Below are 119924 nucleotides of genomic sequence, written 5' to 3' on the forward strand. Positions count from 1 at the left end.
ACCAGTCTTCATGTTGTATCTTAGATAAATTTACTGTTTACCTACAGCTTTTTAAAAGAATAAACACAACCCAAATCTTTAAGGATTTTTTTTTTTGTAGAGTTATCAAGACTGTAATGTTGTCTCAGAAAGATACAGAACCAGTTTTGAGATCATTGGATGTATTTCACCAGAAACAAAATTGGAAGTTGTGTGACTAAACAGGTCCATTGAAATGGGCAGCCAGCTGCTAACAGCCCCAGAGTGTATAATTCCTCAAGGGCACGGAGAAGTACCCATGGGGTCTAGCATTCCCAGCTACTGACGGCTGCCCTTGGTAGGCCCTACCATTTTCTAGCGGTTAACTGCAGTGTGCGTTTCACCAGACTCTTGTCCCTTGAGCTTCTCATTGGCTTTCACATCCAGTCCTAAGATGATGCAATACACTGTTGCCAAGTGACCGTGACATCATAGAATGGCCAACAGTGTGGTCTCAAGATGTTTCACTCACACCTAGACAATTTGAATGAGAAACAAGTGGAGGAACAGTTCTGCAATACTGAAATCCAAGGAGCCTTTATTCTCTCCTCCTGCGTGACTTTCTTCGGGGGACTCATCATCTTAGTCATTTTCAGAGTAATCTTGAAAATCACAAAAAAATGGCAAAGCATCAAGCATTCAGGAGCCATCTTGGTCAGTTCCCTTGCTTAGGACATCTGTGTGTGAAGACTGGAGCTAAGTTTGGCACATGTCTGTGTTTAGCAAGCAGTTTAGGCCTTCCTTGATTTTTCAGGCTAATGAGCCTGATGCGTCATAAAGGGCAGAAAGCAGGGCCCAAGGCCACCAGTGCAAAACTTGGATGACAATGGACGCACCAGAGTCTCTGTTCTGAGAAAACTTCCGTAAACATTGCCAGTTAAGGCCAAATGTGGTACTTTGTGGGTTAGTCACTTGAGGCAGGAAGATTGCTCTGTGTGTGTGTGTGTGTGTGTGTGTGTGTGTGTGTGTGTGAGAGAGAGAGAGAGAGAGAGAGAGAGAGAGAGAGAGAGAGAGAGAGAGAATATATAATTTTAAAGAAGAACATAAGGGTCTACATAGCAAGTTCCAGGCCAGCCAGAGCTACGAAGACTGTATGTCCAATGTAGGCTTGAGATCAGCCTAGGCTTCATAAGACCTTGTTTCAGAGAGTTTTGTTAACTACTGAAGGGAGTCATAGAGGCACAGACAGCAACTCAGTCTTTCTTTTTCATAGTCTTTGTGCATGATTCATGTGTGTGTATGTATATGTGCTTTATGTGTTTTTATGTGTTACTTACACCAGCCACAAATGCCTGGGCGTTTCCGGGAGCCTAACTCACTTTGCAAAGGTTGATGTGATTAACTGCTGGCAAATGATGACAACGGGAACAAATGATGACAATGGGAACAAATGATGACAACGGGAACAAATGATGACAACAGGAACAAATGATGACAATGGGAACAAATGATGACAACGGGAACAAATGATGACAACGGGAACAAATGATGACAACAGGAACAAATGATGACAACGGGAACAAATGACGACAACGGGAACAAATGATGGGAACAAATGATGACAACGGGAACAAATGATGACAACGGGAACAAATGACGACAACGGGAACAAATGATGACAACGGGAACAAATGATGACAACGGGAACAAATGACGACAACGGGAACAAATGATGGGAACAAATGATGACAACGGGAACAAATGATGACAACGGGAACAAATGATGACAACAGGAACAAATGACGACAACGGGAACAAATGACGACAACGGGAACAAATGATGACAACGGGAACAAATGATTGGAACAAATCATGACAATAGGAACAAATGATTGGAACAAATGATGACAACAGGAACAAATGATGACAACAGGAACAAATGATGACAACGGGAACAAATGATTGGAACAAATCATGACAATAGGAACAAATGATTGGAACAAATGATGACAACGGGAACAAATGATGCTTTATGAAGATGACAATGTTTGAAATTCCTCTCTTCCTTTTTTTTTTTTTGGTTGACCTGGAACTCGCTCTGTAGCCCAGGCTGGCCTCGAACTCACAGAGATCCGCCTGCCTCTGCCTCCCGAGTGCTGGGATTAAAGGCGTGCGCCACCACCGCCCTGCAAAATTTCTTTCTTCAATGCCACATGACTATTGTGTTGTTGTTGTTTGTTTTGAGACAGAGTCTCACTATGTAGCCCTGGATGGCCCGGAACTTGCTATGTAGACCAGGCTGGCTTCTAACTCATCCGCCTTTGCCTCCCGTGTGCTGGGATTAAAGGCGTGCACCACCACCATCAGCTCAGTGGAAGAATTGCATCAAGCCCTCTGTAGTTTGTTATCATTTTCACTTCTTAAACTTTTGTTTCTTCCTGGAAGAGATTGTAGTAGTTTTTTTGTGATAGAATACACTTTTATGTGTGTATCATAATTAATATTGCAAATTTTGCTTAAATATATCTCTTAATGTTAAGGTGGTATAAAGTAACATAGTTTGAAATAAGAATAAAAAGTTAAGGTTATTAGTAATATGGATTTTATATTTTTATATTTGAGAATATCTAGTATTGAAGGTCCTAGATTTTATTGATAAGCCAGTTTACTCTACAGTTTTTTCTACTTTAAAGACTTTAAACAGGCCTAGAGGGATGGCTCAGGGGTTAAGAGCACTGGGGGCTCTTCCAGAGGATCTGAGTTCAATTCCCAGCACCCACACAGAGACTCACAACTGTCTATACTTCTAGTTCCAAAGGATCTGATGCCCTCTTCTGCCTACCCTGGGCACCAGGCATATGCTTGGTGGACAGACATTACATTCAGGCAAAACACCCATATATATATAAATAAAAATAAAGAAAACCTTTGAAGACAAGACTTTAAACAATGTTATAAAATTATTGGGGAAAGAATTCTGATACTCTGCAGATTAATGTGTATGGTGAACATGTGCTCTGTGTGTGTGTGTGTGTGTGTGTGTGTTTGGTGTGTTTGTGTAGTTTGTAGCATTTAGAAATCTCTTTAGTTGACTGCTGTAGGAAATGTTTAGTGGTCATAGTGTTCGTTTCCTGGGTTGGGGAAGGTAGAATTATTTCTGACTAATACCGTGACAAGACCCTCCCCAGCCTAGAGAGGGATCCTTTCTCTTGAGCTGCAGCTCACCGGCCGTTCCTTTTTCTTGCTCACAGAAACTGTTCTCATCAGGGAGAAGTGGCCTTAATCCTTTAAGAAGATTTTACTTTTATAGAGTATTTCATGACCGCATAGAATTGTTGCTTTCTGCACAGACCTTCGTGGGGCGAGTGTTGGTGAGTTTCACTTACACTGTTCTCATGCCAATGAACTGTAGCCGTGGACATGATCATAGTCCCCTCTGTACTTTGGTCACACAGGTAGGCGTTCTTCTGTGGTGGTTTTAGTTGTGTTTAAGCGCTGTGTGTAGGGTGCGCTAGTCATCAATCTGCTTTATTTTTCTCTAAGTTAGCAAAATTACTTAGATTTTATACTTATTGTTTGCCCCTCTGCTAGAAGGAAAGTTTTATTAGTAAAGTCGTGTGCACTTTGTGCTTTTCATAGAGATGTGTCTAGAACATAAATACTAGAAAAACATCTGTTTGGAAAGTGTTGTATGCTTTGACTTTCCTGTAGAGGCGAAGGGGCTTAGATTAGGTGGCTAATTTTTCTAGTTTCTAAGAAGGAAAGTGTAGCATGAATTCTGATTGGTCTTAATAATAAAAACCTGGAGTCAGATACCAAGGATGAAAGCTGAAAGATCAGAGAAGCAGAGCAGGAGCCACCAGAGACTTCTTACCTCAGCCGAATCCTCAGACCAAAAGGGGGCCAAGATCCTGTCTCCACCCTGCCTTATCACTTCCTTTCTCTCTGCCCAGCCATATCACGTCCTGTTTCTTCCTCTCAAGTGCTAGGATTAAAGGCATGTGCCTCCCAAGTACTGGGATCAAAGGCATGAGATCCCAAGTGCTGGGATTAAAAGTGTGTGCCACCACTGCCTGGCCTCTAGTGGCCAGCTCTGCACTCTTTTTTTTTTTTTTTTTAAATATTTATTTACTTATTATGTATACAGTATGTATGACTGCAAGCCAGAAGAGGGCATCGGACGGATTTCGTTACAGATGGATGTGAGCCACCATGTGTGTGCTGGGAATTGAACTCAGGACCTCTGGAAGAGCAGTCAGTGCTCTTAACCTCTGAGCCATCTCTCCAGCCCCTGGCTCAGCACTCTTATCTCCAGGAAAGCTTTATTTGTTTGCACACAAACAAAATATCACCACAAGAAAGTTATGATCCAAGGATGACTGTTTTTTTTTTTTTTGTTTGTTTTTTGTTTTTTGTTTTTTGTTTTTCGAGACAGGGTTTCTCTGTGTAGCTTTGCGCCTCTCCTGGAACTCACTTGGTAGCCCAGGCTGGCCTCGAACTCACAGAGATCCGCCTGGCTCTGCCTCTCGAGTGCTGGGATTAAAGGCGATGACTGTTTTTAACCACTGCCATTTTGTAGAATATATGAGAAATGCTTCATTGCCTAGTATACAATCAACTTCTACTACCATTTAATGGATTGTGAAAGAATAGGTGTTGTCTGATACCCATGCAGTACTTTTCAGTGTCCCTAATTATTTGCTGAATGATTGAAAGGGGCATGTCAAAGCCTTCATTTTTTTTTTTAATTGGATGGCTTCCATTTCCAACAGAATTTGAATGGTATAGTCTTACTTGCAAAGAGTCACTTATTAAACTGTCTTGTTAGTGTTCTTAGCCAATAGGGAATATCCGTTTTCTTCTGGCATATCTTATAATACAGTATCAGCATAATGTAAATTCTACTTTTGTTCCCTTTCAACCCTTTCGTCCTATTTCCTCTGACCTGTGTCTCTTGCAGGTGTCATAGAGCTGGATTTTTGTTCTTGCCTTTATTAGACAACGTACTTTGTTTTTAGTTTACCAGGGGGATTTTTCAGTGGATGCTGACAGGCCCAGTGGACACCCATGAGGGCCACAGGCCAATCTTGGTCAATCCATGGCAGCTAACTGTAGCCATTTCTTGTTCCTTGTTGTGTACACTCTTCTCGGCTGTCCTCAGTGCCTCTGCTTGTAGGAGCTGGTCTTCTCCAGTCTCTTTTGGGCTAAACCTGGCCTGCCAGATTAGTGTCCTCAGGCTTTGGAAGGGGATACAGGGCTGGGGAGCCAGCTTGAGCCAGAAAATGTCAGCTGAGCACAGGTCCCAGATAGGCGGGGGTTTTCCTGCTCTGACCTTGAGGAGGGCAGTCTGGCCTTGGGGGTCACTCTTCACATTCAGCCTACTGCTTGCTGACTTTTTATAAGCTGATTTTTTTTTTCTTTTTAAAGATTTTTTTTTTTTTTACTTGTTATGTATACAGCATTCTGCCTGCATGTATGCCTACAGGCCAGAAGAGGGCACCAGATCTCATTACAGATGGTTGTGAGCCACCATGTGGTTGCTGGGAATTGAACTCAGGACCTCTGGAAAAGCAGCCAGTGCTTTTAACCGCTGAGCTATCTCTCCAGCCCTTATAAACTGATTTTTATAAATTGGATTTCACCTATATACAATGACTTTAAAGGAGATTTATAAGGCCTTCTTGGAGTATCATAGAGAATTAGATAATAATATGCATAAACCACTTAGGGCATATTAAATATTAGCTGATATTTGCATTTTAATTACTTATTATCTTTTTGGTATCTTCTATTATGGATAATTCTATTCCAACATAAATATATATAGCTGGATTTTTTTGTTTGTTTTGTTTTTGTTTTTGTTTTTTGTTTTTCGAGACAAGGTTTCTCTGTAGCTCTGGAGCCTGTCCTGGACTAGCTCTGTAGACCAGGCTGGCCTCGAACTCACAGAGATCCACCTGCCTCTGCCTCCCGAGTGCTGGGATTACAGGCGTGCACCACCACCGCCCGGCTTATAGCTGGATTTTTATTCTTGTATTTATTTGAGAATATACTTAGTCTGTGGGCATTTTCTTTTTCTTGTTTATTTTTAAGACTTCATTTTAATTACAAAATTTCTCCCTTCCCTTTCTAACCTCTGAACCCTCCCATGTACCCCTCCCTGCTTTCCTTCAAATTCGTGGCATCTCTTTTCATCAGTTGTTAGCATTTTCCTGATTAATGATTGATGTGAGAGTGCCCAGCCCACTATGGGTGATACCACTCTGGACAGATAGTCCTGGATGTATAAGAAAGATTTGGGGGGACAATTTATTGCATGTATACAATGTATTATAAACACACTCACCCCTATTACCCTCTTTGATGTACCCGCCTCCTGCTGGGGGCTTGGCATAGGCAGCTTCCTGGCTTTGTTCCACCGGATGTGTGTGCCTCATACACCAGACTAACTGGGATGGTGAAAGCACTCACTTTCTTCTCACATAACTTCTTCCCGGGTAGGGGAGTGTCCACAAGGACACATCACGGGCAGTTCAAGACTGTTGTTTATTAGCCCTCATTTCTGTCATGAAATGAAGCACGTGACACATGCTAAGCACTCAGGAAGCATTCACTGAACTCAAGTGTGTGAGAGTTAAAGTTAAGTAAAATGGGTACATGTTGAGTTAGTATAAAGCTTCATCCACTTTTCTTCAATGAATGGATGAATGAATGAATGAGTGAACAGATGAATGAATGAATACTGGCATAAATGAATGTTGAACCTAGTGCTACACACACATAGGTGAGGTAAGGGAAAACCAGTTTCCTCCTTCCCTGCACATAGTAATAAAAATACACTATAATATTTACTTCATTTAAAATAGAAAACACAATTTCATGGGCTTACTTAGTCCATGTCAATAAAAGAGCATCTTGTCCCTGTCCTTTTCTATTTTTAGGTGATCCTTGTCTTTGTACTAAGCATCGGCTCTCTTATAATCTATTTCATCAATTCAACAGAGTGAGTAAAAACCCCAGTTATTTTTGTCTGCTTTATCAGTAATTTAATTTAGAAAGCTTTAGAATTTCTCTTCAGGGATGTCAAATAGAGTTTTGCTTGCATGGGTGCACACCCCCCAGCCTCCCACCCCTCACAGAAGTGAAATCAAAATGGTAAGCGTGTAGCTGCCCCTCGTGAGCACTGACTCCAGTTCTGTGGTAAGCACCTGCATCTGCCCTGCATTTTGTGCCCCCCCCCCCCCCATTGCTAGTGTTGGGGTGGGGTGTACAGCTATACTTCAGAGCTTCTGGGACTTGAAACTTCTAGCTGTCAGCTCTCTCACATGGGGTCGCTTTGAATTCCTCACAAGTTGAAAAAGAAGTCCTGGGGTATCTCAGAGCCTCTGTTAGGCTTCAGAGACCTTTGTGTGGTTTGGAAACTTCAACCTTGGATCAATTCTTTGAAGTCCTGCCCTTCTTATTTATCTTAAGGCTAGGGCAATATTTTTAAAACGCTAAACTCAGTCCAATTTAAACTTCATGCCAAACCTCTGAAAATTATATTAAATACCCAGCTGGGGTAAAAATAAGAATTGCAGGCCACAAAAGCCGCACCAATTGAGAAAACCCAGGGAAATGGTAGTCTTTGCTTTGTAAATTCCTGACACATCTCTTAGGAGCTGCCTTTGAATTTGTTTCAGATCCAGTCATTTGGTCTAAAGTAGCCTTATCTCAAAGGGGTAGAGAAGCTGAAAAATCCTGACTAGATAGATGGTTTTTCAACCGCAAAGGACCATAAAACTCTGGATCCGGGCTTACGAGGTTGAAGTGGAACCGATAAGCTCTGTAATGGAGCCGTGGGCCATCCCCCCACTGTTCTCAGCTCCAGGGATGGTCTAGTGCCGTCACTTATTCATAGTTCCACTCCCCAAAGGAGGATAATTCCATTCAGATGTGAGCACGAGTCTTTCTTGAGTGGAGCACTCACGGTGAATATACGCATTGCCTGTCCCGCCCTTATAGCTTCTCTGTAGACAGAGGTTTTTAAATCTTCATCTTTACAAAAAACGGTCCCATTTCTTTCCAGCCCCACTGGAATGTGTTCTACATCCGAAGACAAAACCCTCTCTGTTGATTTGAGTTTCAATGCTTTCTTCAGTTTCTATTTTGGGTTGAGGGTAAGTACCTAAGTAAAATGATAACAACTACACCGCCCCCCCTTCCCCCCCTCCCCACAGAAGCAATGTAAAGAGACCAGTTAGTTCCCCAGTTATCCAATTTCCCTTGGTTCTCGGGCTCTAAAGGTAGATCTATACCCTAAGCTGTTAAATATTTAGTGAGACCTAAACCCCTCGTCTGCTGTGCTTGAAAGTGTAAGCCAGGTCCAGAATTCTAACACAACTGAAAACAATCCGCTATTGAACACTGTGTCCGCAGTCCTTACTGGCTTCTGGCCTTCCACTGGGGAAGTTTGACTGACAATCAGAAGCCTGTAAAACTTGAATGTCATTGCTATACTAATGGCGTGTGTGTGCCATCTTATATTTGTATCTTTGATTTGTTTTTCAAGTGTTTTTAAGTTCTTCTTATTTTGTTACAGGTGTATGGGTGTTATGTCTTCATATATGTCTGGGCACCACTTGCCTACGGTGCCCACAGAGGCCAGAAGAGGGCATGGTATTCCATGGAACTGGTCACAGATGGTTCTGAGTCACCATGTGGGTGCTGGGACCTGAATCTGGGTCCTCTGCAAGAGCAGCAAGTGCTTTTAAACACTGAGCCATCTCTGCAGATCAAAACTTAGTGTTCTAAATCTAAATTCAGAAGCTCAGAAAACACAAGGGCCAGGCAAGCTTGCTGCAAGCTGTAGCTTCTTCATTGGACACTGCCCTAAATCATATGTCATCACTGATCCCAAATAATAAGCTCTATGTATATGACATACACACAGATCTATAAAATGAAATATATACATATAGAATTATATCCTATACTAATGTACATAGTGTCTATATAGATATATCAGAAAGCTCTAGGGACAGTAGAAAGCTCAAAGTGTTTAAATGTGAGAGTTAGGGCCCGCTAAGTAAAATGACTATATGCTCATTAATAGAACACTCATTAAAAGTATGCTTTCTCTCTCCCTCTCACTTTTCTTTTGTTCTGGTTGGTTGTTTTTGAGACAGGTCACACTATATAGCCCTGGCTGTCCTGGAACTCTCTTTGTAGACCAGGGTGGCATCAGACTCACAGAAACCCACCTGCCTCTGCCTCCCAAGTGCTGGGATTAAAGTTGTGTATCACCACACTCAGCCTAAGGTACAATCTCTGTATGTAATATGTATACATTTGCATGTTTGCATAAATGTATTTGTATCTGTGTTAAATAGCATGAGATTAAAACTTCAGTTAATGAATAAAATATAGCTGAATAATAACTATCCTTCACAGTCCCTTTAAAATTCTCGATGGTAGGGAGGTAATGGAGAAATAGCTTATCAGTTAAGAGCACCTGATGCTTAGTATAGGACCTGCATTCAGTTCCCTGTTTCTACATGGCAGTTTACAACTGTCTGTCATTTCAGTTCCAAAGGTTCTGACGCCCTCTTCTGGCCTCTGTGGGCACCAGACTTGCACATGGGGCACATACAAACACGCAGGCTTATATACATACAAACACACTTATGTACATAAAGTAATTTTAAAATCTTTTTAAAAAAATCCTGAAGGTAATCTAATTTGGGTGTGTTGTTTCCATTTCAGTTTTGGGCAGCTGATGACAAGATCAAGTTCTGGTTGGAGATGAATTCAATTGTAGACATTTTTACCATACCACCAACCTTCATTTCTTATTATTTGAAGAGCAATTGGCTAGGTAAGTGTGCTGTGGCAATCACTAATTAGTATCAATGTTGTTTTAACCCCAAACCACTCAACATGCATTTAGAATATTTATCTTTCTTTTTAAATACCTCACTGCCTTTTCAAAGAACCTTCTCTTGACTGTAGAGTTTTGTACTATATTCGCAGAAACAGTTTTTGTTTTGTTGTTTTATTTTGAGATAGGATCTCACTCTGTAGCTCTGGCTGGCCTTGGACTCACAGAGATCCCCCTGCCTCTACCTCACGGATGCTGGGATGTGTCATCATCAGAATGATCAGAAATCATTTCTTGATCTCAGCATGTAGCTATACAGCTGGTACACAGCAAGTGCCCAATAGTTTTTGATGGGATAACCATATCTACAACCAGAGGGGGCAGGGCTCCAGCACCCATGGACCCTTATGCTGGGATCTCATTTGGACTCCAAGAATGATCTCCCCTGCCTTCTGAAGGTCAATTATCATATATAGATATGCTGTAACATGTCTTTAAATTGTTTATTAGTTGTTTTGTCTTTAAGGTGGATATATTTTAACAATCGGTTTTTATAAAATTTTATGTTTTATTTATTGTTTATAAAATACACACCAATTTGGCCAGGCGGTGGCGGTGCACACCTTTAATCCCAGCACTTGGGAGGCAGAGGCAGGTGGATCTCTGTGAGTTCGAGGCCAGCCTGGTCTACAAAGTGAGTTCCAGGGCAGGCTCCAAAAACGACACAGAGAATCCCTGTCTTGAAAAACCAAAAAAAAAAAAAAAAAAAAAGCACACCAATTCTATTTCTTGCTATTGTTCACAAACTATATTAAGTAAAACTAAGAGTATTGAAAAGTTGACTAATCAGGAGCTTAATGGACCCATGTCAAGTTTCCTATAAATTCTAATGTAGAGTAAAATGAACCGTACTGTTACATGCAAGGCTGGTGTCTACGTGCTTGGGATCAGGTCTACAATGCTGTAAGGTGGGTCCTATAATAATTCTCACTTTATGGATGAGGAACTATAGAAGTGGGTACCCTAGCCCTGCGGTGGTGGTGCACACCTTTAATCCTAGCACTTGGGATGCAGAGGCAGGCGGATCTCTGTGAGTTCGAGGCCAGCCTGGTGTACAGAGTGAGTTCCAGGAAAGGCGCAAAGCTACACAGAGAACCCTGTCTTGGGAAAAAAAAAAGGAAGTGGGTATTCTAGGTAATAGTAGTTAGTTAGCTTTCAGGACCAAGATTCAAACTTTGTGTCCTTAAACCTGTAACGTGACAGCACATTATCTTTAAGGGTTTCAGGAAAGGAGAGTGTGTGCATCCCAATCACGTTATATTTCAGGCTGCTCTCTCCTGGTTGCTTTGTAGGTTTCAGATTTCTAAGAGCTCTGAGGCTGCTCGAACTCCCGAAAATCTTACAGATCCTCCATGTCATCAAGTCCAGGTAACTGCAGCCCAGCCTGGCGTGCTAGCTCAGCAGTTTGGGTTGGGAAATGAAAACATGAACTGGTCCGTAAGCTCCCCGTGTCCCAGCAGAATTCCAGTGTGAAAACTGGGACATCCCTCAGCATCTGTGTGCTCACTCCCCATTCACTTCCTCCACGTAGCATGTAGCACCCTGGCTAGAAACTTGGCAGTCCTTGTAAAGAGATGGCCCGTTCCTTGTTTTGCAAAATTACAGTATGTAGATCTGCTTTGATTTTCATTCCAGGTCTCTCTACCCAAAACAAAAATAGTCAGCCAATACAGAGGTTTGGGTCTCATATATTTGTTATTAAGAATCACCTCTCTCTGTGTGGCTGGAGAAAGCTGTTCTAGAAGCTGGGGATTGTTAAACAGACAGTGCCAGAGGGGGGTTCCTCCCATAGAGTTCCTGGTCAGGACCACAGGCCCCCAAACAGTGCAGCCTCTTGTCATTTCTCTTGATTTCCCACAAGGAGTAGATGATAAGATCCAGTTGCTGAAGACACCACCACACATCTGAGTTGTATAATATAGAGAAATCAACCTGGAACTAAGCTGAAAGTGTCCTCCCTGCTGGCTAGCCTTTATAGTTAGTCCTTCCATGAAGATGCTGTGCAAGCTGCTGGGGTAGAAAAGGTATCAATGGTCTGACACAGTTGTGAGCCCTACAGCTATAAGACCAACTTGCTAGACATGAGGTGCCCACCCGTGCAGCAGCGGCACTGCTATCGTGGGATCCAAGCTCTCTGCTTGGGTTTGAGACCTGCTCTGTGGGAGGAAATCCATGTCTGGTACTGTGAACCCAGTTAAAACCCATGCTAGGGGATGTCATAGGGGCAAAGGGCACATGGATGGAATACTATTATTAGCTATATTTCATACTGTAAAACTGCCTTCTAAATAATTACATTTATACCCATAGACAAATGCTACTTTCAGCTTTAATCAGAGACACCATTTTTTTCTAGTGATCAGTGTTGAGTGCAGAGACTCATGGCTGTACGAAGTGCGATAAGTGATACATGAGTACTCAGCCCTACTCGAGTACAAGACACGTGTTCCATCCCCTCTAAGGTTAAGGGAATGTTGCAGAAGATGAGGCAGAAAGCATGAGTGTAAGAGCCAGAAGATCGGGAGAAAGGCTGCAAAATGCCATCTCTGAGCAAGACACAGCTGTCGTGGAATATTATTTTAAGATGTGTTACATTTGTTTATGCTGTGCAACATTTTTTTTTAATGACGCGAAGATATGTTGCATTCTTTTATGTTGTATTTGTTTAATTCCGTGAGGCTGTGTTATGTTGCCTGTCTAAAACACCTGATGGTCTAATAAAGAGCTGAACAGCCAATAGTGAGGCAGGAGAGAGGATAGGTGGGGCTGGCAAGCAGGAAGAATTAATAGAAGGAGAAATCTTTGAGGAAGAGAAGAAAGAGCAAGAGAACAAGGAGAGGAGGACGTTAGGGGCCAGAGCCAGCCAGTCGTGGAGTAAGAGTGAAAGTAAGATATACACAGGTAAGAAAAGGGAAAAAGCCCAGAGGCAAAAGGCGGATGGGATAATTTAAAGTTAAGAAAAGCTGGCAAGAAACAAGCCACAGTAAGGCCGGGCATTTATAATTAAGAATACACCTCCATGTGTGATTTATTTGGGAACTGGGTGGCAGGCCCCCTAAAAGAGCCAAAGAACAAAAGAATAAAAAACAGCCAACAACATCTTGGCACCCAACGTGGGGCTAGAGTAAAAGAAAGAAAATACAACACACAGCCATTGTATTTGTGATCTCACAGTAGCCATGGATGTCTGCCCTGGGTCTGCACAAGAATGTGCCCATTGCCAATCAGGCATGGATGGAGTGAGGGGCTCAGAGGGTACTACCCCTCACTGATGAACCCTTGTATACGGATAAATTCAGAGAGCTGGAGAATCAGTTGTGTACCCAGTGGTGACCCCACTAGGTTCCAATGGACGGTTCCAATCCACTGTTCAGAAGATAGGCCTGCTTAAATTAAGTGAGTTACAAGGCAAAATCAAGAGTCAGCAAATCTGGGTAAAGGACTGGTAGGGTGGGGATTGACAGGATGATAAGTGAGGGCCGCAGGAGACAGCAATCAGAATGCATTTTATGCATGTGTACAATTATGAAAGAACAGACGTAATCAATTAAAAAAAAAGAAATCACCTCTTGTTGGCTACTAAAATAAGAAACATTTCTTCAGGTTTAGAGGTGTAACAGCTCCCCTGAGCATGGGCGATATCCATCAGCAGCAGTGAACTATTGCTTAGAGAAGCAGAGCCATGAGCTTAGGGTGTGGCTTAATGGAAGAGTATTTACCTAGCATCTACAAGGTCCTGGGTTCAAACCCCAGCATTACAGGTTAATATAGTGCAACCTAAATATCTCTAAAAGACAATAATAAAGGTACAAACTATCTCTTTCAACACACTGCTACATTCTTATGAGAAATGTCAATATTGTAGTCTAAGTGCATCTCAGGGGTGAGTATGCATCGTGAGGAAGTCAAGGCTGGAAAGACTGTTTTTACATGACAAGTGGCCAGGCCAGGAACTGCAGCTATTTCAGCTAAACTCTAGGCTCTCCTTGACAGATTTAAGCCTACTTTTCCCCTCAAGGATCCTGGTATGAGTCCGGCGTGTGTCACTACATTCCTGTAATCTACATTACAAATCCATGCCTGGACTCCTGCCGTTTTGTTCTTATAACCCTGTACATTTGTTGAGTACTGATCACATGTATGCCTTTAAAACACCAGACTGACAGACGGTAACAGTAAAATCTATAACGTTTGAAGAAATGCATAACACTGGATGTGTTTCCAGCAGGGTTTCTTAGACTCTTAATGCATACATGAATGATCCAGAGGCCCTGTAACCGTGCAGACTGACAGGTGAGGGCAGAGCCCCAGGTGATGCTGTACCTTCCAGTCTGTGGGCCATGCTGTGAGCAGAAAGCTGGGCTTTTGAAGAACAATGTGTTGGTGCTGATTGAGAATCTGCCTGCAGAGACCTAACTGTTCTTTGTCTTTGTCCTTTTAGTAATTCAGTGAAGCTTTCCAAACTCATGTCAATAGTTCTCAGTACCTGGTTCACAGCTGCAGGATTCCTTCACCTGGTAAGCAGATCATCATAGTCCCCAATGGCCTCTGCCAGTGTGAGCATCCTTGTAGTCCCCAATGGCCTCTGCCAGTGTGAGCATCCTTGTAGTCCCAATGACATCCACCAGTGTGAGCATCCTTGCAGTCCCAATGGCATCTGCCAGTGTGAGCATCCTTGTAGTCCCAATGGCATCCGCCAGTGTGAGCATCCTTGTAGTCCCAATGGCATCCGCCAGTGTGAGCATCCTTGTAGTCCCAATGGCATCTGCCAGTGTGAGCATCCTTGCAGTCCCCAATGGCATCCGACAGTGTGAGCATCCTTGCAGTCCCAATGGCATCTACTGTGTAGATGTAACAGTCTTATTATTAAATAAGAAACACAGAGCCAAATGCAGAGTTAAAAGCCCAAGAGGTCAGAGCAGTAGTAAGAGCTGATACTAAAAACCCTTCTTCTTACCCTTCCTGCCGCTGCTGTCCTTCCCCTCAGCAAGCGACCTACTTCCTGTGTATCTGTCTTTTTATTGACTTTCTGTTCTGCCTTCTCATTGGTTGTAAACCCAGCCACATGACCTCCTTGTCACTGCCTGTCTATACAGACCTCCAGGTCTTCTATGGTTGGTATTGAGATTAAAGGCATGTGTCTCCATGCTGGCTGTATCCTTGAACACACAGAGATCTGCCTGTCATGTGATCTGGATTAAAGGTGTGCACCACCACTACCTGGCTTCTGTTATGGCTTGCTATTAGCTCTGACCCCCAGGCAACTTTATTTATTAACATACAAATAAAATCACATTTCAGTACAAATAAAATATCACCATCCACCAGTCTGAGCATCTTTGTAGTCCCAGTGGCATCCGCCAGTGTGAGCATTTTTTCTTTGAAACTGGAGAGGGACTAGACCAGAGGTTTATCTTTTCACCTTTTTGGTTTTACTTTTTATTTCCCATCATCATATTTATCATGAGTTTTGCATCTCCCACCATCAAGATAGCTTTGTTTCCTCTTCTGATATTTCAAAATCTGGTCTTAGTGAAAAATCTCATTAGGGCTAAAGTTATAACGCATAGGTAAGTGTTAATCCTGAGATTCATGAAAGAAAAACTAGTTCCACAATTTTGAGCCAAATCTGAAGTAAGCTTTAATTAAGTACTGACCAGAAAAATGGACTCTGATCAGGTCCACTCCTGGGTTCCCAGTGAGTGTCAGCAAGACACGTGTTGTAGGGGCTTTCTAAGGACAAAGTCACACAGTCACCATTATTTCTCATGTGGCTTTGTGATTTTCTAAGAACTACAACTTCCAGCATTTCAGGAAGTTACCTGGTCTTTGGGCTTACATAAGATTTATTGATAAATCTTCATGAAGTTTGGGGTTCTTAAATTTTATTTTATTTTTTATTTTTTTGGTTTTTTGAGACAGGGTTTCTCTGTGTAGCTTTGCGCCTTTCCTGGAACTCGCTTTGGAGACCAGGCTGGCCTTGAACTCACAGAGATGCACCTGCCTCTGCCTCCCGAGTGCTGGAATTAAAGGCGTGCGCCACCACCGCCCGGCAAATTTTAAATAAATACATAAAAGTGAAAGAATGAAGCTAGGGCTAGGGTATAGTTCAGTAGTAGAGTACTTGCTGTACAAGGCCCTAGGTTTTATTGGGAAAAAAGACAAAGAAAGAATTCCAGTATTATTAAAACTGGATAGTTGCTGTGAGGGGTTGAGTTCCTATTGCAAAGAGAGCTTTGTGGCTACCCTTTAGGGATATTTCCATTCTTCTGGAACTACCCACAGGGAAAGGCTTGTTTCTACCCTGCAGAATGAGAAAAGGTTCCAGGCTTCAGTGCTCCAGGGCAGTTGAGTTATGAGAGGATGGGAAAATGGAAATGCAGTGCCAAAAGTCTTCAGAATGTTTTCTGAAAAACAAAAATAAAATGGCGGAAGTCTTTTTGACTTGAGGTTCTCTCTTGAAATTAATCTAAACAATGACTATAAAAAGATCTACAGCATAGCTTCTTAAGAAAAGAGTCCAGGGTTGGGGATTTAGCTCAGTGGTAGAGCGCTTGCCTAACAAGCACAAGGCCCTGGGTTCGGTCCTCAGCTCTGAAAAATGAAAAGAAAAGCATCAGACATAAAGCGCGGTCTCTGACAGAACCTTGGAATCTGAAACTAGGCACACCGCTCCTCAGTGTCCAGCCAGGAGGGAGGTTTTTTTGAAGTGTCAGAGCAGAAAGGGTAGATTTTCTTCACAGTGATAGTATTGGACCAAGAGTTACATTCTTTCCAGGGCAGAAGCAACAATTGCTGTCCCAGAATTCCACAGGAGATACCACTAAGACATCCTGTACCTTTGCTTCCAGTGAGAAGGTCTCAGGCTCAGTGTGGCCTAAAGGCATGTTTTATTTGACCAATTCTTTCATTAATTTTTGTCTTTGTTTTTCTTTTTTTCTCCCTTTTCTCTTCCTTCCTTCCTTCCTTCCTTCCTTCCTTCCTTCCTTCCTTCCTTCCTTCCTTCCTTTCTTTCTTTTTGGTTAGTTGCTAACTCTTATGGAGCATTCATGTAAATGTGGATTTCTGGATTCTTTGGGCGCATACAGGAGTCTGGACACCCTGTTCTTTCAAGGTTACCAGAGGTCATAGCAGAATAGCTGCTGCCTGGGTGTAGGTGCTACTGGACCGGACATGTCTATGAGTCGTTGAAGTCTCTGCTTCAGCCCTCTAAGCATGGGAGCATGCTGGACATGCAGGTCCTCGAGATGAGGACATCTCCAGCAGGGATTCATTCAGAAAAAAAGGAGAAGCCATCAGAGGATTGGGAAACAAGAGGGTTCCTTTTTTTTTTTTTTTTTTTTTAAACAGGATCGAACCCAGGGCCTTGCGCTTGCTAAGCAAGCGCGCTACCACTGAGCTAAATTCCCCAACCTCGAGGGTTCTGTTTTGAACCACACTGATTTTGAGAATGTAAACAACAACAAAAGAAAAATTAAAAAAAAAAAAACACCTAAACTAAAAGAGCTTTATCCAAGAGCACAGAAAATAGCTTTTGTTGAGAGGATGTTAGAAATGAGAGCCCCAAATCAAAGTTATGATTGGCCCACTGCCTCGCCATCCTGTACTGACACTATCCTTCAGCTAAACAGTGATACCACTCCATTTTTTTTAGGGTTCAAGACGGTAGACCAGACTGGCCTTGAACCCAGAGATCCACCTACCTCTGCCTCCCAAGAACTGGGATTAAAAGCATGCACCACCACCACCCCGCTGATACCATTCAAATTTGAGTATTAACTAGATAGAAATTTGTATGGTGCCTAAGCTTAAATTTCACAAAAATAATAAAAGGTAGTTACAGAATACAATGGTTATAAGCTACTTAATGTGATTTGCCAAGTGGAACAATAGAAGAGTTAAGAAAAATACCTCCTTGTTTGAACAAGTGCAAATGAGCTATACAAATCTAACAGGACCCTTTATACTATCAGTGCAATAGTCAGGGTAACTTGCCCATGGCAGTATATACCTCCTCACTCACCTTCATGAAAGCAATCCTAATTGAACTCAGAGAGTCATACCCAAAACCTCCCAGACAACACTAACAACAACATAAAGTCACAAAAGTAGGAGCAGATCTTGTTGGACAAAGAAAGGATTCAGTGGGAGAAAGACTAATGGGGGCAGGTGAAAATGACCAATATACATGTATATATATATGAAATTGTCAAAAAATAAAATACTTCCTAAAAACCTTGACTGAAAAACATGTGACTAACGGATTACTAAACAATAGAAAGAATTGAAGAGTAGACTCAAAGACGTCAGAAGAATAAACTGTCCAGTGGAACAGAAGCCATGTGCAAAAAAGAGGGAACCAGATGCAAAAGACAAAAAGTGACAGAACAGATTGAGAAGCCAGGAGGACAGCACTGTGGAGAACGCACTGGCATGAGAACAGACAGATCCACCTGAGGAGAAAAACTTAAATCAGTGAAGCAGAGCCGTCAAAGAGACTTAACGCACTAGACACATACCGAGTGTTCCCAAAGGAATGCTTGAAATGAAGTCTGGCATCTGTAGATGAAAAGCCATACTGTGCACTAGGGGAAATGACTCTCAGTTAATAAAGTTATTAGATCAAGTAAAGCATGCCTGTGTGTTGCATTGAGCCTGAGAACTTCTCACTGGCATTACAGGAAAGATTCCTGATGATGTGTCTTGTAGCATTCAGGGACAGTAATGGTTGCTTCTTCCCTGGTAGGCACATGATTCTCGGTCCAGTTCTGTCAATGCAGGGATGGATCTACCCTCTCTGCGTTGTGTGGAGCAGTTCCTGATCTCTAAGGATAAGAAGAGGGACAAGCTGAAGAAGGAAAGACTGCTAGAAGGAAGCAAAAGAAAGCAGCATCAGATTGCTTGGTAGCACTGATCAATGTCAGATGATGATATGAGGCCTGTCTGAAAGTAAACATACCTTGGCATCGTAAGTCTGCAGGGGAAAAGCAGCACCCCTTTCAGAAATGTGTGCTGATTAGAAAATCAAACCACAGAGGGAGTGAATTAAACTAAGAAGTTGGGAATGGAGAGTCATGGTGAAAATGTGGTCATTAATGAATTTAAAGACCAATGTCATAGCCAGGGAAATGATGGTGGCATGCTGGTACGTGCACCCTACTATCTTAGGAAGGGTTTGTTTGGCTTACACTTCCATATCATGTTCATCATCGAAGGACATCAGGACAGGAACTCTCAAGCAGGGCAGGAACCCGGAGCAGGAGCTGATGCAGAGACCATGGAGGAGTGCTGCTTACTGACTCACTCTTACAGTTGTTCAGCCTGTTTTCTTGTAGAACCCAGGACCACCAGCCCAGGGGTAGCACCACCCACAATGGGCGGAGCCCTTCCCCATTGTTAAGAAAATGTCCCACAGGCCTGTCTACAACCCAGTCTTACAGAGGCATTTTCTCAATGGAGGTTCCCTTCTCTCAGATAACTCTAGCTTGTGTCAGGTTGACATAAAAGTAGCCAATACAACTGATCCCTTGTCACCTTGACACACAAACACACCACTCTTCAATTAGAAGTTTATCCCCAAGATGGCATGTTAATGTTGATATCATAATACAAAACATAAATAACTTTAAAAGTACTACAGTCCTCACAAATTCAAACACATTAAAACTTAAGTCTCCTTAAAATATCCAGTCTCTAAAAATCCAAAATCTCTTTTTAAAGTTCAAAGTCTTTCAGCTGTGGGCTCCTATAAAAATAAAAATTAAATACCTCCTCACTTCAAGAGGGAAGAACCAGGGCCCAGTCACAATCTGAACAAAGCAAGACTAAACTCCAACAGTATAAACAGCTAGCATCCAATTATCTGGGATTCACTCACCATCTTCTGGACTCTTCCAAAGGGCTTGGGTCGCTTCTCCAACTTGCCCTCTGCAGCGCACACAGCTGTCTTCTAAGCTAGGGCAGGCTCCACTCCACGGCTGCTGCTGTTCTTGGTGGTCATCCCATGGTCCTGGCATCTCCAAAACGCTGGGTCTTCTGCAACTGGACTGCACTTTCACCAATAGCCTCTCCTAGGCTCTCTTCATCGTGCCAAACCTAAGCTGTTCTCCACGACCCCTTCATGCTTTCAAAACCAGTACCACCTGGGTGACTCTTACACTACCAAGTTCGGCTGCCAGTCCGAGGTCCAACCTTGGCCACCTCTGGAACACAGTTTCTGTGTGCTCACTCTCAAAAAACACTTCCCAGAAGATTTCACCTCAATGATGTTGGTCTCTTAATCATTGCTAACTTCTCAGCATCCACTGTCCCAGTATAGCAAAGGTTTTGCTTTAGTGGTTCTGGTCTCTTGTTCATCACTGCCGATTCTTCAGCCCCAGCTGACCAGAACCACAGATTTGGCACACAAAGGGCCTGGTAGAATCTGCTTCCCTCTGAAAAGTCACAAGCCAGGTCTCCCATTTTCTGCACTGCTCTCAACATTCTTATCTCCTAAGCTCTGACAGAACGGCTCAGCGCGCTCTCAACACTCAATGGGTTTTCTAGCCCAAAGGTCCAAAGTCCTTCCACAATCCTCCCCCAAGCAACATGGTCACATCTGTCACAGCAACACCTCAACTATCCTGGTACCAACTTGTCTTAGGGTTTCTATTGCTGTGAGGAAACACCATGACTAAAAGCCAATTGGTGCCACCTCATTCGAATCAACCTGGAAAAGTTTGCTTTTCTTTAGATGTTAAGGCCACGTGTGTAAGCTCACTGAAACCCAGGCTCAGCTTCCTTATCGATTTTCCCTATATTCTTCAAAAATGAAAATGAATGGTGATTGCCGGAGACCCCTGCCTCCAGGATGCTCTGGGCCTCAAGGGAAGCAGGCAGCAAGCCCCGTAGGGTGTTCCAGATCTGAGTGCATGCCCCATGCCCCCAGTGATGTCAGTGATAATCCTCACTGTGGAAACACGGCCTCCTGATCAGCACTCACGCTTGGGAGGGCTCTCAGCAGCTGCAGTCCGTCATTTGCTCTTGTCTCTGGCCTGAATCGAGGGAAATTGATGGACTGTTTGCCTTCTCCCCCCCCCCCCCCCTTCTCTTCTATTCACAGACCTTTCCTTTGCCATCTCTCTTTGGACAGGTGGAAAATTCTGGCGACCCCCTGGCTCAGCGGCAGAAACTCGCAGTCTATGTCCTATTTTGAGTCCATTTATTTGGTAACGGCGACAATGTCAACCGTTGGTTTTGGGGATGTGGTGGCCAAGACCTCTCTAGGACGGACTTTCATCGTTTTCTTCACCCTTGGAAGTTTGGTGAGGAGTATTTTTATTATCTCTTGAGTATACAAATAAAGCATTCAGTTAATGGTGAGGAAACAATATAGATTTGAAAGTGAATGTTACTTTATTCAGTGTATGTGAAAAGGAAAAGATGCTCAGATTCCACCTTTTCCAAACCATGTACCCTGGAACCTGGAGTGCAGCTCCTTGGTTTCCAGGGGGTGAAAGGAGGTAGATTCTACATTGAATCAAGCAAGTCCATTTTCCTCCATTTTTTTTTTTTTCCCATCAGACTAAAATCTTCTCCTGAAGAAGATCATTTGAGATTTGGTTCTGTGCCATCTCTCTCAAATGACAATCACTTACTACACCAGTAATTAGTTCCAGGGAAAGTTCAGATAAACTAGTATTTATGCTTGACTCAGGGGAGTGGTGAGGGCCTTAGAAGCTTCATTTCTTATTTCCGATCTCTTAAAAAAACATAACTGTGTGCTCCACTCCACCATTTTTATATTGCCATGACCAGGGTCACCTTCTGACGTTTCAGTCATCGTCTCTGGTCCCTCCAGTGTCATATGTGAAGTTTTGGGGTTTTTTTAGATTTGTTTACTTATGTACACCATGTTCTGTCTGCATGTATGCCCTCAAGCCAGAAGAGGGCGCCAGATTTCATTACAGATGTTTGTGGGCTCTGGGAATTGAACTCAGGACCTTTGGAAGATCAGCCCCTGCTCTTAACTGCTGAGCCATCTCTCCAGCCCTTGTTTTTTGTTTTTCTTTGTTTTTTTTTTTTTTTTTTTTTAACCAGTCCAAACACCGTGAAATCAGAATAAGAAAGAAGTTAGAAACCATCAAGGGACAAATTTGTAGAGAAGTTGTCTAACATTTGTGTTTATCATTTTGAAACTGAACATCAATTTGTTAATTTTAATCAAAATCCTAACTCTTAAAAAACTGGGGAAAATATAATCTCTCTTTTAAATGCAGCTCACTGTTACAGCCTTCTGCTAAATCAATGGTTCTCAACCTGTGGGTTATGACCCCTTTGACAAATCTCTAGCTCCAAAAATATTTGTGTACATTACAATTCATCACAGTGACAAAAATTACGGTTATGAAGTCGCAGGGAAAAATAATCTTATGGTGGGGTCACTACAATGTGAACTCTATTAAAGGGTCGCAGCGTTAGGAAGGTTGAGATCCACTGTGCTAGATGAAAGACATTCATGTGTTCTTGTCTTTTTCTTGATAGCCTTGTAACTTAGGAATATCTGTCAAAGTAATGAGCCCTGAGGAACTTTTCTTTTTACTTTTTTATTTTAGATACTATTTGCAAACTGCATCCCGGAAATGGTGGAGCTCTTTACCAGCAGGAGGAAATATACCAAGTCCTATGAAGCAGTCAAAGGAAAGAAGTAATTAGCTCTTCCATACAATTCCTGCAGTTTACGGTGTTCTGTTGGCCACGTGTATTGTTCTGGACGCATACTGCCTGTCACAGCTATAGACCCGAGGGCATGCCCTGCCAAAGGTTTTCATCCACTGAAGAGATCGTGTTAGAATGAGTGCCGTATAAACAGGATGTCCACTACTTGTTACAAATCGCTGATAGATCTATTCATAAGAGTGTTTAATCAACTTCTGTCAACCTAAATAAGAGAGAGAGAGGAGAGAGACAGAGAGACGAGAGTCCCCCAAAATAATGACACTTGTGAATAGCAGAGTTTTCCAAGTATAGGAGATAGTAAGTCTGTTATGTGATAAATAATTGTGACAATTATAACCATAATGGTAGCTTTCCCCGAAATCTTTGTATAATGCAGCTGTTTGGAGACATGCATGGTGTTTTTTTTGTTTGTTTGTTTGTTTGTTTGTTTGTTTGTTTTGGTTTGGTTTGGTTTTTGGTTTTTTTTGAGGCAGGGTTTCTCTGTGTTGTTTTGGTGCCTGTCCTGGATCTCGCTCTGTAGACCAGGCTGGCCTTGAACTCACAGAGATCTGCCTGGCTCGGCCTCCCGAGTGCTGGGATTAAAGGTGTGCATCACCACCGCCCGGCGTACATGCATGTTTTGAGATGAGGAAAAGCCCATAGAACTGGAGGCTTCCAATGCTTTGAACTCCTTTGTGTTTAGGTTACTAAATTCTAAAGGATTCATAGACAAAACTTACTGAAAACAACTTAAGCTAATTGCCCTTCTATCATCTTGACAGGAAGATGCAGTCAGATCTAGCAGATTCTCGGGGTCCAACCAGCCTCGGACAGACAATATCTAAAAACAGTTTGCATCAGCACTGAACTTGCATCGATTGCTCTCCTTTTCGTTATTCCATGAACACCACACCGGGACAACTATTCATATAACATTTACATTGCCTTAGACTTTACAAGTCACCTGGAGATGACTTCACGTAGGCCAGGGGACATGTGTAGGTCACACGCACATTTACGCCATTTTAAATGAGGACACGGAGCAGCTATAGATTTCGACCATTTGTGTGTGGGTGGGGGACGCGGTCCTTGGAGTCCATTCCCTCCGATACCGTGGAGAGCGGTCCTTCCGTTCTTGAGATGCTCCTCTTCCCCTTTCTGGTTGCCTAGGTTCATCGTGGTCTGCGGAAACATCACGATTGACAGTGTGACTGCCTTTCTGAGGAATTTCCTCCGCCATAGGTCGGGAGAAATCAACACTGAGATTGTGTTCCTCGGAGAGTAAGTGCATCAGTGTGGCTCAGTCTGTTCTAAATGAACAGTTGGAATGTGTCTACATTGGTTGTTGTTGCTGCTATTGGTTTTTTGCTTTTCAAGACAGGGTTCACTGTGCAGCTTTGGAGCCTTTCCTGGAACTCGCTCTGTAGACCAGGCTGGCCTCGAACTCACAGAGATCCACCTGCCTCTGCCTCCCGAGTGCTGGGATTAAAGGTGTGTGCCACGACTGCCCAGCTATGTGTGTATTTTTTTTTCCAGAGCTGAGGACCGAACCCAGGGCCTTGCGCTTGCTAGGCAAGTGCTCTACCACTGAGCTAAATCCCCAACCCCGTGTGTGTTTTTCAATGGAAGGAAATTGCACTTGTAACATTTATAGAAATTTTAGGAAACAATAATAGAAAAAATAATTACTTCTCAGCCTTTCTGGTAAGATGAAGTGTAGAAAAAGAAAAGTAACTTCCTGTCCAGACCTAACCAGTGCAAAAATTTTAGAGTCTATCTCTCCAGATATTTTTCTGCATCTCTACTTACATTATTTAAGTGCCTCGGTTTTTGGACACTTTGGTACTATGAAAGCTAGCAGTAGGGATGAAGCTTCCAGGTCGGGAGCAGCTTGAGTTTTCCATGTCTCAGGATTCAGGTATGTGATGTCTTCAGCAATAGGGTCTTACCTTCAAGTTCTGGTGGGTAACCAAGAACAATGGCATTGGCCTTTATTTTTCGAAGGCTATCGGACCCTTTTGAGCAACGACTCAAAGAGAGGTAGTCCACACCTGTGTGCCGGTGTTTTTATTACTATATCTCTAGAGTATAACTGTGTGCCGGTGTTTTTATTACTATATCTCTAGAGTATAACTGTGTGCCGGTGTTTTTATTACTATATCTCTAGAGTATAACTTGAAATCACACATAGTGAAACTTCATTATCATTTTTGCTCTGGATTGTTTTGCAATCCAGAGTCTTTTGTGTTTTCATCAGAAATCTAAGATTCCTTCTACCCCCCTGTGGAGAATGGTGCTGAAATTTTATGGAGATTATATTGAATCTGTAAATTGCGTTTGGTGGGATAGCCATTCTCACTCATTCATTCATTCATTCATTCATTCATTCATTCATTCATTTATTGTTGAGACAGATCTCTATATGGAGCCCTGGCTGTCCTGGAACTCACTGTGTAGTCCAGGCTGGCCTTTATCTCAGAGATCTGCCTACCTCTGTCTCCAGAATGCTAGAATTAAAGATGTGTACTACCATGCCTGGCCTAAAATAGTCATTTTTGAAATCTTAATTCTTCAAATCCATGAGCATGGGAGACCTTTCTATCTTTTAGTTTCTTCTTCAGTGTTTTAAAAAACTGTCCTGTGGAAATCTTTCCTGTGTTTGGTCATGTTTATTCCAACCTCTTTCTTTGTTTTGGAGGATATTTTAAAATGGGGTTTGTTTCTTTGATTTCTTGTTTAATGTATTTGTTATTGACATAGAAAGGCCACTGGATTCTATTGTTGTTGTTGTGTGTGTGTGTGTGTGTGTGTGTGTGTGTGTGTGTGTGTGTGTGTGTGTGAATTTTATGCTTGCCATGTTGCTGAAAGAGTTGATCAGTTTTGGGGGGTTTTCTGGTGGGGTCTTTAGGATCTTTTACATATACTGTAATATCATCTACAAACTGGGCTTCTTTGACTTCTGTTTCTGATTGTACCCTTTTAGTTCCTCTTCTGTCATCTTGGTCTAGCTAAGACTTTAGATAGAAGTGGAAAGAGTGGGCATCGGTGTCTGATTTTAGTGATAATACTCTGGACATTTCTGTAATTAACATGATGTTGGCTGTAGGCTTGTTGTGTTAACATGATGTTGGCTATAGGCTTGTTGTGTCTAGCTTTTGTTAGGTTGAGATACGTTGGCCTTATCCCTAATCTCCCCAGGACGTCTATCATGAAAGGATGTTGGGTTTTGTCAAAGTCTATGATTTCTGCAGTTGAGTTCACTGATGCACTGAGGTTAGCATATTGATTTGCATATGTTGAATGATTTCTGCATCCCTGCAATGAAGTCAGGTTATCATGGTGAGTGATCTTTTTTGATGTGTCTGCAAGAATTTGTTGAGGATTTCTGTTTCTCTTTACCCCAGGGAGATGGTTTTGTTGTTGTGTCTTTATGTGATTTTGCTGTCAGTCTAACACTGGCTTCATAAAATACATTTGGAAGCCAATTTTCTATTTTCTGAATAATTCGTGAAGGATTAGAGGTAGTTCTTCTTCCAGAGTGTAGTTGAGTTTTGCGGTCAAATCAGATTCATCCTGACCCTTTTTTTCCACTAAGAGACTTAAAATTAATGCCTTGAGCCAGGCATGGTGGCGGTCCAAAAAGGCTGAGACCCTCTTTCAGCCTTGTCTTACCACTTTCTGTCTCCTCGCTCTACAGTCCTCCACACCTCTATGGTCAGCTAGTGGCCAGCTCTGTCCTTTCTCTCCAAGCAAGCTTGATGTGTCAGAACACAATGAAAATGCCACACAACACTGGGCGGTGGTGGCGCACGCCTTTAATCCCAGCACTTGGGAGGCAGAAGCAGGTGCATCTCTGTGAGTTCGAGGCCAGCCTGGGCTACAGAGCAAGTTCCAGGAAAGGTGTAAAGCTACACAGAGAAACCCTGTCTCGAAAAAGAAAAAAAAAAACCGCACAACACTAAACCCGTGTTTAAAATACTTGCTGATTATCATTTACAGGTGTGTTGAAATTGCTCACGCCAGTAACAGGATCAATTCTCACGTTCTGTCTGTGTTCACTTCGTATATTAGAAGCCATTTTGTTAAACCATGCCTGCAAATGCTATATCTTTTCCTATTTAAGATTTTATTTTAAGTTATGTATATATGTTGGTGGATATGTACGTTTGAGTGCAGGTACCTGTGGAAGCCAGAGGAGGGCATTGGCCCACCTGGAGCTGGAATTCGCAGGTGGTTGTGAACCACCTTATGTAGGTCACAGGAACTGAAATCTGGTCTGCCCTAAGAGCAGTCAGTGCCTTTAACCACTGTGCCATCTTTCCAGCCCTGAAATGCTGTATCCCTCTGAGTAATTGAATTGTTTGCATTATTTGATTCATGGTTTCTCTATTTCAGTTTTGTGCACTAGGGTTGCTCAGGCCTCATCTACAGACCCATTTGTAGATTGGGTTAGTTGTGCCAACGTCCTCTAGCTATATGGATGTATAATGGAATATAGGTGGCTTCTGATGGAATTAGGGATTTAGTAAATGTACTAAGTCAGATAACCACGAAGCAGAGCCAAGCTCTGGGTTTATCTTTGCCACTCAACTCTTTCATCTAGGGCACCTCCGTCCTTGGAACTGGAGACCTTACTCAAGTGCAATTTGTCCTTCACGACATTCGTATGTGGCTCGGCACTGAAGTTCGAGGATCTGAAGCGAGTTTCAGTAAGATCTAACTCTCTCTGTTTGTCCCTTCCGTAAGCTGGGAATGAGAACGATGGGCTGGGTTGCTGCCTCAGAAGCTAGCAGTCCAAGTCTTTTGACTGGAGGAAAACACAGCTTCCATGATTTTAAACATTGATCAGAAAAAGAACATAACTGACTTCCAAATCCTTCTCGACTCACAGCAAGTGGACCTCAGTGTTGATCTATACTACTTTTAAATTCTTCTTAAATTCCATCATACTCTCTATGAGATTTTATTCTATTACTTAAGGGGTCTGGAAAAAGTTGTAGATAATAAAAGTGTGTGTTCTTCTATGTCTTTTATTTTTAAAAATACTTAAATCAGGGCTGGAGAGATGGCTCAGAGGTTAAGAGCACTGGCTGCTCTTCCAGAGGTCCTGAGTTCAGTTCCCAGCAACCACATGGTGCCTCACAACCATCTGTAATGAGATCTGGTGCCCTCTTCTGACCTGCAGGCATACATGCAGACAGAACACTCTATTACATAATAAATAAATAAATAAATAAATAAATAAATAAATAAATAAATAAATAAATAAATAAATAAATAAATCTTTAAAAAATATTTAAATCAGAAACATTTATTTGCATAGTATATGATGTTCTCTTCCCACGCCCTTTATTTTTATTTATTCCTGGAGAATTTTGTATATACATACTTGTTTTACCTATATTTGCTCCTCTCCCCATCTAGCTCCTTCTGGATTCCCACCCAACTTGACATTGCTCTCTCTCTCTGTCTCTCTCTCTCTGTCTCTGTCTCTGTCTCTCTCTCTGTCTCTCTCTCTCTCTCTCTCTCTCTCTCTTGCTCTTGTTTTATTGTTTATAACTCACTGAGTCTAGTTAGTGCTGCCCATATACACATGGGTGTGAGACTCTTTACTGGAGTGTGGTCAGCCTCCCAGGAACCACACTCCTAAGAAAAACCGATTTCCTCCTCCACTAGTAGCCATGAACTGTCAACAGCTCCTCAGCTGGTGGCTATACCGTCCCCAGTCCGTGCGGGGATGTTGACTGGCTTGATCTTGTTCAGGTCTTACGCGGGCAAGCACAGCTACTGGGGGTTCATGGGTGCAGCAGGCCTGGCACGGCCAGAATACACTGCTTTCTCCCCGGACTTCTCAACCTTTGGCTCTACGGATCTTTCCACCACACAGTTTGACTATGTTCTCCGAACCTTGGAGGGGAGGGGCATGACACAGATGTCCACTTTGTGGCTGATCACTTAACAGACACTTAACCTCTGCACTTTGACCAGTTGCTCAGCTCTGTTTTGACTGCTGTCCACTACGTAAAGAAGCTTCTCTAACGAGAAGCTATGCTTACCTATGGGTTTAGAGATAATGTATTTAGAAGGTGGTTTGATAGTATGTCCATTTATCAAAGTAATATTAGTAGGTTCTCCCCTAGTGTCTATGAACTTCCCAGCCATGGGTTTGGCTTTACAGTACCAGGCCCGAGTTTCTTTCTACTTCCAGGCCCTAAATCTAATCAGAGTTGGTTACTCCTGTAGCAGTCATACCACTATTACATGTGCGGCCGTAGTTTGCTAGACCAGTTATTATTGTAGCTTGCAAGGTTCGCAGCTGGGTAAGATTTCTGCTGATGACTTTTTTCCCTCAGCAGGCTGCATAGCCAAATATGGCCTTCGTTGGTTCTCATCAACTTCTCTTCTTAGATATTGGTATATTGACCTTTGATAAGATAAACATGAAGAAAAATAGTGGAAATTCCAGCAAGGCCAAGGCTAAAAATAATGAACAATGGCCAAGTGAATAGTAAAGTTTGGTGTTGGATCAAAACTGGCTTCCTGGTATCTAAGTAACAAACCTGAATAATTCACTTCAAAGCAAAAGTCTACAGCGGTAGTTCTCAGCCTGTGGGTCATGACCCCTTTGGGGGTCAAATGACCCTTTTTTTTTTAATTAAGAGATTTTCTATTCATTTTACATACCAACCACAGATTCCCCTCTCCTCCCTCCTCCCACCCCCCAGTCTTCCCCCTCAACCTACCCCCCATTCCCACCTCCTCCAAGGCAAGGTTTCCCATGGGGAGTCAGCAGAGCCTGACACATTCAGTTGAAGCAGGTCCAAGCCCCTCCTCCCTGCACCAAGGCTACGCAAAGTGTCCCACCATAGGCACTAGGCTCCAAAAAGCCGGCTCATGCACCAGGGACTGGTCTGATCCCACTGCCTGGGGGCCCCCTAAACAGTTCAAGCTAAACAACTGTCTCGCCTATCCAGAGGGCCTAGTCCAGTCCCATGGGGGCTCCTCAGCTATTGGTCCACAGTTCATGCATTTCCACTAGTTTGGCTGGTCGTCTCTGTACATTTTCCCATCATGGTCTCGATATCCCTTGCTCATAGAATTCCTCCTCTCTCTCATCGATTGGACTCCTGGAGCTTGGCCTGGCGTCCGGTTGTGGATCTCTGCATCTGCTTCCATCAGTCACTGGATGAGGGCTCTGTGAGTTAGGGTATTCAGCCATCTGATCACCAGAGTAGGCCAGTTCAGGCACCCTCTCGACTATTGCCAGTAGTCTAAGGTGGGGTCATCCTTGTGCATTCCTGGGAACTTCCCCAGCTCTCTGTTTCTCCCTATTCCCATGATGTCTTCATTTATCATGGTATCTCTTTCCTTGCTCTCCCACTCTGTCCCTCTTCCAGCTAGAACCTCCCGTTCCCCTATGTTCTCATCCCCCATCCCTTGCCCTCCATTCCCTCCCTTCACCCCCAGTTTGCTTATGTAGATCTCATCTATTTCTCCTTCACTGGGCGATCCGTGCACAAATGACCCTTTCACAAGGACTGCCTAAGACCATTGGAAAACACAGATATTTACATTGTGATTCATAACAGTAGCAAAAGTACAGTTATGAAATAGCAATGAAAATAATTTTATAGTTGGAGGTCACCACACCATGAGGAACTGTATTAAAGGGTCACAGCATTAGGAAAGTTGAGAACCACTGGTCTATAGAGCTAATGCAAAGACTCCCAAGCAGAAAATGACAGACTCAGCATAATCTTTTTGTCTTATAATTTGTTACTGTAGGAGTAATTTTAATAATTTTCTGGCACTTTAAAATTTAGATCCCAAATGTTGAGTGACTCTTCATTGTGAACAATTCAGCCATTGTTTGGTGTCCTTAAGGTGGATAAATGTGCTGGCAGTTGCTGGAAAAGGTCTTTTTTTTTTTTTTTTTTTTAAGATTTATTTATTTATTATGTATACAGTGTTCTGCCTGCACATATCCCTGCAGGCCAGAAGAGGGCACCAGATCTCATTACAGATGGCGGTGAGCCACCATGTTGTTGCTGGGAATTGAACTCAGGACCTTTGAAAGAACAAGCAGTGCTCTTAACCTCTGAGCCATCTCTCCAACCCTGGAAAAGGTCTTATTGCTCATCAGCAGACATGAATAATGGTGATATATAGTATAGGAAAGTACAACTTGAAACTGTACCCATTGTAAAGCAATTTTCAATTTTTGTAAGAGACCCTATGCCCTGGTCCATCAGCTGTAGCCCTCAGAGCCTCAGCAACATTTGCAGGACGGTGGTCTTGATATGAAGACATGTGGTTCATGACTCCTTCCTACATGTGCTCTTCTTGTTGGCGGTAGTTTGAGGAAACCGTAAAACAGTTTCAAAGAGGGAATGCTAGAGTATTGCCCTTGTCGTTAAGCTGACGGCCGCTGTTTGATCTGAAGAACAGGTGGAGTCTGCAGAAGCCTGCCTGATTCTAGCCAACTCTCTGTGCAGCGACTTGCATGCAGAAGACATTTCAAACATCATGAGGTGAGAAGCTGGCGTGCCTCTGTTTTGTTCTTGTATGCTCCAAGGATGGTGTTCTTCTTTATACACTAAAACCAAGCCTATCACACAGGACTAAATGAGGGGAGATGCATCTCTAATTCACTGGGTTCATCATATGCCACATTTCTGCCTGCTTTTTGTCCCCCATGCACCCCAAAACAGTGAATGCAAAGGGAAGTGAAAGTAGAACATCCTAATGGGTATGACCTTCTCCATCATGTCCCCTGATGTTTCCTATAGATAAGGAAACATTTTAAAAGCAAGCATACAAACACCCTCTCCCCCTTTTTTATGGTGGTAAGAATCAACCCAGGACATCATGTGTTAACTCTACCAACTGAGCTGCATTCCCAGCTGTAACTCCAGATTAGTATTTAGATAGTGCCATTCTGAGTAAGATCCTCCTCAGTTCAAAATCAAAGATGCCATTTGTGAATCCTTGTAGTCACACAGAAACTTATTAATTATAAATGCTCTGCCAATAACTCAGGCTTGTTGCTAGCTAACTCTTACATTTTAAATTAACCCATATGTCTTATCTACGCTCTACCTGATGGCTTGGTACCTTTTCTCAGTACGGCAAGTTTATCTCCTTCTCTCCACATCTCTTCACAATTCTCTGACTCCTCCCCTTCTTCTTCTCGCTCTCTTTTTGTCTGTAAGTCCTGCCTAACCTCTACCTGTCCAGCTATTGGCCAGTCAGCTTCTTTATTAACCCAATCACAGTGACACATATTCCCACAGTATAAAGGAGTATTCCACAAATCCTAGTTGTATTCCTTATTTATTGGAATTTCTCTTTGGTAGTTCTAGGGAAAGAGGACACATGGTTGAGTGTCATGTGTTTGTGCACACTGGCAGGGGTTCTCAGGGTGAAGGGAGTTAGTGTTCCCAACTTCAACTGTCGAGTATCTGTGAGCAGGAACTTGCCTTGTGACAGAAACTGAAAATAGGGTTTTGGTGGCTCTGTTCCTAGAGCAAAATAAATAGGTGTGGTTGAAGATGACTCTACACAAAGCAAGGAATAGTTGAGAAATGACATCATGTATGGTACATTGAACAGAAGATACATTTTAGGCTCTTAACCTATAAAATGAAACATTCTATTAGCCCCGTCAAGCCATCAGGTGCAGGGCTAAGGTATGTGAAGCTGTTTATTCCTTCCTGTCAATGGATTCCAGTTTTCGGATACTAAATCCTGACCTTCCCGTGGGTTTGGTTACTTGGTCTCCTGAGCAGTGTTGCCTTTCTGGTCACGTCATTGTCAGTATGTTTCAGAAAACAGTGTAGTGGCTCACTGCTCTTTCACGGGACTCAAGTTCAGTTCCTGCAACTCCGGTCCCAGGGGCTCAGACACCTTCTTCTGGCCCGGTGGTCCACGTACATATGTTTGAGTGGAACACTCATATACATAAAATGAAAATATGTATATGAAAAATAACTATTGACACAGAATGTACTGAGTCCCTCCCACACTTATTCACAGGAAATTTAACTCTGAATTGGATTATATCACAAAGCCAATATGACCCATGACTGTTGAGCATATTGTTGTTTTTTCAGGGTGCTCTCTATCAAGAACTACAATTCACAGACCAGAATCATCATTCAGATCCTGCAGTCCCACAACAAGGTATCGTGGCCATTGAGTGAGCACACTCGGTTTTTTCATCTTTAGGTATCCTCATGGATCTACAGATTTAAAAAAAAATGTCAGCAATAGATGAGATTTGGATTCTCTTTAAAATGGCAGCTCACTTAGGGACACCAGCAAGGACCAGAATTAGAATTCGGCCCTTTGACCCGACCTTTACAACTTCAGCTTGTTTGTTTGTTTGTTTGTTTGTTTGTAAAGTAGCAGCACTGGAGGTGGACGGACACTGTCAAATGCAGACTGTGGTCTGTTGAGTCCATCGACCTTGGTACTACCTTTATTCTCAAGAGTGAAGAGAAAACTACTTAAAGAAAGTGTGCACCCAGGCGAGGTTTCTTGTGGTGTCTGCGTTCTTAACGCCCGACTTCCTTTCTCCCGTGAAACAGGCTTTCCTGTCAAAAATCCCCACCTGGAACTGGAGCGCCGGAGACAATATTATCTGCTTCGCAGAACTCAAGCTTGGATTTATCGCCCAAGGCTGCTTGGTGCCAGGCCTGTGCACCTTTCTTACGACTCTGTTTATCGAACAGAACCAAAAGGTAACTTTACAAAGTGATATTCAGTCTTGGCTCTTTCTCCACATCCCACACAGTAGAATCTGAAGTCGAAAGAAAAATTAAAAAAATTGAAGAATGCAAGAAGTTTCCAAGAAATAGAATTTGCCTCTTGGTAAGGGAAGGATCGAAAGATCTGGATTCAAGTTCCAGGTGTTTCCCTGGCCTTGAAGAAGTCATTGTTAAAACATTTATAGCATCGAGCTGCAAAACAGAGACTATTAGTCTGCTTCCTACCTACATCCCAGGATGCTGTAAATGTAAATATTTCATAAATTAAGAAGTACTTTGAGCTGGCCGGGCGGTGGTGGCGCACGCCTTTAATCCCAGCACTCGGGAGGCAGAGCCAGGCGGATCTCTGTGAGTTCGAGGCCAGCCTGGACTACCAAGTGAGTTCCAGGAAAGGCGCAAAGCTACACAGAGAAACCCTGTCTCGAAAAACCAAAAAAAAAAAAAAAAAAAGAAGTACTTTGAGTTATTGAGAGTCAAAATGTAAACAGCTTTAGTCTTAACAGAGAAATATTTAAATGTAAATAAAATATAAAATGATTAGTATAATAATTATTATATTAACCATATAGAAATGATATGAGTAATAACTAAAATCTAATTAATTTCTAGATTACTTTAGGGCAGATCCACCCAGTAACAGGAATAGTGATCATAAATCAAATAGTGGTCACACGCTGCCTCTCAGTGGTGTTTTCAGGAAGTAACGAGCAGGGTGTGGAAAAGCCAAGGAGCCAGGTTGTGTGTAGAGTCAGCTGGTGAACAGCACACCAGGAACCAGAGCCGTCTGGTTCAGTCTTCCCGGCTCTGACGTTGGGTATCCACCCACCACTTCCCACCTTAGACCGTAGATCCCTTGTGTGGGACAAAATAAGGGACAAAAGGGGATCGCTGTTTTGTACCCACTGGTGACCGTCCAGCGGCTTCCCTGAGATGTCCCTGGGGTCCGGGGGCAGGCTCTGTTGTCCTTTCCCAAAGCTCCTGCAAAGAACGGCCTCACTGCGCATCTCATTCTCACTCCGTGTTTACTGCTTCGTGCGTGCGCTGATGCTCCTCTTGGCCTCTCTGGACTCCATTTGCTTCTTCTACATCTTTCCTTCCTCAGTGTTATTAAGGAAAAGCAAGAGTGTAGAGAGATGCTCAGATTTCCAGAACGCCAACTCCAGCAAAAATACAGTTCTGCAGTAACTCTTTCTGAGAATAAGAAGATGTAATACATAGAACAAAAGATGTGAGCCGCGGGCAGTCAGGAGTGAGTGAGCCTGGATATGACCAGGATCGTATTACCGTCACTTGGCGGTGACTGTGTATGGCTTTGATGACTTGTGTAGTGTGTAGAAAAAGTGACAGGCTTTCAGTGTCTTCTTTGATTGTTGTGACTTCAACATCCATGACTGGAGAACATAAATGAAATGAAAATCCTATATACAGAGTTTGTTTCCTTTATTAATTGTATTGTGAGATGTTGTAGCTGGAAGAACATTTCCTGTCACCTCTAGGCCTAGAGGGTTGGTTACCTTATGCTTCAATCGTGATTAAATTTACCCAGCTGGACTGTGTGAGTCCCCAGATTGTTCTGGCCTCAATGCATTTTGTCCTCTTACTGTCTTTTCTGAGCTTTAAGGAGCTCATCTCCATCAACAGGTGTATCCTTTTAAAACCTAAATAATTCAGGCTGGAAACACTTGGTCAGTTTCTTTAGTAGTTGAGGCATCGATGGCCGCATGCTCTCCTTGTGACAGTCTGAGACTGAGAATGAACAAGAGATTCATTTGATCTCAGTATGGAGGAAAGGACTAGGAAAGGGTGCCAAATTATCAGGAATAGGTGGCCAGTTTTAGTGGGGCACTTTTCAAACCACAAAATGGTTTGAGGAGAATATCTGAGGTCACCGTTTATCTCCGTAGCAAGAGTTGCTCTAGAGACTAGAAATTTCCATCTTCATCCATGGTTCTGGCATATGTTCTCCTTTGTGGAGGTGGTACTGTAAGGTTCATTGTAGGGCAGGTGAGGAGATGAGGAGCTGCCTTATGCAAAATCCCAAGAGAAGTTTCCAGTGACCTCCCCTAGGTGGCATTCAGCCTTGTTAAGAATATTTATTCTACGCCGGGCGGTGGTGGCGCACGCCTTTAATCCCAGCACTCGGGAGGCAGAGCCAGGTGGATCTCTGTGAGTTCGAGGCCAGCCTGGGCTACCAAGTGAGTTCCAGGAAAGGCGCAAAGCTACACAGAGAAACCCTGTCTCGAAAAACCAAAAAAAAAAAAAAAAAAAAAAAAAGAATATTCATTCTAGAGCTGGGATCTATCTTAGGGGCAGGATGTTGTGTGTGCAGGGTCCTGGGTTCCATTGTAACTCCAGAGAAAAGCCACCTTTCATCTGTCTCATTTCGCTAGAGACCTTCTGCTGGCCTTAGGCTTTGCATTATTATCAATCCTGATCAACATCATCTTGGATTTCTTTGAACCTGTGAAGGGTTCTCATTTTCAGTAGAAGTCACAGGTATTCTTTTCTTTGTGGTATGCGATTTTTCAGTCAAAAGTAAGATTAATCAAAGTCGGTCCTAAGCCATCATGGACAGAGAATGACATCTTAGATTCCACATGGTCCCTCCCGTGTTACGGTTAGTGTCTCAAAAAACAGTAAGGCTGCTGTGCTAAAGTTAGCAGTGAGCCCGAGAAAATGATTTCAATCCTGACAAGGAAACTTGATTCTGTTTTAACTTAAAAATGTAGCTCTTACCTCAAAGGGAACAAGCTAGCTTCTTCTGGAGCCAAATTTGAGTAACTAGGGATTAGGAACACAGATTTATTTTACCTCAAATCTCATGTTCCCATATGGCAGTGGTTTTATGGAGTTTTCATAGTAATAGAATAAAGAAAGTCATAAATCAAGACATTTTAAAAACACATCAGTAGATACACCTGAAGGCGGTTACAGCCAGGCAGAGAAATCTCAGCTATAGGACTCTGCTTCTGATTGCATTCTGCGTCCTTTGATTGGTGGAGAATTTATTAAGGAGGGCTTTGTTAAGTTAATATATTCGACAGGTTCTTATTTGTTTACCAGGAAGTTAGGTCAGACAGAGGTAGGTAAGGCATAGCTCTTTAGGAGGCTTGTGAAAAACTGTAATTCGGCTCTGGACCTGCAACCTTCCAAACTCTCCACGGGCACTGGAGTTTCAATTAGTCAACCAGCCTTTGCAGACACAGCTTCCTTCCCGGAATTCTCTTTCACGGTGCCTTCTGGGGAGAAACTGATGTTGAGGGCCCACATCATCTTGGACTCCACTGAAAACAGATGAGTCTCAGTTCCTGCCTCAACATTGTTCCACCTGAACGCCAGGCTGTAGCTCCTCTCTGTGACGTACACGCAGTGGAGACTGATTTGGTACTTAGCGGTCTATGCAGCCTGTTAGAGCGTCTGTTTCCCTTACTAATATGCTGTACATGTTAATGTTTGTATATGTATGTGTCTATATGTAACACTCTATATGGTATGATTGTATTTTCTAGGTTTTTCCTAAACATTCCTGGCAAAAATACTTCTTGAATAGCTTGAAGAACAAAATTCTGACCCAGCGCCTCTCTGATGCCTTCACCGGGATGACATTTCCCGAGGTCTGCCGGTATGTTACATGAAGCCCTTCCCCGAGTCTCCCTGCAACGCCCTCATCCCACACTGTTGATGGAGGAAGGCTCCGGTACAAACTCAGGAGATGTAAGAGCAGTTACTTCAGAGCCTCTAGATCAGCGGGTCTCAACCTTCCTAACGCTGCGTGCGACTCTTTACTACAGTGCATCATGTTGTGCTCGCCCGCAGCCATAACATTGTTTTCGTTGCTACTTCATAACTGTAATTTTGCTACTGCTATGACTCGGGAATATAGATATCTGATATACAGGATATCTGGTATTTGACCCGTAGAGGGGTCGTGACCCACAGAGTGAGAACTGCGGCTTTAGATCCTAGCACTTTACAGGGCACGTGGGACAGGCTCACCTCCATCCCCGTTGGCATTCTGCTAAAGTTTATGTTGGGTGGATTCAGTTTTAAGTGGTGACCTATATTTAGGCGTTTCTTTCTCTGTTGAGTGGAGTTCATCTTCTCAGCACAGAGCATAAAGGATCGGTTCTGTTCATGTAGACCAGCCTCCTGCTTGTCTCTCTCCTCCTAACTCCTTCGCTTTCTTCCCCAGGCTTTGCTTTGTGAAGCTGCATCTCATGCTGATAGCCATCCAGCACAAGTCCGTCTTCCACAATTGTCGGTACTGATAAAGTTTTTCACGGATTCCAAGGTTTTGGTGTGTGTTGTTGAGGAGTTAGACTGTTGTTGATAGAGTAGATGAAGGAGAGAGGGGATCTGACCAGACAACTGGCATTTCTCAAGAGCTTGTAAGTTATGAGTTTATAACTGGATATGGTAGCATTGACTTGTAACCTCAACACCCGAGAGGTTGAGGCAGGAGGATCACTGATAGTTTGAGGCCAGGCTGGGCTACATAGCAAGATTCCACCCCAAATTAAAAAAAGAAAAAAGAAAAAAATAACAAGACAAAATAAGTTGATAAGTTCTTACAAGTACAATCAGGTGTATTCTTGTTATTATTGTGCCTCTTCTCAATTTTTCAGACCAAGTACGTATATATTTTGTGACAGTATCTTTATAACTAGATATTTACACTTGACCTTTGCCAAAAGATCAAGAAGAGATAAGTAGATGTTTAACATGAACTCAGAGATCCTCTCTTCCTCACCAAAGGAGCTGTTCAACAGTCCCTAGATGCGTTAGACATGCGCTAGCTAATGATGATATTTAGGGACCACAAATCCATATTATTCGAGAGTCAAAACTAATCACACCCCTCATTACTATTCTCAGTTAAATATTCACCAAATGCCCTACATTGTCTACCAAAACAGTGTGCTTTTGTTTAGAAGCCCATGTCTATTCATAAGGATTCTCTCACACTCCCAATGTACTCTAAACTATCTTGACAACAGAGTAAGCCAGAATCAGGACTTAACTTCATCCTAAAGTGAACAGGAGAAAAGTAAATTTGTTTATGTATTTATTTCTTTTCATTGTCTGAAGTAGACTCTTACTTGCCTGGTCTGGAATTTGCTTTGCAGACCTAGCGGGCCTTGAGCTCAGAGAGATCCACCTGCCTCTGCCTCCCAAGTGCTGGGATTAAAGGCATGTGCCACCAAGCCTGGCCAAAAGTAACTTTTAGAGAAGGAAAGGAGGACAGTATCAGAAATGAAAGAACTGAGGGGCATTAGGAGATCAAGGGCTTCATCATCCTGGATGTACGCATCAAAGAAACTAAAGACAGGACATTCTGATAACAGGAGCAGTGAGGGAAACTGAGGACCATGGTAACCTGAGGCACAGTGCTGCATCACGGAAGACCTGGGTAAATTTCATGACAGTTTTTGAGCACATAAGCCACTGGAAAAGAAAAGGGATGTTGGAATCCACCTTGATAATTTGTTACACTGCTGTGACAGTTTCATTTTTTTTGTTTGATTGTGGCCCCAGAGACCCAGCTGCTCAGGCAGACAGGCACTGAGCTACGTTGCCACCAGAGAATGTTCATCTGGAATATTTTTATTTTCTGAAGACCCAACCCTGGGCCTGGTGTGTGCGGGGCCAATGCTACTCCACTGAGCTACATCCCGGACCTCATTAGATGTAGTTTCATTTTATTAGGGGGTCCAGGGATGAGCACTACTAGCATTTCCATAAGGCTGTCCACTGTATGGCCATGCCTCCTTTGTCAGGCTTGCCTCAGGCAGCAAGGCAGCAAGCACGTGGTGGATTAGTCAGTCCATCTCAGGGTCCTGACTGTTCGGAGGGAGGAGCGTCCCCTCTGCTCCGCAGTCAAGCTCTTCTCCGCCCCCCCCTTAGCATTCTTTAGTAGCAATCACACAACAGATTAAATGTAGGCAAATTCACTTTCCCTACCGTGTTTAGCAGTAAATAAATAGACTTAATTCTTTAATACATCAACTTAGAGAAGCCCTTGTTAAGGACAGCATGAAATATCAAATATTGTTACAGATAATAGCGGAAAACTCACTACCTTATTCTTCCATTTCCAGGAGTCTTATACTAAACCCCCCGGCTCAGGTGAGGCTGGATAAGGACACCCTCGGGTTCTTCATTGCCGAATCCTCACAAGCTGTCAAAAGGTACTTCACTTTGCAATTCACTACGAAGAGGACACAGGAAAGCAAATAGAACCTAATGGGAGACAGACTTAGTTGTCACTTAAATCATTCTCCATTTATTCTCATTGTCCAGGGCCTTCTTTTACTGTTCCCACTGTCACAAAGATGTACACAATCCTGAGCTAATTGAAAAATGTGGCTGCAAAACCAGGAGCCAGGAAGAGCTCACAGGTAATCACAGATTATCTCTGTCTTCAGCCCGTTTGCTGGGGGTCTGGTCAAGGAGAGGAAAGAGGCTTCCATCACTGAGAAGATGAGGACCATTTGAACTTGGCCAAGATAAGGCGTGTGCTTCCCGCTGGGCATCCAAGGCCCGATAAGTGGTCTTTTAAAGCTGAAAAACAACACTACCTTTGTGGTTGCCCAGCTCAACTCCCTTTACAGGCCAGGAGAATGAACTCCGAAGAGATTTGGTAATCGGTCACATGGCCACTAAATAGCACCCTCAAACTCCACCTTGGCCACGCTGACTCGCAGGCACTGCTGTTTCCCTACAGCACACCGATTTTCCCAACGTCGGCCTGAAAATCCAGCCGTGTTTGACGGCTAGACTGTCCACGAAGTTAGTGCCTTCTGACCGGTCTTGGAGCGTTTCCCCCTTGTCAGCAGTGGGGAGTTTATTCTGACACGGTGATGTGAGAAGGTCACTCTGGCTTTTGTCTAGTCGAACCCAGTGACTCACTAGCCACTCCTGCCACTTCAGTGCAGGAAAAGAAAACTTAACCCTAAATATCCGTGATAAGTTTGTCCCTTCTGCTTTAAAACATTAGTGCTTTCATCCCAATATCTTAAAACAAACTTGATCAAGTCCAAATATGACTTTCCTGGCAAAAATACATTTTATAGATTAAACTTTGTTATCTCCTTTATTTATTTATTTATTCCCTTTATTTTATTTACCTACACTTTTTTTTGTTTGTTTTTTGTTTGTTTGTTTGTTTGTTTTCGAGACAGGGTTTCTCTGTGTAGCTTTGCGCCTTTCCTGGAACTCGCTTTGGAGACCAGGCTGGCCTCGAACTCACAGAGATCCGCCTGGCTCTGCCTCCCGAGTGCTGGGATTAAAGGCGTGTGCCACCACTGCCCGGCTTACCTACACAATTCTTGAGACACTTTTTTCTCCACAAAACAATTATAGATGAAGGGAAACACCGTGTGCTGGCTAGTTTTATGTCAACTTGACCTGAGCTAGAATCATCTGAGAGGAGTGAATCGCTGCTGAGAAATGCCTCCATAAGATTGGCCTGTCAGCAGGTCTGTGGGGCACTGTCTCAATTATTGGTTGATGTGGGAGGGCCCAGCCCACAGAAGGCGGTGCCCGGTCATGAGTTAAACATGCTAAACCTGAAAGCACAAAGATGAGGTATTGTCTCCCAAATGCTATGCAAGAGAAATTGTATTTATAACGTAATAAAACAGACTAGGCTCGCCTGTAAGTCTTAAGATGTCTTGGTATATCTTTAAACAAGTTAATACTTCCAGATGTATTTTAACTTTTATTTATGTGCATGGGTCTGTGTCTGTATGAGTGTATGCCATGTGTGTGCAGGGGCCTGTGAAGGCCAGAAGAGAGTGTCACATCCCCTAGGAGCTGGAATTACAGGTAGTTGTGAGCTGCCTAATGTGAGTCCTGGAAACCAAACTCAGATCCCCTGAAGAGCAGTATGAGCTCTCTCTCCAACCTCCCGATCTCTTTTTTCTCCAATGATCATCCCCTCCCCCAATTTTTGTATAGTATCTTATTTCAGCTTGACACAGATAAAGACCTTGAGAAAAAAAATCCTCGCCCAGGCAGTAGTGGCGCACGCCTTTATTCCCAGCACTCGGGAGGTAGAGCCAGGCAGATCTCTGAGTTCGAGGCCAGCCTGGGCTACAGAGTGAGTTCCAGGACAGGCACCAAAGCTACACAGAGAAACCCTGTCTCAAAAAACCAAAAAACAAACCCTCATATTTAGCAATCAAAACTTGTTTTTAGTGGTCAGAATTTACCTTAAAATGTTTATATATACATATGTTTATATATACATACAGGTCTACCCATACACATACATATATCTTAAAATTAGGCATATGTTAACAGCAATGATTGATAACTTTTAGAAGATTATAAATCAAAGGGCTGTGAGTTTTGTTATTTAGATCTGTCTTAGGACATAAAACAACACATAAAGCAATTATGTTTAAAAATTATCATGAATATATTTACCAACTGGTCAGTAGATGAGAGGACAGATAAATACTTACACAAAATAATTTATGAGCACTTAACAACAACAAAAAACCTCAAAGAACATGTAACAAGAGTCAAAGAAGTCTCCACGTGAGAGTCCCAAGCAGTCCTGACAGGAGCGGGTATTTTGGGCAGCCCCAAACACACAGCAGCTTGCAGGGCATGCTTGCAGGGACTCTGCCTGCTACACACTGCCTGGCCTCAGCGGCTCTCTGCAGCCACAGTGCACGACTCCATGACCACCTCAATCTTGCACCTTTCCTGCCTACAAAACCAGTACCATACACAGGACCAGAGTGTTTACAGCTTCTGTATGCTGACCCTGGGGAAACCCTTTCCTAGTTGTTTTCTAGGATCAGGGCATCCCCTGGGTGGCCTTCTCAGTTTAGACCCTCCGGCTTTTCAAATGAGTTAGCATTCTTCTACATTGGAGCCTTTGTTGAGGGGTCTTATCTTTGAGGCTTTCCTACTGTCTGAGTGCAGAGCAGAAGGTTTCTGTAACAGTTAGAGCCTTTCTGGCACATGCCGTGGCTGCAACTTTAAACTTTCTGGAGCTCTTTTCCTTGGCAAAATGCTCATCTTTAACATCATTCTATTCTACTCTTGTTGATTGTAGACCTACGTGAGAGCCGTGAGCAGTAACTATTTCACAGCCTGAATACTCAATGCTCTTGACATTTCTTCTATCAAACAAATTAGTCCATTACTTTAAATTCAACTTCTCCCAAGTTTTCAGGACACAGGCAGGGAATGCAGCTGGGTTATTTGCCAGAATATCGCATGAGTGACCTTTGTTCCAATCCCTTATAGAGCCCTGTTCCTTCTGAAGCATGAGCCAGGCTGAGCCAGGCTTCACTGTCGATATTTCTCTGCGTTCCTGTCTTCCGGTCTCCCGCCAGAAGTTCCCATTTAGCTATAATTGCAGTATGCAAGGGCTTTTCTAGCCCGAAGTTAAAAAACTTCCACATTCTTTCCAAAAACCCATTCCAAAGGCCTAAAACACACATAATCAGATTTATCCCACCATCGACAAAACTTTTTGGTACCAGTTTTCCCTGTTAGTAACTTATTGCTGTAACAAAAGCAATTGAAACACAGACGGAAGGGAGAGGGGAAAGAAGGAAGGAAGGGTGGGTGGGTGGGTTTATTTGGGGTCACCATTCGAGGATGCAGTTCATCATGATGGGGAAGTCTTGGCTGAGGGACTGACTAGTGAGGCAGCTAGTGACATGTTTGTAGTGAGGAAACGGAGGTGATGGATGCTCACATTCAGCTTGCTTTCTCCTTTTCAGTCAGTCCACAACCCCAGCCCATAGATTGTGGCCACCCATAGTTACGGTGGGTCTTCCCTTCTCAATTAGCCTAATCTACATAATTCCTCACAGGTATGTCTACAGCCATGTCTCTTAGGTGATTCTAGATTCTTTTGACAATATCAGCCATTATGCATATATTTTAGGAAACCCAATTTTTCTCTTTTGAAACTCTTTAAAAAGCCATTTCTCATTGAAGAAAAAGAAAGATCCTAAAATGTTGGCCACGAGTGGTAGGACTTTCATTTCTTTCAGTCTTTACAGGTCTCGGATCTATTTCTCTTTTTTGGAAGTTTAGTTGTCTTAGTTAGAGTTTCACTGCTGTGAAGAGACACCATGACCACAGCAACTCTTATAAAAGAAAACATTGAACTAGGGCTGGCTTACAGTTCAGAGGGTTAGTCCATCATCATCATGGCGGGAAGCATGGTGGCACACAGGCAGACATGGTGCTGGAGAGGCAACTGAGAGTTCTACAACTGGATTCACAGGCAGCAGGAAGAGAGAATGACACTGGGCCTGGCCTGAGCTTCTGAAACTTCAAAGCCCACCTCCAGTGACACACTTCCTCCAACAAAGTCACACCTAATCCAACAAGGCCACATCTCCTAATAGTGCCACTCCCTAGTGACCAAGCATTCAAATCTATGAATTCTGGGGGCCATTCCTATTCAAACCACCACAATTGTTTATATAGAAATCTTCCTTAAGGTATTCACTGGAAAACCCTAGTAAACTGAGTCATGATATTAACAATTTACTTTGAAAACATGAAGTCATTCTACCATTTCTGTCCTAAAACATGAGAAAATTATTACTTGTACACTGTCATCATAGAAAGGCAGATGGACAGAAAGATAAGTAACATAAACTGATAAACTTGAACTGAGTTTCAGGAAGAGATTGGCATCACTGAGTAGCAGAATGTGTGTACAGGAAGAAATGATGTCTCATGTGTCACTTTTCCCCATCCTACAGCATCTCAATATTGCTCATTTAATCTACCGATTTCAAATACTCTTGCATATATCCTCATGAACATCCTTAAAAGTCAGGGTGTGTTCCTTCTCATTTTTGCCGAAGAGAAAATTATTAGTTTTTATGTTATTTCAATATGTGGAAATTCCCAAGCAGTTTGAGACATACTCTTGGAAGATGAAGATTTTTTTTTTAAAGTCTAAATTAGCCGGTTGGCAGTGGTGCACACCTTTAATCCCAGCACTGGGGGGGGGGGGGGGGAGGGGAGGGGCGGGGCAGAGCCAGGTGGATCTCTGTGAGTTCGAGGTCAGCCTGGTCTACAGAGCGAGATCCAGGACAGGCACCAAAACTACACAGAAAAATCCTGTCTCGAAAAACCAAAAAAAAAAAAAAACGTCTAAATTAGTAATAAAAGTGCCCTCAAAGGGAAGATCAAATGTCAACTAGTGACGACACCTGACAACAGTGAATTGGCACCTGCCCAGCATGTGCAGGAAGGCCAGGGTTTGTGTAGCTGGGCTTTCCAGGTCCTAAGGGAACTCCAGCCTCTGCCCCTCGGAAGACATAAGAAGGTGCAGAAGTAACTCGGAGATATTGCCAGGGGGAGTTGCACCCTGTGCAGTCTGAGTCTATAGGGCAGCGGTCCTCAGTCTGTGGGTTGCGACCCCTTGGGTTGCATGTCAGATATCCTGCATATCAGGTATTTATGATTCATGACAGCAGCAAAATCACAGTTATGAAGTAGCAGCAAAAATAATTTTATGGTTGGGGGTCACCGCAACGTGAGGCACTGTATTAAAGGGTTGCAGGTGGAGAACCACTGGTATAGACGGAAACCAAAGACTTTTGTATAACCATCTTTTCAGACTAGCAATAGCTAAGGGTCTCCAGACTCTTCCTAGGCAGGTGCCTGGAAATGACTCAGTCAGTGGAAATGGTTAAAAAGACCCTGGTAAGGAGGTGAGAGATGACATGCCACTCACTGAGGTTTCTGTGTACGTGCAGGGCCAGCCGTGGTGGTGGTGAAAAGCAGCACCTCCTGCATTTCAGAATGTCAGGATTCTGCAAGAGAACAGGAGAGCTCGCTCTCCATCGCAAGCCTTAAGAACCGGTAAGAACCACAGAATGGTGACATCTTATGTCACTCGGCATTAAAAATTTTACTTAAGCCGGGTGGTGGTGGCCCACGCCTTTAATCTCAGCACTCGGGGCAGAGCCAGGCGGATCTCTGTGAGTTCCAGGCCAGCCTGGTCTACAGAGCGAGTTCTAGGACAGGCTCCCAAAACTACACAGAGAAACCCTGTCTCAAAAAACAACAACAAAAAAATAATTGACTTAGATTAAAACACTTGCTTTATTGGCACCTCTGTAGACCAATGGAATCGCTGTTTACAAAATATATTCATCCCTACTTTGGCCCCATATCACATACTTTTTCCTACCACTGCTCAGATCTCTGTGCCACTAATAATTTTGTGCACCCGATTTTCTTTCAGGTCATCTTTCAGGTACTCTGTAAGTGAAAGAGCTAATTTTTAGCTAGTCCCAAGTAGCTTTTTTGTTATTAATCCACCCTCATACTTGTAACAAATCGATAATGAGATTGCCTAAGGTTTTTTGTTTTGTTTGTTGTTGTTTGTTTTGTTCTTTTGAGATGAGGTCTCACTATGTAGCTCTGGTTGTCCTGGAACTCACTCTGTAGACCAGGCTGGCCTTGGACTCTAGAGATCCACCTGCCTCTGCCTCTCCAGTGCTGTGGTTAAGGTGTGTGCCACTATGCTCAGCTGAAAGTGCTTAAGTTTTTAAATCTGCAAAATGGGACCAAAGAATTCTCCCTCCACAGCTCTTTTCTCCCCAGTTCTTCAGTGTATTAAAATTACTACCTGAGGATGAAGACATGGTCGAGTTGGTAGATTGCTCTAGCATACACAAAACCCTGGGCTTAGTTTCTGACACCACATAAAACTGGACATGTCGGCAGATATTTGTCCAGTGACTGGGGAAGATTGGGAGTTCAAGGTCATCCTTGCCTATACAGTGAGTGTGAGGCCAACCTGACTACGTGAGGAGACCCTGTCTTAAGAACAAAGAAAAAAATGTACCAACCAGAAAGCAAGGTGGAGAAAGATTTGTTTAGTTGATTCTAAAATAACAAGTCAATTTAAAATATTTGTCATTCCTAATTTTAATGAAAACAGCTTTGTAATATGTAGGCAACATTTCGATTTAGTAAGAATAATAACCTAGGAGGATCCTTAAGGATTGAAAATTGTGATCACCTAAAGATAAATATATTATCAATGGAACATAAGCTATTATGATGACATTATATAATATGACCAACATGGCAGATTTTTAAATGATTGAATGACATTAACTGTACAGGTACTTTGCTAGTATAACCTTTATATAAAATAGTATGAAAGTTTCTCAAAAAAAATTAAAATATGCATGTGTCTTAGTTAGGGTTTTTGGGTTTTTTTGTTTTTCTTTATTGCTGTGAAGAGACACCATGACCATGGTAACTCTTACAAAGAAAACATTTAATTGAGGCAGTGGCTTTACAGTTTCAGAAGTTCAGTCCATTATCATCATGATGGGGAGCATGGCAGCGTGCAGCAGACGTGGTGCTGGCTACATCTTGACCAGAAGGCAGCAGGAAGTCAACTGACTGTCACACTGAGTGAAGCTTGAGAAAGGAGACCTCAAAGCCCGCCCCCACCGTGACACACTTCCTCCAACAAGGCCACACCTCCTAATAGGGCCACTCCCTTTGGGAGCCATTTTCTTTCAAATCACCACAACATGTGATCCAATAATCCAGTTTCTAAATATTTAGCTGAAGGGAATGAAATTAGTATCTCAAAAAGATTCCAGCCAGGCGGTGGTGGCGCACACCTTTAATCCCAGCACTCTGGAGGCAGAGGCAGGCGGATCTCTGTGAGTTGAGGCCAGCCTGGGCTACAGAGTGAGTTCCAGGAAAGGCGCAAAGCTACACAGAGAAACCCTGCCTCAAAAAAAAAAAAAAACAAAAACCAAAAAAAAACCCCAAAAACAAACAAACAAAAAAACCAAAAAAACTGGCCCTTTGGTTGCATCGTCCTTCACAGTAGGCAAGCCGAGGGGCCCATGATCAAAGATGGAAGGGTCAAGAAAATGCAGCATATGTCTGTGTATATCCACACTGGAACAGAGTCACACTTTCTTGTGGTTTTTTTGTTTGGTTGGTTTTGGTTTTTCTGATCAGAGTCTCACTGAGTAGCTTTGACTCTCCTGGAAATCAGTTTGTAGATCAGAGTGGCCCTAAACCCATAGAGCTCTGCCTGCCTCTGCCTCCCAAGTGCTGCAGTTGAAGGTGTGCGCCACCACACCCAGGGAGATTCACATTTTATAAAGAGGGCAAACTTGCCCTCTGGGAGAAAATGGATTTACTTCTAGGATATGTGGTGTGAAGGAAGTCAAGGACAGGGCAATGCGTGGTCACACACACACACATCAAATCTAAAGCAGATATCACAGAAAACCGGAAGGTGTTTGCCAGCCATGGGGCTGTGGCAGGGTAAGGGAGTGCTAGCCAGGTGTATAATAATAACAAGAAAACAACACACAAGTATACTTCTCACTAAATATTCCTTAGTGTTGTGTACTTGATAGTTTTGTGTGTCAACTTGACACAAGCTAGAGTCATCAGAGGAAGGAGCCTCAGCTGAGGAAATGCCTCCTTGGGATCCAGCTGTAAGGCATTTTTTTCTCATTCAGTGATCAAAAAGCAGAGGGCCCAGCCAAACGTGAGTGGTTCTATCCCTGGGCCAGTGGTCCTGGGTTCTGTAAGAAAGCAGGCTGAACAAGCCATAGGAAGCAAGCCAGTAAGCAGCAGCCCCCCAGAGCTTCTGCATCAGCTCCTGCCTGCAGGTTCCTGTCCTGCCTGAGTTCCTGTCCTGACTTCCTACAGTGATGAACAGCAATGCTGAAGTGTAAACTAAACCCTTTCCTCCCCAACTTGCCTTGTGGTCATGGTGTTTCATTGCAGCAATAGAAACCCTAACTAAGACATGTTGTAATATATTTTCTCCTTCATGGTACCGGGATAGAACCCAGGGTCTTGCAGATGATAGACAAACGCTCTACCACTTAGCTCTATTCCTGGCCCCCTTTAAAGGAACGTTTTCTTTGAGACAGTGTCTTACTAAATTCCCCGGCTGGCCTTAGAATGGCAGTCCTACGCTTTAGCCTCCCAAGGAGCGGGATTACTGGCTGGTATCATCAGGCCTGGGGTAGTACTCATTATACACTTGGGAAAATAAATGAAATGAGTCTAAATGGATAAGGTGGGGCAGGTTTCATATGTCTCAGATGCCAAAAGATGCCATCTCTAAGAGACATGCAAGGCCGTGGGAACTTCCTTGCCTTCTACTCTAGGATTTTTCTGAAACTAGATGAGATAATCAGTGAGGAAGGTCCAAGGCTTAGATGAAGGAAAGGTACTGGGACATCACAGACATTTGGGTCAAAAGCTACAGAATACCATTGGGCTGTGGGTATTTCACTCTTTAAAAACAGCTGGTAGATAGGGGTTTGCAGAGAGCCGTCTGGGCTTCATAGGCATTGTGCCTGATGCTTCTCTGGCTATAGACGGCACACTGTCAGCAACCCCACTGGATAAACAGGATGTAGGAGTACATCCAACGCCAAGTGAGGGAGCATCTCCTCGGGTGCTACAGTGAAGGGTCCAGCAGAAAGTCATAGGAAGAGGTGATGCCTCAGGGACTTTTCCAGAAAGCCTCACGTGAGAGGAGGGGTTTGAAGAGGTGGGGAGAAGGCGATATGGACAAGCCAAGGGGGAATGTGGTGCCTCTGTGCATCAGAGAGCCATCCCAACCAGAGTGCTGTGAGAAATGACATCCCTGATCTCTCAAGAACACATGCGTGGCTTTGGGTATTATGCACGCAAGGGCATGAGTGCATACACCATGGTTACACACCCGCTAGAAAGTTGCTAGAAAGCGTGATTTACACTGGAGAGCTGTGTTTACAGAGACAACATATGTGATCGTGCATAATTAGGAGCAGCCATGACTGGGCCTTCATGGACTCTTTCCCAGGCCCTCTCTATGATAGAGGGTTGTCTTGCTATGGGCAAAGCCAGAGCCACAAAAAATCCGTAAGTGTAGTTTTAGACATTTTATTTCACTGGCTTTCCCCATTCTTTAATATGGCTGTGAAAACAAGTAACTCAGTGGTGGTTCTTCTATTGTCCTTAAGTTTTCTATTCTGTGTGAGGAAATGGTCCAAGGCAGACGTGTAAGAGGAGGGTCTAGGTGTTCTTATCCATCCATCCTGTATCACACTGGGGTTTCCTGAATTTATCTCACTTGCCGCTCCAGAGAGGTTTTTTTTTTGAAACAGGGTTCTTCTGTGTAACAGTCTGAGCTGTCCTGGAATTTGCTTTGTAGACCAGGCTGGCTTTGAACTCACAGAGATCTGCCTGCTTCTGCCTCCCGAGTGCTGGGATTAAAGGCGTGAGCCACTATACCTGGCAGAGGACAGACGCCCTTAAAGTTGATATTTAGTTCATCTTTGTTTATAAATTTTAAAGCAAGATATGTTCATATGAAGCCCAGAGCGTAAGAATACTAACCGGGTGTAGCTCTTAGTGGTGTAGAAATGCCACTTCTGCTATCCCGCAGGCTGCTGCGCGTTCCACGCGCCCCATGCTCTTCCCTCGCTCCTGACTCCGTGTTCACCCCGCAAGTGGTGGGGTCGGGGAGGTGGTGAGAGATTCTGACCTCACGGCGTCAAGCTCCTGTACCCCTTTTCTGGTGCTGCTCCCCCTCGCCTCACCTGGCGCACTGAGTTAAGCCTCTACCACATTCAGCCTCCTCCATGTCCTTCCTGTCCTTCCGCTTGGCTGGCGGTGGTGGAGCTGGGAAGGTGAGGAGCACGGCCGGTCTCTCCAGGTCAAGGTCCTGTACCCTTTTCTGTTCTAATGTCCGCAGCTTGCCGAGCACATTCTTCTCCCTGCTTCCTGAGTTGTCTCTGGGACTGTATCCAGCCACTGTCGTGCTCTTCCCATGACCCTGGCCACTAGAGTAGTGGTGGGATCGGGAGTGACAGCTTTACTGACCTGTCGGTCTCAGACGCCCCGTCCAGCCTCCCCCGTTCCCGGGGCTGTATTCATGGCCTGCCCTGCTCTGCTCTCCTCTCTGGGCACTGAATTCAGCCTTGCGTGTGGTTCCAGCAGTGCAGATTCCCACAGGGGCCTCTCTCTAGCTCAGACTTCGTTCCTCACAGATCTTTGGACCTAACTTGCTGTGTCCACCAGTCCATATATGGGAGGAAAGGAGAGCTGGGTATTCTGAGTCTGAGTGCCCTCAAGTAAGCCTTAAGTACAGGCTTTATAATTTGTTAGCTATCACCTTTCGTCCGTAAAACACAAGACAAAGTTCTTCAGGGTCCCTGGCAGAGATGGAAATGTTGGCTTTTGTACTTGAAGGGTTCTGTTGTTTGGTGGTGAACTTGTGTCTCATTGGAGATACATCAGTACTCCCCAGCTCCCTTAAGTGTTAGCAGGAGCCACGTGACTGACCCTGGCCAATGAGCTCCGGCTCTGCCCTTAGTGTTGTTAGACTAGTTCTCTGAACTTTCTCAGGCCAACTCTCCATTCTCTCTGCTCAGGGGCATCAAGGTAAGTGACACACCGGAGGACTCTGACCAGCTGGACAGCAGTGGCATGTTTCACTGGTGCCGATCAACGCCCTTGGACAAGGTGGTTCTGGTAGGTGACCACACCTCAAAGCTCAGGTAACAGAAATGGTCTGAAGCGGGAAGACTGACCTGTGAGTCACAGGAAGTTCTTCTGGAAACCATGAGTTTGGAACGAAAGATACATTAGACACACACGCACACACACACACACACACACACACACACACACACACACACACACGCACGCACTCACACATGTTGCAGGCCATGAGCCATGTGGCTCATAACAAAGACTGTGGGCAACGTGCTGGGATTTAAAACGCAGGTGACTTCCCCCATGAGGTCCTTCTTTGAACAGTTTATCTGAAATTATTATTTTCAACAATGCTTTCCTGGAACCTAACAAATCAAAAGGTGTCAGATAAACATATTTACAAGAACTCTGCATTCTTTTGTTTTAAAATTTTAAAAAATGTCCCCAATTTATTGGTTAAAATTTGACTTTCCTATACTTATACTTAACACATTAACTAAAAACAGTATCTGTTAACCAAGCCTTGTAGACACTATAGTTCTGTTCCCACCTCTGCTCTCCAGTAATTTCCCCTCCTATGACAATTTAATAACTATAAATATTTTCTTGCTTTTCAAAAGCATTTTAGTGCATATACCATTCCTCCTGCACCCCACCTTTGGCTTCAATGCCTGACAGAATAGGTTCCAAACATTTATAAAGCACGACCACTCATGTGATCAGAATCATCCATTTCTCAGCGCTGTCATAGCAGCTGGAAGATAAATCAGCCGTCAAACAACTGTTCCCGCAATTCTACCCGTGACAAGTAAATGTCACCCGCTGAGCAGGAGGCCAGATGTGTGTTCAGCTTTTCCAGTGGGAAGCAGGTCTTAAGAAAAGCTGGACCCAGATCCACACACCCAAGAGATGCAGGGAGGGCTGTGGAGAGAGGAGTTCTGTTAGATATCTGTTAAGCACGCAAACAAGTCTTTGTACTTCCCTTAAAATACTAGCTGTAGAGTGTATGTAGCTCAGAGCAAATGCGGAGTCATTTGTTGAGTTTAGTAGGTGCTCTGGTTTTTATAATGTTTAGGGGTTTGAATTTTTTGTCCCCAGGAATGAAAATTCCAGATTTCAGAAACTCAGAGCCTTTGAACTCGGTTCCGCTTGCAGAAGGGTCAAGTTGACACGCTCATTTGGTGGTACTTTGAACAGATGGCACTCTGTCAAACCACATCTCTCTCAACTATGAGACAGGTTTTGCCATAGTTGGTTGGAGACAATGGATTCCCTAGCTGTGTTCATGGATGCAGTCTGCCATGGACATTGTTTCTAATTGTTCAGTTCACCTCAGCTGAGCAGCTACTAGACTTTAGCATGGTACATGAGATTGACTTAGGGGCTTCATTATTCCAGTTAAAACTGATCAGATTAAACAGACAACCACTTAATAATTTAACTAGCATCCATATCAGTCTCTAGGTAGCTCTGCAGAAGAGTAGTTTTCTATCCCGCAGAAGGCAAAACCTACAGAAAGAGAGTCTTCCCCAGTACGTAGTGATTTCATCAAATAAGTGGATGTGTCAGGGGTTACTTCTTACTATTATGTATGTCTATTTGAAATACTCTAATTTTCATGTGCGTAGGCTATAGAGATCACACATGTGAAATTTAAATGCATATAACAGTCGCTACCAACATTCAGGTATCCTCCTTTTCAATTCTCAAAGCTTTGGGTGGGGTGTAGTGGTACACATCTTTAACCCCAGCACTTAGGAGACAAAGGCAGGTGGGTCTCTGTGAATTGGAGGCCAGCTTGGTCTATATAATGAGTTCTAGGACAGCCAAGGCTACACTATGAGATCCTATCTCAACACACACACACACACACACACACACACACACACACACACACACACACACACACACACAGAGGCTAGAAAAACAGTTCAGCAGTTAAGAACACTGGCTGCTCCTCCAGAGGACCCAAATTTGACTCCCAGCACCCATATAATGTCTCATAACTGTCCATAACTCTAGTTCCAGGGGACCCAGTACCCTTTTCCTGGCCTCTGTGGGTATAAGGCACACATATAGTGCACAGTCATACATGGAGGCAATAGACCCACACACACAAAATAATAAAATAAATTTATAATTTTTTAAAATAAGCAAAAAACAAAACAAGAAACCACTCCCAAACAAACAAACAGAAACACAATCTCGGAGCTCAATACAAATGGAAGTTGATTGGCACGTGTGGACCGGCACTCTGCTTCAAGGTTAGTCAATTTCCACATGAAAGATTGACTGTTTTGTACATTTAAACATAAAACAATTGAAGACCATAGAAGGTAAAAACAGTTTGCTGATTTATCCAGCTAAGACAGAGTCAGAGCACAAAATTGAGTCTCCTGGTGCCTCCTCACCAAGCGCTCTGTCACTCCCACTGCAGTTCTCTGAAGGAAATCACTGTATGTTTTCAATATCTTTGTTGCTTTTGTGTCTCTATGAATGTGGCAGAATCCTAATCTAATGTGTCTCTTACGTGCTGTTTAGTTTCCAATGTAGAGATACAGTGAGCTTTCCTGATGATAATAGCATGAACTGTATTAAATGTTTGGTATCAAATGGAGCTTTAAAATAAGATTGTGTGTGTGTGTTTGTGTGTGTGTGTGTGTGTGTGTGTGTGTGTGTGTGTGTGTGTACACCCATGGAGGCCAGAAGAGGGCATCAGATGCCCTGGATCTGGAGTTACAGGCAGTTGTGAGCCACCCAAAGTGGCTGGGAACCGAACTCTGATCCTCAGAGGAGCCAGGAGTGGTTTTAACTTCACTATGAATTTCGTCAACTTGATAAAGAATTTATCAAATCAGTTCAGTTTATTAGATGTAATCATATGAACCTGCCAATAATCAGCCATTCTTGATACATAAAAAGGCAATTTCAATGATTCCAGCAACTGTAAGAGAACCCACTGAATACTAGAATATGATGTGCAACCTAATGTAATATTCAGGGCTCTCTTGAAGAGATAAATTTCAGTTTTTTATTTAATCATACTGTATAGTATTGGCAAAGCTAAAAACATAATTTAAAAATTTCTGTTTGACACATTTTCATATTCTGAATAATGATACTGACCTGAAGTTTAGTTGATTGAGCACAGACTGAAAGAAAGTTAACAAAAAGAAGAGTAAGAAGTACACACATATACACCCTCCACATGTGTGTATATGTATATATAGAATATATGCCATAACTGTACCAGTTATATATAAGTTCCATTTTGTATAAGCAGTTGAAAGATTTTATTGGCCTATGAAAATACTACTCTGGAGATATCTGGAGAGTCAGGAGGGGAAGAGGTGGGGCTCATCACAGAACTCCTGCCTGATCGTAAAATTGACCTAAGTCTGGCACGTGTATCCGTAGAAACGAACTGACAAGTCGAAACATGAGTTTCGGGACCACATTGTAGCGTGCGTGTTTGGGGACGCCCACTCAGCCCTGGTGGGGCTTCGGAACTTCGTGATGCCCCTGAGAGCCAGCAACTACACCCGGCAGGAGCTGAAGGACATTGTATTTATCGGGCCTCTGGAATACTTCCACAGAGAATGGCGATTCCTCCGGAACTTTCCCCAGATATACATTATGCCTGTAAGCATTACACAAGGATAATGATGATAATAGTACTAGTATTTGTAATAATAGTAGTGCTATTTATAGTTATATGGTTATATGGCAGTTATATGGCAGCCACTGTGTGACAGAGACCCAGCTAAACAGCTTGCCTGTGTTACTTCATTTAATCCTCTAAATAATCATCTGGGGTAGGATATAAAAATGCTGAACCCTTGGTGTGGGAACAGTAGGTTTCCAAGTAGGTAGCTTGTCCAAGATCACAGAACAGGTGAGTGGAAAGAATAGGATTGAAATCCAGACATTCTGCCTCCTGAGTTTGTGTTCAGACCTGCATGTTTTATGGGCTGTGTACAAATGAGAATTTTTTTCCATGTTTGCCAATCTGCTTCTCCCTTTCTGGTTAAACCTAAGCTGGTGCTGGCTGGGCCTCTGAGCTCTGACTTTCTCGTCTTTTCTGGTCACATCTTACATGGAACACACAGCCACACGTGGGCCCTCACAGGGAGGATATGGAGAGGAGGCTCCGTCTGCTCTGTTGAAAGGGACCTGTGGTTGGAATGCCACTGATCCATTGTGACTGTGCTGAGAGCTGGGACCTAAAGGAAGTGATCAGGCATGAGGACTCTGCTCCCCTGAATGTGTTAATGCTGTCACCGTGAGAATGGGGCTAGCTGCTCTGGGGTGGGTTCCTGTGAAAGGGGAAGTTGGCCTCATGCTCTGTCCTGTGTGTGCACTCTTGCCGGGTGGTCCCCAGTGCCCCCACTCATAAGATGTGGGCCTTCACTCTTGGATTTCCTGGACTACAGAATTATGGGACATGAATTTCTTTTCTTCATAAATCACCCAGTCTGTGGCATTCTGTTACAGAAGCAGAAGAATGGGCTAAGACAGAAAACAGTGTGAGTGTGCAGCGTTCTAGCTGACATTCTATTTACATTTAACTTTCATAGGTTTCTACTCCAAGCTATGCCACCATTTTCCTGCATGAAAAGCCCATTAAATGCACTCTGAAATGCACCAGAGCATTTAAATTTTTATGAAATAATCCTGGCAGTGTATAAGGAATAGATTTTCTTTTTTTGTTTTTATTTTTAGTTTTTGGGTTTTTGTTTTGTTTTGTTTTTCGAGACAGGAGCCTTTCCTGGAACTCACTCTGTAGACCAGGCTGGCCTCGAACTCACAGATATCCGCCTGCCTCTGCCTCCTGAGTGCTGGGATTAAAGGCGTGCGCCACCACCGCCTGGCCGAGTATTGATTTTGTAAAAAGCAAATTGGATTTGCTGTCTTTTAAAAAGCCACCATAAAGTCCCCTGTCCCTCCACCGCTGCTCCACTCTACACAACAGGAGAGAAAATGCCTAGAACTCTCCAGCCTTGGCTAGTGTCAGGAGTGGTTCATGTTAGGCCCTCTCCTGGGGTACTGCTGCGACAGAGCTGACCGTGTTTTGGATAGGATTGTGGAAGGACCTTGGAACTCGGGGCTGGAGCAGCCACTGAGTGTTGAGTTACTGAACTTTTGTTTGACCTTTGAAGATAACCCTGAGAGCGGCACAGACAGTGGAGGCTCATGGGATCTCAGAAGGAAGCTGGAGGGTCCATCGAAGACTGTCCGTGCTGTTCCGTATCTTGAGCTTTAAGAATCTGTGGTTCTTTCTGCTCAGCCGGGCTGAAGAGTTGGCTGTGGTTAAGAAGGGACCAGAACCACTAAGGTGAAACATTTGCTTTATTACGACAATGGATGATAATTTGCTGGAGGTGACTAAGAAAAGACCACCGGCATCACTGAGCATCATAAATCTGGGAGGATTTCCTCAGGCTCAGTACAGGGAAGCTGTGGGTCCTGAGGAGGCCAAGGCTGTACCTTATGCTGGCAGCTGAACTTGCTAATGTGTAAGAGTGTCCCCTTCATCGCACTAATTTGGAGGCATCAAGGAGTCATGGAGAGCAGCTGAGACCTGACATTGTGAGAGGCCCGTAGAGGCTGTTGGTAAAGGTGAAGCCTCAGTTGAAAGCAGAAGTCTCGGGATTAAAGGAGTCAGAGGGAAAGTTGAGGCTTCGCACCATGTAGCAGGGGTGGAGTCCCTGAAGAGAGCCTTTGAGAGGTTGTTGGTGAAAGTCGAGCCCATTTGCAGCAGGAGATCCCGGAGTGGGAATTCCATTACCTGGGACGACCACCAAGTACAGCGTCAGCTATGGGGTAGAGCTGGCCTGAGACATGAGATGAGCTGTGTGTACTGTTGCAAGCCCTTTGGAGCCTGGAAGATTGTGATTGAATCCTAAAGTCCATATCCTGTTGGACTTGGTTTTTCTTTGATCTGATTCTATGTCCCAATTCTTCTTGGAGTAAGAGACTATTTAACTTATTTTTTATATTATAGGATCCCATGGTTAAGAGACCTGGGATAGTTTAGAAAGGCTTTATATATTTTGAAGAGGCTTTGAACATTGATAGAAACGATGGATGTTTTTAAAGAGATTGAATTTTTAAAGACTGTGGGACTTTAAAAATTATTTATGTTTTATGTTCTGATATTAATACTAATAGGAGACTGTGGGGATGAACAAGAAAGGAAAGGCAATGGTTTACATAAGCCAGAGTCGTTTGGGAAGAGGGAACCTCAACTGAGAAAATGCCCCCACCAATTTGGCCTGTGGTATATTTTCTTGATTGATAATTGATAAGGGAAGGCCCAAGTCACTGTAGGTGGTACCACTACTGGGCTGGTGGCCCTGGGGCCTGTAAAAAGCAGGCCACACAGCCTTGAGTAGTAAGCTAGTAGGAAGCACTCCTCCATGGCCTCTGCTTCAGTTCCTGCCTCTGGGTTCCTGCCCTACTTGAGTTCCTACGCTGACTTCCTTCTGTGGTAAAATGTGATGTGGAAGTGTCAGTCAAATAAACCCTTTCCTCCCCAAGTTGCTTTTGGTCATGGTGTTTTATCACAGCAACAGAAATGCTGACTAAGACGGACCCCAAGCTTCCTAAATGTGGGGCTCCATTCCTGGCTATTTGGAGAATGCAAGTGGGATGGCCAACTAGCAAGGGTGAGAGGTGTGAAATTGACCTTCAGCTCCATCATGCCTCCTCTTTGACTTCTTCATCACTGTGGTCCCTTCTGCTTCCTTTTCTCTTACTTGGATTGTCAAAATGGATTTTTGCTCCCCATCATTCCCCTTTGTCTCATCCAAACTTGTCCTCTGAGAGGGGTCTGTGACGTCAGTTCATAGGAGATATTAACTGTTGATCAGGACAGTGTTTCAGACATCTGGAAACTAAGTTTTAAAGACAGGCTAGTGGGGAGGCTTTAGCTGAAACACTGCATCACCCACAAAGACCCGCCATCGTGAACCGTGACCTCTGAGATGCCCTTCTGACAACGCCTTCACAACATGGAATTCTCTCCTTAGGGATCCGCACTCTACACTGGAGATCTGCATGCAGTCAACATAGAGCAGTGCTCCATGTGTGCTGTCCTAGCCGCCCCATCCAAGCCCCTGAGCAGCCAGATTCTGGTGGACACCGAGACCATCATGGCCACCCTCAACATCCAATCCCTGCGAGTCAGCGGCTCTACCCAGAGGCCTTCAGAGCCAGGTCAGAACGACTCCCGAGGGGAAGAGCCTAGGGAGGTGGGGTAAGGAAAGATAATAATTAAATCCTCCCTGAGAAATTTTCTATGAAGATGGAGGAGGAGGAGGAGGAGAAAGAGGAGGAGGAGGAGGAGGAGGAGGAGAAAGAGGAGGAGGAGGAGGAGGAGGAGGAGGAGGAGGAGGAGGAGGAAGAGGAGGAGGAGGAGGAGAATTGGGACAGAAGTCACAGATTTTCTGACTCTGACAATATGGTAGGAGTAACCCAGTTATCTCCTCTGGAATTCTAAGTCATATGAAAACCCATATCCATCTTCAAGGTAGAATTCATATGTGCTGGTTTCCTGTTTTAAGAAAAAAAAGCACTGAAATGTAAGAGGCATGATTTTGCTGTTAATCTAATATTGGAAAACATTAGCAACTAAGGATGTTATTCAGTTATTGTTTTAAAACCTTAACTTTCTTTATAGGATAGCAAGATTTAAAATTTTTTATTCTGTTTTTTTTTTTTTTTTTGGTTTTTTTTTTTTTTTTTTGAGGCAGGGTCTCACTGTGTCCTGGAACGTACTCTATAGACCACGCTGGCCTTGAACTCACAGAGATCTACCTACCTCTGCTTCCTGAGTGCTGGGGTTAAAGGTGTACCCACCACACTCAGCCAAATTTTTTTTTTTTAATAGCTAGTGATTTCCCACCTTTTATTAATTCAGCAAAAAAGATGCCTGTTTTCTGTGATGTATTAGTTTCTATATCAGGGCTGGAGGTTGGCCCATAATGCACCAGTTGATGGTGGACAGCCTCCTTTGGGTTTCCTCAGGTCAGTGGTGACAGTTTTGGTTGTCATAACTGGAGAGCTGCTGCCGTCTCTTGGTTAGGTCACCCATGCTGTTTGTTTAACTCTTTGAGTGCACAAGGCAGCCGCACACTAAAGGTCCACAGGACTGAGACTGAGGAAGCTTGCCCCTCACGTCTGGTGAGCCTTTTACAGGGTCGGGAAATCTTTGGCATCTTGACGTCCTGATAAACTCACATAGGAAGCCAGCCTAACCTTTCCGTAGAGATTCATCCTGGGAGGTTGGGGTTGTGGGGATGGACGGAAGTGAGGACTCTCCAAAGGATCCATAAGAGCACCAGACTTCCTGGACATGTCTGTGGGAAGCTTGAAGGGTTGCCGGTCGTGCTCTGATTACTACCCTGCCATATTGCGTGGGGAACAGGGTGACAAATCTAGACAGTGCAGGACTCTGATGGTTACCTCCTCCACATCAAAGACTAGTCTTTACAGAATCCCAAGGCATTCCAGGTAAAGGCAGGGTTCTCAGGAGACGGGTGCCGCTCGGTTCTGAGGAGCGGAAAGGAGACACAGCAGTATCCTCCAGAGGATCTTGAAGCGGCAGATAGTATAAGGGGCCAGAAGCGCATTGTGAGGTCTCTAGAAGCACGCCTGAAGTGACAGCGTCAACTCAGTAATAGCTTCCTAGAAGTAATATAAGTATATTAATGTGGCTGAGATATTACTCAAACACTAATACCTTACTAGTCGGAGACTTTTGTCACACATACACACACACACCATGTACCATCCCTTTCAAAAAGAGTAGAGACTGAATACAGTTGACCCTCTGAACTGTGGGTTCTGCATCTGTGGATTTATCCCCAACCACAGACAGAAGGTATTCCAGGGAAAAGGCATCTATATTAAACATCTAAACATTTACAGACCTTACATCGCTATTGTGTAAACATTATTATAGCCATTTACACTGTAGTAGGGATTAGCGGCCATCTGAAGTTAGGTAAGGTGTTTGAAAGAATGGGCACCAGAGATATGCAAATAATTGGCATTTTCCAGGAAAAGGCTTGAGCTTCCAAGGATTGGTACTTACAGGGACTCACTCCCTGGAGATACCAAGGGACAATTATAGTCAACTTTTTTCTAAATACAGAGAGAATCTGGGCTTTGGACCAGAAAGTAACTTTGCTGAGCTAAAGCACTGGGTTACATAGTGTTACTGTATATTCAGCCAAGGTTTGCGAGCTGTTTATTTGTTCTTATCCTCTCTTGGTTGTCTGCAGAAGCCAAGGCTGTACCCACCTTTAGTAAACATGAAGGAAAAAGAAGATACCAGCAGATCCCCATTCTCACTGAACTGAGTAAGTTGCCTTAGAAGCGGAATATTCAAGGGAGAGATTTTTATGGCGCCTCAAGTTCTTTCTGGAATCCACAGTCAGAGGACCAGGGAACCAGAATGGGGCCCAGAAACCTTTTGGTGCTATCTGGATGCCCACTGGGCTTCTACCCAGATGGAGACATCGTCCACTGAAGTCTATTCCAAGCAACTGAACTGGCACCTGTCAGTCTACTTGCTAAGAAAACTTAATGCAGATCTTGTTTCTTCTCTTTAACCTTTTCTGACTCCCAGGATATAACAATTAAGTATATAAGTAGAAGGGATGGTAAATTCAAGGGGTGGGGAGGTGACGAGGTATGTTCTACCACTCGGCAGGGACCACAGGCTTTGTTCAGCCAAAGACCTTCTGGAGACAGACACCCACTGCCACATTAACTAACACGTCACCTGCCGGACCCTCAGTCTTTGCTCTTCTTTGCTGGAAAGGGTCAGGCTAAAATGCGAGCCTCGGTCTGGCTTTGGTATAGCATATGTAACCTGTGGGAGAGTGGGGAGGAATTTGGAGGCCTCTGGTTTAAATGACCCAGCAGAATTCAGACAAAGTCTTATGGTGTGTGTATGAATAGGTCAGAGGACACCATGGGGCAGGTGGTTCTCTCCTTCCACCACACGGGTCCCCGGGATCAAACTCGGGTCATCAAGGTTGGCAGCAGGTGTCTTTACCCACTGGGCCATCTCTCTAGACCCCACTTTGTTTTTTGAGACAGGGTCTCTCTTGGCCTGGAGCTCACCAAATGAGCTAGTATGGCTGGCCAGAGAGCCCCAGGGGCCCGTCTGCCTCTATCTCCCCAGCACTGGGACATAAGCATGAATCACCAGGCCCAGCTTCTCCTTGTTTTACTTATTGTTATTATTGTAATTTATGTGTATGGGTGTTTTGCCTGCATGTCTGTGTATCACACGCATGCCTGGTGTTCACAGAGGCCAAAAGAGAGTGTGGGATCCACTGGAACTGGAATTCCAGACAGTTGTGAGCCACCATGTGGGTGCTGGAACGTGAACCCAGGTCCTCTGGAAGAACAGCCAGTGCTATTAACTGCTGAGCCATCTCTCCAGCCCCAAGGTGCCCCTTTGTTTAAACATAAATTCTAGGCTCAAATGGCTCTTCCCGCCTGTATGTCAAGTCCTTTACTGATTGGGCTACCACAGAGCGACACAAAGGAAAGTTGCTGGGGCACGCCCCACCATAGAGCTTCACTGGGCCAGAGAGGACTGAGCTGGGGACTGCAGGCAGCCATCTCTCATTCTCCCCTGTGCGCTGGCCTTGCCTTTTCATCTTGTCTTACAGAGAATCCCTCCAACATCCACTTTATTGAGCAGATCGGAGGACTGGACGGGGCACTCAAAGGGACTAGCCTGCATCTCAGCACTTCCTTCTCCACGGGCACTGTCTTCTCAGGCAACTTCTTGGATTCTCTTCTGGCCACGGTAGGTGCAGCTGAGTCAGAGTCCCCTTGAGCAAGCCCCTCACGGAGAGGCCACTGCTCACAGTTCTAAACTCTCTCTCTCTCTTTTTTTCTTTTTCGAGACAGGGTTTCTCTGTGTAGTTTTGGTGCCTGTCCTGGATCTCACTCTGTAGCCCAGGCTGGCCTCGAACTCACAGAGATCTGCCTGCCTCTGCCTCCCGAGTACTGGGATTAAAGGCATGTGCCACTGCCACCTGGCTCTAACCTCTTATTAATTTTCAAAAAGGCAACTTCACAGTCATTATTTCGTCTTTTCAAATTTTCCAGATTACAATCTTGCAGTCTTGGCTTGGGGGGTCCTAGATAGCTGGGAGGATGGGTACCAAACATGGATCTTGGAATTCATCTGGGCAGACCAAGTGTTAGAGCTCAGTAGGTCACCTCAAGAGTTCATGTAGAAATAACTGTAAGGGGACCCAGGACTTCCAAGGGGAAAGGCTGGGCCTTGGGTAGGAGCAGGAGGTTTGCTCAGATCTAAGCCAGATCTCTCTCTGCATTGCGCCTCTCTTGGGATCCATTTGAAGTGCCCAGTGATGGTTCAGTAGTTCTTTAGCCATAAGTAGATCCTTGGCGTCCATCACAGGATTCTCTGAAGTAGAATCCATTCTGAAATAGCGAACACCTATACTGTGCTGGGCACTGTGCAGGATACAGCAGAGACCGACTTGAACATGGGTCACAAGGGCAAGGGTCGGGGGAGAGGAAAATATGGGGCCTGGGGGAAGGGGTTCCAATTTATAAAAAAACAAAAACAAAAATCTAAGAATAAATATTCTAAAGCCCATGGTGAGGTCTATGGGAAAGAGACAAGGCCACAAAAGTGTGTCCTATAGAAGTGTTCAGCACATGAGGTCAAAAGCAACACTGGCCATCAACTAACCCCTAAGATCCCTTAGTACTACATGTTTAACTTAGGACTGGGTCTTGGTTAAATGAATGAGGGCGTGAGCAGTAATGGAGTATCAATGCAGACGACATCTTTATGCTAAGGAGGTGAGTTTGGATCTAGAACCACTAAACACCCACCTGGTGCCTTCTCTTCCAGCTATTAAATCTGTTTTAAAATTTCGTTTATTTTTCAGTGTGTGTGTGTGTGTGTGTGTGTGTGTGTGTGTGTGTGTGTGTGTGTGTGTAAGTTCAGTCCCTCAGAAGGCACAAGAGGGTGTTGGATCCCTTGGGACTGGAGTAACAGATGGGTGTGAGCCACCATGTGGGTGCTGGTGATTGAACCCAGGTCCTCTGCAAGAACAGCCGTTATTCTTAACCGCTGAGCCGTCTCTCCAGCCCCATGGTGGAATTTTGGAATACCTTTTGTATACTATCCTGTTATCTGCAAAGAGGGATAATTTGACGGTATTCTCTATTCCTATCCCTTTATTTTCTGTTTTTTTTTTTTTGTCTTATTACCCTAGCTGGTGGTCCAGGCATTGTACTGAAAAGGAGTCTGGATACTGGACAGTCCCCTCTTGTTCTTGATTGTAATGGTATTGCTTTGTTTTTCTTCCATTCAGGATAATGTTGCCTGTGTTTGTCATATATATCCTTGATTAAGTTTCCTTCAATCCCATTCCCCAGGAAAATAATAAATGTCCAGACCAGGCTGGCCTCGAACTCACAGAGATCAGCCTGGCTCTGCCTCCCGAGTGCTGGGATTAAAGGCATGTGCCACCACCGCCCAGCTCTATTTTTCAGTTATTTATATTTTTGCTTTATGTATTCATCTAATCTTGTTTATGCAAGTTTCTATTTGGGGGACATTTATTATTTTCCTGAGTTTCCTTTTGTATTCTGTGACCTCCATGTTTCTTCACCTCCTGTCTCTCTATATTTTTTTCTGGTTTGTTTCAAGACAGGGTTTCTCTGTGAAGCAGTCCCAGCTGTCCTGGAACTCACTCTGTGATATTAAGGGAGGTGGGAATATACAAGGCAATAGAATATATGTAATAGGAAAGTAAGGACTAACTGGGGGAATAAAGGAAACCAGCTGGATGGCAGAGGAGCCTGGGGAGGATGGTGGAGAGGGGAGGACTGGGAAGAAAATATAAAGGCACATATATACACAGATGCCATCATGGAACCCATTCCTTTGTCCTATCAACCTGAAAAGTAAATACTAAAACTCTTAGAAAATACATGTTCTGTCAGCTTGAGAAAACCTACTACATAAGAAAGGTTGTGGCCGTCATTCTGGAGAGGGAGTTTATGGAGACACTTAAGATTGTCTAGACTCCAGCTTGTTTCTGTGTGAGAACTTGTCGCCATTCCCTCTTTTGGTTTCATCTGGATGCCAAATGTCTGCTTTGACTAAGAATGGCTCTCATAGTCCCAAATGTTGGAATGTTTAGTCACCAGGGAGTGGCACTATTTGAAAGGATTCAAAGGATTCGTAGGTGTAGCCTTGTTGGAGGAAGCATGTCACTGGGGGTGGGTTTTGAGGTTTCAAAAGCCCCTGCCAAGCCCAGAGTCTCTCTCTCTCTGCCTGTGGTTCAGGATGTAGAACTCTGAGCAACTTCTCCAGCACCATGTCTGCCATGTATCACCATGCTCCTCACCATGATGATAATGGACTAACCTCTGCAACTGTAAGCCAGCCCCCAATTGAATGCTTTCTTTTATAAGAGTTGTCTTGGTCATGGGGTCTTGTCACAGCAGCAGAACATCAACTGAGACACCAAAGATTCCAAAACTCTGCTTATGTATCTGACACCTATCACTGCTACTGTGGTGAAAAGAACTATGGGAACCCCATGTGTTTCTGTGTGACATCACTGCATGGCTTTTAACAGGCCATTATTCAAAGGAATGTAAGTAAATTCACATCCCCATGATGAGACGCCCCCCCCCTCCCCCGTGACCAAAGCAACTCTTACAAAACTCAAGAATAGATGACAGAAATGTCAGTGTGACCTCAAGGAAAAATCGATCTCATTAATTACATATACATTTTAAAATGTGCATTGAAGATCCTTGAGGATTGTGACTTGACACACTTCTCTGCTCACTTATGGAGGGAGAGGGCTCTGGAGATCAGCACCAGCATTCACTTTTCAGTGTCTGCGCTGTAGGAACTAGACTCGCCTCACTGATTTTTTCTCATTGCTTTGACCAGCCCAGCTCTCTACCCAAACTGCCAACTTGCCCTCAATTTCCACAGTGACAATGAAAAGCCGTGTCCTGCACCATGAGCCCCATCAAATGGTGATGCCTATGAAATCTCCATGTCCCAACACCTCCACCATTCATGTGCCAGCCCTTCTGATTTCACACATGGCTTGCTTTTGCTTTTCAGGCCTTCTACAACTATCATGTCCTGGAATTACTTCAGATGCTGGTGACAGGAGGTATCAGCTCTCAGATGGAACAGTGTCTGGTTAAGGAAAAGCACTATGGTTTCCATGAAGGCTGTGCCACAGTCCTCTCTGGGAGGGCACGGTGTAAGCTGGGGCTTCTCTCTTTAGACAAAACCATTCTCTCAGACATTAAGGTGAGTCTACTTTATTTCCTACTTCCTTAACTCTCTGAGTCTCGATGGTCTAGGCTGCTTAAATTCATAAATCACTTAGCACAGAAATAATAATTAGTAAACGTTGAATACAATACAGCATTATAGCTACAGTGTCTATACACAGTACATTTTCATCAGTTGTGTTTATTCTTTGCAAACAATCTCAAGAGGTAGAGAAAGAAATTCTCTCCACTCTCCAGCTAAAGCTGCATGCACCATCAGAGAGGCCCAACACTTTGTCCGAATGTGTCCCCTATAGATCCTGTATTAGAAACTCAGTCCCTAGTGCAACAGTGTTGAAGGATGAGCCATTAAAAGACTGATGGGGTATAATGGGCTAGCTGTCACTAGCGGAAGTGGGGGATCTGTAGAAGGATGAGCTTGGCTCCTCCCTTCTCTCCTACATGTGGCCTCTCTTGCCCATTGGCCTTGTCATGAGACGATGCAGCAGCAAGGTTGGCGTCCTATGGAGACCTCAGCCCCCTTGACCTCAGCCTTCCCAGAAGCCCTAGATCTCCTCTGTGTCTGCTTCCGTCTCTTGTGTTTAATCTGTCCAGGGATGACCTGAGTTAGTAACTAATTTCATTTAACAGATCAAGACACTGAGGCTTACTGAGGCCACCACAGTTTCAACCATGTCACAGTGGGAGTCCAGCTAAGGAGTGTGGTCCGGGTTCTGATTATTACCTCAATACCCGAAATACTAAAGACTTCTGGTGAGGCTAGCTGTGGTCAGGCAGAACTCTGTGACTGAGTCCAAGAATGTCACTGGTTCATAGACTATGCTGACACTGTCTTGGCCCACGATATAGGCAGACTATAACAAGATAACACCATGAGCAACTTTGTGAGGTGGCAGCTCTTCATTGAGGAACCAGAGTGCAGCCTGATCACAAACGGTCTGCTTCTCAGTGTTATGCTTTTTGTTTTAGTTTTGAGTGACGCTGCATCTACCTGTCCAGTGTTATTTCAGTGGATATCAGTGGGGCCCCTTCCAAGGAGCATGCTCTTTAGACCTCTGCACTCTCTGCACATGTCCCAACATATACTGCCCAAATGAGCATGGCCTGCCTGTGCCTGCAAATTCCAGGCACAAATACCATCTACATTTATTCTCACCTGCACTTGCCTGGTGAGGGATAGGCCCAGAGGAAGCACAGAGCTGAGCAGTACTTTACCTTGCCGTTCCAGGTGCATCTAACCTAGCTGCCCCTGCCTTTGAACTATGACCTCGCTGACCAGAGCTTTAGAGCAGGAATGCTTAAGACTTCCTGAAGTTTACTCTAAAACTAAGTTTTTGAACCTGTTGCTCATGATTAATTCTTAATGGTGGCCAAAGCTAGCAACAGGAAAAGAACATTCAAGAGCATGCGCCACACTACCCCCCCCCCAGAGGCTTCTGGGAAAGCCAGAGTGATAAAGGGATAACTGTCCCAAACTTGTGTGACTGCCCTCTTTACACTGCCACCACAGGCAGACGAATGGCTGTTAGGTCTTCCAGATGTCGGCAGCAGAGAGCAGGCGAACCAAACTCAAGTTCGATTAAGGTGCTCAGCAAACACCTGTTGTTCTGTTCTCTTCCCAGCCAAGAAAAACCTTTGGACAGCTGTTCTGTGGCTCATTAGATAGTTATGGGATCCTATGTGTTGGCTTATACCGTGTGATGGATGAAGACGAAAACAACCTAGAAAACAAAAGGGGAGTATGCTGACTGGAAAAGTACTAGCCATCTTTTAAGCATGGGAACCAAGGCTACTTTGTCTCAGTGAAAGCCAAGTCCAGAGCTCCAGACCAGCCTTTGCGTACCAGGATGCAGGGGGCTAGATAATGACGTAAGAATATGGAAGACTGGGTCTAAACAACAGGAAGCATGTGATCAGAATCCCATGAACCTCGTAAGGAGAACAGAGATTCTGTCTCTATTGAAAACTAAAATATAGGCTCTAAATAAGAGTTTTTCTATGACCTACCTCCATCCATGAAGCCACTGTCTACATCAGAGAGATGCCTCGCTTCCTGCTGGATTCATTGGGAAATGTTTAATGAATGCTACCTTCTGGTCATGGTGGTTTGTATTATTAAATCATCAGTGTACTGTGTTCAGACTCCAGTTTTATTCAAAGGAGATCATTTTGCTAGCTGTGGGAAAGAGAAAATATCTGAATCAAAGAGGGAAAAGGTAAAAGAAAGGTAGACGCATGCACACAGTCAAGAACAGCAGTTCCAGCCAGGACTGTCTGTCACCAGAACAAAAGCAGGTAGAAGCCAGGGAGAAATGGAAAAACAAAAGAGTAGAAACAGGTTGGTGGAACCATTCCAGGCAGAGGACAAGCAAAATTACTCCAAAGAGTGGGCTCAAGTGAGAAGGAGAAAGAGGGGGAGGAGAGGAAGACGTAAGAGAAGGAAGAACATTATAGTAACAAGGGAAGGGATAAATGAACAACGTAAGGTAAGGGTGGTTGTCTGTGGGGGTTCTTAGCATGAAGATTTCTTAGTGCAGACATAGGAGATGGAGGAGGACACTGTGCAGAGAGGAGATGATGGAGGAGGACGCTGTGCAGACATAGGAGATGATGGAGGAGGACACTGTGCAGAGAGGAGATGATGGAGGAGGACACTGTGCAGAGAGGAGATGATGGAGGAGGACGCTGTGCAGAGAGGAGATGATGGAGGAGGACGCTGTGCAGACATAGGAGATGATGGAGGAGGACACTGTGCAGAGAGGAGATGATGGAGGAGGACACTGTGCAGAGAGATGATGGAGGAGGACGCTGTGCAGAGAGGAGATGATGGAGGAGGACACTGTGCAGAGAGGAGATGGAGGAGGACACTGTGCAGAGAGGAGATGATGGAGGAGGACACTGTGCAGAGAGGAGATGATGGAGGAGGACACTGTGCAGAGAGGAGATGATGGAGGAGGACACTGTGCAGAGAGGAGATGGAGGAGGAGGACGCTGTGCAGACATAGGAGATGATGGAGGAGGACACTGTGCAGAGAGGAGATGATGGAGGAGGACGCTGTGCAGAGAGGAGATGATGGAGGAGGACACTGTGCAGAGAGGAGATGATGGAGGAGGACACTGCAGAGAGGAGATGATGGAGGAGGACACTGTGCAGAGAGGAGATGATGGAGGAGGACACTGTGCAGAGAGGAGATGATGGAGGAGGACACTGTGCAGAGAGGAGATGATGGAGGAGGACGCTGTGCAGACATAGGAGATGGAGGAGGAGGACGCTGTGCAGAGAGGAGATGATGGAGGAGGACACTGCGCAGAGAGGAGATGGAGGAGGACGCTGTGCAGAGAGGAGATGATGGAGGAGGACACTGTGCAGAGAGGAGATGATGGAGGACACTGTGCAGAGAGGAGATGGAGGAGGAGGACACTGTGCAGAGAGGAGATGATGGAGGACACTGTGCAGAGAGGAGATGATGGAGGAGGACACTGTGCAGAGAGGAGATGATGGAGGAGGACACTGTGCAGAGAGGAGATGGAGGAGGAGGACGCTGTGCAGAGAGGAGATGATGGAGGAGGACACTGTGCAGAGAGGAGATGATGGAGGACACTGTGCAGAGAGGAGATGATGGAGGAGGACACTGTGCAGAGAGGAGATGATGGAGGAGGACGCTGTGCAGACATAGGAGATGGAGGAGGAGGACGCTGTGCAGAGAGGAGATGATGGAGGAGGACACTGCGCAGAGAGGAGATGGAGGAGGACGCTGTGCAGAGAGGAGATGATGGAGGAGGACACTGTGCAGAGAGGAGATTATGGAGGACACTGTGCAGAGAGGAGATGGAGGAGGAGGACACTGTGCAGAGAGGAGATGATGGAGGAGGACACTGCAGAGAGGAGATGATGGAGGAGGACACTGTGCAGAGAGGAGATGATGGAGGAGGACACTGTGCAGAGAGGAGATGATGGAGGAGGACGCTGTGCAGACATAGGAGATGGAGGAGGACGCTGTGCAGAGAGGAGATGGAGGAGGACACTGTGCAGAGAGGAGATGATGGAGGAGGACACTGTGCAGAGAGGAGATGATGGAGGAGGACACTGTGCAGAGAGGAGATGATGGAGGAGGACGCTGTGCAGACATAGGAGATGGAGGAGGACACTGTGCAGAGAGGAGATGATGGAGGAGGACACTGTGCAGAGAGGAGATGATGGAGGAGGACACTGTGCAGAGAGGAGATGATGGAGGAGGACACTGTGCAGAGAGGAGATGATGGAGGAGGACACTGTGCAGAGAGGAGATGATGGAGGAGGACACTGTGCAGAGAGGAGATGATGGAGGAGGACACTGTGCAGAGAGGAGATGATGGAGGAGGACACTGTGCAGAGAGGAGATGATGGAGGAGGACACTGTGCAGAGAGGAGATGATGGAGGAGAACACTGTGCAGAGAGGAGATGATGGAGGAGGACACTGTGCAGAGAGGAGATGATGGAGGAGGACACTGTGCAGAGAGGAGATGATGGAGGAGGACACTGTGCAGAGAGGAGATGGAGGAGGACACTGTGCAGAGAGGAGATGGAGGAGGACGCTGTGCAGAGAGGAGATGATGGAGGAGGACACTGTAGAGAGGAGATGATGGAGGAGGACGCTGTGCAGAGAGGAGATGATGGAGGAGGACACTGTGCAGACAGGAGATGATGGAGGAGGACACTGTGCAGAGAGGAGATGATGGAGGAGGACACTGTGCAGAGAGGAGATGATGGAGGAGGACACTGTGCAGAGAGGAGATGGAGGAGGACACTGTGCAGAGAGGAGATGATGGAGGACACTGTGCAGAGAGGAGATGATGGAGGAGGACACTGTGCAGAGAGGAGATGGAGGAGGACACTGTGCAGAGAGGAGATGGAGGAGGACGCTGTGCAGAGAGGAGATGATGGAGGAGGACACTGTAGAGAGGAGATGATGGAGGAGGACGCTGTGCAGAGAGGAGATGATGGAGGAGGACACTGTGCAGAGAGGAGATGATGGAGGAGGACACTGTGCAGAGAGGAGATGATGGAGGAGGACACTGTGCAGAGAGGAGATGATGGAGGAGGACACTGTGCAGAGAGGAGATGGAGGAGGACACTGTGCAGAGAGGAGATGATGGAGGAGGACGCTGTGCAGAGAGGAGATGATGGAGGAGGACACTGTGCAGAGAGGAGATGATGGAGGAGAACACTGTGCAGAGAGGAGATGATGGAGGAGGACACTGTGCAGAGAGGAGATGATGGAGGAGGACACTGTGCAGAGAGGAGATGATGGAGGAGGACACTGTGCAGAGAGGAGATGGAGGAGGACACTGTGCAGAGAGGAGATGGAGGAGGACGCTGTGCAGAGAGGAGATGATGGAGGAGGACACTGTAGAGAGGAGATGATGGAGGAGGACGCTGTGCAGAGAGGAGATGATGGAGGAGGACACTGTGCAGAGAGGAGATGATGGAGGAGGACACTGTGCAGAGAGGAGATGATGGAGGAGGACACTGTGCAGAGAGGAGATGATGGAGGAGGACACTGTGCAGAGAGGAGATGGAGGAGGACACTGTGCAGAGAGGAGATGATGGAGGAGGACGCTGTGCAGAGAGGAGATGATGGAGGAGGACGCTGTGCAGAGAGGAGATGGAGGGAAGGATACTGTGCAGAGAGGAGATGGAGGTTGTGTCTGCATACTTAAGAAAGGGGGACCTTTGTGGGAGCAGTGAAGGGCAGGTGAAAGCCACACAAGGTCAGCCTGCCTCCATGTTGGTCATGAGTCCTGGGTACTAGCTCGTGCCTGCTGAGGTTGGCTCCGAACTTGACATCTTGTTGAGGTGTCTGGCTCTCCTGAAAGTCTTCTCATGGAGGCCCAGGCTGTGGGTGTTCTTTCAGATTTCTTCTGAAAAGAAGTTTGGGTTTTTAAATGCATTTATTCTTTGGTCAGGCTGTATTCTATATAAAATTCAGTGACATACACATCAGGTTAAGATAGATATAAATCTATGTGGAAATATCTGGGACACCGGCATGGTGTAGCAAGCAAACCTTATTGTTTGGTTTCTCTGGTCAAAGGAGCGTTCCCCCAGTCAGGTACTGCACTGGCTTTGTTTGTGTGTTTGCAGTTCCAGGGGTGGAACCCAGGGCATTGCACCTGGGACCGAGTGTTCCCAGTCTTCCCATCTTGTACCCCAGTTTGCCTCAGCACTCACAGTTGTGCTAACGGAAAGTATTAGTGCATGTATACTGAAAGCAGATAAAGCTGGAGTCAGATAAGCCAATAGAGACGGACTCTCCCAAGTAGTCTTGTTTCTCTCTCATTCAAATGATGGGAACAACTGCTCTCAGAGAGCTGAGATCCCATGCCAAAGTGAGTGTGTTGTAGAGAGATGAAGAACGTCAGCCTCTAGGACCCCTCCCGTTACGGTGTGCCAATGAAGGAAAGGGGGAACAATGGCATCTTTTGTTGGGGCATGGCTTGTAGCCACACTGTCCAAACGGCGGTCTCAGAATTTATCTCTGGCTTCCCTTACAGGTTTGTGATCACCAGGCCAGCTAATGAGTTTTGCCTGCTGCCCTCAGATCTCGTGTTCTGTGCCATCCCGTTTAGCACCACCTGTTACAAAACGGAAGCGATGCCTCACAAACTGGAAAAGGTTCCCTCAGCCCAGACTCTCGATGACATCACAAATGTCATGGCCATGGCCCCAGAGAGCCCAGAACAGCTCCCCAAAGTCAGCACAGTGGCAGAGAAGACGTCTCAGCACCTCAGCTCCCGAGTCTACCCTTCATAAGCGTTTGCTTCCAGTGGTCAAGAAAAGTAAGAACGGAAGTATGCTGTTTTTGTGCCCGTGGCTCAGTGGCTGACACGCTGGCAAGCCCATGCTGCTGTGGGAGGGACCTTCTTATCCCGCTGGATCCGATGTGATGAATAAAGATGAACGTGGTAGATGGTATTAAAGGAAAGTCCATTGCCCTCTTTCCCTTGAACAAGAAATGGGTTCATTTGAGCTGAATTAAGAAGTCGTCCTCCACATGGACAGATGCTGATGGGAACCGGAACTAATTGGTCTGTGAATGAGATCTAGATACCTGCCTGGGACGGGGCAGATGTTTATTAAAATGAATATTATGAATATTTCGGGATCACACTGAAGCAGGGAATCAGCAGAATTTGGGCAACCTGGGTAAGAGGGATGAGTTCCTTTTAGAAGAACCACTCCTTGCTTCTGGGCATTACAGCTGTTACAGACTGCTAAGGCTAGGGAGACTATAAAAAGTCCTCTCCATTTTGTGTTGGCCAACTACTCCTGGGCAAGGAGCCTGCCCTGCAGTGCGGTTCATATACCCAGTGAGACTCCATTGGAGCAAACTGATTCTCCCTCTGCTCGTGGGTATAAATTAGAGATAGTCTCTTCGTTAGGGGTGGGAGCCCGTGTCCACTTCCCTCTCTGAGCACTGGGACCCCACCCAGCTTGAACCTGGGCAGGCCTTCTGTGTGCCGCCACAGTCTGTGAGCCCATGACGATCAGTCCTGTTGTGTCTGGAAGACACTTGTTTTGTTTAGGCATTTTTTGTCTTACTGGAGTTTTTGGTTGTTTGTTTTGATTTTCATTTTTGTGTTTTATTTTATTGAAAGAGAGAGAAATAAAGAAAATAAATTTGGGTAAGGAGGTGGGAGGATTTGAGAGGGGGAAACCATGATCAAAATACATTGTATGAAAAAAATTTAGTAATAATATTAAAAAGTCCTACCCAGAGCCCAGTACTTTCATCTCTGTCCTCTCATGCCCCTTGATGGAAGCTGTTTTTCTGTTCTAATGACATAACTTTTGTTCTTTTTTTTTTCTCTCTGTGGCTGGTGCATCTAAGTTCCTCCTCAGTCTATACTTCCTTCCAATGTCAGCTGCCCTGGGCTCTGTGACTGTCCTTTCTCTTCGGGATGCTCATGATTCTGCCTCAGTCTATACTTCCTTCCAATGTCAGCTGCCCTGGGCTCTGTGACTGTCCTCTCTTCGGGATGCTCATGATTCTCAACTTTTACTCTAAGCAGCTGCAGCTTTCCTGTCCCCCACCACAGATCTCGAGCTGTCTCTCTGTCACGGCTCTTCTCTGTCACTTCGCTCTCCTACCTAAATGGATCTTCTTTCCAGGATGGACAGTTCTTGGTCTGCCCCATAGAATGAGCTCAGCAGCACCCCAGGTGCCCGCCCCTCACTCAACATCCCGTAACATCCTAATGAGGTTTCTACTGCTGTGATGAGCAGCAGGACCAGAAGCCACCGGGGGAAGAAAAGATTTATTTCAGCTTATGGACTATGTTCATTATGAAGGGAAGTCAGAGCAGGAACTCAAGGCAGGAGGAACCTGGAGGCAGGAGCTGATGCAGAGGCCATGGAGGAGTGCTGCTTACTGGCTGTCTCCCCACAGCTCACTCTGATTGCTTTCTTATACCTCTCAGGACCATCTGGTCAGGAGCGACATTGCTCATAGGGGGCTGGGCTGTCTTACAACAATCATTGATCAAGAAAATGCCCCCATAGACTCATCTGCAGGCCATCTGATGGAGGCATCTTCTCAGTTGAGGGTCTCTCTTCCCAGATGACTAGCTTGTATCAGATTAACAAAACAAAACCCCCACAAAACCTAACCAGGACACAGTGCTTCTAGTGAAATCCAGTAGCTTCAAGCAGGCAAAGTTTCAACCCCCTAAATTAGAAATCAAGATGATGAAGTTTTAAAACGCCCCCCCCCCCCAGGATCCTTTGTTCCCTCTCTACCGCCCCGCTCCAGGCCCAGACTTTCCACATCCTCATCTAGGGTCTAGCCTGGTAAGTACCCCCACCACCCACTGCTTGTTTTCTGCATCCTGCTGGAGCTAACCCAGGTCCCGCAGACAGTGCCCTGGCACAGCCTGGCCTCTTCTAGCCTTCGGCACAGCCTAGCTCCGTCACTTCCTCTCACGAGGTACCCAATATCTAGGCTTCCACCAGGACCTGCACTCCCCGCAGCCACCCACAGGACCCTTTGTGTCGTCTCATCCACCCCACTCCGTACCCACCGCACATTCCATATCCTCCTCCTGAGTCTAGCCCTGGAGCACCCCTGACCTCTTCATCCAAGCATTTTCCAAAATCCACCACATTTAGCCTGAGTCCAGAATCAGTTCTTCATCCTGGTCTGGCCATTCCTGCCTTTCCTTTAGGGGCGCTCTAGGGTGGGTGTCTTAGGGTTTCTATTGCTGTGAAGAGATAACATGACCATGGCAACTCTTTTTTTGTTTTTTGTTTTTGTTTGTTTGTTTGTTTTGTTTTTCGAGACAGGGTTTCTCTGTGTAGCTTTTGGAGCCTATCCTGGAACTCGCTCTGTAGACCAGGCTGGCCTCAAACTCACAGAGATCCGCCTGCCTCTGCCTCCCAAGTGCTGAGATTAAAGGCGTGCACCACCACTGCCCAGCTGGCAACTCTTATAAAAGAAGACGTTTCATTGGGGTGGCTTACTTACAGTTCAGAGGTTTAGTCCATTATCATCACAGCAGGAAGCAAGGCTGCATGTAGGCAGACATGGTGCCTAAGAAGGAGCTGAGAGTTCTTACATCTTGACTCACAGGCAACAGGAAGTGATCTGTCACACGGGGCAGTATCTTGAGCATAGGAGACCTCAAAGCCTGCCCCCATAGTGAGACACATCCTTCAACAAGGCTATACCTACTTCAACAAGCCACACCTCCTAATAGTGCCACTCCCGTTGGGGGCCATTTTCTTTCAAACCACCACAGGGGGGCAGTATCCTCCCTACCATCTGCCATCCCATAGCACTCTCCCATGTCATATCCAAACTCTCCACTCATCTATTCCCACGCTCCTGGCTGAGAACAGGAAACAGAGGGGCCGGAGAGATGGCTAAGTGGTTAAGAGCACTGATTGTTCTTCCAGAGGACCTGGGTTCAATTCCCAGCACCCACATGGCAGCTGACAACTGTCTGTAACTACAGGATCTTATAGCTTCACACAGACATGCAAGCAGAACACTAATGCACATAAAAATAAAAGAAAGAGGGGCCTGGAGAGATGGCTCAGTGGTTAAGAGCACCGACTGCCCTTCTATGGGACCCGGGTTCAATTCTAGCACCCATATGGCAGCTAACAACTGACTGTAACTCCAAAATCTGACATCCTCATGCAAACATACATGCAGGCACTAATGCAAATAAAAATAAATAAATTTTTAAAAAAAGAAAGAAAGAAAGAAAGAAAAAGAAAACAGGATGCAGATCCCACATACCACCCTAGTCCCCTCTGCCCACCTGGCTTTATTCCACCCACGCCATTTCCAACCTCTAGACCACCCCCACCCCCACATCCTATCATCTCCCCCACCCAGATCCACTGATTATTAACTCAAAGCTAACAAAGGATGTCCACAGGCTCAGAGTTCACTGCAGAAATAACAACAGTAGGAAAGGTCAAGCCAGTATCTTTTCTCTAAAACCCAGCAGTCGGGGTTGGGGATTTAGCTCAGTGGTAGAGCACTTGCCTAGCAAGCGCAAGGCCCTGGGTTCGGTCCTCAGCTCCGGAAAAAAGAAAAAAAAAAACAAAACTCAGCAGTCACTCCTGCAGAAATGCTTGCCAATGAGAATTACCTGGATGACCTCCAGGACACAGACATTAAAAGAACAATTATGAAAGTCCTCAAAGACTTCAAGGAGTCGAAAGAAGACACAAACAGCTCAGTGAAATGGGAGGAAAGAGCCAAAGGAGAGTAAGTTCCCGAGTGATGGCCAAGAACACACAAACTTAAGACTGAAAAAGATGACAAGGAGAATCCAGTGCTTGACAATGGAATTCAGTAGAGAAGTGGAAATACTGAAAAGGACTCAGTCTGAAATGAAGACAGAATTGAAAAACCCAGTAGTCCAAACACAAAGGAAAGCCCTACAAGTAGAACAGATGAAACAGAAGACAGAATATTAGGTCTCAGAGATAAAAGTGGAGATCTAGACCAAATAAACATGGAATAGGAAAAAAACTCACAAGAAAGAAACACACAGGAGATGTGGGACACCAAGAAAGAGAGAGAGAGAGAGAGAAAGGAAGGAAGGAAAGAAGGAAGGAAAGAAGAAAGAAAGAGAGAGAGAGAGAGGCCTTCGAATTATAGGTACAATGAGAGAGAAGAATCCCAAGTTAATGGCATTAAGCATATCTTCTACAAGATCATAGGAGTAAATGAAAAAGACATACCCATACAGATACAAGCAGCACACAAAACACCATATAGAGAATACCAGAAAAGAAAATTCCCATGGCATGTCATAGTTACGACACAAAGTATACATAACAAAGAAATAGCACTGACAGCTACAAGAGAGAAAAATACAACATACATAAAAAAAAACCACATCAGAGTAACAGCGGATTTTTCAATGGAAACTTTGAAGGCCAGAAGAGCCTGGAACAATACATCCCATGTTCTAAAAGACTTTGAAAGCTAACACAGAATAATATACCCAGCAAAACTATCTGACATGTTTGAAGGAGAAAGAAAAACTTTCTATGATATAAACAGCCTAAAAAATTACATCCAACAAACCAAACCTAAGGAAAACATAGAAACATTATTTCTGGATGAAGAGAGGAATGAGCATAGCAGAGACCATGGGAAGAAATATGAAATTTAATTATTAAAACACAAAGGACCACTGAGAACACAACACCACCAAAAATCAGTAGCATGAGGACCACAACACACTTCAGTAATAACTTTAAATATCAGTGGACTCAATTCTCCAGTCAAAAGACACAGACTGACTGAATGGATCAAGAAACAAAACCCACCTATCTGCTCCTTACAAGAAACACATCTTAGTTTTAAAGCTCAGGACTACAATAGAGTGAACGGATAGACAAAAGTACTCCAATCAAATGGGTCCAAGAAGTAAGCAGATGTCTCTATCCTAATATCTGACAAAACAGACTTCAAAATAAAACCAATAAGAAGAGATAAAGAGGGACACCATTCTACTCAAGAGAACAGTTAGCCAAGAAGACTATCTTTTTTAAATTGTTATACTTTTAAAAAGTTTTAATTTTAGATTTACTTATTTTATTTTTTATGTATATAAGTGTTTTACCTGCATGTATGTATGTGTACCATGTATGTGCCTAGTGTCCTCTAAGGTCAGAAGAGGTCTATAAATCTGGAGTTACAGAGGGTTGTGATCCACCATGTAGGTGCTGGGAACTGAACCCAGGCCCTTTGTAAGAGCAACAAGTGCTCTTAACTGCTAAGCCACCTCTCCAGCCCCAACATTGCTATCTTAAATAAATATGCACCAAACTTGGGGGCACCCAATTTCATCATAAATCTACTACTGAAACTAAAGACACAGATTAACACCAATCCACTAATAGTAGGTGACTTAAATACCTAACTTTCTTCAACAGGCAAGTCCCCTAGACAACAAATAAACAGAGAAACACCAGAATTAACTGACACCATACGTCAAATGTACCTTAGAGATAGCTCCAGAACATTCTATCCAAATGCCAAAGAATACACATTCTACTCAACAGCACATGGGGGCTTTTCTAAAATAGACCACATCCTGAGACATAAAACAAATCTTTACAAATTCAAAAAGATTGAAATCCCTCCTATCCAATCTGATCACAATGCAATAAAACTTAAAATTTACAACAAACTTCTAGTAAATACACATATTCCTGGAGATGAAATAACTCCTTACTAAATGTTGAATGGGTCAGAGAAGAAATGAAGAAAGAAAGGAAAAAAAATTCCTGGAGTTAAATGAAAATGAAAACACGAAACTTTCGGGACATATTGAAAGCAGTCAGTCCTATGAGGAAAATTTATAGTTCTATGTACTTACATTAAAAAATCAGAGCATGAATAAATGGCTTAATAATGCAACTAAGAAGTTGGAAAAACAAGAACAAACCAAATCCAAAATAAATTAAAAAAAAAAAACATGCTCTCTACTACTGCAAATAACCATCAGAAGAGTAAAATGTATGATGCTGAAAATGGCCAAGATGCTCATATGACATCACAATCAGAACAGGAATTAATTGTTATTCCAACTCTTGTTTCTGGATCACAGCCTGGGAACTGTGCAAATTTTAATGTGTGTTTAAATCAACACTGAATGATGGAGGATCAGTCTATATAAAATAATTTTAAGGACAGCATGTGATTTGAGTTCCTTTTAGTTGTTATACCTAAGAGGCTGTGATGTCATTGGGGTTTCCTCAAGTGCATGGATGCTGCCGGAGCAAAGATGAAGCAAAGATGCTCCATTCCAAATTTCCAACATAGAGAAGAATGCCGTCTAAGCTCAGAAGTTCAGCATGTGTTTGCTAAGTAATTTGACTCTATGACTTCCAAACCATTGTGAGTCATTTACATGTTCCTGATAATAGCAAAACATATAGAATAGATTATGTTATCTAAAGACAAATTGGTTCATTTGGAAATAATTATTATCTCCAAACTTGTAAGCTTTGTGATTTTAATAAAATAATGACATGCTTAGAATAAAAAAAAAATCAGAGCATGAATAAATGGCTTAATAATGCAACTAAGAAGTTGGAAAAACAAGAACAAACCAAATCCAAACCCAGTCAATGCTGAGAAATAATAAAAATCAGAGCAGAAATCAATGAAATGGAAACAAACCAAAAACAGTGCCAAGACTCAACTAGTCTAAGAGCTGACTTAGAAGCTCTTTGCGAAGCTGAGTTTTGCGTTCTTTGAGAAGATACGCAAGATTGACAGATTCTTGGCCCAACTAGCCAAGAGAAAGAAAAAGATGGCCCAAATAAACAGAATCAGAAACAAACAGAGAGATCGCAACAGACACCCAAGAAACTCAGAATATTATACGGGGATATTTTTAAAACCTGTATTCCAAAAGAAATGGATGGTTTTCTAGTTTCAGTCAAACCACCAAAATTAATCCAAGGAGAGACCAACAACCTAAAAAGACCCCTAACAAATGAGGAGATTGAAACAATAATAAAAAGCCTTCAGCTAAAAAGAAATGTTCAGGGACAGATGGAGTCACAGCAGAATCCTACCAAACATTCCAATAAGATCTACAGCCAAAAGGAAGCAGAAGGAGCACTCCCAGGACCGTTCTAATACCCAAACCACGTAAAGACACAATCAGGGCGGGGGGAGGGGGGAAGAAAGAAAGAAAGAAAACTATAGGCCAATATCTCAAAAGAACATAAACTCAAAAATAGTCAATAAAATACTTGCAAACAGAATACAAACAAACATACACCATGACCAAGTTGCGGGGATGGTTTAACTAATCCGTGTATACGGATCAATAAATGTAATAAACCACATAAGTGGATTTACAGACAAAATTGACATGATCATCTTAATAGAAAAAGCCTTTGACAGAATCAGCTCTTCAAAAGCAAATGGGTATTGGGACTCAGGATGAGAGGGATGCAGAAAACGACTTTTTTTTTTTGCCTGTTTGGTTTTCATTTGCTTGACAGAATTGTTTATTATGGCCAGGTGGAGTAGTGCATGCCTCTAATCCCAGCACTCAGGAGGCAGAGGCAAGCGGATCTCTGTAAGTTCAAGGCTAGCCTGGTCTACATAGTGGATTCCAGGACAGCCAGAGCTATATTGAGAGACTGTATCTCAAAAAATATTTTATTATAAGTACATTTTCAAATTCCTTAGAACAACCTGTCTGCCAGGAATACAACAGCTTTCTGTGGAGAATGACAGCATTTCTTTGTGCCTTACAACAGTTTAATTAGTTTGATTATGGAACAAAACACGCATAACACTATTGAAGGAGTCTCCTGCACAATTGCTTTTTGCAAAGGATCATTTACATTTTCATAATTATCGCAATGCTTTTTTGTCCAGGGAATTCTGCACTCTAGCCAGCGACGCTCAGCAGCATTCCAATTCTCGGCACATTTCTCTAGCGACTCCCCGGTCAGGTTGCACACTGGCTGTTTAGAAGGACGAATTTGCAGCTTCAATCTGTCAGACTTGAGTTACTTCCTGAAGATTAATGGTCCTTTAATGTACTATTCTGTTCTGAAAGGACAGCTGAGCTATGCTATGCTATTTTTTTAATGGACTATGAAATTATTTATTTATTTAAAATGAATATAAGATGAATCAAAGAACATTAAGTACAAAAGGTGTACAAAATGAATAATTTTTAAAAAAAAATTGGAAAATAAAATTTATTTTTATTAGAATGACCTTTGGAACATAAGAAAATTAGATTATGCACTTGACTGAGTACCTGAGGAAATTATAACAGATTAAGTTGATGTAATGAATACAGGAACTATGAACAAGTTAATGGATCAGACAAAAGGAATAGCAGTGTGAGCTGGTTGTGTTTAAGGAAATGCCTGACAACTGAGAAAAAACAAACCCACCACCAACAAATTTAAGTATGGTGGATTGAATGAGAATGGTCCCCATAGGACCATATATTGGAATGCTTGGTACTATTTGAAAGGATTAGGAGGTGTGGCTTTGTTGGAGGAAGTGTGTCACTGGAGGTGGGCTTTGAGGTTTCAATAGCCCATGCCAGGCCTAGGCTCTCTCTGTCTGTCCCTGTCCCTGTCCCTGTCTCTCTCTCCCTCTCTCCTCATCTCTCCATCAGGATGTAGCTCTCAGTTACTGCTCCAGCACCATGTCTGCCTGTACGCCACCATGCTCTCTGCCATGATGATAATAGACTAACCCTCTGGAGCTGTAAATTAAGTATGCTGGCTAATTCTGTGTCAACTTGACACAGGCTAGAGTCATCTGAGAGGAGTCAATTGAGAAAACGCCTCCATAAGACTGGGGTGTAGACAAGCAAGTCTGTAGAGCATTTTCTTAATTAGTGATTGATGTGGGAGGCCCCCGCCCATTGTGGGTGGTGCCATCCCTGGACTGGTGGTCTTAGGTTCCATAAGAAAGCAGGCTGAGCAAGCCATGAGGAGCAAGCCAGTAAGCAGCACCCCTCCATGGCCTCTGCATCAGCTCCTGCCTCCAGGTTCCTGCCCTGCTTGAGTTCCTGCCCTGACTTCCTTTGATACTGTGGAAGCATAAGCTGAATAAACCTTTTCCTCCTCAAGTTGCTCTGGTCAGGGTGTTTCATCACAGCAATAGTAACCCAAACTAAGACAGTAAACCCCAATTAAATGCTTCCTTGTGTAAGTTGCCTTGGTCATGGTGTCTCTTCACAGCAACAGAACAGTGACTAAATCAGATGTTGGTACCAGCAACTAGGGGATTGCCCTGACAGGCCTGACCATGTTGTTTGTTGGAGGAACATGGAAGACTCTGGGACTTTGGACTAGGAAAACAGTTGAACACTTTAGGTGGGGCTTAATGGGCCATCCTTGTAGAAGCATAGAAGACAGTGCTGAGGCCAATTTGAACTTTGGGGGCTCAACTCCAGAAGTTTCAGAGGGGAAGAATGTTAGTAAGTGGCCTAGAGACCTTCCTTGTGATGTTTTGATAAAGAATGTGGCTGCTTTTTGCCTTCGGCGTGGTGTCCAGGGGACTCTCTTCCTTGCTTGGGTGATATCCTTGTCCATCATTGGTGATTGTGATGTGGAAATGACCTGCGGTTTGCTTCAGTGGCAGAGCTACCTCTTCCCCAAGCTCTGCCTGGGCACCAGTGTCACAGCAACCAGGTCACCAGACAAGTACTAAGAAAAAACCCAGTACAGCAGTGGAGATGTGACCACAAACGTGATCAAATACAAGAACAGCTGGCTGAGAAAACACAGGCAACTGAGAAAAAGAATGCATCGCTATAGGACAGTCTCCAGTTGCCAGAAAGAAAGACAGCAGAACCCTGACGGTCGTGGATTCTGTGGCTCCATGCTCCACCAGCCGTGAGAAAGGTTTACAGCTCACTTTTGGCTTATTTTGTCTTTTGTGCCTTTTTGTTCTGTTTAGAGACAGCGTCTCACAATCTGGTCTCCAACTTACTATGTAGTTGAGGCTGGTCTTTTTGTGATCTTGCCTCTGCCTCACATGTTGGGACCACAGACATCTGCTAATGTGTCTGGCCTTCACAGTGTTTTGACATGTGCAATTAAAACACAGTTTACGAAGTCTGAGGCGTTTTACGGTGTGATGCAAACATCTAGCATTTCCATCGGCCTTGAGTGTAGAAAAGGATGGCAGCTTGATGAATACCGTTTTGGACCGTAACTAGCAAGAGGAAAAGCAGCTCACTAAACTTGGGAGAAAACTACAATATACAAATATATAATCAAAGACGAACATTAGCAAGGTGCTTTCCCACCTTGCTTAAAAGTTTAACAAGAAATGTGTTAAAGACGTCGAAGCTGAAATCGTGTCTGATGCAGCCTGTTGCCATTAACAGCTGCATCAGCATTCACAAGAGACCTCCATCAGACATGCTGATCGTAACTAGCGGTCAAATCATTCAGAAACAGGCTGGAGAGATGGCTCAGCACTTTAGAGTGCTCACGGTTCTTGCGGGGGACCGGAGTTCCGTTCCCAGCCCCCACACTGGGTGGCTCATGGTGCCTATACCTCCAACCCCAGGGGATCCAGTGACTTCTTCTAGCCTCTGCAGGCACCGCCCTCCTGTGCACAACCCCCCCATACACATGATTAAAAATTAAAGTCTTAAATAAAAACACCCAAAACCACATTGTTTTGCTTTAATAAATGTTTATTTAGCACTGGCTGAGCACAAGGCAGTGCATTTGGCACCACAAAGATGCAGAAGAATGTGTCATTCTTGCCATTAATATCACGATAACAGAAAATAACCATCACACAGGCAGAAGCGATTAATGCCACAAGATGAATATCAATACTTGAGAACGCCGAAGAAGATACCAGCTCTGGATGAGAATGGGATCAGAGGTAGTGCTTCCACAGTGGGGCATTTTAAATGACAGATCAAATCCAGGTCAGGAGAAATGAAGAGGAAGATGAAAATCGGGAGGGAGGGAGGGAGGGAGGGAGGGAGGGCCGCCCCTGGGCGACTGACCGCAAGCAGGCTGTGAAGGACGTGGGAAAACACCACAGGGTGCTGGGATCAGATGAAGAGGTTGTACCGGGCAGAGATGGCCCAGGCACAGTCGACTGGACAAGATGGTAGTTTGATCCAACTCCTGCTTTATCGAGTTTAATCTGGAGGCAGTGGACCAGTCACAGAAGGAGGCAAGCTTCTAGACCAGCCCAGTGGTCGTAACAGGGAGAATGAGGCAGGCAGAAGTGGAAGAGGGAGACAGAACTGAGACTTAGCAATGATTAAATATGTACTTTTAAAATGGGAATGTATAAGGCAGAGAGACTCAAAAGCCACAAATGAATGAGCAATCATTGAAATGTCCCCAGGTCACCACAGAAGAGTGGCCTAAAGTACAACCCCATCATGATCCTCCTTAAATATGAATACTCAGGGAAAATCCCCAAGAGGGAATTACATGGACAACACACAAGGGCTGTTTTCACAAATATCACCCTCGCTCCTAGGAAACTGTGGACGCCATTCTCTAAGATTCACTCGGATGGAGTGGTAAAAGGTTTTGCTATTATTCCTTTTCCAGGGTTTTCTGTAAGATTACAGTGGGGATTTCAGAGAAGCTACTGACGGACCCCACCTTATCATATCTAAGCATGGGAGACCTGACCCCACCTTAGCACATCTAAGCATGGGAGACCTGACCCCACCTTAGCACATCTAAGCATGGGAGACCTGACCCCACCTTATCACATCTAAGCATGGGAGACCTGACCCCACTTTATCACATCTAAGCATGGGAGACCTGACCCCACCTTATCACATCTAAGCATGGGAGACCTGACCCCACCTTATCATATCTAAGCATGGGAGACCTGACCCCACCTTATCACATCTAAGCATGGGAGACCTGACCCCACCTTATCATATCTAAGCATGGGAGACCTGACCCCACCTTATCACATCTAAGCATGGGAGACCTGACCCCACCTTATCATATCTAAGCATGGGAGACCTGACCCCACCTTAGCACATCTAAGCATGGGAGACCTGACCCCACCTTAGCACATCTAAGCATGGGAGACCTGACCCCACCTTATCACATCTAAGCATGGGAGACCTGACCCCACCTTATCATATCTAAGCATGGGAGACCTGACCCCACCTTATCACATCTAAGCATAGGAGACCTGACCCCACCTTAGCACATCTAAACATGGGAGACCTGACCCCACCTTATCACATCTAAGCATGGGAGACCTGACCCCACCTTATCATATCTAAGCATGGGAGACCTGACCCCACCTTATCACATCTAAGCATGGGAGACCTGACCCCCCCACCTTATCATATCTAAGCATGGGAGACCTGACCCCACCTTATCATATCTAAGCATGGGAGACCTGACCCCACCTTACCACATCTAAGCATGGGAGACCTGTCGGAGCACCCCATCTCTTTCCTTCCACAGATGACAGGCCATGGGACTGGCCCGTACCTTCCACGGGAGGCAGTTCAGAGGACCCACAGCAGGAACAGATGTTCTTCCTTCCTCGGCTACATCTCTGGGTACCTAGAGATGCCGAGGTACCATCCGGAGACATGCCAGTACAGACAGGCAGACAGACAGACAGCAGGAACTAGTAAGGTAGGTGGACAGGTAGAGCTACAAGAGTAGCTGACAATAATAAGTCTATACTTCAGGTTTTTTTCCAGGTGGGGAAAGGAAGCCAGTAGCTTTGGAAAATGCATTTTGTGGGCCCATCAAAGCCCTGAACATCGGGAAGAAAAATTACTTTGGCTTTCTAGAAACATTAAAGTGCATGCTATGAAAAAGAAAAGACAGCATTATGACACAGTCCACTAAAAAAGCTTTATAGAAGTCTCATAACAGGAAGCGTGGCGTTTGTTTTCGGCACATATAGACACACGGGAGGCAGGTTTCAGGAAATGAGAATCGGTCCCTCAATTATTTGGGAGTTTCCTTGTGTTCTTGTTGTTTGCTTGTTTGTGGTAGCAAGAACCAAACTGTCCAAGCTAGGAAGACATTCCACCTCTGAGTCAAACCAGCCCACCAACCTTGGCCTCCATTAGAGGCAAAATGTCCATAGAAAATCCCCTCTGGGAAGTTCAAGGAGATTTCTACACATGTTCCAAATGTATCAATTTCATAGAAAATGGAGGGCATAACATTTCAAATATGTAAGTAAAAAATATATAGGCAGCTTTCTGATGTCTAAGCTAATCAGCTTGGACACAGCATCTGGAAGTCCATCCCTTTTGTGAGGGAGGATCCCTTTAATAGAGAATGTTTTCATCTTCCTCTCAGGGCCACTGGCTCCTCCAGCAACATGTTCCGTGAGTGAATGCCGTTAGATTTTCCAAAATATCTTCTTTTTATAGAGAATGTAAGCGATGAGCACCCAGAGAGCAGTGGCCACTATGTTCTGAATTAGATGTTCTTTGTGTGACTGGTCATCCTGCAGCTTCCATCGGAAAGGGAAGTAGTTCTCAAACACCTCGTGACCAACATACACCAGAATAGAATTCATCCCTTAGAGAGATCAGAACATGGCTTTTCCAGATCAATCATACAATTCTTAAGATGAATTCAATAAAAAACATAAAGCATGCGCTGGCATTATCACTCACTGCCCCAAATAAGTGATGCACAGCTTAGACAGTTAAGTGCGACGTGTATTTCTAAACTCTTAGGAACTAGGAGCACCGAGTCGGCTCAGCAGGTAAAGGCATTTGCCAAGCCTGATGACTTCCATTCTATCCTAGGAACCTTCATGGTGGAGAGAACCAACTCCTGCAAGTTGTACTCTGGCACACGTGCACCTGTACACACACACACACACACACACACACACACACACGGATAAAAAGGACAATCCTATCTCTTATTAAAATCAGTATGTCCTGGGTCGTATCCAGTACTGTGCCATTTTATACTGCCTGAAAATAAGCGGAGTTTATTTACTGACGCTAGAAACCGAATGTGTAAAGATGGGGTGAAGTGCTTTGGAACAGGCCAGTGACCTCCTGTGAGCTGGGGCAGCACAGCCCCTGCTGGCTTCTTCTTAGCTTGCTTCCTGGAAATGTGTCCCCAGGACAGAGCCTTCAGCTCTGAGGCAGCTCAGTGCCTCTTTGGGCCAGTCTGCCTGGTCTCTACCGCCCGCTATGAATGGGTCCCAGGCTACTCACCGGGATAGAAGAAGGGGGTTCCCGTCCACAGCCCCTTCACATCCACAACTGGGTAGAGGATGAGCAGGATGAAGAAGGCAAAGCAGCTCAGCGTGGTGACATAGGAAATGGACCTAGAGGGAAATGAGTGAGGGAAGGTCACCACACCCCAGGAACACCTGCTTTCAACGTGACAAACACCCGTAACGTGATACCCTCCACCCTGCTTACCAGAGATTTTTGTTTATTGGAATAAAGCCTTCATTTGCAGACATTTTTGTCAAGACAACAGAAATAAGCCCCTGTGAAGAAAAGAGGATGTTAAAGATGTGTACTACAACCTCGAAACAGTCCACTGAAGATTAAAAAAAAAATTAGTCACTTAACTGCTAGTGAGGACGGAAAATCACACCTTTTATTTTGCTCTTTTAACTGGAAACCTACTGTAAGATGTGTAACTAAACTATTATGCAAAACCATTTCTGGTGTTCTCTGAGTCAGAGAAGGTAAGTGAGGAATCACACTGACTCTAATGTGACTCCGCAAGGCTGGGGAAAGGAACAGCCTGTCGGCACACATCGCACATCGTGTTCTTAACTGGGATGCTCCTGCTTTGAAAAACCATCGCATGCATGCCTGCTTGTTTCCACTTTTATTCTCTCTCTCTCTACCTCTCTGCCCCTCTGGTTTTTCAAGACACAGTTTCTCTGTGTAGCCCAGGCTGTCCTGGATCTCACTCTGTAGACCAGGCTGGCCTTGAACTCACAGAGATCCGCCTGGCTCTGCCTCCTGAGTGCTGGGATTAAAGGTGGGCACCACCACCACCCAGCTAAATAACTATTTCTTCCTTTTTATTATTATTATTATTATTATTATTATTATTATTATTATTATTATTATTTTTACTTTTTATTTTATGTGCATTGGTGGTTTGCCTGCATGTATGTCTGTACAAGGGTGTTGGACCCCTGGAACTGGAATTACAGATAGTTGTGAGCCGCCATGTGGGTGCTGGGAATTGAACTCAGGTCCTCTGGAAGAGCAGCAAGTGCTCTTAACCACTCTCCAACCCTTTATTTTCTCTCTTGTTTTTGAGACAGGGTCTCACGTATCCCAGACTGGCCTCAAACTCACTATGTAGTCAAGGGTGATCTTGGGTCCTCTGCTTCCTCATGCTCAATTACAGACATGTGCCACCATACCTGGTCTTAGGGGGTGCTGGGGATGGGACCCAGGGCATCATGCCTGCTAAGCCTACCTTCTACTGAGCTACAGCCCCACCCCTTGCCTGGTCTTCCTTCTGATAAGGCTCCCCATGCAGAGCACCCCTTACACGTTTCCTCCAGCAGCCTTCACTGGAGCATTGATGGCGAGTGCTCTTTGTTATTTATATAACACAGTTTTCTAAGAGAAGAAGCTTGAGAATTTAGATGTGAAGATGTCTTCCTTCTTGTGATTAGGAGCATACCTTAGCGGTAGAGTGTGTACTGGGCATGCACCAGGCCCTGGGTTCCACGCTCAGCAAAAAAATAAGAATGATTTTTTAAAGATGTTATTCTGTGAATGCTGTTATTCAAGTGAAATGCTCTCCATCATGCTGAGCCAGCGGCTGCTCAGCATTTCATTTCTTCTTAAGTAAGTGTCAGTCTTAAGAACACAATTGGCCCAGCACTCGGGAGGCAGAGCCAGGCGGATCTCTGTGAGTTCGAGGCCAGCCTGGTCTACAAAGCGAGATCCAGGACAGGCACCAAAGCTACACAGAGAAAGCCTGTCTTGGAAAACAAACAAACAAAAAAGAACACAGCTGGAGCGGGAAGACGGGTGACTTACAAGGATGCAGCCCCAGGCGGCGAGTCTCATCAGGATGGCTTTCGTCTGATCCTTGTAATACAGCAGTATTTTTCCTGCCTGGAGAAGACAACAGCATGACCAAGAGAATCACCTACGATGAAGTCGTGATTCTTCTTCATCCATCAACTTAACTTTCCAGCACACGGAGTTATTTGCTAGGTACAGGTTCTAGACACTGGAGGCATACAGAGGAAATAATACAATGACCGCTATACCCTGTGGAGGCTGGGGAGGAGCGTGGGACCAATGAGAGAGGCGGACGTCATATGGGGAGTGTCGAGGCTACATGTCGGAGAGGGCCAGAGCAGGCAGGACGTGTGGATGAAGGGGACAGCACACACAGAACCGTATGTCACAGCAGTTCTGCATGCCGGGAGGTTGAGAGTGCAGTAACAGGAGCAAGCAGGTGGCCCAGCACTTCTCACTCAGATCAGGCCTTTCTCCCAGGGGTGATGGGGAGCCCAGCAAAGTCACCCCTTGTCTTAGTTTTTATTGTCAACTTGACCCAACCTAAAACCACCTGGGAAAAGGGAACCTCAATTGACAAACTGGCCTGCAGACGGTCTGTAGGGGATTGTCTGCATCGCTAACTGACACAGAAGAGCTTGGCCCACTGTGGGCGGCACCACCCCTAGGCAGGTGGACCTGGATACCTAAGAAAGCAGGCTGAGCATGAGCCTGAAGGCGACGCAGAGGGCAGCATTCCTCCATGGTTTTTGCTTTAAGTCCCTGCCTGTGTTCCTACCCTGACTTCCCTATGGACTGTGACCTGTATGTGAAACAAACCCTTTCCTCCCTCCATGGCTTTTTGACAGTGTTTGAGCACATTAATAGAAAGGAAACTAAAACTAATGCCCACCAAAGTCACAGGAGACCAGCTCAAACTGGTTACGCTGTCTGGTCTGGTGGCACTACCCAAGATGCATAGGAGCAAAAGGGAACTGGATGCAGGGAAAACTGAAAACCTCAGACGGGACACTGCATGAAATCTCTCTGAAACCAGAGTCAAACTTGGAAAGGATCAAAGGATATATATACTGTTAATAATTTATAATAATAGCTAAAATGTGCAAGTGTTGCCTGTGTGCCAGTTCTTGGGGTGTTCCTCATAACACCCCTACGACGTAGGCACTAGTGACATACCAAGATGTCACCCAGCCAGTAAGTGAGAGAACCAGGGTCAGACCCAGGCAGTGCAGCTCTGGGCCTGTAATTCCCACACTACACCCACTGCTCTAGCAGGCTGCAGCTTGCCTAGGTCTGTGTAGAGGGGAGGTGAATGTATGTAAAAACAGAGACTCAAGTGCCACAGAGAGAGAGTTTCAACCGATTAATATAAAATGACTTAATCCCTAAACTGTATACACTTTAGATCTGTACCATTTAATAAGACTACCACTAGCTATGTGTGATCATTTAAAAAAATTGTTTTCTTTTTGGTTTTTAGAGACAGCATTTCTCTGTGTAGCCCTGGCTGTCCTGGAACTCACTCTGTAGACCAGGCTGACCTCGAACTCCCAAGTGCTGGGATTAAAGGCTTGTGCCACCATCACTTGACCATTTAAATTTTAAATCAAGTAAAATTAAAATCTGAGGTTTCTAGTCATACTACAGCCACATTCTGTACTCCACAGACCCTTCCGGTGGCTGCCCTGATGGTCAGGGAAACTCATTATCATACTACATTCTCTGGGCCTGCTGAACAAGCCTTCTCCTCGCCAGTTTGTTGCCCTCGAGGAATATATTCAAATGCCAGTAAAGAGAACTTTGGGTAGAGAAACCTAGACTGTTCTGAATGATAACAAAAGTGCACGAGATACTCCAAGAGGAACCAGATTTGACTTGGGCATAAGACACGCATGCTCAGCCGGCCAACAGGTGAGAGACCTGAGGGCAGTCTGCACTACCATCCCTGACACCCACTGGATGCTGTAATCTCTATGACCCACTCCACCGTCCAAACCCACTGACTCCATCATCCTTCCCTTGGCCAACCATCTGCCGCAACATCAGCAGGCCCTATACAAGCCCCACCCACTCCGGCTGGAAGAACAGCAGCCCCTACAGGAGCCCCTATAGGCACCAGCACCACCTATACCAGCCGGAAGAAGAGGCGGAAGGACAGGCACAACCCACGCCGGTAGGAAGAACAGGCTCCATGGCACAAGTAAAGCCCACACCAGCCAGAAGAACTGGAGGATCTGCTGCTTTTAGGCACCCAAACCCCACAAACCTCAGCCGAGACAACCCTATTCGACCTGACGACCAGCCAACCACTGGAACCCTTGGCCATGCAGGCCAAAAGACAATAAAGGAAGCAGACAATAAAGGAACAAAAGACCAACCCAACAAAGACATCACAAGAATCAACACCTGTACCTATAACTATCCCAAACCAGATGGGGAAACAGCAGTGTAAGAATACAAGTAACAACATAAAGAGCAGTATGTCACCACTAGAACCTAGTGATTCTACAACAGCAAGACCTGTACAACCCAATGCAGATGAAGCAGAAGAAAATGACCTTAAAAATGACTTCATAAAGATGATAGAGGCCTTTAAAAAGGAAATGAAAAATTCCCTTAAATAAATTGAGGAAAAGACAAACAAAAAAATTGGAAGAAATCAATAAATCCCTTAAAGAAAGCCAAGAAAAAAAACAATCAAATAGGTAAAGGAAACATTTCAAGACTTGAAAACTGAAATAGAGGCAATAAAGAACACAGAAACCAAGGAAATTCTGGAAATGGAAAACCTGGGTAAGTGAACAGGAACTACAGATGCAAGCATCACCAACAGAATACAAGAGATGGAAGAGAGAATCTCAGGCGTTGAAGATAAGATAGAGGAAATAGATTTATCAGTCAAAGAAAATGTTAAATCCAATAAATTCTTAACACAAAACATCCAGGAAATCTGGGACACCATTAAAAGACCAAACCTAAGAATAATAGGGATAGAAGAAGGAGAAGAATTCCAGCTCAAAGGCACAGAAAATATATTCAACAAAATCATAGAAGAAAACTTTCCCAACCTAAAAAGGACATGCCCAACACCAAACAGACTGGACCAAAATAAAGTCCCCTTACCACATAATAATCAAAGCACTAAACATATAGAATAAAGAAAGAATATTAAGAGCTGCAAAGGAAAATGGCCAAGTAACATATAAAGGCAGACCTATCAGAATTATACCAACTTCTCAATGGAGACTAAAAGCCGAAAGGTCCTGGACGGATGTTTTGCAGACACTAAAAGACCACAGATGCCAGCCCAGACTACTATACCAAGCAAAACTTTCAATCACCATAGACAGAGTAAACAAGAGATTCCATGACAAAACCACATTTAAACAATACCTATTCACAAATCCAGCCCTACAGAAAGTACTAGAAGGAAAATTCCAACCCAAGGAAGTAAGCTGCACCCATGAAAACACAGGCAATAGATAATCTCCACCAGTAAATCACAAAGAAGGGAAACACATACACACACACTACCACCACTACCAAAACCAAAAAATAACAGAAATTAACAATCACTGGTCATTAATATCCCTTAATATCAATGGACTCAATTCGCCTATAAAAAGACACAGGCTAACAGAATGGATATGAAAACAGGATCCCTCTTTCTGCTGCAGACAAGATACACACCTCAACTTCAAAGATAGACAGACACTACCTCAGAGTAAAGGGTTGGGAAGAGATTTTTCAATCAAATGGACCTAAGAAGCAAGCTGGTGTAGCTATCCTAATATCTAACAAAACAGACTTCAAACTAAAATTAATTAAAAGAGATGAAGAAGAACATTTCATATTCATCACAGGAAAAATCCATCAAGATGAAGTCTCAATTCTGAACATTTATGCCCCAAATACAAGGGCACCCATACTGGTAAAAGAAACATTACTAAAGCTTAAATCACACATCAAACCCCACACATTAATAGTGGGAGATTTCAACACCCCACTCTCACCAATGGACAGGTCTTCCAGACAGAAACTTAACAGAGAAATAAGGGAACTAACAAGTGTTATGACTCAAATGGACTTAACAGACATCTATAGAACATTTTACCCAAACACAAAAGAATACCTTCTTCTCAGCACCTCATGGAACCTTCTCTAAAACTGACCATATACTCAGTCACAAAGCAAATCTCAACAGATACAAAAAAAATTGGAATAACCCCATGTATCTTATCAGATCACTGTGGCTTAAAGTTAGATTTAACAACAACACAAACTACGGAAAGCATACAATCTCATGGAAACTGAACAACTCTCAACTGAATTACCACTGGTTCAAGGAAGAAATAAAGAAGGAAATTAAAAACTTCCTAGAATTCAATGAAATCAAAGGCACAGCATGCCCAAACTTATGGGACACTATGAAAGCAGTGCTAAGAGGAAAATTCATAGCACTAAATGCCTTCATAAAGAATTTGGAGAAATCTCACACTAGTGACTTAACAGCACACCTGAAAGTTCTAGAACAAAAAGAAGCAAATTTACCCAGGAGAAGTAGACAGCAGGAAATAATCAAATTGAGGGCTGAAATCAATAAAATAGAAACAAAGAGAACAATACAAAGAATCAATGAAACAAAGAGTTAGTTCTTTGAGAAAATAAACAATATAGACAAACCCTTATCCAAACTAACCAAAAGGCAGAGAGAGAATATCCAAATTAACAAAATCAGAAATGAAAAGTGGGATATAACAATAGACACTGAGGAAATCCAGAGAATCATCAGGTCATACTTCAAAAACCTGTACTCCATAAAACTGAAAAATCTAAAAGAAATGGACAATTTTCTCTATAGATAATACATACCAAAATCAAATCAAGACCAGATAAATCATTTAAATAGATTTATTACCCCTAAGGAAATAGAAGCAGTCATTAAAAGTCTCCCAACCAAAAAAAGTCCAGGGCCAGATGGTTTCAGCACAGAATTCTACCAGAATTTCAAAGAAGAACTAATTCCAATACTCCTCAAATTGTTCCACACAATAGAAACAGAAGGAACACTGTCAAACTCTTTTTTATGAGGCTACAGTTACCCTGATACCCAAACCACACAAAGATGCAACAAAGAAAGAGAAATACAGACCAATCTCTCTCATGAACACTGATGCAAAAATACTTAATAAAATACTGGATCCGAATAAAATAAAAACCGAATCCAAGAACACATCAAAAAAAATCATCCACCATGACCAAGTAGTCTTCATCCCAGAGATCCAGGGATGGTTCAACATATGAAAATATGTCAATGTAATCTACCACATAAACAAACCAATAGAAAAAAACACATAATCATCTTATTAGATGCTGAAAAAGCGTTTTGACAAAATACAACACCCCCTCATGATAAAAGTCTTGGAGAGATCAGAGATACAAGGACTATACCTAAACATAATAAAAGCAATATAAAGCAAGTCAACAGCCAACATCAAATTAAATGGAGAGAAACTCAAAGCGATTCCACTAAAATCAGTAACAAGGCTGTCCACTCTCTCCATATCTATTCAATACAGTACTCGAAGTTCTAGCTAGAGCAGTAAGACAAAACTGATCAAGTAACAAAAGGAGATTCAGAGGATACAAGTCGGAAAGGAAGAAGTCAAACATTCGCTATTTGCAGACGATACGATAGTATACATAAGTGACCCCCAAAATTCTACCAGGGAACTCCTACAGCTGATAAACACCTTCAGTAATGTGGCAGGATGCAAGATTGACTCAAAAAAATCAATAGCCCTCCTATATACAAATGATAAAAGGGCTGAGAAAGAAATCAGAGAAACATCACCCTGTACATAGCCACAAATAATATGAAATACCTTGGGGTAACTCTAACCAAACAAGTGAAAGACCTTTATGACAAGAACTTTAAGTCTTTGAAGAAAGAAATTGAAGAAGATACCAGAAAATAGAAAGATCTCCCATGCTCATGGATAGGTAGGATCAACACAATAAAAATGGCAATCTTACCAAAAGCAATCTACAGATTCAATGCAATCCCCATCAAAATCCCAACACAGTTCTTCACAGACCTTGAAAGAATAATACTAAACTTCTTATGGAAAAACAAAACACCCAGGATAGCTAAAAGAATCCTGTACAATACAGCCACCTCTGGACTTAAAAGTTACTGGTGGCACACACCTTTAATCCCAGCACTGGGAGGCAGAGGCAGGCCTATCCCTGAGGAGTTAGGTTAGAGGCTAGCCAGGGCAGCCAGGGCTACACAGAGAAACCTAAACAAACAAACAAACAATAAATGTGGCCATCAGTGGAACTCATTATCTACAAACTCCTGGGCTAAAACAAACCCACAACTAGTAAGTAAGAATTTAGTCCCCAGAATGTAAGGGTTCAGCCAGTCATCTGAATTGCTGAGTCATCCCACCCTAGTTGACATAATCTTGATCCTAACCAGAACTGACCAGACCTGGAGGGCAGCAGAGGACCTCCTTCAACTATTCCAGTGAGGTGGTTTCTAGTCACGTTAGCAGTCGTCACAAACTCGGAAAAGATAGCCGAATAGAGGAGCAGATACCTGAACTCCTAAAAACGCCATCACAATGGAGCTGATAGTTCCCAAGATCCCTTCCGGGTCGTAGGCCACCTCGGTGCGATAGAGGACCTTAACGAAACAGAACACAGCTCTCAGACAGAATGCAAACTTGAATACATTTCAATTGTTGATGCTTTTTAGCCCTCCCTTCCTCCCTCCCTTCCTCCCTCCCTCCCTCCCTTTTTGCTTTGTTTTTTTTTGCTTTTACAGCAGAAATTCATGGGCAATTTATAGGCATCATAGGCAGAGTAAACCATGATCCTGCTCAGCCACATTATCACATCTGGCCAAGAGTGTTGGACCACGTTTAACCAAATACAAATGCCTAGCGGGACAGGAATTCCATGTTCATTCCGTTTTAGCCAACCCCACTGTAGCTTCAACAGCTCCTAACCTTCTTTCCAGGCAAATTAACATTTAATAAAACATCTGGGAAGAGGGAGTGGTCCAGTGGAAGAGTGTATGCTCAGCATTTAAAAGGCCCATGTTTTAATCTCTAACACAACAAAAAAAAATTAGTCAATTAAAATAAAACATTTGTATTTTTAACATAGATTCTAGAACTCTGGAAATGTACAGTGTATCCTCAACCATTGCAAGGCCTGAAAGATTCATCCCCAGCTACTAGAAATATTAATTGTTAAAAGGTCTCAGTCAAGACCCTTGTCCAGGGTCCTTGACTAAAGAGAGTTGCAGGGTGAGGTTACAGTTCCCTGGGCCCTGAGTTCGATCCCAGCGACATAAAACAAGAAAAAAAGAAAGCATGGGAATTTGTCTGTCTTTCAAACCGTTCCTGGGCTGCGGACAGTCCACATCCAACAAGGAACATGCGGGACCCGCCCCTTACCCTGTGGGTGTGGAAGAGCTCTCAAATGCCACCTCAGCTGCACAGAGCCCTGAGGAGACACAGGCAGTTCAACTCCTTCAGCTGCCTTCCTCCCAGGGACTAACCCCGTGGGGACGCCTCACACACATCCTGCATTCTAGTCCCTGTCTCCAGAGTCTGGGGCTGGAGGCCTAAAGAGCTAAATAAAGTGCTACTTGTTTTATATGGTTCAGTCTCTCTCCGCAATCAAAAATACCCTCCCCTACCAACAGAGCGAACATGTGAGGCATGAAACCAGCCAGTTTTCTAACAACAACGATTCCCACCACACTGTCCTTCAATGGTGTCCAACTGGCTAGGTCTTGCTACTTCCCTACTTTCCAGTTCCAAGAACAGGAAAGGCTCACTCACAGCGGAGGATGGGTGCTGGTACAGATGACTGTCTCCCAGGAGCAGGCGGTCGATGTAGCCAGCTGCCCCTCCAGTACAATGAGGGTACTTCCCCTCATCCCCAATACCGCCAGGGCCAAGGTAGCCGCTAAGGAAGTGAAAGGCATACTTAATTAACAGGACCGCAGCAGGGACAGTGCTGAGCAGTGGCGGTCCCCACGGGACAGATCCAAAGAGCCTCACACAAACCGGCCCACAGCAGCCCGACCCCTCAACTCCTGTCCGTGTTCTCTGACCAGACAGCAGCCGCCATCACTGGAAGGCAGGTCCGCTTTCTACTCAGGGTGATGCTGAGAGACTCAACCAACCCTCTTCTCCATGTGAAGAGAGCCTCAAAGGAGGGGAAAGTGTGAGAGAACTCCTGTGACTAGAGAAATTTTGATGCTGTAGAGCCTTACCTCTGACTCCAGAAAGCGACATGCAGAAAGAACTACCACAGCTGAGGGACAGCTCAGTCAGAAAAGTGCTTCCCTGTAAGCCTGAGGACCGGAGTTGGATTCCAGATCCCACATAAGGGGGGTGGAGGGGAGGAAAGAGAGAGGGAGGAGAGAGAAAGACAGAGACAGCAAGCCAGCCAAGCCATGCATGGGGCTGGAGGGATGACTCAGTGGTTAAGAGCACAAGCTGTTCTTCCAGAGGACCTGGGTTTGATTCCCAGAACCCACATGGAGGTTCCAGTTCTAGGGATCCCATGCCTCCTTCTGGCCTCCTCGGGTGCTGCATGCACATGGTATGCAGAGATACATGGAGGCAAAACACTCACACACATAAAATAATTTTTTATGTAAAAAAATGAAAGCCATGCATGGTGGCACACGCTTGTAACACCAGCCCTGGAGAGGTGGGGATAGGTGGATCCTTGGGACTCCCTGGCCAGCCTACCTGGCAAACTCTGTGTCTCAAAACAGGAACGGCCACTGAGGAATAATCCCCGTCCTCCAGCCTTCAGACGCATACACATGCACCCCCCCCCCCACCTGCACACACATGCACTCCCACACACAAACAGGAGCACACACACACAGGGATTACCTGGGAAGGGGTCACTTACGTAGGGCACCCAGGGACAGGTAAAAAGAATGTCAAAGCCAGCCAAATGCTTTCCAGCATCAGAACGATAAGCCACTGGGGCCAGCTGCAAGTGATGTCTCGAAGAGAAAGACAGCTTCTCTCCTGAGAGGCAAGAACAGAGCATGTGAAGCAACAGTGAATCTGGGAAATGCCTAGTGAATGGTTTGGGGCCTTTACAGTTGAATAAAAAAAAAAAATCATCTGAGGCCGGGTGGTGGTGGTGCATGCCTTTAATCCCAGCACTTGGGAGGCAGAGGCAGACGGATCTCTGTGAGATCCAGGACAGGCTCCAAAAGCTACACAGAGAAACCCTGTCTAGAAAAACAAAACAAAACAACAACAACAAATCATCTGGCTGGGGCGATGGTTCAGTTGATATCTTAAGGACCCCATCCAAGCCCAGAACAAACACAAAGGGCTGGTGTGTGGCCTGTAACCCTAGTGTAGAGGCCTCGGCTCGCTGGCCAGCAAGCCTAGACTACTTGGTTAGGTCCAGGCCAGTGAGAGACCCAATCTCAGAAAGGGAACATGTGGCCCCCAAGGGTGTTCTCTGGCCTGCACACACAAGCTGATCTAACAATGTGAGGTACAGTGGCTCCTGAGAAGTGGAGGCAGATGGATCAGGAGTTGAAGGTCAACCTTCAGCAACATAGTGAGTTTGAGGCCAGTCTAGACTACACAGGCCCTATCTAAAACCAAACCAAACCAAACCAAACCCAATATGGTCTAACATGTTTGATGATGTCTGATGTTCTTGCACTCTGGGTTTTAATATCACTGTAAAACATTAGTTAGAAATACGTGGGCTGGAGGGTTAGCTCAGTGTAGAACACTTGCCTGGCACATGTGAGGCCCCGGGTTTAATCCCTAGTACTACATCAGGAAAAAAAAAATAGAGAGCATGGTGCACACCTTTAATCCCAGCACTCAGGAGGCAGAGGCAGGAGGATCTCTGTGAGTTTGAAGCCCAGCCTGGTCTACAGAGTGAGATCCTGTCTCACTGCTGCAAACAAAAGGAAACAATTAATGGAAACAGAAAAAAGTATTTTCTTAGCAGAAGTACAGTGGTATACTATGTAATATAAAAATTCAGAAAACTAAAAAAAGATAAAAAAAAAAAAATTCAGGAAACCATACCATGAATTTTCCCCTCATGTAAAGAATAGGATTTCTGGGGATGAGAAGGCAGGTGGCCATGGTTCCATCCCAGGAACCCATGTAAAGGAGGATCCCTAGGGTTCACTGGCCAAGCAGCCAAGCCTACCCAAGGAGTTCCAGGCCAATGAAAGACCCTGACTCAAAAAGAAGGGGAACAGTACCTGATAAACAGCCCGCAAGGCTCCCCGCCTCCACCCCACACACAGGTTAAGATTCTCACCAAGGCACAACTGTCAGGGACAGGCTTTGAGAAGATGAGCTCCAACACAGCAACCACAAAGTACGTCACTCCCAACCGCTGCAGGACACCCGGGATCCGCACCTTATCCCAAGACACTGCCAAAGACACAAGCCCCCGAAGGCTAAGCCAGCATCTTACCCCGAGACAGTACTGTCTCCTGCAGGGGAGCCATACCTATGTTATTTGTAAGTAAATTGTCATAGCTCGTGAATACATGTGGACTGAGGACGTGGCACCCTCTGTAAACAAGCCGCCAGCCAACTTCACTCAGTAGGGGGATAAAGCAGGGACTCCCTGTGGCACTGAATCCAGCTCCTTATTAGGAATATGGATAAAACCCTCATGTCACCAGAAACATGCAGACCAAACCCAAACCAGTGCTCACCCTGTACAACAGGTTACAGGCTGTATGGGGAAGAGAGCCTCTAGCAAACCCTATAAAGGTTCCCCTGAGGTTGGGAAGAGCACACTTCATGTGGAATACAGCAAAATGATCTCGCTCTAAGCCAGAGGTTCTCAACCTGGGGGTCGATCAACCCTTTCATAGGGGTCGCCTAAGACCATCGGAAAACACAGGTATTTATAGGATGATCATAACAGTAGCAAAATTACAGTTATGAAGTAGCAACAAAAATAATCTTATGGTTGGGGGTCACCACCACACGAGGAACTGTATTAAAGGGCCCGCAGCAAGAGGGAGGTGGAGAACCGCTGAGGTTTCTAGGCACTTCCTGCCCGAGGGCTAGACTTGGCTGATGTGCAAGTATCTGTTCTCCTTTGCCAGAGACAAGGCAAGCCCCCAGGACAGTAACTGCTGCTTTCCCTGTGTATCTGTCTGGTACAGAGCAAGGAGCTCAGATCCTCTGTCACTACCTGGTGTCGCTGAAGAGCACAGAAGCAAGGAGAAGAGTCCCCTTCCCAGCAGGACAGCTGGCACACAGGCAAGGACAGAGTCTTTTTCCTTTTTTTTTTTCTTAAGACAGGGTTTCTCTGGGTAGCCCTGGCTGTCCTGGAACTCACTCTGTAGACCAGGCTGGCCTCCAACTCACAGAGATCCACCTGCCTCTGCCTCCCGAGTGCTGGGATTAAAGGTGTGCGCCATCATACCCAGCAAGGACAGATTCTTAAACTAACAGTCCGTGGGACCAAAAGGGCCAGGAGACAGAGTCAGAGAGCAAAGTGACCTGGTCATTTCCTCCTCTGTCCCTTCATACATGGACATGACCCAGAAATAAGACTTCAACCTCACTCAGCCTGACTTTTCTTTCGTATCACAGGAATTGGAGGAGTCACAGAGGTGCCTCCCATTACTAAATTCCCAAGCTAGGTGTAATAATGCCCAACAATATACAAGCAGCACGCACACATACTCTCTAATAATTAGTCCTGTGGGAGGGATCTGGGATGGAAGAATTACATTAGATTATGACATGTGGGGCTCAGTGGCCAAAAGCTTGCCTAGCATGTACAAGGGCCTGGGTTTGATCCCAAACACTGAAAATGTGTGTGTGTGTGTGTGTGTGTGTGTGTGTGTGTGTGTGTGTGTGTACATATGTACATACATACATACACACACATATTTTTTAATATGCATGGACATATATAAAACAAGTCTTTTCCATAGTCCAGCCTAACTATACATAAACAAAGGGGCAGAGACACTCACATGGACCAAGGCAATAGTTGGGGTTGACAATGATAATTCCTATACAGATCAGCAGGAAACTTCTCCATCCAATTTTCCCCAGCAGTCTGATTTTTGAGGATCCTCGTTGTAGGATAGAGGTCATTGACAAGAAAGTTGAAGTTCCCATAATAAATACAAACCTAAAAAGAAAGGCTATTGGTAGGTGGCCATTTCCAATTTTTATACATGTATCCATAATATCTTATAGGAGAGAGGTGACATGCTATCCATCCACAGCAGCCAATCACAGAAACAGTGTCATAATATGGGGGGGGGGGGCAGAGGAGGGGGGGGCCAGAATCAGCTGGGAATTTTGACAGAACATCTTCAAGTCCTGCTGTAGGAGGGAAACTGGCTAACAGTAAAGGAGATTTCCATGGACAACCCTGCAAGCTTTATAAGAGAAGAAAGCTATGGACACTGGGATCCAAGGGGCTTGCATTAACACGCCATCCAAGTCCTTCAGAAACAAAACATTCGAATCTTTCCTTCTCCTCAAAGAAAACAAGTTTGTTTCTCTCTCTGTCTCTGGCCATTTGGTAGGAAGGAGTCACCTCCTTTAAAAAACAAAGAGGCTCACGTGTTCAGTCGGTCCCCATCACGGGGCCTTCTGGACGCCAGGCCTACGGGGCCAGCACAGGGCTGCAGGGTGGGGCTAGAGGACTGGAGCAGCCCTGTTCCTGCCACGAGACTCGGCTTCCTGCTTGGTTCTCAAGTGTGAGAAAGCTGCCTCCCATTTCCACGGCTACACAACTCTGAGCTAAAGTAACTTCTTCCTCTAAGTTGCTTTTGTGAGGTATTTTGTCCCACTGAGGAGAAAAGTAACCAATAAAAAACCACAGTATATTCTTCCTAGTTATTGGCTCAGAGCTAGGGAAACGCAGCTTGCTTTGCTGCCTCCCACAGTCCCCCTGGCTTCCCTTCCAGGATTCAGCTGTCTCATAGAGCAGCATGCTGAAGTCATTACCAGATCTCAGGCAAACAATACTCGCCCTATCCAAATCCTCTCAAAAAAACAAATATTTCTCCCCAAACCTTGAGTGTATGGTAGTAATAAAACACGGAGTGCCAACATCTGAGACATTCTCCTGGAACCGTCTCCGATGACAAAGCACTGGAAATGCTCAAAGCCTTGGGGTAAACACAAGTGCTGCATCATACAGGAAACACGCCTTGACAAGACCGAGAGTCCACTAGGGAAGAGTGCTTTTACTCTACTACTGTACTGGTTGATAAATAATGACGCTTATTGTCTGTGTCAGGTGGGATCAGCTGGCGCCAGCGACTTACTCCCTTGTAGAACTCTACTAAAGATTTCTGTAAAGCATCCCATCCCTTCCCCATTGGTGCCGTTCAACAAACACGGAGTGAAGTCCTTTGTTAGGGAGACACACAGCACCCACAGACAGAAATGGACAGTCACACGACAGTCAGACAGAGGGACAGACACAGCCGTCCAGCAGGCACGGGTCCAGACTCAAGCAACAGACACACAGGAGGTGGAAGCCAACGAGCAGGAGATTTCAAGTCTGGGCTCGCTTGTGGTTAAGTGACTCCAAGGGGAAGGGGAAGTGCTTTTGCCCCTTCCTGTTATTATCACCAACGCAGTATCGGCGCCAGGAGTGCATCACTAACGGGTCTAACCCTCGCAGTATACTGTCAGCTCACCATGGGAAGACGAGGTCGGCCACAGTCAGTCCTGCAAAATGGCGTGAGAACCAGCAGTGAGAAAGAGGGTTCTAAGACAGAAATACTTCCCAATTCCAGAAGGTGGACGTTTCCCCGCATACTTCCACAGAAAGTACAACCCACAGACAGGAGCCACATACAGTCACTGGGCCTGGGGCCGGGGAGGGCTCCCTGATCATAAACCATTCAAACTAGACGTCTGTGGACGGGTTTGTGACCTCCCCGCAGAACTCGTCAAAACCCATTCTCTCCTTCCACCAGACACCCATGTCTTCCGGCAGAATGTCCAGCAAGGGTCATAACAGAAACCACTGAGTCACACAAGAGAGAAGCCGGTGTTTAGGGATGAATGGGAGACAGGACTCTTGTTTTAAATTCTTCTGTTAACTTTAGGTATTTATTTATGGATGGGGAGGCATGTGTAGAGAGAGGACAACTTGTAGGAATGTGGGTCCTGGGGACTGAACTCAAGTTGGCAGCCAGCACCATGACCTGAAGAGCAATTTTGCAAGCACATGAGTCTTGTTTTACACCTGACCTCAGGCAAAAGGCCAAGTAATAACTCTTGTTTTCAATAGATAACTTAAGCACAATTCAGGTTCTACAAGCATCTGGACTCCAGGTCTGAGTACTGAGCTGTATCAGCTGCACACTCCATCCTCCATGCATGGAATCTGGGTACCAGTGGTCAAACATAATGAGTATCTTTTAGAGGCTTCTCAGACTTTTACAGAACAAAAATATTCTGTAACTATATTATAGAATTATATTGTAAAAAACATTTATTTTACAAACAAAATATTCTGTCTGGCCAGAATAAAGACAACTAAAAGTTCTCAAAAGTCGGTGTCTGTAATGATCAGGTATTCCATGCCATTTTCCTGGTTCTAAAATACCCATTGTCCAGCAACTACCCACCCAGATTTATAGCTATTATCAAGTGCCACTCAGACTCAGTGGCACCCCAAGAAGGACTCTAAATCTTAGAAGGGGCAGACACCCCAAGAATACGGTAGCTCTGCTATCTACACTGTAACAATGATAATGTAAAACCAAGTCTTACGTTTCCCACAGAGACACAGAATCTCACAGCAGAAAAAAATCCAGTCTTTGTGTTATTACAGAGAATCACTCTAGATCCACGGAAGAACAAAACCAAAGGGCTCTGAGCAGCCCCAGGATGGTTCTACGTGGGCTGCGAGGGCCCTGGTGGGGCGCCCAGGGTGGTTCTACGTGGGCTGCGAGGGCCCAGTGGGACGCCAGGGTGGTTCTAGTGGGCTGCGAGGGCCCCGGTGGGGCGCCCAGGGTGGTTCTTGTGGGCTGCGAGGGCCCCGGTGGGGCGCCCACAGGAATGTTGAGCCATCCTCTGGTCCACAGTTCTGGGGGTCGGGGGGTGAGGCTGGGGGACTGGTAGCTTACCATTCCAACTTGAATGTTTGAAGTACCAATATTTTCCTCCTCCATAATTCACGAAGACCATGACGATGAGCGCTATCCTGTAAGGCAAACAAAGGAAGGGCCGTGTGACGACGACAAATCCGTAAGTGCAGACGGACACTTTCAGACAAGGGGCGTCACCTAACAGTGCGACTCTGCAGAGCAGTCTGTGACACAAGCGGAGAATGTAAGATATGATTATCTGGTGTCACTATGAGGGACCACACGGTGACGTTCTGTCACCAACATTTCTAACAATATCTCAAGAAAATGTACGCTTGGGCTGGAAATATGGTGCAGCTAGTGATGACCCTCACTACATGCCTAAAGACCACAGCCCCACACAGCAGAAGGGGAGAATTCTGTCTGGTGAGCTGTCTCTCACCTCACAGATGCGCCATGACCAGGAATCCCTAACTAATACACACACACACACACACACACACACACACACACACACACACACACACACTTAAAAATAAACTTCGCCGGGTGATGGTGGCACAAGCCTTTAATCCCAGCACTCGGGAGGCAGAGGAGGCAGATCTCTGAGTTCGAGGCCAGGCTGGGCTACAGACTGAGTTCCAGGACAGGCTTTAAAGCTACACAGAGAAACCCTGTCTCAGAAAAAAACAAAAAACAAAACAAAACAATTTTTTTTTTTAAAGATAGAGTTTCTCTGTGTAACTGTCCTGCCTATCCTGGAACTCATTTTGTAGATCAGCTGGCCTCAAACTCAAATAGATTAGCCTGCCTCTGCCTCCTGAGTGCTGGGATCAAAGGCATGCGCCACCACACCCTACCTATGCTACTGAATTTTCTGATCTGAAAACAAAGGGATATGTTTCCAGTAATGCGACATTTTAAATTATTTCGGTATCTCAGGCTGACTGTCACAGAAGACAGAGAAGCCTGGGACTCAGAAAACAGAAGGTCCAAAGCCTGAGTCTTGCTTTCTTGTTAGGCACATCCTAGGCACTTAATGCTGGTTTCTGTCCTGCTATGAAACTCTTATCTCCAAGTGTCAATGAAGACAGACGGAAAAAGAATACACTCAAATGGACTCTGAACAGGCTATCCTTTGGTGCTCTCCTGAGAAGGAACACACAGACAAGCTGAGAGATCTACCTGCCTGTGTGTGCCTTGTGACAGAAGCATAACTCTCCCACTTAGCAGCTCAGTGAATGAGAAAGTTATTTAACTCAGTGGTTCTACTTCTCCAGCTGTGAAACACACCTATGTGTGGAGCCCCACAAAGGTTTCCTAGTGAGATCAGAGCTTGCTTTACCCAGCAGGGCTGCATTAGAAGATTGCTTGACCACATGTGTGGTTACCAGGTTGGGTAGGGTCTGCACTTGGCTGTGCTAGGGGGAGGTCTTTTGCTCCACCCCTTGGCGTTCCTATAAAAGGCCCTTTAGAAGATACAGAAGGGGCCAGTGGATATTGGGCCAGCCCTCCCGAGGCTATCCTGTGTTTCTGTTTCTCTCCCTCTATCTTTCTACCTAATATCTCTTATCCCTCTCTCCTCAAGAGTACCCTGGGGAAAAACTGGGAGTGGGTTCCCCACACCTATGAAAAGCATATGCGTCCGTGATGCCACAGGTGGGACATGCCACACTGTTGTCACAACAGCTCAGTAAAAATGCAGACGCTGCTGGTGGTGACGCAGTCTTTGCTGTCCTTGAGTAGAGCCTGCTATGAATCCCAGCATGCCTCACTCTGCCCCAAAAGACACAAACAAACAAACAAACAAACAAACAACCCACAGGCACAGTGAAAATCCTGTTTAAGGTCACTTTCAGGTCATGCATGTGGGATACAGGAAAGAAAAGTAAATTTGTACTTAGACCTGGGTCCCAGTCACAAGATTTCTCAGTGTGAACATTAAACACTCGGAACTCTGAAACACTTCTAAGGGTTCTGGATAGGGGCACCTTATCCCAACACAGGACCCGGCGCCCATTTATCAACAGGGTCCTCGGGACTCTGGAATCTGGGAAGGATATGTAGGGCTACCAGCAGAAGCCAGTCCTTCTCAGATGGAAGAAATTGAAGAGTTGACACTGTGTATCTGGTTTTGGGCTGTACAGTTATCTACTTTGTCAGAGTACCAGAAGCACAGTGTGACAAGTTACGACACGACTGTGGATCTGCCATCAGAGGGTTTGTTATTCAAGGCGCTCTAGTATTGAAGGGCGGGATGCAGCTGTGGGCTGGCACACCTTCCCAGCTGCTGCTTCTCACTAGACACAGTGAGACAGGGTGGCCCAAACACAGCCACTTGCCCAGACTACGAACCACACTAGTGGAAACTGTTCTGGCCATGTTCCTCCATTATTCTTCTCTCTCAACCTCACGAGGCCCTTGTCTTTTGTTTCACTTTTTCTGTTTGCTTTCTGTGGTGCTGGGGAAGGACCTCCGAATGACTAAGTAAGTGGTTTGCCTATACTCTGGCCCCTTATCACGACAAGTCCAAGGAAAGAGGCCACAGACACTACTTTTCCTTTTTGGTTTTTGATAAAGGGTCTTGTTAGGTGTCCCAGGCTGGCTCTGGATTCTTAGCAATCCTTTTGCTTCAGCCCGAGTGCTGAGTGCAACACTCCGCCAGCGTAGAAAATTAAAAATATGCCAAATACCTTCAGCTAAGAACGGGCTTGTGTGGGACTACAAAATCTGACATGGACCGGTCCCCACCAGGTTGTGAGCCTCACTTACCCCCTAAATGTGTCCACACTTCGGAGACGGTGTGGCAAGGCAGATGTGCGGCACGTCTCGGGTTGGCAGTCCCCACTGAGAGGGTCTGCTCTGCTGGGGGATCCTAGCTCCTTCCAAAGAAAGAGAGCAAGAGACAGTACTTAATGAGGCTAAGGAACAGATTTCATTATTTGAAACTAGAGTGGAAAAGCAAGGGGAACTTTGGGACAACAACTTGGTTTTGTAAGGATCCCATTCAGAGGTTTGATTCTCCGCCTTATTCGCATTTTTATGCCCTTTGCTGAGTTTGCTGGGAGTCATGTTGATAGTGACACAAAGAAATGGTTCTGGGGCCGAGGGTGTAACTCAGTGGCAGAATGCTTGCCTACCACGTGAAAGATCGCATGTTCAGCCCCCTGCACCAAAAAAAATAAGGTGTGAACTGGTTCTTCGGTCGTCCAGAACCGACATGGACACAAGGGCACTGCTTATTAGTCCAAACGTCACAGTATATTAGTCACTGCAATGGCCATTGGCATCTACACATTTAATACTGATGTTTCAGCTCATTTTCCAACAGGGCTGGCTGCTTCGTGAAAACTGTACATCTTAAGGCACCCCAGACTTCCACCCTCACTGAGAAAGAGAGGGGTACAGGACCTCCACAGAAGCTGAGGACAGGGCTACTCTTTATTAAGGACACATGCTGGGGGCTAGCAAGACGGCCAAGGCCGAAGTGGCTGCCGTGCAGGCCTCACCCCAGAGCCCACAGTGGAAGGAGAAGATCTACTTCCAAAGGTTGTCTTCTGAGCGCTACATGCAGGCACTGCACGTGCATGCACACACTCACACCCATGTGTCTCTCTCATACACATGCATTAATAAACAAGTAATAAAATAGAGAATAGATGTGAGGGGGCTGGGATGACTGGAAAGGTGCTTCCCTAGCATGTTTGAGGCCTTGGGTTTGATTCCCTGTACCACAAAATCAAACAAGATGACATATGCCTGTAACCTCATCCCTCAGGAGGTGGACAAAAGGAGGATCAGGAGTTCAAGGCTATCCTTAGCTATATACTACATAGAAAGTTAGAGGTCAGCCTAAGCTACATGGGACCCTGTCTCCTAAGGAGAGAGAATGAAAAGGAAAATGAAGCAGGTAGACAAGCAGGCATGCAGGAATGCTGGCTTACTCTGACAATCCCACATGCCGGGACTATCAGACAGGAAGAGGAATCGAGGTCCTGATGAGGAATGGTGCTCCATGTGGAGCGTCTGTGCAGCATGCACAGGCCCTGGGTTAGGAAATCAGCACAGGGAAAACATTCAGGACATACAGTCTGGCTTTCCACGACATAATTAAAGTGTATTCAGCTGGACAGTAATGCTCACTAAAAGGGAAATTATAAATTCAAATTCAGAAAAACCTCCCAGACAACACATGTAAACTCGAATAACTCACAGAATTGATGAGGCGGTCAGTTTCTCGAGAAGTTATTGCCTTAGAAATCCAATTAGTGAAGTCATCCAACCTGTATTAAAAAACAAAAAAGTCTCCATTAGTTTTCTTTCTTGAATGGTAATATCTTCAAAATGACTAGATATTAAAATAAAATTTAAGTTCCATTAACTTTATGAAAGTTTTTTAGAAATGGCAAAATAGAGATCAAAGTTTGTAGTAGCCTCATGAGTTAATAATGGTGGAGACTCAAAGAGCTGTGAAAATCTCACCAGACAGTGCTCTCTGCCACCAGGGTTCTGACTGCTATTAAAATCAGAAGTCAAGCACACGGCAACAATTATGACCACTCAACCCAGGAATGACTCCACAGAACACACATGAGATGGGCGATTACATACAAAAGCAAAAAGCACCGTCTATGTGACTGCAGCTACATACAAATGCACATGTGCACACTGCAACTACATACAAATGCACATGTACATACTGCAGCTACATACAAATGCACATGTACACACTGCAGCTACATACAAATGCACACGTGCACACTGCAGCTACATACAATGCACACTGCAGCTACAAACAAATGCACCCGTGCACACCGAGCAAGCTGGAGTGAGCATTCGTTGGCAATGATCCAATTCTTCTCTTTGCATGGTCGACCTAATTTAAAAATTAAATCCATTTGTACGGTTGGCAAAAGGGTAAATCCACTCATTGATTTTCTTTAAGGTGAGATTTCTACCTGGGCATACATCTTTCTAAAGATCTCCAGCCCACAAGACAGCTCACCAAGTAAAGAGGTTTGCCACCTAATCTGACAACCGAGTTTGATCTCAGGAACCCATATGGTAGGAGAGAAGTGACTCCCAAGAGGTGTCCTCTGACCTCCACACATGTGCATGCCCCTGCTACACACACACACACACACACACACACACACACACACACACACACACACACACTTTTTTTTTTAAACAGAGTATTTTGCAGGGCATGGTGTTGCATGCCTTTAGTCCCAGCACTCAGGAGGCAGAAAAGGGTGGATCTCTCAGTTCAAGGCCTGCCTGATCTACAGAGTGAGTTCTTGGATAGCCAGAGATACACAGAGAAACCCTGTCTTAAAAAAAAAACCCAAAAATTACATCTCAGCTTGCTTTAAAACGAAGCCGCCCATGTTTTAATAAATACATGAGTCACTGAGCTTCAAATATCCACACATGGGCAATTTTACTTTAACTTCCCCTCCTGACTCACTGCCTTTTAGAATTTTCAGAAAGCCTAGGCATAAAATCACCTCATCCATAAACACTGAGGTATCTGTAAAAGGGAAAAACTGTTTTATTTCTAAACACAGTCATGATGTTATTATACTTTACAGTGATTTTCTTGAGTTTATTTAGAATGTGGGGGAGGTGTGCACATGCCATGGTGTGGAGGTCAGAGGACAACCTGCCGGGGTTGCTTCTCTCGTCCATGTGGAACTGGAGTTGGTCAGGTGGTCAGGCTTGGAGGCCAGTGCCATGGCGCAGGCCTCTCCCATCACTGCATGTGAATGACAGCAACATTCCTTACCACGGTCCCATCGCCGGCTCAGTTTCCCTGGCTAGAGGTGTTCTTCACACTTCAAGTGTGCAGATGAGCCCCACACATATTCCACACAGCGAACGTTTCCACTTGTGTCTCCTCTTACACACCAGGACCACTTCCGGTCCACACAGCACTGCTCACATCACCATCACATGAGAACATTAAAATAGACACAGGCAAGGAAGCACCAAAATGGAGAAGTTGAAACGCTTAAAACAAACAAACACTTATCTTTGACTGCCTCTTCTCCAAGGGGAAGGGGGACACTCTTGAAACGTCCTTGAACTTACACAGGGATACTGGGAAACAACGGGGCAAGGGGAGGCCGTTAGCGCCCCTCCCGCCAGAGCATTCAGTCCACACCCCCTCGCCAGGAGAGGCAAAGATTAGTCCAACTACACAGAGGGCGAGATGACAAGATGCACGTCTCCTCCCTGCGAACAGCTCATTCCAGCTGTCTGTCACTATGGAGCGAAGGGCAGATCCATCCACATGAAAAGCACCAAGAGAAAGCACACTGCTATATTAAAACAGCAGGTCCATCTTACCAGAAGACTGACAAGCTAATCACTGACTCCAAGGAAATGAAACAGCGAGAATTCTACTTTCTTCCCGGGAAGCTGCTGAGTCAAATGTTCACATCCAAGCAGCGCGTGATAAGGTCAGGTTTCTTAGACACAGGATGAAACAGTTTCCAACACTCAAAAAGCTAGAAAGTTCAGAATACATAAGCTCCCTCAAGGCAGCCAAACTACGGTTATATTTTCATTCTCCCAATCTGAACACTGTTGAGGGGCATTTGTACTCTATGTGAAGATAATTTCTGTGACTGGTTTAGTAAAGAGCTGAACGGCCAATAGCTAGGCAGGAGGAAGAGGTGGGACTTCCAGGGAAAGAACGGAAGAGGAGAAAGAATCGAGGGGCAGGAGACACCAAGAGACACAGAGAGGAAACAGGAGGTACAAGATGGAAGAGAGATAATGCCACATGAGAGAACGTAGCTTAACATAAAGAGGTTAACTTAAGTTATAACAGTTAGTTAGGGACAAGCCTAAGCTATAGGCCGAGCTTTCATAATAAGTCTCCATGTCATTACTTGGGAGCTTGCTGGCAGGCCAGAGAAAGACTCGTTACAGAACACAGCTTACTAATGATGTGGTCCTTCAGGAGACCCAAGACCCTAACGGGATGAACATGTGAAAATGCAGTGTTTCTTTCCTTCTGTCCGTCCTTCCTTCCTTCCTAAGGCCGAGTTTCACTCTGGAGCCAAGGCTGGCTTTGAACTCAAACTCAAGATCCTCCTTCCTCTACCCTCCAATTGTTGGGGCTACATGTGTGTGTCCAATGACCACTCTTCTTCCCTTTAAAACATGAAAGAACTTTCCTTTACAGTTGATTGAAGGGCCAGAGAGATGGCTTGGCAACTAAGAATGTATTCTGTTCTTAAAGAAGACCTGAGTTTGGGTCCCAGCACCTACACTGGGTGGTTTACAACTACCTTAACTCCAACTTCAGGAGATCCAATGTCTCTGGCCTCTGTGGGTGCGCATGCACACGCGCAAACATGCACGCACACACACACACACACACACACACACACACACACACACACGGACAGATACACAAACAGACAGAGAGACAGACAGATACAAACTACTTTTTAAAAATAAATTAATTAAATCTTCAAGTTGATTAAACCAGGATCCGGTTTGCTCCATTTTTCTTGTTTTGTCCACTGGTTCACTCACCAGGATCACTGTTAACTAGGCAGAGAAGGCCAAATGCCCTCTCCACTCAGATGCTTCTGCTCACAGGAAAGGGAGTTCATGCTGAGGTCCTGAGCTACGTGCTGTCCTGGTGCTGCACTTTGGCCCCCTGACCCCTGGGCTCATGGGGAGCAGAGAAAGATGGAGTGGAGGGGTCGTCAAAACTCAGAAGCAGAGAAGAGGAGGAGATTCCAGTGTGGCAGCCTTCTCCGAAAAATATTAGAAACCACCTCTACTAACCAAACTCAATCCCGGAGGTTCTTTAGGAACTAAATGTCTCTCAAACATCTTCCTCTGCAGCCATGTTGGGAGAATGGAAGGCAAAAGCCCATCTGCACCATCACGAGCATGCCTTATGGTCAGATTCTACGTTAGCGTCTGCTCGGATGCCCAGGACTAGAACAGACACGGCAGATGCACAAACGCTCATTAAACACACAATAATGGTCAGCTATGTGTGTTTGCTTTTGGGGACTGTCCTGAGAAGGAAGACGGTGAGTTGAGGGCCAAATTTCCCTTTCTGGGTACATTATTCTGGGTCTGCTTCCTAGTCACGCTCCCCTCAACAACTTACCTCAGCAGGAGCCTCAGGAAAGATATCGCGATGATGAGTGCTAGACCAACAAGGAATGCGATACTTACAGCTATAAAAGAAAAAAAAAACAAAAAACAAAAACACTATTATCCTCAAAATGCCATCGTAAGGATCAGAGCTGTTGGGGCATTACACTACCCTGTCAGTGACAGCTGGAACAAATATGAGCAGAGCTCACATTCTTATGTTAAACTTTGAATCACCGATTAAGAATGGAGCATGCAGGAGCATGTCATGATATACTCCCATCTACCACTCAGCTCCTGGATGATTTATTACTATTATCAAGAGACCGTCTCTCTTGGAGCTGGGGACACAGCTCAGTAGCGGAGCACGGACCCTGCATTTTCAAGGACTTGGGTTCTATCTTCAGAAAAAAAAAATGGCATTGCTAGGTCTCATGTATTAAGTCCCTTCTTGTTTTGCTAGCATATTTTAAAGCCCAGACATGGTGTCATTCCATCCCTATGTTCATAACACATATGGGTCCTGCAGAAGGTCTGGGGACCGCAGATGTCTCCTGTCATTCCACACGGAGGAGAACACAACTCTCCTTGGGGAATTTTCTACCCCCAGATGGAAAACCTCTACCTCCTCATGAGAAAACATCCAACAGGGTCCGTCTACTCCAGAGCCAGTTCTCTTCAAAACCATCAAGGTCAAGAAGACAAAGGAAGGGCAGGGGGACACCGAAGGGACAGAGCAGTTCTCACAGCTGAGGCAGCGTGGGATCCTGGGTCGGATCCCGAGAAATGACACCGAGGAAAATGGTTCAGCAAGAGATGCCCTTGCCACCAAGCCTGACAACCCGAGTTCCGACCCCAGACCCACGGGGCAGAAGAGAGCAAAAGCCCCAGAGCTGTCCTGTGATTCCACAACATGTGGACTGTGGCACCCCAGCACAATCAATAAACAAATGTATGTTAAAAAAAAAGACAGCTTGGGACGTCTAGATGTCTACAGAGCGGTGCTGTGTCAATGTTAAGTTTCTGGTCCCGATCATTATATACAGGGAAATTATGGTATGATTACATAGTTTAAGGACATACGCAGAGCTAGATAAAGGGTATTCAGAAACTTTTTCACAGACGGTGCCATGCAAAGGTACCCATAACTCTTTCACACCAAGGAGACTTCGCCCACAACTGACCACGCGACACATGCACACCCTGAGGCGGCACCTCTTGCAGCTGCCCATGGGACACAGATTGGCTAAGCTGGCAAAGGCCTGTGTATTTGGTGTCAGAGCAAACAGTGGGTGCCAGGTTCAGGCTTTGCAATAAGCTCCTTCACCTGCTGGGCCATCTCGCTGGCCCTCAACTGACAACTGTAAATTACTGTCCAAATTAAGTGCCCGTTACTCCAAAGGCAACTCAAGTATTGCTTTTATTTTTGTCTTCTTTGTTCCGTAGTAACCCTGTGTTTTTATACTTTTTATATGTTGTTTTTTCATCAGTGACATTCATATTTTTTAACTGTTTGGTGTGTTATGTCTGAGTGCTGCACTGTGCGTGTGTGGAGGCCGGAGGACAACTTGTAGGAGTCTGGTCTCTCCTACCATGTGAGATTCAGGGAACTGAATTTGGATCCTCAGGCTTGTTGTCAAATGCTTTTACCTGCTGGACCCAGCATCTTGCTGGGTCTCATTATTCTTTTAACTGCTTAAGCTGTCCCATACTGCCCCGTGGGTAACAGCTCTACATTCTTTTAAAATAACGTCACTCTTAGCTCTCTGTAAACAGAGTTTATTAATGATGCAAAGATTCCTTGCTGTCCCTTACAGAGCATCACACACATTAATATCTAGAGAGGGCTCAAGGTGACAGATGTTCTGCAGTGGAGTTATAAGAAAATGAAGGATGCTTACTGTAAGGGAACCTCAGTTAGCTGTCAGTGTCAAGGCTCACAAGAAACACTGTGCCCTAAATCCCCAAACAGAAAGTTAACTGCTTCTTTCTAGCTTCTTTCTACTGTATGGACTCTTCAAAGCGTGTGCTCTGTAAAAATGCATGCGCAGACCTAGCAACATCAAAATATGGTGCTACATCATGTAATTTTCTTAGTAAAACACCAAACTGGGATTGGAGGTATAGGCCAACAGTAGAGCACATGCTTCAGCACGTCTGAGGTCCTGATTTTAATCCCCAGCACCAAAAAGAAACTACAACTGTACCATAAACAGATGGTAGAGGCAATATATAATCCATGTTTTAAATTAATGAACACGTCATGAAGCGTCAGACGCAACAAGCCTGAAAACTTTGAAAACACAAACTTAAGAAACTAACAAAGAAGCCGGGCGGTGGTGGCGCACGCCTTTAATCCCAGCACTCGGGAGGTAGAGCCAGGCGGATCTCTGTGAGTTCGAGGCCAGCCTGGTCTCCAAAGCGAGTTCCAGGAAAGGCGCAAAGCTACACAGAGAAACCCTGTCTCGAAAAAACCAAAAAAAAAAAAAAAAAAAAAAAAAAAAAAAAAAAAAAAGAAATTAACAAAGAAACATATACTTACGAAGGTTACTGTCGACTGGATTCTCATTAACAGCCAGGTCACAGGCAATTTCATTGGCTCCAGTGGCAGCATGCTGTACCATCAGGGAATAGTTTCCAAATTCTCCAAATTTGTATTCCAGCCTAAAAAGAGCAGGTAAAATGAAGGCACACGGTTACACCAGGAAATAAGGAAGGAGCTAGACCAGTGGTTCTCAACCTGTGGGTCATGACCCTCATGGAGTTGAATATCAGTTATTCTACATCTCAGATATTTACAATGCAATTCATAACAGCAGCAAAACTACACTTACGAAGTAGCAATGAAATAATTTTATGGTTGGGGGGGGTCACCACTACATGAGGAACTGTATTAGGAAGGTTGAGACCCACTTAAGCTAGATTCTGGTAACACCATCAGTGAGGAGCAATGGGAATTCTTATAAACAGATCGGGAAGATTAAGAAAACATGTTTGAAAGAGAGGAAGAACAAACACCATGGAGGAAAAAAAAGCAGACTCAAGTCCGACCATGACGAGCAGGCACAGACCTGCAAGCTGCCGTCTCTCCCCCGGTATAATTAACTTGCAGGATGGACCCGTGCTGGGTGCTCACGGAGACGGCTGCCACGCTCGGCTTTGCAGGCCTGCCACCGTGAGAGACGTTCACCAGAGGCTGGAAGGCGCACTGTGGAGACAGAGACAACAGGCACAGTGTCGGGGTGTCCGCAGTGTCAGGGTGGTGCTGCTGCTGCTGCTGCTGTTTGGCAGTGCTGGGGATCAAAGCCACGGCCTTGCACTGTTAGGCAGTCTTTCCCATTAACTACACCTCTCGTCCTGTTAGGCGTCTCGAAAGTCTCTCAGTGGTTGAGGGACACAATATCCAAGAGAAAAATCCTAACTTTTCCTTGTACTTTAAAAAACTTAAACTATAGTAATTCAGATAAAATTTACCCATTTTATATTAAAATGATGACTGCCAGGATGGAGTTAAACGATCTTTATTCATAAGTAAACTTTTCACAAGTAAATAAATACTTTAAATCTTGCCTCCTATTGTTTCCATGAGTATTATTTAACAATTGAATTTACAGGATCTGATGTTACATATTTCTATTTAATACACATATATCACCAACTATGATAACTGTGGGTACTTATGTCTTCAAAGCTTTTCTACTGCAGCCTTACATTTTTGTCATATAAACAGATTGTTTTAAAATATCCACACATGAGGTTCTTGTTCTTTTTAAATTCTTTCCTTAATAAATTTCTAAAAATGTAAATTTCTAAAAATGAAATTAATGGATAAGAATAATTATCTTAGTTGGTGGTGGTGGTGCACACCTTTAATCCCAGCACTCAGGAGGCAGAGGCAGGTGGATCTCTGAGTTTGAGGCCAGCCTGGTCTACAGAGTGAGTTCCAGGACAGCCAGGGCTACACAGAGAAACCCTGTCTCAAAAAACAAGACAAAAATTTTATTTTTAATAAGAATTCCTGTTACATGTGGCCTAGCAGTGAGTACTCAAATAAATAACTTTTTTTTTAAGAAAGGAGAAGGGAGCGATACCTATCACTGCTAACCATTCCGTACCTGTAAATCTGAAGGGAACAAGAAAAGGGCTTAGATGTTAGGACATCAGAAGAGTGTATCAAACAAGCCCCAGGGCCAATAGTGAGGATGCATACAAAACTTACTTGGTAACAGTAGTCAGATTTCCAGTATACAGTGAGGCTTGTTCCCAACAGTTCATTGTGGATAAGAAGCAAAGCCTGATCCATCTTCAGCTCCACATTCCTCTTTTCATTTACATCTGATATAAATCAGAAAGAAAATTTGCAAAAACCCAAAGCACCTGAGGGTGACAGACAGCCAGAGCCCAGCAGCAGCGCTTCACAAATACCTACAGACTGGAGCATTGGGGTCTCCAGCACACTGCCCCAAGTGTGCAGATGTACCTGTGTGCAACTCCACACAGATGCCCTTTGGCACAGATGGTCAACTACAACTGAGGTTCCATCAGCATCATTCATATCCAGTGTGTGTGAGGAGGTAACATTCACTGAACTGAGGTGTCTCCACACCATAATGACGTCATGAGCTAGGTTATTTTCTGTTTTGCCGGAGAACAAAGCTCACAGCTTTGCCCATGCCCACAGTCACAGCCATTCAGTGAAATCACTGAGCTGAACCAAGAGTCTATTATTCCCACGTCTAGACTTTACCACATTAGTTATGAGCTCAACCCCAACAGCTTGTTACAAATGCAGACTGCAGCTTTCTCTCTCCAAGGAGGCAACAGGAGACATTAAAGGCTGAAGAGATGGCTCGGCCATTAAACGCTCTTCCAGAGGACACTAGTTCGACACCCAGCACCCATACGACAACCCCACAACCATCTGTAACTGCAGTTCCAGGAGATCTGACATCCTCTTCCGGCAGAGACACACACGCAGACCAAACACCCATACACATAAACATCACACGAGGAGACACCCAGATGCAGATGTATATGAAAACCCTGACAGGCAAGACCATCACCCTCAAAGTCCAGCCCGGTGACCTCACTGAGAAGGCGTACCAAGGTCAAGATCCAATCAGGGCGCCCAACCTGACCACCAGCACGTGATGCACAGCAACAAGCAGCCGGGGCACGGCCACACTCCTTTGGGCAACACCATCTAGAAACAGTCCAGCCTGCACCGACTGCTGCACCTACATGGAGGTGTCATTCAGCTCTCCCAGCACCATAGCTGATAGGAGATGATCGGGCCCCACGTGCTACACCCTCCTGCACTTGCCAGTTGTCTGTTGAAGCCACTCCAACAGCCTCCAACCCAAGGCCAAAAGAGCCAAGGGCGGATGCCAGGCCTATAATCTTGGGATCCTAATAACTGTAACAAAATCCCACTTACGTTGACTGGCGCAGTAAAAGAAACAGAAATGCAGCCGGGCGGCGGTGGCGCACGCCTTTAATCCGAGCACTCGGGAGGCAGAGCCAGGCAGATCTCTGTGAGTTTGAGGCCAGCCTGGACTACAGAGTGAGTTCCAGGACGGGCTCCAAAGCTACACAGAGAAACCCTGTCTCGAACCCCCCCCCCCAAAAAAAAACAAAAAAAACCAAGAAACAGAAATGCAGACTGCAGCCCTCCCTCCCAACTCACACCTGCAGGTGGGCAAGACTCCTGGGCCATTCTGCCTCTTTATATTTTGAGACCTCTTGTGCCTCATCTTTCTGGTGGGGGATCCTGAATCTCCTTCCAGCTTTCAAGCAGATTGGGAAGGGGTAAGAAGTCTGTGAGAAGACTCAAGGGCAGAAAGACTCTCGGCTTCAGCATTCATTCAAGAGGTCCAGGTCACAGCTGGCTGGCTAGGTGACATCATGAGGGTGGCACAGAGATGATAATCACTGAGGGACTGGGGTGTCCTCTCCCCTCACCATGTAGACTTCAGGCACTGAACTCAGCAGTCGGGCTTGACAACACGCTTCAGTGCTGAGACATTTTGTCAGCCTTGTATGTTATTTATTTATTTAATTAATTTATTTATTTACAAAGGACCTAGAGAATGAACTTTCATGAGTGAAGTTTTCCTCCCAAAATAGTCTTTCAAAGATTTTATTTTATTTTATTTATTTTTTCCCAGAGCTGAGGACCGAACCCAGGGCCTTGTGCTTGCTAGGTAAGCGCTCTACCACTGAGCTAAATCCCCAACCCCTCAAAGATTTTAATACAATCTCAAAAGTACTGTGAAATTCCAGTACTATTCAGTGGGGCTGACAATGACTTTCTAACTATGTGCCACATCCCAAAAGTCTTATACAATGTATTAGTGTCTTTTTTTTCTTCCAGTTGGGGTTTCTCTGCATTGCAGTGATTGATCTCGAACTGTTGGGTTCTAGGGATCCTCCTGCCTCAGTCTCCCAGATAGCTGGAGCTCCAGGCAGGCACCACTGTGAGACCTAGAGAAATCAACCAACTTGCTTCCGGTTAGGACCTGCTAGCAGGCAGGTCTAAGTGGAGGCCAGTCAGCTGTAGCAGCTAATGTCTGGATTACCACACTCCAGAGAGGAATTGTATCTGCTTTGTAGCCTCTGGTTCTCAACCAGCCTTTGGATGTCTCCCTCACTTTTCAGTTGATAAAAAGAAAACCGAATTTGAACATATCCTCCAAATGTTCCCGAGTGACTATTTTCCTATCCTGAGAGTTGTTGGAGTGCTTATTTAACCCCCTTCCTAAACCCAGGTATCCTTAGGGTTTTTTTTTTTTTTTTTATCTTTTTCGTAATTTTCTTTTTCATTTCTCCTGTTAATTTTTTTTTAAAGTGTGTTTAGGTGCCTTGCCTGCATGCATGTATATATACCACATGAGTGTCTGGTCCCCGAAGAGGCCAGAAGACAGCATCAGAACCCCTAGAAGTTGAGTCATATATGGTTGTGAGCTGCCATATGGGTGCTGGGAATCGAACTGGGGTTGTCTGGAAGAGCAGCCAGTAGGCTTAACCTGGAGACATCTCTCCAGTCTATCGTTCATTTCTGACGGTCTTCCTTTTTGAGTTTGGTGTCACTCCCTGTGCACCTGTTCATCTTTTCTCTATACTTCAGCATCCCTTCGTGGTGGGGATGACTGTACCGCCATTCCTTCATCTTTTGTGGCGCGTTTCATGCTTCGGTTCCCCTTGTGGGTTCTAGACTCGCAAAGCTCTGGCCATTGTTACTACGTTACTCAGGACCATACCGAGTCCTAGCTGAACATCAGAATTGCCCCGGGAAGCTTCAAAAACAACAGCAACAAAAAGTTCAAAGACCCTGACCAGACTCCAAACTCGGCATGATTTTTTAAAACCTCTCCTCCCAACAAGACTCCTAAAGTCCTGAATTCTTACAGCTTCCTTTGTACTTTTTTTTTTTTTTTGCATTATTTCAATATTTTTTTTTAACGTTTGGAAGGTGGAGGGGCGTATTTCACAAAGACACCCCATCCAAGTTCTGATACGGAAAAGGGGGTGGACGGTGGGGAAGAGGCAGGCGACACACCTCGCCGGATGACAGGCCCTATCCAAAACAATGCGCAAAGGGGGTTTGTCCACTTGCCTCCGTCCTCCAGCCAAACTAGCTCGGGGAGTTTGTGAAATGGTGCTGCAGGACCCTGGGGTCCTGAGAAGAAGGGGTCGAGAATTTCTATTTTTCCCACCCTTTCCCCTGGTGGTTTCGGGGACGGACTGAGCACCCACCCCGGGCTCCCGCAACCGAACCTGGGAAGCCAGGCCGAGCCCGGGCTGCCGGGGTCGCAGCTCCCGTGGCGACGCCGCCGGCACTGCGGTCCACCCCAGAGCGGCCCCGGCGCCTCGCTCAGGTCCTGTGCCCCGGGGGTGGTGGGGAGACGTCCCGGGCAGGCCCACGCGCGGTCCCCGCCGCCCCGAGCCCGCGCGCGCGGTCGGTCGCTCACCTGGCTCGGCCCGGCGGCCGGGGGCCAGCAGCGCGGCGCTCAGCACCGAGCCGGCCAGCAGCAGCGCGGCCAGCACCGGGCCCGCGCCCATGCCGCCTGCCGCCTGCCTCGGGGAGCTGCGCTCCTCGGTCCCCGCTGCCGAGCTGCGCTCCTCGGTCCCCGCTGCCGAGCTGCGCTCCTCGGTCCCCGCTGCCGAGCTGCGCTCCTCGGTCCCCGCTGCCGAGCTACGCTCCTCCGCCGGGCGCCTGCGCGAGCTCGACCCGCCCTTCATGGCCGCTCCGGTGTCGTCACCGCCGCGGTCCCGCAGGGGAGGGCGTGGCCGAGCCTCCGTAGTCCCCGCCCCCTGTCTTCCCTAGCCCCGCCCCTCTCCGAGGGAAAGTGTGTGCCTAGCTAGAGCCGTGCTTAGCGCCACAGAGTGCTTGCTGCCTGGCTGTTTTCTAGCCTTTGCGCCCGTGTTTCCGTTCTGTGGGGAGAAGCATCCAGAAGAGTGGCCTTTGCTTCCCTTCATTCACCCTCA

The 119924-nt window shown here is 44.9% G+C and overlaps 2 protein-coding genes across 2 annotated transcripts; one reads left to right on the plus strand and one right to left on the minus strand.

The window, feature by feature from the left end:
- The first annotated feature begins 477 nt into the window (after positions 1–477).
- Positions 478–72931, plus strand: Kcnu1 (potassium calcium-activated channel subfamily U member 1). Its single transcript, XM_052752846.1, is given in 28 exon segments — positions 478–615; positions 3210–3329; positions 6900–6961; positions 8027–8117; positions 9703–9814; positions 11170–11245; positions 14319–14394; positions 21009–21026; positions 21028–21180; positions 22471–22562; positions 23744–23854; positions 27177–27282; positions 31022–31104; positions 32686–32755; positions 33163–33315; positions 36852–36964; positions 37535–37603; positions 39441–39530; positions 39643–39740; positions 45093–45198; positions 50763–50862; positions 54244–54468; positions 57858–58044; positions 60114–60191; positions 61518–61657; positions 64985–65179; positions 66786–66896; positions 71697–72931. Coding segments are annotated over 28 exon segments (3234 nt in total). The 3' UTR covers positions 71958–72931.
- Positions 72932–85030: 12099 nt separating this feature from the next.
- Hgsnat (heparan-alpha-glucosaminide N-acetyltransferase) lies at positions 85031–119574 on the minus strand. Its single transcript, XM_052751896.1, has 18 exons — positions 119408–119574; positions 115657–115772; positions 114509–114645; positions 113980–114101; positions 111451–111520; positions 107521–107590; positions 106080–106189; positions 103347–103423; positions 101907–101937; positions 100218–100378; positions 98531–98646; positions 97133–97254; positions 96043–96169; positions 94788–94874; positions 88196–88273; positions 86597–86667; positions 86387–86499; positions 85031–85730 (listed from the first exon to the last, which is right to left on the minus strand). Exons 1-18 carry the CDS (start codon positions 119496–119498, stop codon positions 85549–85551), a joined length of 1881 nt encoding a protein of 626 aa, XP_052607856.1. The 5' UTR covers positions 119499–119574; the 3' UTR covers positions 85031–85548.
- Between the last annotated feature and the right edge of the window lie 350 nt (positions 119575–119924).

Source organism: Peromyscus californicus, unplaced genomic scaffold, assembly GCF_007827085.1.
Source record: "Peromyscus californicus insignis strain IS unplaced genomic scaffold, ASM782708v3 Scaffold_23__1_contigs__length_62951481, whole genome shotgun sequence".
Classification (NCBI taxonomy): domain Eukaryota; kingdom Metazoa; phylum Chordata; class Mammalia; order Rodentia; family Cricetidae; genus Peromyscus; species Peromyscus californicus.

Excerpts from the sequence above, each read along its gene's own strand:
- Hgsnat (XM_052751896.1), bottom strand. The coding sequence starts at position 119,498 with ATGGGCGCGGGCCCGGTGCTGGCCGCGCTGCTGCTGGCCGGCTCGGTG. Across the intron at positions 107,591-111,450 it reads TTCCTGAGGCTCCTGCTGAG|GTTGGATGACTTCACTAATT; the intron begins GTAAGTTGTTGA and ends TTTTTAATACAG. Across the intron at positions 98,647-100,217 it reads CAACTATTGCCTTGGTCCAT|TGTCTTGGGATAAGGTGCGG; the intron begins GTGAGTGTCTCT and ends TGTCTTTGGCAG.